The 143,848-nt window shown below is 46.8% G+C and overlaps 1 protein-coding gene, 2 non-coding genes and 1 pseudogene across 3 annotated transcripts; 2 read left to right on the forward strand and 2 right to left on the reverse strand.

Moving 5' to 3' along the window:
- Positions 1–1,450: 1,450 nt before the first annotated feature.
- Positions 1,451–27,487, forward strand: LOC123463538 (annotated as a pseudogene).
- On the reverse strand, positions 24,345–24,448 carry LOC123463893. The gene has a single exon (XR_006639263.1). It is a non-coding gene; the product is annotated as a small nucleolar RNA U13 (small nucleolar RNA).
- A 10,154-nt stretch (positions 27,488–37,641) lies between the features above and the next one.
- LOC101610167 (cyclin-Q) lies at positions 37,642–38,985 on the reverse strand. Its single transcript, XM_045159539.1, has one exon. It carries the CDS (start codon positions 38,983–38,985, stop codon positions 38,074–38,076), a length of 912 nt encoding a protein of 303 aa, XP_045015474.1. The 3' UTR covers positions 37,642–38,073.
- Positions 38,986–60,655: 21,670 nt separating this feature from the next.
- On the forward strand, positions 60,656–60,762 carry LOC123463720. Its single transcript, XR_006639110.1, has one exon. It is a non-coding gene; the product is annotated as a U6 spliceosomal RNA (small nuclear RNA).
- The last annotated feature ends 83,086 nt before the right edge of the window (positions 60,763–143,848 follow it).

Raw genomic sequence — 143,848 nt, forward strand, 5'->3', positions numbered from 1 at the left:
TCTCACTGGAGAGGTACCATCTACCCAATGTTCTAATGTCACCTCCACCCTAAGTTTCTGTTTTGTTTGTTTGTTTTGTTTTGTTTTGTTGACCTAGGTTCTGATTCTGCTTAAAGACACGAGGTTTTTGTCTATGTCTTGGGGTTCTGATATCTACAGACCCAAGCGTGTACAGCCTGTAAATTTCCACTCTGGACAAAGGAATTTAAATGGCAGGTGTTCCGTAATCCTGGTTTGTTAAGCCTGTAAACTCAAATCTTTTTTTTTTTTTTAAATATTTTTTGTTCATTTTTATTTATTTATTTGAAAGTGACAGAGAAAGAGGGAGAGAAACAGAGAGATAGAGAGGGAATGGGCACGCCAGGGCTTCCAGCCACTGCAAACGAACTCCAGATGCGTGGGCCCCCTTGTGCATCTGGCTTACGTGGGTCCCTGGGGAATCGAGCCTTGAACCAGGGTCCTTAGGCTTCACAGGCAAATGCTTGACCGCTAAGCCATCTCTCTAGCCCTAAACTCAAATCTTATGTGAGATATATATCTTTTGAAAATGGACCATCACATTATTCTTACATAGATATGACACAAAAAATATGAACCAGGTGTGGTGGCACACACCTTTAATTCCAGCACTCAGGAAGCAGAGGTAGGAGGATCACTGTGAGTTCGAGGAAAATCTGAGACTACATAGTGAATTCCAGGTCAGCTTGGGCTAGAGTGAACCCTACCTTGGAAAAAAAATAATAAGAGCAATAAAATAAAAATAGAGTGCTGGAGAGATGGCTTAGTGGTTGAGGTACTTACCTGCAAGCCTAATGACCCAGGTTCGATTCCCCAGTACCCACATAAAACCAAATACACAAAGTGGTGCATATATCTGGAGCTCATTTGCAGTGGCAAGTGACTGTGGTGTACACATATACATTCTCTCTCTCTCTCTGTTCACAAATAAATAAATAGCCGGAGCTGGGCATGGTGGTACACATCTATTTATTTATTTATTTGAGAGCGACAGACAGAGAGAGAAAGAGGCAGATAGAGAGAGAGAGAGAATGGGCGTGCCAGGGCCTCCAGACACTGCAAACGAACTCCAGATGCGTGTGCCCCCTTGTGCATCTAGCTAACGTGGATCTGGTCCTTAGGCTTCACAGGCAAGCGCTTAAACACTAAGCCATCTCTCCAGCCCTGGTGGTGCACATCTTTAATCCTAGCACTAGGAAGGCAGAGGCAGGAGGGTAGCCATGAGTTCGAGGCCACACTGAGATGACATAGTGAATTCCAGGTCAGCCTGGGCTAGAGCGAAACCCTACCTCGAAAAACCAAAATAAAGAAAGAAAGAAAAGCTATTTATTGTGAAAGCTCATTGTTTCTGGGATCAGAATTTTCTATACAAGAGAGGAGGTCTAAAGGATGCTTGCAGGAGTAAGAAGTTCACATCAGGGATACTAGGCCGATGGACATTGTTCTGGAGCGGGTCAACATGCAGCATGCTCATGATCGAGATGGTTTGGCCAGTGTCCTTAATATTCAAGGTCTGCTTGCCAAGGCTCCCTCAGGGATGTGCCCTGACAGCCCTTGATTCAACATCCTCATTTCTCTATGAACTCTAGGCGCATGTGCCACCTTGTGTCTGGCTTACGTGGCTACTAGGGAATCCATTCTGGGTCGTTAGGCTTCACAGGTAAGCGCTTTAACTGCTAAGCCATCTCCCAGTCCCTGTCTATGCTCAACCAACCTTCTCTTTCCATAACATTTCAAATCAAATCAATTCAACATTTTTCCTTAGCTTTAGTAATTCCTTCACTTACACAGAAAGAAACATCACCTCTGTCTCCTTCAGCTGATGATGTAGCTGTCTATTCCCGTCCACTCTCCAGTTAAATTCATCCAAGTTATGGATATGTTTACATGTATACGTCATCTGTGTATTCCACGTAGCCTCCGCATTCTCAAAGTAACTCAAATCGCCAGGTGATTTCCAGCTCAACGGCTCTCAGTTGGGAGTAGAGGAAGCGGTATTGGGGGGGTGGAAAGAGCAGTGAACCAAAATCACCCAGGGAGCTTTTTTGAAATGTGTATGGTTGGTATTTTACCCCACTGACAATTTTTTTTTCCTATTTATTTGAGAGAGAGAATGGCCACCCCAGGGCCTCTAGCCCCTGCAAGTGAACTCCAGATGCGTGCACCACCTTGGGCATCTGCCTTACATGGGTCCTGGGAAATGGAACCTGCGTCCTATGGCTTTGCAGGCAAGTGCCTTAATGGCTGAGTCCGGTCTCCAGCCCCCACCCTGCCAATTCTGACAGACCAGAGAGCTTTGGAGGTGTGTGTAAAGTGAGCATGAGTATTTGGATAAGCTCTGCGGGATATTCTGAACTCTGTCTCTTCCTCACGCACCCCTGTGATTACTACAGCCTACCACTCCCCCCAAGAGCCCTTGACTCTGGGAGGGAAACTTGACACTCACAGGTCCTTACCAGGAGAACTGTGTCTTTCATCTGTGTATACTTAGCCCAGCTGCTTTGAAGAGACAGGAAGACCCCCACAGGAATTACCCATCAGACAGGTCTTGCCTCTATTTTTGTTTCAGAACCACCCACCTGGTTGAGGCTTTCTTCTCGGGAAAGGCATTTAACACCAGAGTTCTCACCCACCACAGAGGAGAAAGAACTGCACTGTGGAAGTAGGAGTTACAAAGCAAAACGACGATCTGTCACCTGCTGACTTCCTCCATTCTTCCTCTGACTAGCTTGCACAGGGCAGTCGGACACGCAAGGGTTTTTAGAAAGGGAAGGTGAGGGGGTGAGTTCATAGTCACTTTTGTGGTGGTGATGGGTAAGGATGTGGGGTGAATACCCTTTTCTAGCAGTCACCTGGAATGTGTGCGGTGATGCAAGCAAGTCAGGTCATTGGAGTCACGGATGGTGATGCTTGCCAGTGGCCACAATTCTTGCCTGTGGGAGATCTTGAATACAATAGGAAAAGGAACGGGTATTACAGCTGGCAGTTCAATAGTGCTGAGTTGGCTACTTGACTCCCCCCCCCCCCACCTGAGGTAGGGTCTCACTCTAGCCCAGGCTGACCTGGTATGCACTCTGGACTCTCGGGCTGGCTTCAAACTCATAGTGATCCTCCTACTTCTACCTTCCAAGTGCTGGGATTGAAGGTGTGCACCACCACATGTGGACCACTTGACTTTTTAAAAAACATTTTATTTATATGCTTATTTGAAAGACAGAGAAAGAGACAGAGAGAGAGTATGGATGCGCCAAAGTTACTGTAAGTGAATGACACTTTGTGCATCTGGCTTTAAGTGGGTGTTGGGGAATAGAACCTGAGCCATAGAGCTTTTAAAAAAATAATTTATTTGTTTTCGGTTTTTCAAGGTAGGGTCTCTAGCACAGGCTGACCTGGAACTCACTATGTAGTTTCAGGGTGGCCTTGAACTCTTCAACTCATGGCAATCTTAGCTCAATCCACCTTCATTTTATAAGTAGCTGTCAATGTACATTCCAAGCCCAAAAAGATTTCAGAAGATTCCAACCTGAGACTACATAGTGAATTCCAGGTCAGCCTTGGCTAGAGCGAAACCGTACCTTGAAAAACCAAAACACAAAACAAACAAACAAACAAAAAGACTGACCAGAGTTTCCATCTTGGCTCTGCCATTTGCAAAATGAGTGGTCTTAGGTAAGTCATGACCCCTTCTCAAGCTGTGCTGGCCTATCAGTGAAATGTGACGGGAATTCCTGCCTCCCGGTTTGTGAGGATACATTGAGGAAGGGTACAGAAAGAATCCTGAAAGAGCATGCAGAACTTATCTCCCTGAGACTTGGGTACATGGTCGTAACACTGGCTCATTTTCTTAGCCTGCAGAAGAGGAGTCAGCCGGCTTCTCTGAGAGGCTCTTGGAGCTTTTTGACCAAATGCACTAATACCAGAGTGCTCATGTCATGCTGGCCCAAATTTAGAGGAGCTCTGAACTCAGGGAGTTCTGATGACAACTTCAGCTTGTTATTATTAGTATTATCTTTTTATTTATTTATTTGAGAGAGAGATAGAGAAATAGGCAGGGAGAGAGAGAGAATGGGTGCACCAGGGGCTCCAGCCACTGCAAGCGTACTCCAGATGTGTGTGTCCCCTTGTGCATCTGGCTTACATGGGTCTTGGGGAATTGAACCTGGGTCCTTTGGCTTTGGAGGCAAGTGCCTTAACCGCTAAGCCATCTTTCCAGCACCATTATTAGCATTATCTTTGTGCGTGTGGAGGTAAAGAACAAGCCCGAGAGTTGGTCCTCCCTTCCCACCTGTTTGAGGTGGTTTCTTGTTCACTCTGTGAATGACAGGCTAGCTGGAAAATGAACCTCTGGGTTTCTTCTATCTCCTCCTACCATCTCTGCATGGGACGGCTGGTGCTGCCGTCGGTTCACATTGCTGGCAGAAAACACCTGATCAAGAGCAGCTTGTGGGGAAAAAGAGTTTATTTTGGCTTCCAGACTCGAGGGGGAAGCTCCATTGATGATACGGGAAAACAACAGCATGAGCAGAGGGTGGACATCACCACCTCACCAACATCAGGTGAACAACAGCTGCAGAAGAGTGTGCCCAACACTGGCAAGGGGAAACTAACTATCACACCCATGAGCCCGTTGCCAACAATACACTACCTCCAGGAGGCATTATTTCCCAAATTTCCATCAGCTGGGGCCCTAGCATTCAGAACACCTATGTTTATGGGGGACACCGGAATCAAACCATGGCAGCTGGGGTTGTAGATGCTTACTAATATGTCCACCTTTGATGTGAGTTGTGAGAATCTGAATTCAGGTACCCAGTGGGCAGAGCAAGCACTTTACTCACTGAGCCATCTCCCCAGTCCCACTTCAGTTTCTGACATTTTAGCTTTATATATTAAAAAAAAATAAATCTGCTGGGTGTGGAGGCACATGCCTTTAATCCCAGCACTTGGGAGGCAGAGGTAGGAGGATCATCATGAGCTCGAGGCCACCCTGACACTACATAGTGAATTCCAGGTCAGCCTGGGCTAGGGTGAGACCCTACCTCGAAAATCCAAAATAAATAAATAAATACATAAATAAAATCTATCTATCTGCTGGGCGTGGTGGTGCACACCTTTAATCCCAGAACTCGGAAAGGCAAAGGTAGGGTGATCCTTGTGAGTTCGAGGCCATCCTGAGACTACATAGTGAATTCTAGGTCAGCCTGGACTAGAACAACAACAAAAATTTAAACCTAATTGTTCATGTATGTATATTCCCATTCAGTTCCTTTAAATAAAATAGAAACTAATGCACATGGTGACAGCTATCATTTTCCTGCTTCCATAGTTTGTGCCTGTTTCAGGGAGAGAAGAGAGAGGAGAGCTATTCAAGCTGCACATTCTCAAGATTATTTAAGCTCCATATTCTCCCCAAATGTGTCTTTAATCCCTTGATAATTGGTGAAAAGCTGAGACAGCAACACAAGTACTTCCTCAAAAGATGGAGAATAAAGCCAAGGAGAATGAAATTATAAGAGACATTAATTCCAACCCAGTAGGGGCTTAATTAAAAACCTCAAAAAGTTGTGCTGTTTGCAAAACATAAACCCTACATTGGAATCAGCATCCACATGTAACAATGCAATATTTCCTATGAAATTGAAGTAGAGACAGATTTAGAAACTTTATCTGAGATGGGGTTTTTTTTTTTGGGAGGGAGAGTGGGGTTCAAGGTAGGGTCTCCCTCTAGCCCAGGTTGACCTGGAACTCACTTTGTAGTCCCAGACTGCCTCAAACTCATGGTGATCCTCCTACCTCTGCCTCCCAAGTGCTGGAATTAAAGGCGTGCGCCACCATGGCCTGAGAAGGTTTTTATAAATTTTTTTTAATTTTTATTTATTTATTTGAGAGCGACAGACACAGAGAAAAAGACAGATAGAGGCAGAGAGAGAGAATGGGCGTGCCAGGGCTTCCAGCCTCTGCAAACGAACTCCAGACGCGTGCGCCCCCTTGTGCATCTGGCTAACGTGGGACCTGAGGAACCGAGCCTCAAACCGGGGTCCTTAGGCTTCACAGGCAAGCGCTTAACCGCTACGCCATCTCTCCAGCCCCTGAGAAGGTTTTTAAAACTGCCTAATCTGGTTTCTTTTAGAGTAAGGAACCTGCAGGTACGTTCGGGGATACCAAGCCAAGGGACTGTGACCCTTTGTGAAATGCTGCTACAAGAAGAGTAAAAGAGGCAGCAAAGAGTCTCTCTGCTCCCCAGGCAGGGCCAGGTTCCAGAATCAACATTCTAGAAAAAGCTGGGGAAGGAGCTGTCCACACATACGGTGCTGGGAACCCAGCAGGCTGATGCCATGAGGCTTTAGGCAGAGATAACATGACAGACAACCTTGGTGGTTGTGGGAGAGCCTTACCTAGTGAATTTATGTGCCCTAAATGGGAGTGAAGATACTTATTTCAAGGTGAGGATAGAATGCACTTGAATCAGGGCTAGCCCACGAAAGTCTTCTGTCCTTGCTCAGCCCAGACAACATTTCACTCACAAACACCACTGTAGGGGTAGGAATATCATATAGTAAGAACCACACAACAGTACAGAAGTATGAAACTAACACTTATTGATATTTACCATTTATCTTAAGCTCTTTGCTTCTAATTACTCATTTTCTTATTAGATTTTTTATTTTATTTTATTTTTTTTGAGACAACATCTCATGTAGCCCTGGCTAGTCTCTAACTCACTATGAAGCCCTGGAACCTTGAACTTCTGATCCTCATGCCTGTTACCTCTTGATTGCTAGAATTACAGATGTGCACCACCAAGCCTGCCCAAATTACTCATCGTGTGAGCACATGCACATGTGTATATGTGTGTACTGCATGCATGTGTGTGTGTGTATGGAAGCCAGAGGCTGAAGTCAGGGGTCTTTCTTGTTTGCTTTTTTACCTTTATTACTAAGGCAGAGACTCTCACTTGAGCCCAGGGATTGCCAACTCAGCTAGCCTAGCTAGCGATCTTGACCCCAGGAATCTCCTGTATCTGCCTCCAAAACACTGGGATTACAGGCAGTTCTTCATGCCCATCCAACATTTACATGGGTGCTGGGATTGCAATTCAGGTCCTCATGCCTACATGACACTTGATCCACCATGCCATCTCTCTGTCCCTCAATCACTCATCTTAATCTTAAAAGGCAGGTATTCATTATCCTCATTTTAAATTGAGGAAAACAAGAGTCCAGGAGCTATGGTGGTTTGAATGTCAATGTCCCCCATAGACTCCTGTGCTTTAATACTTAATCCCCAATTGGCAGCACTGTTCAGGAAGGTTGTGAAACCTTTAGGAGGTGGAGCTTTGCTGGAGAAAGTATGGCACCGGGATGGGCCTTGAGGTGTTATAGCCCAGCTGTGTTTATAGCTTTCTCTCTCTATTTCTCTCTACTTCTTTCCTGATGGTGTGATGCTGGCTGTCTGCTCCTGCCATTCTGTCCACACTGTGATAGATTTCCCCTTGAGACTGTAAGCTGAAAATAAACCCCTTCTTTCTTAAGCCACTTCTGGTTGAATGTATTTTTTCTCAGCAATGAGAAAGTAACTGATACCTAAAATTGGTACCAGGAGTTGGGTTGTTGCTGTGATAAACTTGACCATATGGCTTAGTCCTTTGGAACTGGTTTTCAAGAACAGGGAAGGATTTGAAGCTTTAGATTATAGAGGTCTTACAATGCTGTATGCAGAGCTTAATGGCCCATCCTAGTGGGAATTTAAAAGACCACCATGCCAGCCAGGTGTGGTGGCACACGCCTTTAATCCCAGCACTTGGGAGGCAGAGGTAGGTGGATTACCGTGAGTTTGAGGCCACCCTGAGACTACATAGTGAATTCCAGGTCATCCTGGACTGAAGTGAGACCCTACCTCAAAAAAAAAAAAAAAAAAATCCTAAGGCCAAGAGAAAGGTAGATGGTGTTCAATGAGGTTCCAGAGGGCAAAAAGAACTTTATCAGAAACTGGGCTAGGAGAAAGCCATGTGATGTTCTGTCAAAGAAAATTGGCTGCATGCTGCCTGTGTCCTGAAAGACTGAATGAAGTTGAATTTAAAACTCATGAACTAACATGTTTGGTGGGGAAAAATTCAAGGCACCTGTGGTGTGTCTTCTTTTATCTGCCCTGATTCAGATCTATATACAGGAAAAGAGAACAAAATTCAAAGCTAAAACACATGAAAGGGGGTGGAGAAATGGCTCAGTGGTTAAGGCGCTTGTTTGCAAAGCCTAACAACCCAAGTTTGCTTCCCTAGTACCCCCCTAAAGCCAGATAGACAAAGTGGCTGGAGGCCCTGGCGTACCCATTCTCTCTCTCAAATAAATAAATATAAATAAAATATTTTTAAAAAAATTGTCTTTAGGGCTGGAGAGACGGCTTAGCGGTTAAGCGCTTGCCTGTGAAGCCTAAGGACCCCGGTTCAAGGCTCGATTCCCCAGGACCCACGTTAGCCAGATGCACAAGGGGGCGCACGCGTCTGGAGTTCGTTGGCAGTGGCTGGAAGCCCTGGCGCGCCCATTCTCTCTCTGACTCTCTCCCTATCTGCTTCTTCCTCTGTCACTCTCAAAAATAAATAAATAAAAATTAAAAAAAAAATTGTCTTTGAATCTGTATGCTGGGATAATGGACTAGGCACTGGGAACTTGGTGGCCTGATGCACAGGTGATTCTGACTTTGCTCTCCCCCATCTCTTCCACATGGGTTCCCATCTACATGTTCTCCTGCCCCTTCTCAGAAACTGCTGTCACCTTATGCTTCAGAGAGGTCCTGGGCATGGGCAAGGGTCAGAGCCAGCCACATGTCTGCCTGTGATCCGAGTCTCAAGGTAGGCGCTGGGTTCCTGTGAGGGTCTGTGCACGGCTCGCTAGAATCCCTATGCTGCGGGAACACCCATTAAGTAGCAAACACAAAATGTCCTGAGTAGAGGAGAGAGACTGTGGACAGAAGTCAAAAAGCTTTCTCTTGTTTTTGAACAAGGCCCCAGCATTTCCACAAGTGCATTGAAAATCTTCACCTATACATCCTACAGTCAGCTCTGTAGTGTTCAATGAATATCCATGGAGTCAGTGAATGAATAATATATATAAAGCTCTTAGAAGAATCTGGCATGTGGTAAGCATTCAGTACAAATTAGCTATTATCAGCTATTGTCTTATTAATGGCCACTTCTTACCTCAAGTTCAACCCTCAGGTGGCCTACTGTGGTTTTCCTCCCTACTTTGTGAGACTGATGACAAACCTGTCTGCATATTGTCTTCTCTTCTGAGGAATCTCTTCTCTTTTCCTCTTTTCTATATTTACATAGGTGGTCACTCAACATGGCCCCTCACTCCTCTGAGAACTCCTCCCGGGCACCTCACGGGCCACACCTCTCCCTCCGTTCATTCCCACCCTTCCTCTGCTTCCTCCATCAGGGACAGTCTCCCAAGGGTGGTGTGGGGGGGGGCGGTCTGTGGCTGGGCTTTATCCAACTGCTTAGAGCTTTATTCAATGAGCTTTGGAAAATGGCTATGCTGCCAACCCACCTAAGTGCCTATCGAGGCAAAGGCGAGCTCTCTCTCTAGCCCTGTGGCTCTTGGTTTGAGCCCACTCCCTTCCTCTGCCTCTCCTATCCGGAGCCAGGTTGGTTGTTCTTAGCCACAAGTATTCTAGAAGGACAAGAACTTACCTGCTTTGATCCAGACACCCATCCTAGTTGTATAGATGACAGTTCTTCTGGATCCATAGTCATGCTGTTCTGTTAGTATTGGAGCCTTAAGAAGTTTCTTTCTTTCTTTTTTTCCTGAGGTAGGGTCTCACTTTAGCTCAGTCTGATGTGGAACTCACTCTGTAGCATCAGGGTGGCCTCTCAAACTCTTAGTGATCCTCCTACCTCTGCCTCCTGATTGCTGGGATTATAGGAGTGCGCCTCCATGCCTGGCTGAATTTTCCTTTTTGTGGATGCATTGAACCCCTCTGAGGCTCAATGTCCTAATCTGTGAAATGGGGACCTAAATGTCCAACTGGAAGGATTGTTGAGAAGTTTAAATAAAGAACTGGGCAAGCCAGGTGTGGTGGTTCATGCCGATAATCCCATCAGTTGGGAAGATCACTGTGAGTTAGAAGCTAGCCTGGACTACAGAGCTGAGTTCTAGGTCAACCTGGGCAAGAATGAGATCCTGCCTCAAAATAAAACAACAACATACTGTGACGGGGTGCTGAGGGCTCAGGAGAGTCTGTGCACCCCAAACCCTAGGTTCGTTTCTAATCTTAGACAAAGAATTGAATAAAAAAGGAAACCAAGAAGGATAATTATTAAATTATTATATTTATTGAGGGAAGTAGAGCCGAGGAAAGCATCCACATGGCTAGAGATGCCCCGTGGAGGGCCTGGGGAAAAAGTGTGGAAAGAGAAAAGAATGTTCAAGGAGCTCCTGCCATGTGGGGAGCTTGAGGGGATAAAGGACCCATGTGGAGAGTAAGGGCCAGGGGGCCCTCCTGGCTGGGCCTGGGCTAGGGTCTAGGCAGAGCCCTTACTGGCTGATCCTGGGCCGACTCACCCTCAGCTGGAATTTCCCAAGTAATCAGAGAGCCTGCCCTCCCCTTGCAAAGGTATTTATAACCTTAGGGTGGTGGGCTGTCTTTTGGCCCAGGTCGATCAGAGAGCCAGCTGGTTGGTTAGGGTTAGGAACTGTCTCAGGAAGAGATTAGCTCTGGCACCAAGTTCCGGGGGCTGAATTTGACCAACCACAATGTTTAAATCCTATGAAAGACCTTCCTCCTAGGAGAGGTCCTGACTATGGAAAAACAATTCTGCAGAGCTAGGTAAAAAAGATAAGAAGTCAGATGATCTTGGATTTTTAGCAAGTGCAAACTTTCCTGCCCTTTTTACCTTCAGGGGTCCAGTCACCCTAACTCTACTCCCCTTCAATACTAAGAGCTGGGCACAGTAGCATACAACTGTAATTCCAGCTCTTGGGAGGCTGAGGTACGAGAAAGGCTATGCATCTGAGACAAGCCTGGACTACATACATGAGATAGCCTAAAGAATGAGACCCCAAGTAAATAGTAATAATAATAATGCCAGCCTGAGCGTGTAGCTCAGTGATAGAATGGTAGAGCACATACTTAGAATGGTGAAGAGCCTGAACTCACCTAGATTCAATTCCCAGCACTCAGTGTAAGAAGAAAGAAAGGAAGGAAGGGAGAGAGAGAGAGAGAAGGAAAGAAAGAAAGAAACAAGGCTAGAGAGATGGCTTGGTGGTTAAGGCATTTGCCTGCGAAGCCAAAGGACCCAGGTTTGATTCCCCTGGACCCTTTGATTCCCTAGAACCCCACGTAAACCAGATACACAAGGGACACATGTGTCTGGAATTCATTTGCAGTGGCTGGAAGCCCTGGCAGGCCCATTTTCTAACTGTCTCTCTTCTCTCTATCTCTCTCTGCTTACAAATAAATAAATAAAATCTAAAACAGAAAGAAAATAGAAAAGAAGGAAGGAAGTCTTTCAGCCATAGAAAGAGCTCAGAAAACTTTTCTAAAGTATGTTCTTATTTATTTATTTGGGAGAGAAAGAAAGACAGGGACGGGTGGGGGAGAGAATGGGCATACCATGGCTTGTAGCCTCTGCAAACAAACTCCAGATGCATGCACCACCTTGTGCATCTGGCTTATGTGGGTTCTGGGGAATCGAACCTGGGTGCTTTGGCTCTGCAGGCAAGCGCCTTAACCACCATACCATCTTTCCAGCCCCCTCAGAAGATGTTTGCTTCTTATTCTTTCCCATCCTGCCCTGTGAGTCACTGCCATGGTCTCTCTCGGTGGCCCTCAGGAGATCCTGCTTTCCATATTGCCCTGGCTGCTGCCTGTATCACACACTGCTCCTTCTCCTCTATTTAGTCACATTTCCCCAGCAGGTCTTCCTGGCTTCAGCATGGAGGGGGAAAAAAAATCATTGTTTTGGTTCTAGTGTGATAAACAGTGACTGACAGGCCTGAAAAAGAAGCTGTTGAATAAAGAGAAAAAAAGCCTCTAATTATTCCCCTTAACCTGTCTGTTATCCTGTCTGTTCAATTCATTCTCTGACAACTGCCTTTCCCTCCTGCTTTAGCTGTTTAGGAATAAATTATTTTGAAGAAATGTGTTTTCAAATAAATTTGTTAAAGCTAAAATGTTGACAAGTGGAAAATTCTGTATATTGTGAATGGAAATGCTCCCGATCTCCACCAGGAGATAGAACTGTTTCCACTGAGAAAAAAAATACTCACCATGGTGTGGCTTACCTGCTCAGGTCCACGAGGGAGAGAGACTGGCTGCTAGCCCTTTATCCTGTGCCATTAGGCAGCTCAGGGGGCCTGACCCTCCAGACCCAGCTTCCTCCTCTGTGGAATAGGCACACCCTACCATCTCTTGGATCAAGAGATGGGAAAGCACATTGGAAATGAGAAGGATTATTTGTTATGGTTCTGAAAATACTGATCAGGTCAGTGGTGGGGTGCCAGGTCTTACCCTTAGAACTAAGTCCCTGACCTTGGCTCCTCAGACAGGACCCTCAGCTGGAATGGTGGCATCTCTAAAGTGATGAGAGCTGGTGAACTTCTCAGGGGCTCACCTGGGACTGGGGTAAGAAAGGGGAAGTGGAGGAAGGAAGGAAGGAAAGAAGGAAGGAAGAAAGGAAGGAAAGAAGGAAGGAAGAAAGGAAGAAAGGAAGGGAGGAAGAAAGGAAGGGAGGAAGGGAGGAAGAAAGGAAGGAAGGGAGGAAGGAAGGAAGGAAGGAAGGGAGGGAGGAAGGGAGGAAGAAAGGAAGGAAGGAAGGGAGGGAGGAAGGAAGGAAGGAAGGAAGGAAGGAAGGAAGGAAGGAAGGAAGGAAGGAAGGAAGGAAGGGGAAAGCTAAGAGGAGCATAGGAGGTTTCATTGTTGTTTTGAGCTAAGTTCTCACTGTAGCCTGGGCTGACCTGGAACTCACTCTGGACTCTCAGGGTGGCCTCAAACTCATAGTGATTCTCCTACCTCTGCCTCCCTAGTGCTGGGACTAAAGGTGTGCGTCACCATGCTCAGCTAGCATAGGATTTTACTGTGGCAGTTTAGAGCTACGGACTGCCCCACACCCCTTACTCTTTGTTATGGTTTGAATGTGAATTGCCCCCAAATGTTAGTTCCCTAGCTGGTGTATACACTCCTGAGAGGTGATTTGATCATGAGACTCTCACCGGTGACTCAATGAGTTCTTCACTGATGGAGTCCTAATCTAATGACATTATTGGGAGGTGGGAACTTTAGAAAGGGGAGCCTGGGCTAGAGAGATGGCTCAGCAGTTAAGGTGTTTGCCTTAAAAGCCTAACGACCTGGGCTCTATTCCCAATGTCCACATAAGCCAGATGCACAAGGTGGTACACACATCTTGAGTTCGTTTGCAGTGGCTAGAAGCCCTGACGTGCCCATTCTCTCTGTCCGCCTCTTTCTCTCTCACACACCTCTCATATAAATAAATAAAATATTAAAAAAAAAGAAAGCCGGGCGTGGTGGCGTACGCCTTTAACCCCAGCACTTGGGAGGCAGAGGTAGGAGGACTGCTGTGAATTTGAGGCCACCCTGAGACTCCATAGTGAATTCCAGGTCAGCCTGGGCCAGAGTGAGACCCTACCTCGAAAAACCAAAAAAGAAAAGAAAAGAAAGCGGAGCCTGTTTGGAGGAGATAGTCACTGGAGGCTTGCTTGAGTGTGTGTGGGGTGGGAGATGTCTTGTCCCCAACCTGCTTCTTGTTTTCACTCTTTACTTCCCGATCTCATGAGCTTGGCAACAGTAATTGGGACAGGGACATAGGTTCACTCCCAGCTCTGGTCTATTCTTCTCTGAGCAGACTGAGGAGTTTCCTTTCTAGAGACTCACCCAGGCAAAAACCTGATTGTTGGGTTGGAGAGTTGGCTTAGTGGTTAAGGTGGGTGTGGGGGTTTGATTCAGGCGTCCCCCATAAACTTAGGTGTACCTAATGCTAGGTTCCCAGCTGATGGAGATTTGGGAATTAATGCTTCCTGGAGGGAGTGTATTGTTGGGGGCGGGCTTATGGGTGTTATAGCCAGTTCCCCATGCCAGTGTTTGGCACACTCTCCTGTTGCTATGGTCCACCTTATGTTGGCCAGGGGGTGATGTCCACCCTTTGCCCATGCCATCGTTTTCCCCTGCCATCATGAAGCTTCCCCCCTCGAGCCTGTAAGCCAAAATAAATCTCTTTTTCCCAGAAGCTGCTCTTGGTTGGGTGATTTCTACCAGCAATGTGAACTGGACTGCAACAGTGGTTAAAGCAGTTAAGGCACTTGCTTGCTACACCTAAGTCGCAGGTTTGATTCCCCAGGACCCACGTAAGCCAGATGCACAAGGTGGCACATGCATCTGGAGATTTTTTGTGGTGGCTAGAGCCCCTGGTATGCCCTTTCTCTCTCTCTGTGACTCTTTCTCTCTTAAATAAATAAATAAATACATAAAATATTTTTACAAACCTGACTGTGCCTTCAAAGCTGAATGCAGAAAAGACTCTGAGGAACAGCCAGCTTATGAAGCACAGTAGAGGATTCAGAGATAGGGCAAGTGTGAGCTTTTCAAGAGCACATCCATCTACCCAGTCAGTAACTCAACAAAGATGTATACAGCATTCTACGGCTACATTCTAAGTCTGAGTGTCCCAGAAAGAAGTAAGACAGGTTTCTTCTGCAAGGGGCTACACACTCATAAAGGAGATAGACAGGAAAAGAAAAAGAATTTTGTTGTAATTAGACAAGAGCAAATATAAAAAGGCACGGTGATGGGGCCGGGTGATGGCTCAGCAGTTAAAGGTGTTTGCTTGAAAAGCCTATAGGCCCAGGTTCAATTCCCCAGCACCTGCTTAAAGTTGGGTGCAAAGTGGCACAGGCATCTCAGACCTCAATGTGTCTACAACAACAGGAGAGGGAGCCAGGAGAACCTGAAGCTCAAGAGCCAGCTAGTTTCATGTTCGTTTACAGTCTGGAAGTTTGTTTGCAGCAGCCAGAGGCCCTGTCCCGAAGAAGATGGAGCACGTACACCTTGAAGTTGTCCTCTGTCCTCCACATGTGTGAGCACTGTAGTTGTGTGTGTGTGTGCATACCACACACACACACAAATTATATATATATATATATATTTTTATTTTAAGATGGGTTGCAGCCATTGTGAGATGGGTCTGATCTCTGGGGTTGAGTGCCAGGGCTAGATGCCATTCTACAGGGGCTGCCTGGAGGGAACCATCCAGGTGAAACTCAACTGTAAGCAGGGCCTGTGCCATTGGGAGACCAGGCTGAGTGCCAGGGTTGAGCACCAGGGTTAGATGTCATTCTACAAACCTGGGAGCAAACAAACTGAGGGAATATCAGTGAAGGCAGAGAAAATGAAGGAGAACCAAGATCCATCAATGAGGCACAATCATAGCTGACTGCCCACCATGATATGTGCCACCTCTACCACATCTGCAGAGGCCCAGGAAAAATTGCAGAGGAAGTGGTGACATGAATACTGCTCTTACTGCTAGACTGACAACCAGCTCCAGGGTGATGGTGACTGACACGGTGATCAATCAAAACCCATCAATGCAGAAATCCAGAGGCTACAGAGAACTGAACACTAAATCAGACTGATGACAGGCCTGCCATGGCTCAGGAAACATGATAGAAAAGGGAGTGGAAAAAAAACTGTAAGAGCCACAGAATAGGTAGGAATACCCTGAGGCATAGTCTCCCCCACCAACCTACCCCACAGGGACTGACGGAGGCCTTCATGACCCCACGATGAATGCTAGAACCAATAACCCCACTAAGGAGGGCCCCAGAGAAACAGGAAAGGAGGCAAGGGGATAAAAGAGATTTCACATATATATATTGTTTTAAAAAAAGATGGGATGCTATCAAGGAAAGGGTCATGGTCACTTACATCCAGGGCTCCAGGACACGATTCATGGAATTGGGAAGGCTTCATTTGAATCCTTAAGGGTGAACGAGAAGGTTCCAGGAGGAGCACTACAGGTTAAGGATGCAGCGGGATGAAAAGATTTGGAAGACTGGAGAGGTTCCAGGAAGTGTCAGAGCTGCAGAGGAGCACAGCACAGCGCATCTGGAAGGGGCAGGAAGTCAGAGATGCACAGGGGTCAGGCCATGGGGTACCTCAAGACTGCGCTCAGGACTCAGCTTTGTCCTACATATGATGAGGAATAGAGATGAGAAGTGGGTGGTGTCTCAGGCTTTGGCTGCTGGAAGAGGTTGCACTAAAGGGGCGGGCTTAGTCAAAATTTATTCTCTCACAGTTTGGGAGGCCAGAAGTCCAAGATAAGTGTCAACAGGGAGCGGGTGGTGGTGGCACATGCATATAATCCCAGTGCTCAGGAAACGGAGGCAGGAGGGTCAGGAGTTTGAGGTCAGCCTGGCCTATATTCTTTGACTCAAAAGCCAAAAATAAAATGTGGTCTCTGAAAGCCTTTGAGTGTAATCTTCCCTTTTTCCTTGCAACTTGCGGAAGCCAGGGATGTTTAGAATCTTCTGATTAGTTTTGCTGGTGCAAGGGAGGAAGCCCAGCTGTGGCGGCAGGGGGTGCCCAGACAGGAAGAAACAGAGCTGAAGAATGGGAACAGTAAGAATCACTAAGACACCCTTCGGTCCCCAGATTCAAAGATGCCTGTATTCTACTCCATCTTTTCTATTTTTTTGTTTTGTATTTTGTTTTTTCAAGGTAGGATTTCACTCTAGCCCATGTGGAATTCACTATGTAGTCTCAGGGTGGCCTCAAACTAACAGTGATCCTCCTACCTCTGCCTCCTCAGTGCAGGGATTAAAGGCATATGCCACCATGTCCAGCTTTTTTAATATTTTAAAAATACTTTTATTTTCAGTGAGAGAGAAAGAACACATGTCAGGGCCTCTTGCTACTGCTAACAAACTCCTGATGCATGTGCCATTTTGTGCATTTGGCTTTAAGTTGGTACTGGGGAATCGAACTCAGGCCATCAGGCTTTGCAAGCAAATGTCTTTAACTACTGAGCAATTTCTCCAGTCCCCATACTGCATTTAAAAAAAAATATTTAATTTGCTGGGTGTGGTGGTGCACGCCTTTAATCCCAGCACTCCGGAGGCAGAGGTAGGAGGATTGCTGTGAGTTCGAGGCCACCCTGAGACTCCATAGTGAATTCCAGGTCAGCCTGGGCTAGAGTGAGACAATACCTCGAAAACAAACAAACAAAAAATTTAATTTATTTATTTGCAAGGAGAGAGAATGAGCTGGAGGCCCTGGTGCACCCATTCTCTTTCTCTCTCTCTCTCTCTCTTCCCTTCTTTCCCTGTCAAATAAATAAATAAATAAATAAATAAATTAAAAAAAAACATGTACACAATAAAACAAAACAAAGCTCAAACTGGCATGCATGAGGCCCTATGTTCAACTCCCAGTACCACAAAACAAACAGCAACAGAAGACAAGTAATGTAGTCTGAGTTGGGATTTTGCCATATGTTGCCAAATAATTCTCACCAAACTTAAACATAACATGCATCTTTTGCATAAAGGAAACTTGAATGGGTCTGTAATTTACATACAGAGGTCCCAATTGAAAGAACAAGGGAGGAATTCCACATATTATTTCATAAGAAAATTGAAGTCACACAATTACTATATACAGGAACTAGTATGTAAACCCAGGAATAGGTTCAAAATGTAGAAATCAGGGCTAGGGAGAGATAGTTCAATGATGAAAGGTGTTTGCTTGCAAAAGTCTGTTAGATTTTTTTTTTTCTGCAATGTATCACCCCATATTTCTCCAGAAGGTTGAGTGATGATTAAAGACAAACTCTGTGTGTGTATGTGTGTGTGTGCGTGCATGTGTGAACTCCACAATGCATTCATCAAGTTCTTGGAGCTCTGTGCCTCAGCTTTCCCCTCTGTAAAATGAGGGCAAGAACGTTCTATTAAAGGTCCACTTCAGAGAATGAAATGAGAGTTTAGCTGTGTACATACAGATCTTACATAGAGAAATGAAGTAAACACAATGTATGCATTGTGTGGTGTGTGGGACACAGAAAGCTTCCAATCAAGGTTTAGCTATTATTATAATTATCATCACCACCATCATCATCATTAAACTCCTGGGCGTAAGCCCAAAGCCATCAATCTGAGCTTACAATCCCTGTCACTAGCAAAGGGACAGCTGCACTTGCCGTCAGCCATTTCCAAAAGCCCAGGATTTGGCTGTCATTGGCAGAGCATCTTAATGTGGCTCAGTGTTTTCATTTCTGTCATCTTGTTGTACCTGCCCCATGAGGTGACTGAAGCATAGAAATCCCTGAGAAAAAGAAAGTAAGCTGTGATGAATACCCCCCCACACACACACCATGTTATTCTCTATGTTCAAGTGGCTTTTGGGGTCCCTTGTGGTGAATAGAACACTCAGAGTCCGGTAGATCAAAACACAGGGTGTGGTCTTCAGGTGACAGGTTGGATGGACTGGGGTCAGTAGGCTAGCATGGGGAGCCATGTAGCCAGGGTAACAACGCATTGACAACGCGGTAGTTTTTAAATTCATCTAACAGCATGACGATTACCCATCAATTACAGCCACAAATATTCAGAAGCCAGCTTAGCAAATTCTAAAGATTATTTTTAACTACACACACCAGACAGCCGGGCTGGCTCCTCTGGCAGCTCTGTCAATCTCAGCAAATCTGAGCTGAAGTCATGAGAGGAGACAGCAAGGGAAACAGTGAGCTGGGACAGCATTCCTCTTGGGTACGCAGGCAACAACTGAAGGGAAACCTGTAGGAGGGACACATCACTCTTGGTCGCACCACCACCACCAGCAGCAGCAGCAAAAAGCTTCTTCCTGCTAACAGTAGTGCTCAGGCTTTCCACTTCCCCAGCCCCTCTCTGATGAAATATTCCTTCCTGTTCCCGATCCATGGTATCATTCATCACTTGCTCCCAGTTCTACTGGGAATTGATATATATATTTATTTATTTGAGAGAGACGGGGTGGAGAGAGAATGGGCACGCCAGGGCCTCCAGCTGCTACAAACAAACTCCAGACACATGCGCCCCCTTGTGCATTTGGCTTACATGGGTCCTGGGGAATCGAATGGGGGGTCCTTGGGCTTTGCAGACAAGTGTCTTAACCACTAAGCCATCTCTCCAGCCCTTCTATTGGGAAGTTAAAGACAACCTTCCTCATCTCTACTCTGACCTTCGCTGGTCAAAGCAGTCTGTCTGCTTTGATATAAGCCTGCACCTGGATGGAATGCCACCACGGAGGTACAGGTCTTTCCTGACTCTCTCCCACCTTCCTGTTGAGGAGGGTCAACCTCCCTGCTCTTCTCCCAACCTCATGCCCCACCCCCTCAAGATCTGGTTCTACAAGGAAGACTGGAGTGAGTGGAGTCCAAGCATCTGGATTTGAACAAGCCCACGAGGAGAGCCGGTGCAGGTGGCGCAGGTAGTCTGTGCTCCTAAACTGTGGGGTCTCCACCCCGTGTGGGCTTGCAGAACTGAATGCAGGGGCCACGGAAAAACTGGCAGTAGTAAAAAGTCTTTAAACATGCAACCCCCAACACTTAATTCAAAATCAAGCACATAATGAAGCTGAGGTGTTTCCGGCAGTTCTTACCTGCGTTGTATTGTGCGATCTCCCTGTAGCTTTGATTCAGAGTGCACAGCACGCTCACTTCACGCTGTCACACCACATGCCAACAAATGGTGACTTAAATGCCTCAGCTCAGGTTTCAGACTACTGTATGTTACAGTAGTGGTTTTACCGTATGTAGAGTTTCCTGATCTTCCAGAAACACAATGGTTTAATATGAAGAAACAATGACTTCTAATATTTTCCTATCGTTCTTCCACATATAAATATCAAATGTCTCTGGATTGCATTGTGGTATAATGTTTGATTTTTAAAATTGCTGTTTGGGCTAGACAGATGGCTTAATGGTGCCAGTGCTTGCCTGTGAAGCCTAAGGACCCAGGTTCTATCCCCCAATACCCAATTAAGCCAGATGCACAAGTGGTGCACACATCGGGAGTTTGTTTGAGGGGGATGGAGGTCAGCCTGTGGCAGAGGGAGACCCCACCTCAAAAAAAATTCTAAAATTATATGTACACCAAAAATTGTTACAATTTACTAATGGTGAATGCATTGTTTGTACACCTATTTTCTTTTCTTTTCTTTTCTTTTCTTTTCTTTTCTTTTCTTTTCTTTTCTTTTCTTTTCTCTTCTTTTCTTTTCTTTTCTTTTTGAGGTAGGGTCTCACTCTAGCCCAGGCTGACCTGGAATTCACTATGGAGTCTCAGGGTGGCCTTGAACTCACGGCGATCCTCCTACCTCTGCCTCCTGAGTGCTGGGATTAAAGGCGTGTGCCACCATGCCCAGTTTTTCTTTGTTTTATCAAAAACTTCTATCTAACCCAGGTGTGTGTGCCTTTAATCCTAGCACTGGGGAGGCAGAGATAGGAGGATCGCTGTGAGTTCAAGATCAACCTGCTTTACAAAGTGAGTTCCAGATCAACCTGGACTAGAGTAAGGCCTTGCCTTTAAAAAGACAACAAAGGTCAGGCGTGGTGGTGCACACCTTTAGTCCCAGCACTCGGAGGACAGAGGTAGGAGGATTGCTAGTGAGTTCAAGGCCACCCTGAGACTACGTAGTGAATTTCAGATCAGCCTGGGCTAGAGTGAGACCCTACCTAGAAAAACAAAACAAAACAAAAAGCAGTTGCCTTATGGTCGTTTGAGTGCCTTACAACAGGTAACACCACTGATCTCGCCCCTAGTTCCAAAGATTTTTACCTTGTGTCCACTATCCTGCATCTAAGTTCCTCCAATTACCTATACGACAACTTCCGTTACAGGGTCATAAAACACCTTTGATTTAAAAAAACAAAACAAAACAAAAAACCTAAACTGGGTGCAGTGGCGCACGCCTTTAATCCCAGCATTTGGGAGGCAGCGGTAGGATTGCCATGAGTTCGAGGCCACCCTAAGACTACAGAGTGAATTCCAGGTCGGCCTGTAGCTAGAAAGCCTCCATGGTGGGGTGGGGGGAACCACAAGAAAACAAAACCCCTAAAATTGTAGTAGAAAGTCTGATACAAAAGAGATAAGAAAAGCTACTATGTAGCTGGGCATGGAGGCATACGCCCTTAATCCCAGCACTCGAGAGGCAGGATTAGGAGGACTGCCGTGAGTTTGAGGCCACCCTGAGACTACATAGCAAATTCCAGGACAGCCTGAGCTAGAGTGCGACCCTACCTTGGAAAATTTTTTTTTTTTTTTTTTTTAATTTGAGAGCGACAGACAGAGAGAGAAAGACAGATAGAGGGAGAGAGAGAGAATGGGCGCGCCAGGGCTTCCAGCCTCTGCAAACGAACTCCAGACGCGTGTGCCCCCTTGTGCATCTGGCTAACGTGGGACCTGGGGAACCGAGCCTCGAACCGGGGTCCTTAGGCTTCACAGGCAAGCGCTTAACCGCTAAGCCATCTCTCCAGCCCGGAAAATTTTTTTAAAAAAGAAAACTGGTAGTTTTCTGCTCTTGTACCTAGTTAAGTCTACTTCTGTTTCCCTGATCAAACCTCTGTGGTTGATTCTGTGGCATTAGGTTTCTGTGACTTGTAACTCAGCTGGCTTGTTTGCTCCCCACATCTTTTCAATATAGTATAATTAATTCAACAAATATTCATTAGGCTCTTAGTATGTGGCAAGTGATATTCAGGTCTTTGATATATCTACAGGTGGAAAAAGCCAGGCAGGACTTTGTTCCCACAGAGCCCAGGGTTCATGGGTTCATGTCTTAGAAAGAAGCCCAGGGCCAGAGAAGCCAGGTGACCTGTCTACGTGTGCCATCCGAGTAGTTAGTGGCAGACACATAATCAGTAGCCAGATCCTCTCCCCATTTTCAAGTAGTGAGTTTGGCACTGGACTGCTTTAACAACTTAGGGGAGTCTGCAGATGACAACCCTCTCCCTGGCCAGCAGCTCAACTGCAGCCTCAAGAGCGAATTTGAGCCAGAGGTACCCAGCTAAAACATATCCAGATTCGTGACCCCTGGAAACCAAGAGATAATAACTTTTTTGTTCTAAGCCACTAAACTTTAAGGTAACTTATTCTCTAACTGTAGTAGACAGTTTTAGGTAGCTGAGATGAACTTCCAGACCAGGCACAGTTATGGAGGAAGGGATTTATTGAAGCTTACAGATCCAGGGGAAGTTCCATAAGAGCAGAAGTTGTTCCCATCTTACAGGACCAAGCAGAGAGAGGGAGAAAAAGCCATACCACAAAGCACACTTCAGGAACTCCAGGCAGAACTAGACATATCTTTAGATTGCAATTGTAAACTCATCACCACACCTTAAGATCCGCCCAGTGACACCCTTCTCCAGCCAGGTAGCTGCAGATCCAAACCACAAACTAATAAAACACTGAATATATTGGGGGACATCTATTCAAACTACCACAATAACTAATATAACATTTTTGCTGCATGGGCCTTGAGTTTAGCCCTCTTCCAGCTTTGGGACTTCTCCAAAGGCCCAGTCACTCTGGTGGTAATTAGAGCTGGGGTGTGTGGGGGGGTGTTGGAGGATGTTGAGGGCCCTAAAGTTGAAGGAGAGTGCCTGGAACAGCAGGAAGTAATTGTGCGATGACCTCATCCCTTAGAAAATGGCTGCTGAGGATCCAGGGCTGGAGGACAAAGCCTCTTTGTCATGCGAGTCCAGCTGGCCTGGACCAGGTCTCAGTGACATGCACAGGCCGAAAGTGTTAAAGACTGAGGACCTCCCTTTGCCAAGACTGGGGTTCCAGTAGGTGACAAGGGACAGGATGAGAAGTGAGAGGGAACTGGAGGCAGCATTACTGAGATAGGAGGCTGTCATTAGTGTTTAAAGGATCAGGCGTTGATACTTGTGTGACCTTGAACAAATTGTGTTACTTCTCAGAATAGCATCCATTTTGTAATAATTTCCACTTTGAATGGTTATTCTGAAGATTAAGCAGGATAATTTAGGTGAAGCTTTTTTTTTTTTTTATAGAATGCATGCGAATGATTGATTTTGCCATCATTCACAGGGGGAGGCCAAGTTGGAGATTCTGCCTGGATCATTTGTGCAAGGGGTTTGGGTGTGTAGAAGAAGCCAGCAAGGCCCTCCAAGTTGGGGTAGTGGAGGGCAAGTTGATGAATCCCTCTCCAAAATAAATGCATGAATACAAAGGCCAGTGGACATTCCAGAGACCACCTCAACAAAAGAATTGAAACCTCAGAGAATTTGTCTGAAGCCCTGCCGTCAACAGAACATGGAGTAAAACTTCAGATCTAGCTCATTCTATTTTAGTACGTGTGCTGTTGAAGTGAGCATGAGACACTGCGCAACCCTCATTTGACATAAGGCTTATTCCAAGAAGTCAATGAACAAAAATAGGCAAAGGTTCTCATCTAAAAGTCGTGACTCATGGTTCTCCAGAGAATTCGAATTGTGCAAGAGCAAAGCTCTGGAGGATGGCTTCACACCTCATTGATGTCAGCAATTTCACACTGAGGAGAAAAGTATCCGGCTAATGAGTTGGAAAATCAGATAATATTAGATGAGAAGTGACGTTTCAGAAATGGTATGAAAGTTTTTGTAGAAATCGTCACAGAAAAATCTATGATTGTAAGGGATAGATATAATTGGGCATGGTTAGGTATAAAGATTTAAGGATAAATTAATAACTGTATACACGATCACTTCCCAAGGTTTTCAAGGGTTATGCCTTCATTTTTAAACTGCCATACTGTTAAAAGGCTGGGGAGATTGATTGCTCAGTGGATAAAGACCTTGCCATGCTACTCTGAGCACCTGAGTTCAGATGCCCACACTCCATGTAAAAAGTGGAAGCTGTGGTAAACTTCTGTAATTCTAGTGTGCCTGCAGTGAGACGGGAAGTAGAGACAGGGGAATTTTCTGGAAGCTTGTGAACAGAATGGCGGACAAGAAACCCTGTCTCACAAAAAGATGGAAGATGAGGACCAGCCTGAAAGCCCTCCTCTGATACCTGCTGTGGCACACGCATGCACTCACACACACGTACCAAATAAATAAACTTTAAGGATGATACATAAGCCAGGTGTGGCGGCGCATGCCTTTAGTCCCAGCACTGGGGAGGCAGAGGTAGGAGGATCACCGTGAGTTTGAGGCCACCCTGAGACTACATAGTGAATTCCAGGTCAGCCTGGGCTAGAGCGAAACCGTACCTTGAAAAACAAAAACAAAAGCACACACATAAAAGGATGATATATAATGTTCTCTCTCTCTTTTTTCATGTCAGATGGGTAATGTGCAGACGTGGTAACAAGGTTTGTGGGAAGCATATGTCATGCAAATGTGTGGACGCCCAAACATCACGTTTATGAACCAAGAAAAGAATCTGTTCATAATGTGCAATACAATCCTAACATTTTTTTTTTTTTTTTGAAGTAGGGTCTAACTCTAGCCCAGGCTGACCTGGAATTCACTATGTAGTCTTACAGCAATCTTCCTACCTCTGCCTCCCAAGTGCTGGGATGACAGGCGTGTGCCACCATGCCTGGTCCCAACAGGATTTTTAAGATGAAATAAAGTACACAAGGCCTTAGAAAGGTCCCCTTAAGAGACAGGGTTAGCCATCATAGTGAGGTTACCAATATATGACCAGCTCCTAGGGTTTTTGAAACATCAGTACATAGAAAAAAGAAAAGCTTTCATTTAAAGTTTACAGATCATTTTTGACATCTACATATAGAGATTTAGTTCACCTTTGGGGTGACTGCTGTTTCAAAAAAAAATCTCAAAATGGCCCCTTAATTACTCAGATGTAAAACATTGCACTCATTCATTGTTCATGAAGGAATGGTGACATTATTGTTAAACTGACTGTAGATATTGATAATGTAGGTTATGACTCTGCGAAGTACCATTTACTGAGCATTTACCAAGCAGTTATAAGAAGCTCATTAAATATACAGATTTTATCTAGGTGCAGTGGCCCACTCTTGTAATCCCAGCAGGAAGATTTCTGCAAGCTGGAAGACAGCATGGACCATGTAGTGAGACCCTATCTTAAAAAGCAAATATGAGCCGGGCGTGGTGGCGCACGCCTTTAATCCCAGCACACGGGAGGCAGAGGTAGGAGGATCACTGAGAGTTCGAGGCCACCCTGAGACTACATAGTGAATTCCAGGTCAGCCTGAGCCAGAGTGAGACCCTACCTCGAAAAACAAAACAAAACAAAACAAAAGCAAATATGCCTTTAATCCCAGCACTTGGGAGGCCAAGGTAGGAGGAGTGCTATAAGTTTGAGGCCAGTCTAAGCCTGGGCTAGAGTGAGACCAGATTCTACCTTAAAAAGACAAAAAAAAAAAAAAAAAAAAAAAAAAAGCAAACAAACAGGGCTGGGGAGAGGGTTCAGTGTTTAAAGGTGCTTGCTTGCAAAGCCTGACAACCTGAGTTTAGCCAGGGTTCATTTCCCCAGTACCCACATAAAGCCACATGCACAAAGTGGCTCTGTACACCAGGAGTGCATTTGCTGGGGCAAGAGGTCCTCGTGCACCCATTTTCTGACCCTCCAAAACAAAACAACAACAAAAAAAGTACTGATACTGAGCTTTCTCTAGAAGTCTGATTTGCTGGGTCTAGCTATGACCTGGAACCCAAAGGTGTTGTAGAAATCCCTTCACCAAGACTGGGTTCTTGAATGGGACAAGTTTGAGCAGCGGTCGTTTCTTTACATGATCAAAGTCAGGTAACTTTTACAATCACCCCTTGGAAACAGGCTTCCTCACCACCTCCATTGTTCAGGAGAGGAGACCAGCTAGTGGACAGGGGAGATGGCTTATGGGGAAAGCACTTGCTATGCAAGCCTGAAGGTCCAAGTTTGGATCTCCAGACCCTTCCTAACGCTGGTCACAAAGCCCACCGCCTGTAATCCCAGCATGCCTATGGTAAGAAGGGAGGCTGAGACAGGAGAATCCCAAAGCTCCCAGTCCAGCTACTCTGGTGAATTCAGCGGTGAACAGGAGAGAGCCTCCCTCCAATCAATGTGGAAGGCAAGGACCAACATTTGAGGTTGTCCTCTGGTATCCACACATAAGCCTGCGCGCGTGTGCGCGAGCACTCTCTCTCTCTATTAAAAAAGAAAGGAGGGGGCTGGAGAGATGGCTTAGCGGTTAAGCGCTTGTCTGTGAAGCCTAAGGACCCCAGTTCGAGGCTCGGTTCCCCAGGTCCCACGTTAGCCAGATGCACAAGGGGGCGCACGCGTCTGGAGTTCGTTTGCAGAGGCTGGAAGCCCTGGCGCGCCCATTCTCTCTCTCTCCCTCTGTCTTTCTCTCTGTGTCTGTCGCTCTCAAATAAATAAATAAAAAAACTTAAAAAAAATTAAAAAAAAAAAAGAAAGGAGGGTTGTAGAGATGACTTAGCAGTTAAGGCACATGACTATGAAGCCTAAGGACTCAGGTTCGATTTTCCATGTCCCACGTAAGCCAGATGCATATGGTGGCACATGCGTCTGGAGTTCCTTTGTAGTGGCTAAAGGCCCTGGCGCACCCATTTTCTCCCTCTCTCTGTCTGTGTCTCTCTCCCTTCCTATCTCTAATACACAAATAAAAATAAATCTTAAAGGCATGCCCGAGGTCCCCTGTGTCTGTGTCTTGCTTCAACAGTGTTTGGAGGGAACAGACCCGGGGACTTCTTCCTTTTCCTCCCCCCCCCCAAATTCCCAACTGCTCTCCAGTTTCTCCAGTCATCACCGTGGGGACCACCTCCTCACCACCTGCGCCTCCCAGGACCATCCAGAACCTTCTAACTCCTTATTGCTGGACCAGTCATGACCTCCCAGTCATGATTGGTCAAAATTATTCCACTGAGGTGGAGGCTGCCGTCAGCCGCCTGGTCACCTTGCACCTGCGGGGCTCGCACACCTCCCTGTCTCTGGGTTACTCTTTCCACCCGGACGAGGTGGCTCTGCCTGGCATAGGCGGGCGCGGAGCGGCTGCTCAAGACGCAAAACCAGCGCGGCGGCCGGCGCTTCCAGGATGTGCAGAAGCCTTCTCCAGATGACGGGGGAAAACTCAGGAGGCCGCGGAAGCCGCCTGGGCGCTGGAGAAGAGCCTGAACCGGGCCCTGTTGGATCTTCATGCGCTGGGTCCTACCCGCACAGACCCCCATCTCGGTGACTTCCTGCAGCACCGCTTCTTGGATGAGGATGGGAAGCTCACCAAGAAGATGGGCGACCAGCTGACCGATCTGCGCAGACTGGCGAGCCCTCAGCCCCGTCTGGGCGAGTATCTCTTGGAGCGGCTTGCGCAGCCTTCCAGGGCCTCCGGCTCTGCCCTCGCCACCCTCAGCACCTCCTCCATCCCCGCCCCTCCAGCCACCGGGCAGCGTTGTAATGCCCAGATCCTCTCCCAAGCCTTGGACCAAATGACATAAAAGTGTTGTGTAGCAAAAGGTAAAATAAAAATAAGTCTTAAAAAAAGGAATAAATAAAAATAAAAAAGAAAGGAAACCAGCTAGCAAACTGGGAAGTGACTTGTACTAGCGCTAATACCCAGGACTGCCTGGCTGCAGAGCTACGTGCACGGCCACGCTACCACACTGTAGGGTGGGTATGTTGAGCGGCAGCTGCAACTTTTCTTTAAAAAAAAAAACACGAAGAAACAAAACACTTTTACCTGGGGCGTGATGGCACACGCTTTTAATGTCAGCACTCAGGAGGCAGAGGTAGGAGGATTGCCATGAGTTTGAGGCCAACCTGAGACTACATAGTGAATTCCAGGTCAGCCTGCCTGGACTAGAGTGAAACCCTACCTTGCAAAACCAGGAAAAAAAAAAACAACACCAAAAAACACCTTAAAATGTATTTATTTATTTAGTTGAGAGAAAGAGGCAGATAGAGAGAGAGAATGGGCATGCCAGGGTCTCTAGCCATTGCAAATGAACTCCAGACGCATACGACACATTGTGCATCTGGCTTATGTGGGTCCTGGGGAATCAAGTCTGGGTCCTTAGGTTTAACAGTTAAGGAACTTGCCTGCAAAACCTAAGGACCCAGGTTTAACTCCCCAGAACCCACGTAAACCAGATGCACAAGGTCACGCATGTACACACACAAAGTGGCACTTGCATCTGGAATTCGATTGCAATGGCTAGAGGCATGCCAATTCTCTTGAGGACACACACACTCTCTCTCTCTCATAAAAAAAAAACAAAAAATCTTTATCAACAGCTTCTATAAGTATAAACAATAAACCATGATAATTCCCCTCTTCCACTCCCATTCTCTCCCTCTCAAATCTACCCTCGACTGAATTTCCCCTCCCTTTCCAATTAGTCTCTCTTCTATTTTGATATTATCATCTTTTCCTCCTATTATGAAGGTCTTGTGTTTGTAGTGTCAGGCACTGAGAGGTCATGGATATCAACACCATTTTGTGTCTGGAAGAAGTCCTACCCTTTCGTTGGCTCTTTCATTCTTTCTGCCTCCTTATCCACAGTAGACACGTCTCAGTGCTGAACACTCCACTACCACTTTTTCTCAGCACCATGGTGACTTCTTTTTTTGGGGGGGGGGTTGGAGGTAGGGTTTCACTCTAGCCCAGGCTGATCTGGGATTCTGTATGTAGTATCAGGCTAGCCTCAAACTCACGGCGATCCTCCTACCTCTGCCTTTCAAGTGCTGGGATTAAAGGCGTGCACCACTATGCCCGGCCTAAGGTGACTTTTGAGTCATCCCAGTGGTCACCACCATCTGAAAAGAGAAGCTTCTCTAACCAAAAGTGAGAGTAGCACTAATATATGGATATAAGCATTTAAAAAATTGCTTCCAGGGAAGTTTGGTGAGCATAATAAATACATTTAGCCAGACAACAACAGGCGTTACTCCCCTAGGGCTCATGACCTCCACAGCCATCGTCTTTTGACTGGGTTTTCAGTATCAGGTGTGTATTCCCTCCTGTGGAGTTGGCCTCCAGTCCAATTAGAGAGTGGTCGGTTTCCCCCGTTACTGGCATGCCTCTCCTGTGGAACTGCATGCAGTGTGGCTTTTTCCAGCTTTCTGTCAGCTGGTCTCCATGGAGGAAGTTTTCAGCTCAGCTCCAGCAGGATTTCTCAGTGGCCTTACAGCCCAGGCATGTGGAGTCTTCAGCAATAGGGTCTTACCATCTAGCTCTGGTGAGAAACCAAGAGTCTTGGCAATGGCCCGTAACGTTTTGGGGGTATCAGGGACCTCCCTGGCCAACAACTCACTGGAAGGTGTCCCATCCCTATCACTGATGCAGCTTTTCTTGGCTAACTGGCCATTTTCCTGGGGAAGAGGTAGTCAGTTGCCTACAAGGACAGGAGGGTCACAGAGGGGAAGAATGGAAGGTTAGAAAATCATTTGGGTGATTTTATGAACTCTGGATTCAAATAGTGTTTCTTTGGGTCCCAGAAAACAAAATGTGACACAGAGCTTGTGTTCTAAGCTTTGGACAATGGTCATATTGAGAGACCTGGGAACCAGGCTCCTCATCAAGTTACTGAGAATCTCTGAAAGGACACTTAAGGATCCCCTTCAGATGTTGCCATGGAATGGGGCACCTGGGATGGGAGAGAACGTGAGTGATCGTATGATTGTTTTATGGGCATTTGAGACTTTCCCAGAAGTGCTGCATTAACTCACACAGGGATGCCTTTAGTAAGAGATTGAGGGGCCTGGGAGATGACTCAGCAGTTAAGGCACTTGCTTGTAAAGCCTAATGACCTGGGTTTGATTCCCCAGTCTCCACATAAAACCATATACACAAAGTGGTACATGCATCTGGAGTTTGTTTGCAATGGTTGGTAACCTTGGTGCACCCGTTGTCTCTCTCTCTCCTTACAAATAAATTTAAATTTTTTTAAAAAATAAGGGAGATTGAGGTCATGTGGGTAGTAAAAGTTAATGGGAAGCTGGGCATGGTGGCACACACCTTTAATCCCAGCACTCAGGAGAATCGCTGTGAGTTAGAGGACACCCTGAGAATACAGAGTGAGTTCCAGGTCAGCCTGGGCTAGAGTGAGACCCTACCTCAAAACACCAAAAAGCAAAAAAAAAAAAAAAAAAAAAACCAAAAAACAAAAAACTGTTAGTGGGGTCCCACATTACATTCACTTGGCTGAGACCTGACAGATAACATAATTGGATTCTTAATGTGTCTAGACCTCATTCTGTTCCCTAAAAGCAGGAACTGAATACAATGCTCAGCCCAGTGGGGGAGACCCAATAAAGATCTTTCGTCAATAACGGGGAATTCTCAGCTTCATAGGTCCCTAGCCCCACCTTCCATTCACCATTCCTCAGTTTCCACTTCTTTTCTAGGCCATGGTCCAGCCGTATTTCTACAAGGGCTACTATCCCTAGATCTTCTGCCCGCATTTATTGCTCAAGAAGTAGGTAAAAGAGATGGAATGATGGCTTGTTGGGTGATTTGTGAGGTACTGGCCTGAGAATTCACACACACACACACACACACACACACACTCTCTCTCTCTCTCTCTCTCTCTCTCACACTCACCTATTTCATCTAGTCCTCAAATATGTTGCCTGTATATGATAATGAGGACTCACATATTCAGACCATGAAGCCAAGTAAGGGTTTCAAGAGCCAAAGTCTTTTTTATTTTCCCAAATTTTTATTAACAACTTCCATGATTACAAAAAATATCCCATGGTAATACCTTCCCTCCCCCCACTTTCCCCTTTGAAACTCCATTCTCCACCATATACCCTCCCCATCTCAATCAGTCACTCTTTTATTTTGATGTTATGATCTTTCCCTCGTCTTATGATGGTCTTGTGTAGGTATTGTCAGGCACTGTGAGGTCATGGATATCCAGGCCATTTTGTGTCTGGGGGGAACACGTTGTAAGGAGTCCTACCCTTCCTTTGGCTCTTACATTCTTTCCGCCACCTCTTCCACATGAGACCCTGAGCCTTGGAAGGTGTGATAAAAATATTGCAGTACTGAGCAGTGTGGTCACTTCTTTCCAGCACCATGATGCCTTCTGAGTCATCCCAAGGTCACTGCCATTTGAAAAGAGAAGATTCTCTACCAAAAATGAGAGTAGCATTAATATAAGGGAATGAACATTAAGAGAAGTGCTTACTGGGCAGTTTGATAAGCATAGTATATGCATTTATCCAGACAGCAGCAGATGTTATACCCCTAGGGCTCATGACTACCCCTGTTTTAAGTTTTCAGTATCAGGGATGTATTCCCTCCCATGGAGCGGGCCTCCAGTCCAATTAGAGGGCAGTTGGTTTCCACCATGACAGACGTGTTACTATTGCACCCATTGGCTCATTTGGCCTGGCTGGCCAAATACAAAGCTTGCAGTGTCCACTGTTGAGTATCTTCACTGGTGATTTCTCTTTCTCTCATTGAACTGTATGCAGAATGGCTTCTTCCAGCTTTCTGTCAGCTGGTCTACATGGAAGAGGTTATCAGCTCAGTTCCAGCAGGATTTCTCAGTGGCCTTGCAGCCCAGGTATGTGGAGTCTTCAGCAATAGGGTCTTACCATCTATTCTTGGTGGGAAACCAAGGGCCTCGGCAATGGCCTTTTATGTTTTGGGGGCATCAGGGACCTCCCTGGCCAACAACTCACTGGAAGGTATCCCATCCCTGGCACTTAAAATTTTCTAACAACAATTTATGAGCCAAAGTCTTTTTGATATAACTTTTTATTTTATTTATTAATTTTTTAAAAAGATCTTATTTTTACTTATTTATTTATTAGAGATAGAGAGAGGGAGAGAGAGAGAGAGAATGAGAATGGGCACATTAGTGTCTCTATGCCATTGCAAACGAGCTCCAGATGCATGCGCCACCGTGTGCATCTTGCTTACATGGGACCTGGAGAATCAAACCTGGGTCCTTAGGCTTTGCAGGCATGCACCTTAACCGCTAAGCCATCTCTCCAGCCCCAAGAGCCAAAGTCTTTACATGCTTATACAATGGTTTAGATGAACCACTTACAATAAAATGAAAACCATCCATGATGTGACTAAAATTTGGGACCTCTTAGCCCACTCACTACCTGCAGTACTGTTGGAAGTGACCAAGCAGCCATCACCAGAGGGATTTTAAATCGAAAAGCAAAAACTGAGCTAGGCATGGTGACTCATGCCTGTAATCCTAGCACAAGCTAGGAAAACAAACAAACAAATAGGAAAGTGGTACATGCATCTGGAGTTTGTTTGTAATGATTGGCGACCTTGGTGTGCCCATTCTCTCTCTCTCTCAATCTCTGCTTGCAAAAAAATTTTTTTAGCTGGGCATGGTGGCACACGTCCTTAATCCCAGCACTTGGGAGGCAGAGGTAGGAAGATCACCATGAGTTTGAGGTCATTCTGAGACTACATAGTGAATTCCAGGCCAGCCTGGACTACAGTGAAACCCTACCTCTAAAATATAAACAGCAGCAGCAACAACAACAACAAAAGATATTTTTAAAAATAAGGGAGAAAAAAAAAAAAAAAGAAGTAGAGCTGGGTGTGGTGGCACATGCTTTTAATCCCAGCACTTGGGAGGCAGAGGTAGGAGGATCGCAGTGAGTTCAAGGCCACCCTGAGACTACAGAGTTAATTCCAGGTCAGCCTGGACCAGAGTGAGACCCTACCTCAAAAAAACAAAAACAAAAACAACAACAAAAAAAAAAAGAAGTAAAAATCAAGCAATTCCTTTTCTGTGTGTGGGACAGGGTCTGTTGTAGCTCAGACAATCTTCACTCTCTATCTTCCTGCCTCTGCCTTGAAATACTGGGGTTATGGACCTGCACCACCACACCAGGCCCCAAGCAATTGATTTCTATTTTTTTGAGAAAGACAGCTGCAAATGAACTCCAAATGCACGCACTACTTTGTGCATCTGGCTTTATGGGTCACTAGGCTTTGCAGGCAAGTGCCTTAACCACGGAACCTTCCCTCCAGCCCTAAGATTGCTTTTTCTACACAGTGAGTTCCAGGTCAGCCTGGACTAGAGTGAAACCCTACCTCAAAGACAAACCAAAAAAACAAACAAAAGAAAAATAAAACAGGACTGGTGAGATGGCTTAGCGGGTAAGGCATATGCCTGCAAAGCCTAAGGACCCAGGTTCAGGTTCTATTCTCCAGGTCCCACATAAGCCAGATGCACATGGTGGCGCATGTGTCTGGTGTTCGTTTGCAGTGGCCAGAGGCCCTGGTATGCCCATTCTCTCTCTGCCTCTCTCTCTCTGTCTGAAATAAATAAAATAGATAAATAAAATGTTTTGTTTAAAAAAAAAAACAAAAACAAAAACACAAAAGAAGAGAGAGACTGGGCATGCCAGGGCCTCCAGCCACTGCAAATGGACTCCAGATGCATGTGCCACTCTGCTTCTGGCTTTATGTGGGTACTGGGAAATCGAACCCAGGTCATTAGGTTTTGCAGACAAGTGCCTTAACAATCTGAACAACCTAAGATAGTTTTGTATAGGCAGTTATGAACAGAACCCCAAAGAAGTTAACAAGAAGATGCCATTCTATCCACCCTGGCAAAACTGGAACGTGCCTCTGTGCCTGGCTCATCCAAGATGGCTGTCTGTGACACTCCCTAGCAGGAAGTCAGTGACTCCCTAGCAGGAACTTCCGGCTTATTTCTCAATTGAGTCCCCCCCTTTGCATCAGCCCACTGAGTTCACCAACTAATCAGATCTTGACCTTGCCTCTTGAATCCACAAACCAATAAGGTCTCTTCTTACATACCTGGGTCTGTTAATAAGGCTCACCTTTAATGTCTGGTAGGAGGGTACTCCCATGGGCCAGGCCTCCGGCTTTCTTCCCCTGGGTCTCCCCTGGCTGAACACCCACCTAAGGCTGTGGAGAGCTCCCTTCTCAGCCAGGCTGGGAAGGGAAGAGCACTTCTCTTGGCCTGAGTAGTTTTCTGCTTGCCTTCTACTTTCTCACTTTTGACTACATGTTTGATTTTTCTTTGATCTCGGAGTCCTTCACTATTTCTGAATCCAGTCTGGTCTTTTTTCTGTTAAGGAGATCTTCTGGTTCTTAATTTAATTATTTATTTGAGAGACAGAGCACCAGGGCCTTCTGTCACTGCAGACGAACTCCAGATTCATGCATCACTTTGTACATCTGGCTTAGGTGGGTCTTGGGGAATTGAACCTGGATCCCTTGGCTTTGCAGGCAAGCACCATAACCGCTTAACCCTCCAGCCCCTTTGGTTCACATTTATGCTTAGCCTTGAGGTCGTGGGTGTATGAGCCTCTGTGATGGACGTTCTCGCCATCTCTCCTTCCAGCCAGGCAAGGAGGAATACTGTCCTCTGGCTTCAGTCTTTCAGTTAGCCTCTTCCCAGGATCTTAATGCCCCACCTCATAATTCACGTTTTCTCCCCTAAATAAACATAATAATTCATATTTTACTCTTCTGAGTATGTTTTATCAATTTTTTGCTAAATAGGATAAGGACCCAGAAGTTGAGGTTCACAGGCCTGGGGGACCTCTCCTGAACCCTAAAATCCTGCATCACCAATAAACTAGGTCTGAGAAGTTCCCAGGCCATGGGCAGATTTGGTACTATGGTGAATTGACAAGAGAAAAAAAAAAAATCTCTCCGAGGAGTCACCTGGACTATCCCAGGAATGGATTTCCAGGCCCAGAGCATACCTTTTTCATAATAGTGTGCCACTCCTTCCATACTTGGCTTTTTGTTGTTGTTGTTGTTTTGTTTTTGAGGTAAGGTCTTACTCTAGGCCAGGCTGACCTGGAATTCACTAGGTAGCTTCAAGCTGGCCTCAAATTCCCAGAGACCCTCCTACCTCAGCCTCGCTAGTGCTGGCACTAAAGGTGGGCCCTGCCATGCCCAGCACTCTTACCAAACTATCTCAGAGACTTGTTAACACTTGGCTGAGTTCACTCGAGCAAAACTCTGTTTTTCTTCTTGTCCCAAAGTCCACATGCATCTGCTCTCTTTGCCGTCTGGTTCCCTTCGCTCCTTCCTCAGTGATCCTAGCAGTGACATGCAGCAGTGTCCCCCAAGGGAAATCCTATTCGGGCCCCAACATATCCCACAGAGTCATTGAGCTTCTGCTTGTCGCCTAGCCACCTTCCTTGACAAGGCCACACTCCCCAGCTACCTGACTCGGGTCTGTCTTTCCAGGATAGCAGATCCCCGCCACCGGTGCAGGTGTCTCCCCCAAAGTCGGCCTTGTGACATTAGACAGCAGCCGGTACAGAAATCTGAAATGGCAGCTGTCTCTCATGGGCTGACTCACTCAGGGGAGCACCAGCCGGAACTGCTGTCATCTGGGGAAAGGTCCCTGGAGTCGGGAGGACCAACACTGTTAAAGCTCCAAGGCCAGGCTGAGCTTTTCTCAAAAGAAACAGAGGCGCCAGGCTTTGCCGTCACTCCCACATTTCTTCCTCACAATCCAGCTCCGGAAAGTAACTTGCGGAGGGTCGCACAGGTGCGCAGGGTGTGGTGGAGTCTGGCAGACCACAGATTTGCCATGGAAGCTTCTCGAGCGTGGGACAGGGAGTCCTGAGTATAGGAGCTTCCCGTGCTTCACAGAGCAAGCCTGTCAACCACCAAGCAGGCTGAAGACAAGCCCACGCGTCCTCTCCGCCATAGGCACCAGAGACTACTGACCTATCATTACCGCCTGATCACAGGGGCTGCCATCCCACACCAACAAGGAAAATTCTATTCATTCCCAAGCTCTCCTCCTTCAAGTCAGAGTCCTGGATGACTTGGTTTTCAGTTCTTTCTCTAGCCAACGACTAACTTGCTGCTGTCCCACTTATTTGTTTGGGCCTCAGTTTTCCAGACACATGTGTATGTGCATGAATGATAAATGTGTGTGTATATATGTGTGTGTGTGTATGTATGTAATTAAAAAAAATTTTTTTTTGAGACAGGGTCTCAGTCTAGCCCAGGCTAAACTAGAACTCACTCTGTATTCCCAGGCTAGACTTGATCCTCCTTCCTTTGCCTCCAGAGTGCTGGGATTCAAGGCGGGTACCACCACACATGGGTGTAATTTTATTTTTGAGGCAATCTTACTCTAGTCTAGGTTGGCTTAGGATCCTACTGCCTCCATTTTCTCTGTGCAAGGTTAGCACACCATGCCCAGCCCTTTACCTGGTATTCAAAAGGGCCCTCACTTTGCACTGATGCCATCAATGAGGACCCAGCAGCAACTTTGGCACAGGTGTATTCTGTTTAAGGGAAGCTCCTTGTGTGAAAACTTATGGAGATAAAAAACTATGATGGTGATTCTTTTTAAAAAGACATCTGTGAGGACAGACAGGCAAGACCTCACTATAAAAATCGTGGGCCCGTTGATCCCAGCACTCGGGAGACAGAGGTAGGAGGATCTCCATGAGTTCGAGGCCATCCTGAGACTACATAGTGAATTCTAGGTCAGCCTGGGCCAGAGTGAGACCATACCTCAAATAAACAAAAATAATTTTTTTTTTTTAAAAAAGATCATGAGCTGCGCCTGAGGAAGACTACAAACAATAAAGAGCTGTAACAAACAAAAGACAGAAAATTATACCTTAGTTACAAAATTATGCATTGAAACCAAATTACATTTTGATTTTTGTGTTTTCCTTTATCTATTCCTTTTTTAATGACTATTTGAATACATCTCTTTGAATCTTTTTTTTTTTTTTTTAACTTTTTTGATGCAGGGTCTCATTCTAACCCAGGCTGACCTGCAACTATGTAATCTCAAGGTGGCCTTGAATTCATGGCAATCCTCCTACCTCTGCCACCTGAGACTACAGGTGTGTGCCACCACACCCGGCTCTTTGAATCCATTTAAAAAATTTTACTTATTTATTTGAAAGAAAGGTGGAGGGGGGGAGGGAATGGGTACACCAGGGCCTCCACATGCTGCAAACAAACTCCAGACAAATGTATCACCTTCTGTATCTGGCTTATGTGGGTCCTGGGGAATTGAACCTGGGTCCTTCAGCCTTACAGGCAAGTGCCTTCATCTCTCCAGCCCTGAATCAATGTTTTTAAATATATATATATATATATATATATATATATATATATATATATTTGAGAGGCAGGACGAAAGAGGGAGAGAGAGAATGGTCAACCCAGGGCCCTCATCCACTGCAAAAAACTCCAGATGTATGTGCCACTTTGTGCATCTGGCTTAGGTAGGTACTAGGGAATCAAACCTGGGTCCTTAGGTTTCACAGGCAAGCGCCTTAACTAGCTACTGAGCCCATTTTTTTAAAAATGTTTATTTTGCCTTCGTGTGCTGCAAATGAATACCAGACCCTTGCACCACTTTTTGCATCTGGCTTTATTAGGGTGATGGGAAGTTGAACCCCAGCTCAGCTGGCTTTGCAAACAAGTGCTTTTGATCACTCAACCATCTCCCCAGCCACGTGAATCCTATTTTTTCAGCCTATCTGATGCTTTATCCACAAATCCTCTATAGGTATGTTTTAGTGGTTGAATCATACTCTACTTATAGATGTATCATAAGCAACTATTCCCCCAATGCTGATAACTTATTTTCCAGTATTCCGCCCATTATAACTAAATAATACTACAAAGCAGACCTTTGTGCATTAAACTTTTCCCATATGTTTATTTGTAAAATTCATTATACAAAATAAGATTCTATACGTTTCACATTCATACTTCTATAAATCTGGCTTAAACCAAAACGCCCTTGGGATGCTCAGTCTTATCAGTGCTTCAACCTTCCTGGCGGGAACTTCTCACTCCCACTGCCGTTGTCCACGTGTCTACGGCAGCCCTCTCAAGGGACAAAAGCAGATGCAGCCTTTCAGGAAGTTGTGCGGGTGAGCTCCTGTCCTGTCCCCACGGCAGCAGCTTTTGGGCCAGCATCTCATTACTTTCATCAGCAGCCCAAGGAATCCTTCAAGGCGGTACCCTGGAGACATGTTGTCACAGAGACATGGGGTGGCACCATACCCAGGTAGCTTGATCGTCCCCAGCTTTCTCGCTGTTCGGGCCTGGGTCAAGGCCTTAGGGGATCTCAGTGTCCATGGCATAGATCTGAATGAGATCAGACACAATATTATCAATGATAGGCTTGGTAAGGTCGTCACTAAACACCTGCCACCATGGCTTCTGGGCCTCGCCCTCGGCGGGCACCTCGACTCCATAGACCTGCAGGGCCAGGTAGAGCACCGCTACGGCCAGGTGCTGAGCCTGGAAGCGGAGGCACAGCCCCCCGTGGTAGCTGTCGCGCAACAGGGCCCAGGCGGTGACGGAAATGGGGGTTCGCTGCCAGCTGTATCGATTCAGCCAGTTCTTGAGCGAAATGAGGTAGTGGAGCAGGTACTTGTGGGGGTGCTGGAAGGAGACCTGAAAGCGCAGAACTCTCAGCATGAGAAGCTCACACTGCACGATGCTGTCTCGGAGCTCCCAGAAGCGCGAGTCCAGCTCCAGAGGCTCGCTGCTCGGGTTAAAGTACCTGTGCGACACGTTGATGATGTCACGGGTACGCAGGTGTTGCTCCTCCACTTTGCCAGCCAGGTAGATGGAGGACATGGCGACTAGGTAGAGGTCGTAAGCCTCCAGGTTGATCTCGCAGAAGAACTTGTGGTAGATGGTGCAAGCGGTGGCGATGGGGATCGACTGCATCCCCAGCTTGACGCCCGCCTCCATGATGAAGCGGGTGACTCGGAAGTGCACCCTCGCCTCGGGCGCCGGCCGCCCCTCGGCCTGCAGCGCCGCTGCCCCTCCTCCGCTGCCGCTGCCGCTGCCGCCGCCGCTGGCGTCCGCGCGAACCGCCTCCATGAGGCCCACGCCGCGGCCCGACCGGAAGGAGAAGCGCGCCGGCGCGCGGAGGCAGGCTCGGGGGCGGGCCTCGCGCAGGGGGGCGTGGCCTCCGAACGCCCCGCCCCCGCCGCGCCCCGCCGCGCCCGCCCGCATCCCGGCCAGGCATGCTCACCCCAAGTGCCCTTTTCCTACGTTTTACTTCCTAAAGATAGGCCTATCAGGACGTGTGAGCTGGAGTCCAGGAAGTGATATTTTTAAGACTTTTTTTTTTTTTTTTTTTTTGCTTTTCCGAGGTAGGATTTCACTCTAGCTCAGGCTGACCTGGAGTTCACTTTGTATTTCTCAGGGTGGCCTCGAACTCACAGTGATCCTTCTACCTCTGCCTCTGAGTGCTGGGATTAAAGGCGTGTGTCACCATGCCTGGCACTTTTTAAGACTTTTTAAAGGGGTTACCATTAAAATAAATAAATGAATAAATAAATAAATAAATAAATAAATGTATGTATGTGTGTGTGTATATATATATATATATATATATATATATATATATATATATATATTATTTTTATTTATTTATTTGAGAGAGACAGATACAGAAATAGGCAGGTAGAGAGAGGGAGAGAGGGAGAATGGGTACGCCAGGGCCTCCAGCCACTGCAAACGAACTCCAGACTTGTGTGCCCCCTTGTGCATCTGGTTAATGTGGGTCCTGGGGAGTCGAACCTGGGTCCTTTGGCTTTGCAGGCAAGTGCCTTAACCACTAAGCCATCTCTTCAGCCCTAAAAACATACATTTTTTTATTTATTTGTGACAGACAGAGATAGAATGGGCGCACCAGGGCCTCCAGCCACTGCAAAGGAACTGCACAAGCTTGCACCACCATATTGCATCTGGCTTGTGTGGGTCCTGGGTAATTGACCCTGGTCCTTAGGCTTTGCAGGCAAATCCCTTAACTGCTAAGCCACTCCTCCAGCCCCCGTTTCTGACTTGGGGTTTTTTTCCTCATGGCTCTTGAGAATCCAGACTCAGGATTTAGACTGCCTGAGGTTCCTGCATTCACATCTAGGAGCTTGGACACCTGGTTCCTTATCTACAAGTTGGGGTTGGGGACCTCGCCCTCCTCACAGGACTTGTGACAGTGAGTGAACAAGTGATGAAGGCAGAGCTTAGTGCTCGGCACTGAGTGTGTTTTTGGTGTGTGTGAATGATGTGTTTGTGTACACGCGTAGGTGCTTTGGTGGCACATGAAAGCCAGAAATCTACGTTGGGGCCAGCCGTGGTGGTGCATGCCTTTAGTCCCAGCCCTGGGGAGGCAGAGGTGGTAGGACTGCCATGAGTTCAAGGCCACCCTGCGTGAGACTACATAGTGAATTCCAGGTCTGCCCCTGGGCTGGAGTGAGACCCTACCTTGGCAAACAAACAAAAACATAATTTAAAAAGAAAGAAGAAAAGAGAGCGATGTTGGGTTTTGTTCCTTGCCTGCCTAGGGTTTCTCGTTCACCGCGCCTGTGTACAGGCTGGCCACAGGAAGTGTCTCCAGTCTGTGCCTCTCGTCACAGTTCCCACCACAGCTTCCAGCTTTTTTTTTTTTTTTTTAAATTTATTTATTTATTTATTTGAGAGCGACAGACACAGAGAGAAAGACAGATAGAGGGAGAGAGAGAGAATGGGCGCGCCAGGGCTTCCAGCCTCTGCAAACGAACTCCAGACGCGTGCGCCCCCTTGTGCATCTGGCTAACGTGGGACCTGGGGAACCGAGCCTCGAACCGGGGTCCTTAGGCTTCACAGGCAAGCGCTTAACCGCTAAGCCATCTCTCCAGCCCCATCTTTTTTTTTTTTAAATTTTTTGTTTACTTTTATTTATTATTTGAGAGACAGAAAGAGAAAGAGGCAGAGAGAGAGAAAGAGAGAGAGAGAGAGGGAGAGAATGGGCGCGCCAGGGCCTCCAGCCACTGCAAACGAACTCCAAATGCGTGCGCCCCCTTGTGCATCTGGCTTACGTGGGTCCTGGGGAATCGAGCCTTGAACCGGGGTCCTTAGGCTTCACAGGCAAGTGCTTAACCGCTAAGCCATCTCTCCAGGCCAGCTTCCAGCTTTTAAGTGAGGTCTCAGGATCCTAAGTCAGGTCCTCCCGCTTGCCCAGCAAGCGCTTTATCCACGGGACCATCTTTCCTAGCCCCGTTTTTTTGTTTGTTTTGTTTTTGGGATGGGATTTCCCCACACAGACCAGGCTGACTTTGAACTTGAGATACTCCTGTCTCAACCTCCCAAGTGCTGGGAATGGAAATAAGTGCACTCCACACCTGGCTCATAAAACTTAGATCTTGTTAATTTATCTTTGGTTAATAACGATAACCTTTTTCACTTTATTGTCTCTTTATGTGCATGAATTAAGGCATATTACTCTAATGAAAAAAATAAGCTATAAAGACTCACTCTAAAAAGGAGTCCTTTTGCCTGTGTCTTAAGGATCCTACCAGATGTGGACTTTAATGGGATTCACCTAACCACCAAGAAAAGCAGCTACGAATGCCCTATAATTTCTACATGTCTCTCCAGTAAACTGCTCATAGGATCTATCTTCATTCTGTTACCTTCCTTTTCTAAAAACACACTTTATTTTTATTTATTGATTTATTAGCAAGATGAGAGAGGGAGAGAGAATGCATGTGTTAGGGCCTCTAGCAACTGCAAACAAATGCCGGACACATGCATCGCCATGTGCAACTGGTTTATGTAGGTTCTGGGAAATCATACCCAGGTTCTTAGGCTTGCCAGGCAAGTGCCTTAACAGCTAAGCCATCTCTCCAGCCCTATTTTCCCACAAGACTGTATTCGTTTCAGTATGTATGTGTGGTATGTGTAGATACATGTTCTTGGGGGGGGGATATGTACGTGTGCAGGTGCAGGTGTAGGCCAGAGGTTGACACCAGGTATCTTCAATGACCACACCTTAGAGACAAAGTCTCTCACTGAACCTGGTGTTCACGGGCTGGACCAGCCAGCAAGCCCCAGGGATCCCCAGTGCTGGGATTATTTTTGTTTGTTTGTTTGTTTTTTTGGTTTTTCAAGGTAGGGTCTCGCTCTAGCCCAGGTTGATCTGGAATTCACTATGTAGTCTCAGGGTGGCCTCGAACTCACAGCAATCCTCCTACCTCTGCCTCACCATTGCTGGGATTAAAGGTGTGTGCCACCATGCCCGGCTTACACCTAACTTTTATGTGCGTGCTTGGGAATCCAAGCTCAGGTCCTCACGCTTATAGCAGGCACTTTGCTGACTGAGCCATCTCCCTGGCCTAAGACTCTATGACTTTTATTATGCCCAGATCCTGTTAGAACAGGTCACCAATGGTGGAGCAAATTCCAAGACAAAACTGGACTGATTTTCCAGAATGGCCTGGCACTGTGGACCTCTTTAGGAGCTCACTGTTTTGTAAAATGCGATTTCCAAGGCTGCTAGGGGCTGCTTTAGCCCTGTAGGCAGGAGCACGGAGCAGCCTGTGCCTGCTGCAGCCTCCCCCCTGCTGACAGTGTCTGTATATCCATTTCTTGTCTTGTAATTATGTCTGCTGTAGTAATTAGCCCCTTCATATCAATGAAGCCAAATTTCCATGGGTAATGGAGTGGAGACCCAGTATATGAGACGAATTGAAATGTGGTGGCGTTGGCAGGTGGTGGTCTCCCAGGTCCCCTTGGGGACAGACAAGATAACCCTCTGCATGCCGAGGCCTGTGGTGGGGCTAGAGCGGGGCGCTCTGCTCTCCCCACACTCTGCCACCCCCTCCCCAGTGCCTTCTCCTGTCTTTCCTTGACTAAGGGCACATTCTGTCCATCTGCTCAGGTGAAAAATCAAGCCATCAGTGGCACCCTAGGGAACACCAGGACCTGCCTGCCAGAAGCTCTGTGTGTGGTGCTCAGGAGAAGGAGCCTCAGGAACGCTCCAAGGTTATGCTCTGCAGGCCTCCTTCCTCTGGGGATTTGCTCTTGAACACTCCTCTTCCTCAGAGCCCTGAGCTGCACAAAGGCATTTTAGGACCTCGGTGTTACTGCAGTTGTTAAAGCCGGAGCCTGGGCCTAATAGTCTACACCCAGCCACCCAGTCTCAATAGACCAATTAAATAGACAAGTAATTGTGAGAAGCAGAAAAAGGAGATTTATTCAATGTAGCCACACTGGGAAGAGGGACAAATAAAGATGCCTGGTGTCTGCCCCCTCCCCGCAAGTCTGTCTTGGAGGTCTTGATGTGAGGTTTAAAGAGGGCAAGAAGTATATGGAACTGATCAGTCCTGGTCAATGTGTAGTCCTGTCCATCAAAGACCTAGCGCCTCTCAGCTCCAGTGTGTCCTGCAAAGTGCACTGACAAGTTGTCAGAATGGTGTGAAGTCTCTTCCCAGAAGACAGGAGCCTCCTCTGGCTCCTGTGAGGGCCCCAGTCTTTTCCTTCTCCAGGCGTGAGACTCCTAGAGAAATTCCAGGTTCTTGGGATGCATTATCTCAGTAGTCTGATACCAAAAGGAAGGTGGTCTCTTTAGAATATATTCACTTCTGCCAAGGTAGTTGCACCAGGAGCTCAGAAGCCAGAGTCCAGAGCCATCTCTGGGGGACACATTTGTGGGTGCTGGGGAGAGATGCAGGCTTGTAGCCTCAAAGAGAACCCACTCTTGCAACAAAGAACACCCCTTCCTTAAATCACCCATCTCGGTCTTCTTTTCTGTCCTTTTTTAAAAAAAATGATTTTTTTTTTCTGTCCCTTTTTATACTCACCCTTCCCCTCCCTGGTATTTCCCTTTATCAAGTTATGCTTGGAGTACCCATTATGCTGTGACTACTTCACAGAGAATGAGGTGGACAGACTTTTAGGAAAACTAAGAGGACATTGGATCAGATTAGCCTCCACTTTTCTTTTTTTTTTTCAGTTTTCGAGGTAGAGTCTCACTCTAGCCCAGGCTGACCTGGAATTCACTATGTTGTCTGTTATTTATTTGAGAGAGAGAATCTGTGCATCAGGGCCTCCAGCCACTGCAAACGAACTCCAGACACATGCGCCACCATGTGCATATGGCTTACCTGGATACTGGGGAATTGGACCTGGGTCCTTAGGCTTTTCAGGCAAGTGCCTTAACTGCTAAGCCATCTCTCCAGCACCCCTTTTTCTCGGGACAGGGTCGTATGTAGCCCAGATTGGACTTAAAGTCATGTTCCTCCTGACTTTGTCTCTCAAGTGCTGGGATTACAAGCATGCACCATTAACTCGTGATTTCCTCGAATCTTTCAGCAAGCTACTTAACTATTGCTGCTGAGTCCCTTAGATTTCTGATGTGTAAAATGGAGATAGCACATTGGATTGAGGAGGCAAACTATGTCTCATTTCTGGGAATTCCCAGAATTTCTAGGTAAGTGCTGGTTTTTCAATAACTTCTCTGGGGAAGCATGTATAAGGCATGTTGATATGTTGTGTATGCATCCCAACTCCACACACATACTGTATAGGAAGTAAAACTACCATAAAGATGATAAGTGGGAGGGGCTGAAAACGTGGCTCAGTGGTAAAGGCATTTGCCTGAAAAGCCTAACAACCTGAGTTCGATTCCTCAGTACCCACATAAAGCCAGATGCTCAGTGGCACATGCATCTGGGGTTCAGCAGCAACTGCTGGGAGGCCCTGGCGCACCCACTTTCCCTCTGTCTCTGCTTGCAAATAAGTAAATAAATAAAGTTGATAAGAAGTATATGAAACTGTCATAACTAAACCCATTATTTTGGATACTAATTAAAAAAATTACTAGTAGATAACAAGGACCCTAAAGAATTAGAATTTCTCCTGGAAATTCCAGACCCGGAGTGAGATAGATAGGCTGGAGGAACTGTCTTCATGGAAAGATTTATCTCAGAGTTCTGATAAAACTTATCTCGGAGCTAAATCTACATATACATACTTCCTGGCTTTGTTTCACCTTTTCTATAAATTGTAAAAATACTATAAGCAAGGTTGAGAGAAGCTGAGAAATTTTCTCTCCCCAGCTCTGGCCCAAGCTGTAAACAAATCCATTTCCTTTCATCAATTCCTGTAAAGCAGAAAGCATGGAGCCAGAGATTCTGGGAATAGGAGTGACTACTTACTAATCACTTCCTCTGTGCTAGAACCTGTTTAGGCCTTGTGTAGCTCTTCTATTGTTTAATCCCAGAAACCCTATGAGGTAGATATTGTTAGTCCCACTTATAGATTCTGCATGAAGAGGTCAGCCAAAGGTCTATTGGATATTGGATCTCAGGGCTGGGGAGATGGCTCAGTGGTGAGAGGCCCTTCCTTGCTAACTCTCTGGGCTCTGGTTCAGTTCCGGAGCCATCCGTGTAAAACAGAGGGACAGTCATCTGTAGCAGTAAGACATACAAATGCGTGCGCGCACACACATTTTTTTTTAATATTTTATTTGTTCATTTTTTATTTATTTATTTGAGAGCGACAGACACAGAGAGAAAGACAGATAGAGGGAGAGAGAGAGAATGGGCGCGCCAGGGCTTCCAGCCTCTGCAAACGAACTCCAGACGCGTGCGCCCCCTTGTGCATCTGGCTAACGTGGGACCTGGGGAACCGAGCCTCGAACCGGGGTCCATAGGCTTCACAGGCGAGCGCTTAACCGCTAAGCCATCTCTCCAGCCGACATTTTTTTTTTAATATTACATTTTTTATTTTCTTTATTTGGTTCCTAGGAATCTGGGTTTTTCTTTGTAGCATTCAGAAGCACATAGTTTTGGACTCACATACAAATATTAATTCCCTCAGCTGACCCTTGCCTCCAGGTTTTACTGTGGCTCTGACACAAAGTGACCTAATGCTTGAGATGCGTAGGCTATGACTTTCATCTCGGCAGAGCCCTGCGGTGCCTCTCAAGCCTTCTCATCCATACCCAGGAGAAAGTGCTCTACTCAAAGCTTCATGCTCTGGCTGGGCTGCTAGGGCTCTGTGTGGCATGAGGCTCCTGACCAGAAGACTTCTCACTTCTGTGTTTTTAAATTTTTTATTTATTTATTTGAGAGCGACAGACACAGAGAGCAAGACAGATAGAGGGAGAGAGAGAGAATGGGCGCGCCAGGGCTTCCAGCCTCTGCAAACGAACTCCAGACGCGTGCGCCCTCTTGTGCATCTGGCTAATGTGGAACCTGGGGAACCGAGCCTCGAACCGGGGTCCTTAGGCTTCACAGGCAAGCGCTTAACCGCTAAGCCATCTCTCCAGCCCACTTCTGTGTTTTTAATAGATTGAGTATTTATTTACTCGCGCGCGAGAAAATGAATGGACATGCCAGGGCCTCCTGCCCCTGCGTCACTGTGCATCTGGCGTTGTGTGGGTACTGGTGAGCTGAACCTGGTCATCAAGCTTTGCAAGCAATTGCAAGCAAGCATCTTTAATGCTGAGCCACCTGTCCAGCTCCTATTCATTTAGTTATTTATCTGTTTTTCATGGTAGGGTCTCATCTAGCCCAGGCTGACCTGGAATTCACTATGTAGTCTCAGGTTGTTCTCATACTCACAGCAATCCTCCTACTTCTGCCCCCTGAGTTCTGAGATTAAAGGTGTGTGCTGCCACACCTGGCTTATTTATTCTTAAGCAGAGACCAATAATACCCTATAATGCTATTAGCGGTATTAGATTCAGTATTGTTTGTAAAAGATAGAACAGATGGCTGAGAATGTGGCTCAGTCAATAGTGTATGAAGCCCTAGGCTTGATCCTTGGCACCGCATAAACAGGCATGGTGGCACACACTTGTGATCCCAGTGCTTGGGAGATGGAGGCAGGTGGATGAGTTGCCTACATGACACTCTGTTCCAAACACACGCACACTGCTGTGTATAAACTAAGTGCTTCTCAATTTTAGCCTCTCTCCCATACATGCACACACACACACACACACACACACACACTGCTGGATACTCAGCAGGTGCTCAGTAGCTCTCATTTTCCCCTTCCCTCTATTCCCCAGCCCTCTCTCTCTTTGCTGGATACATACTATAATAGCTTCAGGTCACTGAGATGAACTTCCAGACCAGGCACAGTTATGGAGGAAGGGATATTTATTGAAGTTTACAGATCCAGGGGAAGTTCCATAATGGCAGAAGAAGCTGGCTTGCTTTCACAGGACCAAGCTGAGAGAGAAAGAGAAGCCTCAGGCCAAAAGCCACACAGCACACTCAGGCACTCCAGGTGGAACTAGGCACTTGGCATGTCTTTAGACTGGAATTTCAAATCCATTACCACACCTTAAGATCCACTCAGTGACATCTCCTCCAGCCAGGTGACTGTAGATCCAAACTACAAATAAAGCACTGAATATATTGGGGCCATCTATTCAGACTACCACATGTACTAAGTGCTCAGTAAGGCTGGGCGTGGTGGTGCATGCCTTTAATCCCAGCACTTGGGAGGCAGAGGGAGGAGGATCGCCGAGAGTTCTAAGCCACACTGAGACTGCATAGTGAATTCCAGGTCAGCCTGAGCTAGAGTGAGACCCTACCCGATAAACCAAGCAACAACAACAACAAAAACATGCTTTGGGCATATAGTTCTCATGGAGATGGCACACAGCTTCCTTGTAAAGTAGATGTCAAGATTATTACCATTTTACAGACAAGGAAACTAAAGCTCATGAAAGTTAGGGTCACACAGCAAGTGGGAGGGAGACCTGGCATCTAACCAGGACCGCCCAACTTCTAAATTTATGTTTTAAATCACTTCAGCACAGGTGTGGTGGTGCACACTTCTACTTCTAGCACTCAGAGGTTGGAGTAGGAGGGTTACTGTGAGTTTGAGGCCAGTGTGGTGAGTTCCAGGTCAGCCTGGGCTATTAGTGAGACTGCATTATAGACACCAGTGGTGGCACATCTGTAATCCCAGCCCTTGGGAGGTTGAGGCAAGAGGATCACTGCAAATCTGAGGCCAGCCTGAGCTGATAGTGAGCTCTACTTCGGCTACTGAGTAAACTCAAAATAAAACACCTGGCTGGGCGTGGTGGCGCACGCCTTTAATCCCAGCACTTGGGAGACAGAGGTAAGAGGATCACCTTGAGTTCAAGGCCACCCTGAGACTATATAGTGAATTCCAAGTCAGCCTGGGCTAGAGTGAGACCCTGCCTCAAAAAATTAAAAAAAAAAGGGGGGGGGGCTGGAGGGATGGCTTAGCCTTTGAGGCACTTGCCTCCAAAGCCAAAGGACCCAGGTCCACATAAGTCATTTACACAAGGGGGCACATGCATCTGGAGTTCATTTGCAGTGGCTAAGAGGCCCTGGTGTGCCCATTCTCTCTGTCGCTCTTCCAAATAACTAAACAAACAAAAATATTGAAAAAAATTAAAAAGTCCTTCTTTATAAACTCCTCTGCTCTTTCTCATTCCTTTCTGGGGCTTCCTAAGGAAAACCTGTGGAGTTAGAGGGTGCCTGCAGTTGGCTTAGGTCACGTGATGCGAGGTGGGACCAGTGTGGTGACCTTATGGCAGCAGGACTCTGTGTGATCACCATTGTCCTCTCCAACTAATGCTAGGGGTATTGTCCTCAAAATAACTTGCAAGGGGTCTCTTTCCTGAGCCCCAGGATGCCAGGCAGAGTCAAGATAAGGTTTGAAGGACTTTAAGGAGTGAGAGCAGACAGGGTAAAAATAAATGTTCACATTAATCCATTATCCTAATGATCGTCCTAAAGATAAGCTTGATCAGATAGGAGCACGGCTGAGATTGATTTGCCTAAAATAAGAACTCCATTTGCATTTTTCTGATATTCCTCTACTTCATTTAGCTACAAGAGACAGCTGCAGCTCTCGCCAAGGACAGACATTTGAAATGTATGGCTGTTGCCTGCATGTGTTTATGTGGTTTCATGTCCTCCCCTCCCGCCTGGGGAGCTTGCAATAGGGAGACAGGGAAACCTCAAGATGACAGCTCTGGCTGGATCACATTTTAAAAATCATACACTGGTGGGGTCAAAATATACGTACAGTGGCTTAGAGAAGATCCTAAGAGTAGACGGTGGCTAGAGAACGTTCTGTCACACACCTCTTCATTAGTAATTCATACCAACCTTGAGAGGGAGCTGCTACAGGCATTTTCATTTTATAGATAAGGAAGCTGAGGTCCAGTAAGGTTAGGGTACGTGGTTCGGGCTATATTTCTTTCTTGCTTGCTTTTTGTTTTTCAAGGTAGGGTCTCTCTGTAGCCCAGGCTGACCTGGAATTTACTATGTAGTCTCAGGGTGGCCTTGAGCTCACAGCGATCCTCCTACCTCTGCCTCCCGAGGGCTGGGATTAAAGGTGTGCACCGCCACACCCAGTTTATGGGCTATATTTCTTATCAATTGTATTGAAGACCCCCAGGCCTGGGTCTTAGCCCTGACTTCCAGACCAAGTTTCTCTTTAAAAAATTCTTTTTAAAAATATTTATTTATTTGAGAGAGAGAAAGAGGAGAAAGAATGAGAGAGAAATTTGCCATCCAGGGTCTCCCCAGCCAATGCAAATGAATTCCAGAAGCATGCGCCACCTTGTGCATCTGGTTTATGTGGTTCCTGGGAAATCCAACCAGGGTCCTTTGGCTTTGTAGGCAAATGCCTTAAGTGCTAAGGCACCCCTCCAGCCCTAATTTTTTTTTTATCTTGTGTCCTGTGAGCTGAGGAGCAGCTGTATGTGCTTCTTGGTGGAGATGGTCGTGGATGGCAAAGACTCTCAAGGTTATGCTCCTGAGCTTCAGGAACTCCACTGACTCCTACTTTCACACCCAGGCTATTGTTCTCCAAGGCCAGTCCCTCTTCAATGAGACTTCATGACTCATGTTTGTAGTAGAAAGGACAGGGCTAGAGACATGGCTTAATGGATAAAGCACTTGCATGCGAAGCCCAGGGACCCAGGTTTGATTCCCCAGAACCCACGCAAGCCAGATGCACATGGTGGCTCATGTGTCTGGAGTTCATTTGCAGTGGCTAGAGGTCCTGGCATACTCATTCTCTCTCTCTCATAAATAAATAAATAAAAAGATATTTTTTAAAAAAGAAAGGACAGAGGCTGTGGAATCCAGTTTTCATGGGTCTAGTCTTGACCTTGCCAGTGATGTCAGGTAGAGTTCATAGGGAGCTCTCTATGCACAATTTAACTTATCATCTCATTTAAATAATGTACTATGGCTGGGCATGATGGCACAAGCCTTTAATCCCAGCATTGGGAGGCAGAGGTAAGAGAACCTCCATGAGTTTAAGACCAATTTGGGAATACAGAGTGCGTGCCAGATCAGCCTGGGCTAGAGGGAATCCCTACCTCAAAAAACAAAAAAACAGACAAATAATGCATTATGTAATGCATTGCCAAACATACTAGTCCACTTAAATTCACAACACTCCCAAGAGATGGTTAATAGTATTATCTCCATTCCATGAAGAAAAAAATAGATTAATTGAGGTAGAGGGCAAATAACTTTTTTTTTTTTTTTTTTTTTTTTTTGGTTTTTCAAGGTAGGGTCTCTGGCTCAGGCTGACCTGAAATTCACTATGTAGTCTCAGGGTGGCCTCGAACTCATGGCAATCCTCCTACCTCTGCCTCTCGAGTGCTGGGATTAAAGGCGTGCGCCACCACGCTTGACGCAAATAACTTTTTTAAAAAGACAGGATCTCATGTAGCCCAGGCTGCCCTAAATTTCCTCTGCAGCCATGGATGGCCTCTAACTCCCAGGGCTGGAATTATAGGCATGTACCACCATCACCCTGCTGAGAGTGAGTAACATACCCAAGGAAGACAGGCTTGTTCCCTAAGACCTCAAGTCTTTTCTTTTTTTCTTTTGTTTGTTTTTGGTATGTGTATATGGCTATGAGATATGAATGTTGTCACGCATATGAGTGTGGGCATGTGCATACCACAGCAACTGCGAGCCAGTCTTCCAGAGTCAGTCTTGGCTTTCCACTTGGTTTGAGGCATTGTTCATCGCTGTGTTTGCCAGCCTAAGTGGCTAGCACACTTCGGAGGAATTCTGTCTTGACCACCTTTCTTGCCATAGACGGGTGCTGGCGTTACAGCTGCTTGTGGTGCAGCATCTGGCTTTACATGGGTTCTGAACTCAGATACCCATGTTTGCATGGGTAGCACTTTATCTACTAAGCCATCTTCCCAGCCCCAATTTTTAAATTAAAATATATATATATATTTGAATGCCAGGCGTGGTGGCGCATGCCTTTAATCTCAGCACTTGGGAGGCAGAGGTAGGAGGATCTCCATGAGTTCGAGGCCACCCTGAGACTACAGAGTGAATTCCAGGTCAGCCTGGGCTAAAGTGAGACCTTACTTGAAAAACAAACAAAAAAAAAAAAAAAGAAAAAAATTATTTGAGGGCTGGAGAAATAGCTTAGCCATTAAGGCACTTGCCTGTGAAGCCAAAGGACCCAGGTTCGATTCCCCAGAACCCACATAAGCCAGATGTACAAGGTGGCACATGCATCTGGAGTTCGTTTGCAGTGGCTGAGGCCCTGGTGCACCCATTCTCTCTCTTTCCCCTTCTCTCTCAAATAATTGTTTTAACTTATTGGGGTGGGGGAAGGGACAAAGAGGCAGATAGAATTAGACACGCCAGGACCTCAGCCACTGCAAACGAACTCCAGATGCATGTGCCACCTTGTACATCTGGCTTATGTGGGTTCTGGGGAATCGAACCTGGGTCCTTTGGCTTCACAGGCAAGTGCCTTAAACGCCAAGCCATCTCTCCAGCCCCTAGCCCCATTTAAAAAAAATTATTTATTTGTAAGGAGAGAAAGAGGGAGTGAGGGAGAGAGAGAGACAGAGAATAAATAGATGTGTGCCAGGGCCTCTGCAAACAAACTCCAGATGCATGCACCACTTTGCATCTGGCGTTATGTGGGTAATGGAGAATTGAACCCTGACCAGTAGGTCTTGCAAGCAAGCACCTTTAACTGCTGAGCTATCTCCCCAGCCCCACTTTTAAAAAATATTTTTTATTTTTATTTATTTGAGAGAGAGTGAGGGAGAGAATGGGTACACCAGGGCCTTTAGCCACTACAGACAAACTCTAGATGCATGCACCACTTGGTGCATCTGGCTTTCGTGGTTCCTGGGGACTCGAACCATGGTCCTTTGGCTTTGCAGGCAAGTGCCTTAACCGCTAGGCCATCTCTCCAGTGCCCCACTTCTTTTTATTTAAAGTTAACTTGTTTCTTTTTCTTCTTGACACGGGGGCTCATTGTGTGGTCTAGATTGTCTTCAAACTCACCAGCCTCCTGTACCAACCTCCCCAGTGCTAGCATTACAGATGTGCACCACTGTGCCCAGCTACGTTATTGTTTCAGAAGTGCAGCAAGGGCTGTATAGTTATGTAGTAAGACCTTGTCTCATGTATGTGTGAAAGAGAGAGACATACAGGGGAAGAGAGAGAGAGAGAGAGAGAGAGAGAGAGAGTCGGGGGGGGGGAGCAGGTAATGAAAAGTCTCCTTCCCTGCCTGCCCTGTCTTCCAGACCCTCCAGCCTTGAGTACATTTTCTCGAATTTGTTTTGCCAGCTGCACATATTCTGTTATAGAGATCTGTTACATATCCAAGCGAATATACAGATGTGCCCTTTCAACTCTCTGTGTGGGGGGTGGTGAATAAATCCTGTTTTATTTTAATTTTTTTTTGACAGGTGTACCCCACTACACCTGGCCAACCTTTATTCTTTGTAAGTTACTCAATCTGTGTGCAGCAACAGGAAGTAGACCAGGTCAGTGTGTGTCCCAGCAGTACACAAAATGCCCTCAATGGCCTCTGCATAGTGGTGAGGGACTCTGAGCACTGAGGGAATTAATGCATATGAAGTGCTAGCAAAATCCTGGGCAAGATGTGACAAGCCAGGGACCTTGTTGTGGTCATCAGTATTTTTTTTTTGAGGCAAGCCCAACAGACTGGCCTTTTAATTTTTATGCAAGAGAGCGAGAGCAAAGAGAGAGAGAATTGGTGCACCAGGGCTTCCAGCCACTGCAACTGAACTCCAGACGCATGTGCCACTTTGTGCACATGTGTGACCTTGCGTGCTTGCCTCACTTGGTGTGTCTGGCTTACGTGGGGCCTGGAGAATTGAACATGGGTCCTTAGGCTTCTCAGGCAAGTGCCTTAACCGCTAAGCCATCTCTCCAGCCTAATCATCAGTATTTTAAGCCCAGCCAGAGTGACGTCTATAACCCTCTCTCAGACTTCTGGTTCAGCTTCTATTGCACCAGGGTGCCAGTCAGAAGTTGAAATCATTCCAGGTCCTTGAGAGTGATTTGGACTAGGTGGGAATCATGGAAAACAGCCTCTGGCTTAGAGGTGTGTCAAGACTTCCAGGAATTTCCCCAGCCCAGTGCCGTGGATTGAGCCCAGGGCCTTGGACCAAGTAGGTAAGTACTCTATCCACACTCAATATTGATAAACCTTGTGGGTCCTTCCTTCTTTCCTACCTTCCTTCCTTCCTTCTTCCCTCCTTCCCTCTCTCTCTCCTTCCTTCCTTCCATCCTTTCCCCTCCCTCCGTCCTTCCTTCCTTTCCTTACTTCCTTCTTTCCCTCTCCTCTCCTTCCTTTCTTACAACTTGTGTAACATGGTGTGAGTGATGTATGCACGCACATATGTGCCCTGTTCCCTAGCCTGCCGTGGCTGAGGCAGAACATCTAGCGTCCTGCTCCATTGATCTTCTGACCATTCTCATTTTAAGTCAGTCTCTTACCAATACCAGGTTTTGCTGGTTCTCTCAAGCCCAGGCAATTCCTTGGTCTTTGCTCCCCATTGGGAGACTGGTATTACAGGCATGTATGGCCCCACCCAGCTGCTTAAGTGTGATCTGAAGAGTCACACTAGGCTGGTTTCAGGCCCCCTCAGGCTTTCTTGCTTCCACAGGAAGTGCACTTAAGGGCTGAGCCATCTTTCCCGCCCTCCTACCCCCTCTTTTAAAAAATCTTTTTCTTTCTTTTTAATTTATTTTTATTTATTTAGTTTAGAGTGACAGACAGAGAAAGAGGCAGATAGAGAGAAAGAGTATAGGTGCGCCAGGGCCTCCACCCACTGTAAACTCCAGACGCATGTGCTCCCTTGTGTATCTAGCTAATGTGGGTCCTAGGGAATCGAGCCTCGAACAGGGTCCTTAGGCTTCACAGGTGAATGCTCAACCGCTAAGCCATCTCTCCAGGCCCTCCCCCCTTTTTTTTTACAAGGTAGGGTCATACTCTAGCCCAAGCTGACCTGGAATTTACTATGTAGTCTCAGGCTGGCCTTGAACTCATGGTGATCCTCCTACCTCTGCTTCCAGAGTGCTGGGATTAAAGGCGTGCACCACCATATGTGGTTTATTTATTTGAGAGAAAGAGAGAGAGGCAGATAGAGTGAATGAGCACAATAGGGCCTCTAGCCACTGCAAATGAACTCCAGATGCATGCACCTCCTTGTGTATCTGGCTTTACGTGGATACTGGGGAATCAATCCTGGGTCATAAGGCTTTGCAAGCAAGCACCTTAACTGCTGAACCTCTTTCCATCTTCATATATATATATATATATATATATATATATATATATATATATATATATATATATATATTTTAAACTACCTGTATTACAAATAGCTTGAAAGGTCCCAGGAGGACATTCATACTCTCTCTTCTTCTCTTTCTTCTCTCTCTTTCTCCACTTTAAATCAAAATTCAAGCATCGCATTGGGTGGTTCCTTTGCCTTTTATCGCCCAACAATACTCTTGGAGTATATTTCATAGCAGAACATAAAAGCCTCCTTTGTTCTTTTCCCCACTGCTGAGGGTCCTTTGTGTGACTGTACTGTAATCCACAGAGCCAGCCTCCTGTTGGCGGACGTTTAGGTCATTCCCGACCTTTTGCCACGGCAGACGCTGCCGTACTGAGTCCCATTGTCAGCGCGTCATCCTGCACGCACACGTGGGCGATATGGGCTGATGAATTCCTGTGTGTGGGATTTCTGGGCGAAAGGGTATGCGTATGCGTATGTGGCATTTAAAGTAGCATTGCTGGTTTGTCCATCATTGGGCTTGCACCCAGAGATCGAGACTCTGTTGGCCATGCAGGAGAGACTCTCTTCCTCTGTACCCTCCTGAGCATCACACCAACTCAGGCCTTTGTCCTCGTAATTCGTGCTCCCTGGAGTGTCCTGTCTCACCTGTCCAGCCTGTGCCCTTTGTAAGGATGGATTCAAGGGGACACTGAGACAAATTGTTCTTTGAGGCCACAAGACTTATTTAATGCCAGGTGGGAGAGTGGCAGGCTCTTAAGCAAAAGGAAAGCGACCACCAAGAAAGGGAAGGGTGATGGTTTTAAGGCTTCTTGGAGAAGGTGGGGGAGCTGAGAGGAAGGGCTCTTGTTAATGTGTTACTGGGGGGGGGCGGCTGCATGGATCATATAGAACTTGAGGGGAAGCCAGGCACACGTGCGGCTCGAGCATGCAGTCATTCTCTGGGTAGGGGTGTATGGTCTCTAGTTAGTGTATGTCCATCCTGATGGGTCACTGGTTAGAGTTCAGTTACCCTGGGATACATGCTAAATTCCTTTGGGGAAGTGAGAATTGCTGAGTCGCAGTAGGATATTAGTTTCTGTAACAGTGAGGATTCACAGGAGTCACAGGTCACAGTAGGAAGCCTGGCACAGCTGTGGAGAAAGGAGGGAGAGACAGACAGCTAGCCGCAAACCTATCACTTCTGTTCTTAAGACATGGATCAAAGACCCCCATTATTACACCTCCTCTTTGCTGACTCATCTCTCTGCCCTCTGGTGAGGTCCTAGAGCAAGGCGCCCAGTAAGTAGCCCACCAGTAGGTACCTACCTGGTAGGTAATTGGTCCACCAAGGTGTCTAATTTCTGGGTCTCCAACCACTGGAGTTCAGGAACTTCTGTTATTGGTTCTGACACTCATCTTTCTCTTTCTTCCTTCCTTCCTTCCTTCCTTCCTTCCTTCCTTCCTTCCTTCCTTCCTTCCTTTCTTTCCTTCCTTCTTTCCATCTTTCTTTCTTTCTCTCTCTTTCTCCCTTCATTCCTTCTCTCTCTCCCTTCTTCCTTCCTTTCTCCTTACTTCCTTTCTTTTCTTCCTTTTTAAAATATTTATTTATTTGCAAGCAGAGAGAGACAGAGAGAATGGACACTCCAATGAACTCCAGATGCATGCGCCACTTTGTGTATGTGGCTTTACGTAGGTACTGGGGAAACAAATCCATGTCATTAGGCTTTGCAGGCCTTAACTGCTGAGCCATCTCACCTGCCCTCTCTCTCTCTTTCTCTTTCTTCTTTCACAGGGTCTGTAGCTCCAGCTAGACTTAAACTTGCCATATAGCCTAAAATGATCCTAAACTTCTGATCCTAACACCTCCCGACTGCTGGTATTACGAGTGTGCACCCCCACACCCAGTTTATTTGATGCTTTCCGCATACTAGGCAAGCATTCTACCAGCTGAGCCACACCCCCAGTTACCACTCACTTTACGAAACGCTGGGGTCACCAGCATTGGGTCCCAGCGAAAAGCCAAGTACCACAGGAGCCCGCCAGGGACGCCCACAGCAGATGTCAAGGCACCTCTGAGGCCGCAGGTTCTGATTCCCTACACGGCGTCTCTGCGTAGTACATTATCTTTCAAATTGTTTCCCATTCCAGCTGGGCTGCAGGACCTTGCTTTTTGCTGTTTGAAGAAGAACAGAAAACTTCTATGCCCTCTTCCCACCCCACAAATGAAACTGTCATCATCCAAATCAGTATTGGCCAGAAAGGCCAGAGGGTGCGCTGGGGCAGGCGGCAGTAATCCCCAGGGCCCGGGGGTGGGGTGGGGGGGGGGAGGGGACGGCAGATGGCTCCCCAGGCAAGCCTCGAAAGCCAGGATTAAAAAGTAATTTTCAGCGTGCTGAAAATGGGACTGCAGATTTGGGTCACCCCAATTAACTCTTTCCTGGCTGTGAGCAAGAGCCTTGGCACCGAGAGAAGGTGCCTTGCCAGGGGGTGAGGTCCTAGGGAAGCCATCTGAGACTTTCTACTTTGGGACCTCCGAGTCAGCCTTCTCCCAGGGGCGAGACCCCACCTCTTCTCTGAAGGTGCAGTCTGTCACAGGGGAGTCCCTCCCCCACTCATTTCACCTCAAAGGGTTCAGACTTTATCGCAAGGCCCTCAAGTGGGGCATCCTCTGGTTCTCAGAGAACGGTGCAGCAGGAGATTGCCCCGCCGAAGAGGCAGTACTGTGTCGCCAACTACTTCCTGTACAGATAAATGCCGCTGCTCTTCCCGCCATCCAGGAGTCTCAGCAGCTGACTGTGTTCTCCACTCCCCCACCCCGCCCAAGAATCGATTTATCTCAACAGCCAATGCATTGAATTCTTTACCTTGAGGAATGAGGTGTTTTGTTTTTTTTTTTTCTTTCATTTTGAACTGTGAGATTGCAATGGGGTTCCCTTTTTCTCTTTGGTTGCCAGGAAACTCAGAGCCAAGTCATGTAATGAATTCCATAAACTCCCTGCATGCATCTTTAAAATGTTTTCTTTATTTACTTGAGAGGGGGGGGGAAGGGGGGAGAGAGAGGCAGACAGAAAGTAAATATGGGCCTCCTGCCACTACAAACAAACTCCAGACACATGTGCCACTTTGTGCATTTGGGTACTGGGGAATCGAACCCCGGTCGGTGGGCTTTCAGGCTTGGCAAGCTAGCAAGCGCTTTTAATGGATGAGCTATCTTTCCAGCTTTCCACGAATGCATTTTCTAGTTTTGGTTTTTCAAAGTAGGGTCTCTCTCTAGCCCAAGCTGACATGGAATTCACTCTATAGTCTCAAGGTGGCCTTGAACTCACAGCGATAAGACTGTGCCCCACTACACTCGGCTTTGCATTTTATTTTTCTACCTATCTTGTTTCTCTATTCTAATTTATATGTCCCCTGGGTCCTCATTTGATTTTTCTGCTTGTATTTTACTGTATGGCTGAATGTATACCTTGTATGTTTTGTATTAGATCTTTTGTACGATGAGTATAGATAGAGTATAATAATAGGTAATAGAGTATAAATAAGTAAATCCAGAAATAATTCACTCAACTTTTCAAATCAGTACCTGTTGCATGCTTAATACTGATTAAGTCATTAATGACTGATACAAATAAAATGTAAACATTTAGTACTTTTCATATGCCAGGAATGTAATCTATCCTGTTATCTATTCATTTAATTTCATGACATAAACAATTAAATAAGCTAGAATACACAAAGCATTTATCACAGGGTTAGCTATTCCTTTTTAAAAATTATTTATTTATTTATTTGCAAGCAGAGAGAGAGAGAGAAAGAGAGAAGGGAGAAAGAGAGAGAACGGCACGCCATATCCTTTAGCCACTGAAAACAGACTCCAGACACACGTGCCCCTTGTGCATCTGGTTTATGTTAGTCCCAGGGAATCGAACCTGGGTCCTTAGACTTCTCAGGAATACGTCTTAACAGCTAAGCCATCTCTCCAGCCCAGGACTAGCTATTCTTTATTGGAGGACTGGGTGGTGGTGGTGGTGGTGCAGGGTCTTGTTATATAGCCCCAATTGACCTTGAACTCAAGATATTCCTGCCTTAGCATCCCAAGTGCTGGGATTATAAACCTGTACCATCATCCACGTGGCGGTACAGGAGCGGTAGCTATTATTAGATAACACTTTTTTTTTTTTTTGAGGTAGGGTCTCACTCTAGCTGATCTGGAATTCGCTATGTAGTCTCAGGGTGGCCTTGAACTCTTGGTGATCCTCCTACCTCTGCCTCCCGAGTACTGGGATTAACAGCGTGTGCCACCATGTCCAGACCACATTGTTTTTTATGCATGTGGTTTTATTTATTATTTGTGAGGAGAGAGAGAATGTGAGTATGCCAGGGGCTCTTGCCACTGGAAACAAACTCCAAACCCATGTGGACTTTATGCATCTGGTTTCATGGAGGTACTGGAGAGTGAAACACTGCCCATCTGGGCCCAGGGTTTGTGTAGTCGTTATGAGGGAGAGTGCAGTTTTCCTTTCTGCTGAGTGGCAGTCTGACCATAGTGTGGCTGGGATCTGGGCAGCCATCCCACTCTGAGCAGAAAGCTCATCTGACGAGGGGCCAACGCGGGAAAGTGGAGCCTAGAAGCAAAGAGCAGAGCTGTAACAGGTTCTCGTCCTAAGGACTTAGTTGCCTGCAACAAGCTGCACCAGAAGCCATCAAAATCTGTCTCCAGGGGCTGGAGAGATGGCTCAGCAATTGTTTGCCTGTAAAGCCTAACAATCAGAGTTCAATTCCCCAGTACACATGTAAAGACAGATGCACAATGGCTCTTGGATCTGGGATTTGTGTGCAGTGGCTGGAGGCACACCCATTCTCTCTCTCTGCTTGCACATAAAATAAGTTAAAAAAAAATTTTTTTTAAGGTGCTTACTTGAAGCAAGGCATGCCTCTGGGTGGATGATACAGTAATCTCAATCTCTCTCTCCCCTTCCTTCACTTCCTCCCTCCCCTCCTGCCTCCATCTTTTTCTCCCTTCTTTCTTTGAGTTTGTGTGATGACTAATCTTTGCCAACTTGATAGGCTTTAGAATGACCATGGAAATACACCTCTGGGTGTGTCTGTCAGGGTGTTTCCAGAGAGGTTATCTGAGGTGATGAGACTCACCCTAAATGTGGGTGATTCTCTGGGCTGAAGACCAGAACTGAATCGCCCTCTTCTTCCTGATGGGGGTTGCAATGTGACCATGCCACCTGCCCCCACCTCCATGGACTATGCACTCACACCGTAAGCCAAAACAAACCCTTCCCTACTTAGTTTGTCCTTGTCCGGTATTTTGTCACAGCAATGGCAAAAGTGACTCAACCAGTTGGTCGCCAACCACGTATAACAACAAAACACCTCAGCTTGTATTACAACTCTTAGTATTTTTTTTTTTTCACATTGAATGGACTTGGCTAACATCAAAGCTAGTCAGTGGCAGTCTCAATACTTGAAGATATTTCTGGCTTCAGAGTCCACACACCGGGCTCATAGGAGCTTGCACACAGTTGGAGACAGATGAAACAAGTGGACAAGGGGTCAAGGTAAGACTAGCTGGCCATTATACTAGTTAAGACAGGGGTTGTAGAGATGGAGCAGTGGTTAAGGTGCTTGCCGGCAAAGCCTAAGGACCTGGGTTTGATTCCCCAGTACCTATGTAAAGCGAGATGCACAAGGTGGTGCATGCATCTGGAGTTCATTTGCAGTTGCTAGAGGCCCTGGCATGGCCATTCTCATTCTATTATCTATCTATCTATCTATCTATCTATCTATCTATCTATCTATCTATCACCTATTTATGTACATACATACACATACATAAAACTGCCTCTTTCTCTCTCAAATAAATAAACAAATAAAAAATATTTTTTTAAAAAAGCTAAGACAGGGCTGGAGAGATGGCTTAGCGGTTAAGTGCTTGCCTGTGAAGCCTAAGGACCCCGGTTCAAGGCTCGGTTCCCCAGGTCCCACATTGGCCAGATGCACAAGGGGGTGCACGCGTTTGGAGTTTGTTTGCAGAGGCTGGAAGCCCTGGCGCGCCCATTCTCTCTCTCTCCCTCTACCTGTCTTTCTCTCTGTGTCTGTCGCTCTCAAATAAATAAAAATTAAAAAAAAAAAAAAAAAGCTAAGACAGCCGGGTGTGGTGGCGCACGCCTTTAATCCCAACACTTGGGAGGCAGAGGTAGGAGGATTGCCGTGAGTTCAAGGCTACCCTAACACTATATAGGGAATTTCAGGTCAGCTTGAGCTAGAGTGAAACCCTACCCCAAAAACAAAACAAAACAAAACGCTAAGACAGTGCTCACTTCAGCAGCACATATACTAAAATTGGAAGGATACACAGAAGATTAGCATGGCCCCTGCATAAGGATGACACACCAATTCATGAAGCGTTCTCTATTTCTGGAAATTTGCGGAAGAGGGGGCGGAAAGAATGTTAGAGCCACACATTGGGTCATTATGCACAGAGACATGGCCACTTACCCATAACTGATGGCTAACCCTGCAATGCATGATGCATATTCCCAACGAGGAGGGTCCCTGCAGAGGGGGGAGGATAGGGAGGAGGCTAATCATGGTACCAACATGACTGTATTCACCGTGTACATAATTAATAAAAAAAACCTGCTAAGACATGGTGTACTTGGGGCATCATTGCTCAGAACTACCTTGCTCCGGACCTGGGTGAGTCTAGGAGATGCGTGTGCTGCTTCGCGGCCACACCAGCTGCTCTCTGTGTTTCTGGGCTGACTCTGCTCAGTTAAAGGAGAAAGATGCCTTGAGGACACCTCAGGAATCAGCACGATTCCACCAGCACAGGTCAAAGGGGATACAACTTCTAGGGCTCCCTGTTCATGTAGGGCCATTGTTGTGGTTCATGTGGCTGAACATTTGGCCCCTAGCAGGAGGTGCTGTTTTGGAAGACCATGGAACCTTTGAGAAATAGAGCCTCACTGAAGGAAGTAGCCACGGGGGGTGGACCTTGAGGAACTTGAGGTTTCTTTTTTGGTTTTGGTGTTTTTTGAGGTAGGGTCTCCCTCTAGCCCAGGCTGACCTGAAATTCACTATGTACTCTCAGGGTGGCCGCGACCTCACCGCGATCCTTCTACTTCTGCCTGGAACTTGAGATATTTGTAGCCCGGCCTTGCAACCTATTCTCTGCTTCCTCACTTCCAGCCATCTCACACCCCTTTCCCTACTGTATCCCTTCTTAAGTCATATGCCAAAATCAATTTCCTTCCTTAAGTGGTTTTTATTAGGTTCTTTGTCACAGCAATGAGAAAAATAACTCATAAGCCACTTAGGGACTTGTGTCTGTCTGGCACCACAACTGAGTTCAAATTTCCCCATGTCTCTCCATCCAGGCATTCAGAGAAGGCGGGAGCCATCGTCCAAGAGGGCGTAGCCACTGTGTGAGCTGATGGTGGTTTTTCAAGCACACAGGATGTAAGAATGCCAGGGTCACGGAGGCTTCTACCCAGATTTCAAAGGAAAGCCTGGAAGCTGGGCAGTGTGTGGCAGAACCAGAGTCCTAGCAGGCAGCTCCTGAGAAGCCAGTGCCTGAGGTTGGGTGAGTAAAGCCACAGAGGCAATGGAGGGAGTGAGGGATGGCAGGAAGAGGAAACACAGGCTGAGCAGAGCTCTAGGGGAAGAGCAGAGCGCGCCTAGGAGACAGGCCTTGTAAGCTGCAACCAGAAAGACTGGCAACTCCCTGAAGCTCACATCATGATATAACAGGCCCCACATGCCAAGTATGGCACTACAAAACTGCCCTATTGGGTGTTGGTAACATCCTCCTTTCTATACCCCTATTCCTTCCTTTTAGAATGAGACTGTGTATTCTATGCCACTGAGTACTAAAAGCATGCAATTTATTTTTATTATTTTTATTTATTAGAGAGAGAGAGAGAGAAAGAGAGAGAATGGGCACACCAGGGCCTCCAGCCACTGCAAACAAACTCCAGATGCATGTGCCCCCTTGGGCATCTGGCTTACGTGGGTGCTGGGGAATAGAACCTGGGTCCTTTGGCTTTGCAGGCAAGTGCCTTAATTGCTAAGCCATCTCTCCAGCCCTTATATTTTATTTTATGCAGTGCCTTACAGATGAGCATTTGGCCTTGGGTTTCAGAGGAGACCTTGAAGTTGAAATCTTAAACAATATTGAAACTGTTAAGACCATGAAAATTCCTGGTGATGGACTGAATGTATTTTATGTTATGAAGTTAACATCTACCTTTTGGAGGCCAGGGAAGACTGCTATGTCTTAAGAAGATCCACTGGGGGTCTGGGAAGATGGCTTAGTTGTTAAAGGCACTTGTTTGCACAGCCTGCAGGTCCTGGTTCAACTCCCAAGCCAGTCACGTAAGCCAGATGCAAAAAAGTGGTGCAAGCATCACACACAGTTGCAAATTAGTAAGAATTTATTTAATTAAAAAAAAAAAAGCTGGAGCCAGGCATGGTGGCATATGCCTTTAATCCCAGCACTTGGGAGACAGAGGTAGAAGGATTACTGTGAGTTCAAGGCCAGCCTGGGACTACACGGTGAGTTCTAGGACGGCTTGGGCTAGAATGAGATTCTACCTTGCAAACAAACAGAGAAACAAACAAACAAAAACAAAAATAATGTATTTTTGTATTAAGATGACAAGGGTTAGACTTGTGACATTAAGTCATCTGGCTTGACAACCTGCTTGGATTGTGATGCTCTTAGAAGGTTAGTAAAGCACACCTGTGAGTATGTCTGTGAGGGCGATTGCAGCGACGCTATGGAAGGATCCATACTGAACGGGGGCAGTACTACACTTCCTCCAGGCTGAGCTCCTGGACGGAATAAAGAACCAGCACAGAGCTGCAGAGATGGCTTAGCGGTTAAGCACTTGCCTGTGAAGCCTAAGGACCCTGGTTCAAGGCTTGATTCCTCAGGACCCATGTTAGCCACATGCACAAGGGGGCGCATGCATCTGGAGTTCGTCTGCAGTGGCTGGAGGCCCTGGTGTGCCCATTCCCTCTCTCTCTCTCTCTCTCTCTGCCCCTTTCTCGCTCTCTCTCTCTCAAATAAGTAAACAAAAATAATTAAAAAAAAAACAACCCTAGCACAGACATTCTGCTTTGTTGTTTTATTTTTATTTATTTATTTATTTTTTGTTTTTTTGAGGTAAGGTCTCACTCTAGCCCAGGCTGACCTGGAATTCACTATGGAGTCTTAGGGTGGCCTCGAACTCATGGCAATCCTCCTACCTCGGCCTCCCGAGTGCTGGGATTAAAGTGTTGTTTTATTTTTATGGGAGAGAGGAAAAAAGAGAGAGAGAGTGTGTGTGTGAATGGGCACACCAGAGCCTCCTGCCACTGCCAATGAAGTCCAGGTACACGCACCACTTTGTGCATTTGGCTTTGCGTGCATTATCAGGGAATCAAATCAAACCTGGGTCTTCAGGCACTGAAAGCAAGCGCCTTTAACCCCAGAGCCACCTCTCCAGCCCCGCCCTCCTCCTTTGTTTCCTGGCTACCAGGAAGTGAAATCTCAGAAACCATGAGCTGGAATAAACCCTTCCTCCCTCAAACTTCTCTTGGTTGACGCTGCAGGGCCAGGACGTCTCGCACACTCACCATGCCATTCCTTTTGGCTGAGTCATCTTCCCTCCAGAGACAGGTTTTGTCATTGCCCGAGGAGGGGGAAGTTTGCTAGAAGAGGTACAGATGAAGTCTCATCCATCATCAGACCCGCAGGCGCTGCAGGGTGGCCTCAGCTGAGCAGCTCCAGGCCTGGGTCTCTCCTCTCTGGCGTACCAGGGAGATCTGCGGGGTGGCCGTGGGTGGGGGGGGGGGCGTCCAGTCTCTGGAGCTCTGAAAAGGCCCCTGCTCAAGGGTTCCTGTTGCACACACTGTCACCACTACCCCCCTCGGCCCCTCCTGTCAGCATGTTGTCCCGCCACCCTGACCCTTAGTGCTTGCTTTCTGTGCCATAGCAAACTTGTGAGAAAAGAGCAAGGTGAGAGCTGCAGAGATGGCTTAGTGGTTAAGGCATTTGCCTGCAAAGTCAAAGGACACCGGTTTGATTCCCCAGGACCCATGGAAGCCAGATGCACAAGGGGCACGTGCGTCTGGAGTTCGTTTGCAGTGGCTGGAGGCCCTGGCACGCCCATTCTCTCTCTGTCTCTCTTCTAGCTCTCTCTTTGCTTGCAAATAAAATTAAAAAAAAAAAAAAAAAAAAAGGCAGGGTGAGCTGTTGGGAGGCTGGTGTGGCCTGGCTCAGCAGGTTTTGTCACTTTCAGGGTATGTCTCTCCCAAGGGCAGTACACAAAGCTACCGAGCCAGGGAGCCACTTAAGGACACTGTAACAAGTATTCCAGGATACAAAGGAGTCAGCCTGCTAAGAGAATCTTCAGGAGAGCGGCTCACTCAGTGGTGCTGCTCAGGACAATAGACTTGGAACCCTGATCATCACCTGGAGCCTCTGGTCAGAACACAAAGAGGTAATGGAGATCATGTTTAAAATTGGGCTCTCGTGCTGGAGAAATGGGTCAGCGGTTAAAAGCACTTGCTTGCAAAGCCTGAAGACCTGGGTTCGGTTCCCCAGTACCCATGGAAAGAAGGTGGCCTGGTTACAAAGCAGAAAGCAGCACATGCGTCTGGACTTTGTTTGCGATGGCAAGAAGCCCTGGTGTGTCCATTCTTTCTCTGTCTGCAGATAAATAAACAAAAATAAAAACAATCTGAGAGTCAATTTAAGACTATGTAGTACTCTGGCTGGAAAGATGTCTCTGTGGTTAAAAGCACTTGCCTTCAAAGCCCAGCGAGTTGGGTTTGATCCCCCAGTATACAAAGTGGCACATGCATCTGGAGTTCATTTGTGGTGGCTGGAGGCCCTGGCATGGCCATTCTCTCTGTCTCTCTTCTCTCTGTTTGCAAATAAATAAATAATCATTTTTATTTTTATTTATTTATTTGACAAAGAAAGAGAGAGAGAAAATGAGCCCACCAAGGCCTCTAGTCACTGCAAACAAACTCCCAGATGTGTGCGCCCCCTTGTGCATCTGGCTAACGTTGGTCCTGGAGAATCGAACCTGGGTCCTTTGGCTTTGTAGGCAAATGCCTTAACTGCTAAGCCATCTTCCAGCCCCATAAAATAATTTTTTTAAAGAGTATGCTGTGTACTCATGCTGATTTACATAACAACAGAACACATAAAGGCTGTCAGACACAGAAGTGCTCATCCGTGTGCAGCTCTGGACCAGATTCAGGTAAGTGGTTATAGACTTGTTAGTTTGCAATGGCTTGGCATGTGTTATATCGGTGTTTCTCAGGAGAGTTGGGAAGGAAGGGCCATTTTTGTTGTAATGTAAACATGCATAGCTATTTTTCTTGGCTAAGGTCTAATTTTACTCTAGGTGTCTTTTATGTTTAGAACTCTTTCCACCAGACTTATAGTTGCTCAAAAATAAATAAGGGCAGAGAAAAAAACCTTAAATGTACAAGGGGCTCTTATCAGCAATGTTTACCCATTGTCCCCCAACTGCTTGTGTGTTTCCCTCTCTGGTGATACATGAAATGTTTCTCTGGGGTGAAGGGCTAGATATATCTTTTCAAAGTTGTGTAACACAATTGTACCAACTTTTATTTTCGATTATTTCTAGAATCAAATGTAATAAATATTTTTAAGAATTCATTTCTACTAATTATGTGAATAAGTCAGATAAATATCTAAAATATATACATATTTTTTAAAATGTGCTCTCTAGGGCTGGAGAGATGGCGTAGCAGTTCAAGGTGTTTGCTTGCAGAGCCTGCCAGACAGGGTTTGATTCGCAGTACCCACATGAAGGCAGGTGTACAAAATAATACATGCATCTGGAGTTCCTGTTTTCAGTGGCAGTAGACCCTGGTGCACCCATATTCTGTCTCTCAAATAAATAAATATTTTAGTTATATGTTTATTTATTTTAGCTTTTTGAGGTAGGGTCTCGCTCTAGCCCAGGTTGGCCTAGAATTCAATATGTAGTCTTAGGGTGGCCTCGAACTCACAGTGATTCTCCTACCTCTGCCTCCTGAGTGGTAGGATTAAAGGCATGTGCCACGACACCCAGCCAAATAGGTTTTATTTTTGTGTGTGGTTTTTCAAGGCAGGCGATGCACACCTTTAATCCCAGCACTCAGGAGGCAGAGGTGGGTGGGTTCAATTCCCCAGAACCCATGTAAGCCAGATGCACAAGGTGGTGCATGTGTCTGGAGTTCATTTGTGGTGGCTGGAGGTCCTGGTGAACCCTTTTTCTTTTTCTCTGTCCTCCCTTTTTTTCTATCTCTCTCAAATAAATAAATAAAAATAAAAAATATTTTTTTAAAAAAGAAAAGAAAGGGCTGGAGAGATGGCTTAGTGGTTAAGCGCTTGCCTGTGAAGCCTAAGGACCCCGGTTCGAGGCTCGGTTCCCCAGGTCCCACGTTAGCCAGATGCACAAGGGGGCGCGCGTCTGGAGTTCGTTTGCAGAGGCTGGAAGCCCTGGCGTGCCCATTCTTTCTCTCCCTCTATCTGTCTTTCTCTCTGTGTCTGTCGCTCTCAAATAAATAAATAAATAATTTAAAAAAAAAAAAGAAAAGAAAAGAAAAAGGAAACAAAAGAAAAAAGAGCTGGGCGTGGTGGCGCATGCCTTTAATCCCAGTACTTGGGAGGCAGAGGTGGGAGAACTGCTGAGAGTTCGAGGCCACCCTGAGACTACATAGTTAATTCTAGGTCGGCCTGGACTAGAGTGATACCCTACCTCGAAAAACAAAAGACAAACAAAAACCAAAAAAGAAAAAAAAAAGAAAAAAGAAAAGAAAAAAAAAAGAAAGAAAGAAAAGAAAAGAGAAGAAAAAGAAAAACACAACAACAAAAACAGAGAAAAAGCTAGCTTGTAAAATTTCAGAAAATGTAGCTATTAATTCATGGGAGCTGGTACAAACACTTGTCAAGGGTTGCTACACCTGCCTCAGCTTTGGTTAAGAGAACTAGATCAATTGAGTGGCCCACTATGCTAATACCAAATGAACTCCGAAGGGTAGCTCTTCCTCACTACGTGGCATAATTAGCGGTGGCTGAGGAAGTAATTCTGGGCCACGGCAGATCCCCGGGGAAATGCTTCTTAAAGTGTGATCCCTGGGCTAATAGCCTCAGCCTCACCTTCAACTTTGTACAAACACAATGAGAGCCCACTGCCAACCTACAGATCAAACCTCTGGGCCCAGGTAGACGGCCCCCCTCCACAATCTGTTCTGCCATTCCCGCAATGTTCAAGGTGTTTCTGATGCATCCTCAAGTTTGATCTTGCCCTCTGAGGACTGCAGTTTGAATAGTCCTGCTCTTTAGTGGAGCCCACATTGTTCTTGCCCCTTGCTGTGGGTGATGGAGTGTCAGCTTTCAGATTCCCAGCCCTTGTTACTACTCTGGGTGTGCTCAAAAGGCAAAGAGTTAGGCAAAGAGTTCTTGCATCAATCAGCCCAGCGCGAGGCTTCTCCTCCACCCAGCGCTTTGCACGGCGGCGCTGGAGTTCGGGAGCTGCCCGCCGGCGCTCTGACCCCAGGGCTCAGGCTAACGCGCGCGCTGTGGGATCTGTATTCTCCCGCGCTGTGAACACAGCACGGGCCGGTTAAATTGCTTGCAGTACTGCTGGGGCTCCCTGCTTGGATTTGGAGCTCAATGTAGATGCTCTATTTATTCTGTCCTGTGACCCAGACGCTGAAAGAAAGCAAAACAGTATATATATATATATATTTGGCTATAAATGAGTGGAAGTCATAGAAATCTTGGGTCAAATGGGTTTAAACAAGTCCTGTTATGATTTTTCTTTTCTCTCTCTCTCTCTCTCTCTTTTTTTATTTAATTTATTTATTTGAGAGCGACAGACACAGAGAGAACGACAGATAGAGGGAGAGAGAGAATGGGCGCGCCAGGGCTTCCAGCCTCTGCAAACGAACTCCAGACGGGTGCGCCCCCTTGTGCATCTGGCTAACGTGGGACCTGGGGAACCGAGCCTCGAACCGGGGTCCTTAGGCTTCACAGGCAAGCGCTTAACCGCTAAGCCATCTCTCCAGCCCTCTCTCTCTCTTTTTAAAATTATGGACATACTTAGCATAGACATGTGATATGTTGGTATCATTTTTTCCCTCCTCCCTGCTCCCATTCTGCAGAAGGCCCTCCTCAGTGGGGTTGCTGGCGTTCCCTGTGGGGTTGTGGGTTATGCGTTGTGGAAGCAGCAGTCAGTTATTGGGGGGAGGCAGAGAGCCTCTGAGCATGCCATCCCATCCTGTGGCTCTTACAGTCTTTCAGCCCCCTCTTCCACAAAGTTCCCTGAGCTGTGGTGGGTGTGTTTTAAGTCTACTTTAGTGTTGAGTTTCTCAGGAGCCTCTGGATCTCTGCTTTGCTATGTGTTGAGTGTCCTCAGCGTCTGTCTCCTTCACCCTGGCACTGATTATCAGGCTCACCACAGAAGCAGCACTCTTGCCCATCTCCCCAATTCCCCAGTGGTTTTACCTGGGTCTTGCCTGAAACGTGAGGGGTCTTGCAATCTTCCCAGGAGCTGAAGTGTGCTTAGGAGGCCACCATCTTGATGGGAACTAGTTTTCTTTTTCAGGGTAGGGTTTCACTCTAGCCCAAGCGGACCTGAAATTTATTATGTAGTCTCAGGGTGGCCTTGAACGCATGATGATCCTCCTACCTCTGCCTCCCGAGTGCTGGGATTAAAGGTGTGTGCCACCATGCCCAGCTTTATTTTTCTTTTTGACCCAAAAGGCCATAGTTCTGAGAAGTGACAGAGGAGTGCTCAGCACTGAAACATCTCTATCACACCCTCCAAGGCTCAGGGTCCATTGTGGAATAGGTGGCGGAGAGAATGTAAGAGACAAAGGAAGGGAACGACTCCTTACAATGCAACTTTCCAGATAGAAATTGACCTCGATATCCACGACCTCGCAGTGCCTGGTGATACCTTCACAAGACCCTCATGATAGGAGGAAAAGACGATGACATCAAAATAAAAGAGACAAATGGGGAGAGAGAGGGGATATGATGGAGAGTGGAGTTGTGAAGGGGAAAGTGGGGGAGGGGTGGGAATTACGGTTTATTGTCTGTAAATATAGAAGTTGTCAATAAAAAAATTATACATTAAGGGCTGGAGAGATGGCTTAGCAGTTAAGCGCTTGCCTGTGAAGCCTAAGGACCCCGGTTCAAGGCTCGGTTCCCCAGGTCCCACATTAGCCAGATGCACAAGGGGGCGCACGCGTCTGGAGCTCGTTTGCAGAGGCTGGAAGCCCTGGCGCGCCCATTCTCTCTCTCTCCCTCTATCTGTCTTTCTCTCTATGTCTGCCGCTCTCAAATAAATAAATAAATAATGAACAAAAAATATTAAAAAAAAAATATTTTCGGCCGGGCGTGGTGGCGCATGCCTTTAATCCCAGCACTCGGGAGGCAGAGGTAGGATTGCCGAGAGTTCGAGGCCACCCTGAGACTACATAGTTAATTCCAGGTCAGCCTGGACCAGAGTGAGACCCTACCTCAAAAAACCAAAAAAAAAAAAAAAAAATCGGGCCAGGTGTGATGGTGCACGCTTTTAGGCCACCCTGAGAATACAGAGTGAATTCTAGGTCCGCCTGGGCTAGAGCGAGACCCTATCTCGAAAACAAAACAAAACAACAACAACAAAATATTTTCATTTATTTGTGAGGACAGACCCACAGGCCTGTAGATGAACTGCAGGTGCATGTACCACTTTGTGCATTTGACTTTATGTGGGCACTGGGGAATTGAACCCAGGCCGGTAGGCTTTGTAAGCAAGTGCCTTTAACCGCTGAGCCATCTCCCCAGCCCTATTTTTCATGGACCATCTTTCCACCCTCTTTTTAGTTGCAGTGCTGAGAATCAAACCCAAGGCCTTGTACATGCTAGGCAAGTATTCTACCACTGAGCTGCCCCAGCCTTCATTATTTTTCACAACTGAAGTCCATGGCTTCGAGGTTAGCAATGGCATCAAGGACCCAAGCACCTTTTAACTTTCTGCTGTGCCAGCCTCCAAACTGGGCCATCCTCAGGGTTGCTAACAAGATGGCTATAGGGGTTCAGCTATCACAGCCAGGGCAAGGGTTCTTTTTATTTTTGTTTTTTGAGGTAAGGTCTTGCTTTCTAGCCTAGTCTAACTTGGAATTCACTATGGAGTCTCAGGGTGGCCTCGAAATCACAGTGATCTTTCTACCTCTTTTCAATTTTTTTATTAACTTCTATGATTATAAAAAAATATCCCCTGGTAATACCCTCCCTCCTCCCACTTTCCCCTTTGAAACTCCATTCTCCATCATATCCCCTCCCCATCTCAATCAGCCACTCGTTTATTTTGATGTCATGATCTTTTCCTCCTCTTATGATGGTCTTGTGTAGGTAGTGTCAGGCACTGTGAGGTCATGGATATCTAGACCATTTTGTATCTAGGGGGAGCATGTTGTAAGGAGTCCTACACTTCCTTTGGCTCTTACATTCTTTCTGCCACCTCTTCCACATGAGACCCTGAGCATTGGAAGGTGTGATAGAGATATTGCAGTACTGAGCAGTGTGGTCACTTCTTTCCAGCACCATGATGCCTTCTGAGTCATCCCAAGGTCACTGCCATCTGAAAAGAGAAGATTCTCTACCAAAAGTGAGAGTAGCATTAATATAAGGGAATGAACAGTAAGAGAGTGCTTACTGGGCAGTTTGATAAGCATAGTATATACGTTTAGCCAGACATCAGCAGACGTTACACCCCTTGGGCTCCTGACTATCCCTGTTTTAAGTTTTCAGTATCAGGGATGTATTCCCTCTCATGGAGCGGGCCTCCAGTCCAAATGGAGGGCAGTTGGTTTCCACCATGACAGACATGCCACTATTGCACCTGTTGGCTCATTTGGCCTGGCTGGCCAATAGAGCAAGGTGCTGAGTGCTGCAGACAAGCAGGCATCACCTGAGTTACCTATGACTGAAATGTGGTATTTCCTTCTATCATGGATGCAGACAATCACCACTGTGGTAGCAATGTACGGGGGTTTGCCACCAAGAGAACTCCACATGCATTGTCATAGAACATTACAACTCTAAATATATTATGAAGTGTCACTTGTGTTTAACTTTATTTTGAAATGATAGTAGTTATTAAATACATGACTAGATCTTATTATCGAATGTGTTACTATATTATCACATATGTTCTTGTCATAGATATATTTTGCTTTTAAAATATCTATTTTATTTTTGTTGATTGATTTATTTGAAAAGAGAGACAGTGAGAGAGAGAGAGAGAAAGAGAGTGAGAGAGGAAGGGAGAACGAATGGACACACCAGGACCTCTAGCTACTGCAAATGAATTCCAGACACATGCAACATCTTGTGCATCTGGCTTACATGGGTTCTGGGAAATGGAACTCTGGTCCTTTGGCTTTGCAGGCAAACGTCTTAATTGCTAAGCCATCTCCCCGGGCCAGTATTTTACTTTTTTTTTTTTTTTAAATGTTAGAGAGAATGAGAGAATTGGCGCACCAGAGCCTCAGCCACTACAATCCAACTCCAGATGCTTGTGCCACCTAGTGGGCATGTGCAACCTTGTGCTTGCCTCACTTTTGTGCATCTGGCTAACGTGGGATCTGGAGAGTTGAACACGGGTCCTCAGGCTTTGCAGGCAAGTACCTTAACTGCTAAGCCATCTCTCCAGCCCTACTTTTAAAACAAACAAACAAAAAAAAAAACAACTTTATTTTTACTTTGTTTGAGAGTGACAGAGAGAGGAAAGAGGCAGAGAGAGGGAGAGAGAATGGGTGCACCAGGGCCTTCAGATACTGCAAACAAACTCCAGATGCATGCACCCCCTTGTGCATCTGGCTTATGTGGGCCCTGGAGAGTCAAACCTGGATCCCTTGGCTTTGCAGGCAAACATCTTAACCACTAAGCCATCTCTCCAGCTCCCTACTTTTTTTTAAAATATATGTTTATTTTTTTGAGGCAAGCCCAACAGACTGGCTGTTTTTTAAATTTTTATTATATTTATTTGAGACAAACAGAGAAAGAGGAGAGAGAGAGCAAGAAAGAGGGAGAAGAAGGGGGGGGGGGCATGCCAGGGCCTTCAGCCACTGTAAATGAGTTCCAGATGCACACACCACCTTGTGCATCTGGCTTACGTGGGTCCTAGGGAATTGAACCTGGGTCCTTTGGCTTTGCAGACAAATGCCTTAAATACTAAGTCATCTCTCCAGCCCCCCCCCTTTTTTTAAATTTTATTTATTTAATAGAGAGAAACAGGCAGAGGAACATAGAGGGAGAGAATGGCCACACCATGGCCTCCAGCCACTACAAACAAACTCCAGATGCATGTGCCACCTTGTACATCTGGCTTACGTGGGTCCTGGAGAATCGAACCAGGATCCTTTATCTTTGCAGTCAAACACCTTAACTGCTAAGCCATCTCTCCAGCCACCAGTCCTTTTTTTTTTTTAATGCGACAGAGAAAGAGAGAGAAAGAGAGAGAATTGGTGTGCTGGGGCCTCCAACCACTGAAATTGAACTCCAGATGCATGTGCCCCCTTTGTGTGCATGTGTGATCTTGCGCACTTGCGACACCTTGTTCATGTGGCTTATGTGGGACCTGGAGAGTCGAACATGAGTCCTTAGGCTTTGCAGGCAAGCACCTTACCTGTTAATCCATCTCTCTAGCCCCAATATTTTACTTTAAAAATATTTTTATTTATTTGCAAACAGAGGGAGAGAAAATAGGGACAGACACAGAGAGAATGGGCACATCAAGGCCTTCCAGCCACTGCAAACAAACTCCAGATGCATGTACCACTTTGTGTATCTGGCTTTATGTGGGCACTGGGGAATTGGACTCAAGTCATTAAACTCTGCAGGCAAGCACCTTAACTGCTGATCCATCTCTCCAGCCCATGTTTTCCTTTACCTTTTTTTTTTTTCTTTTTTTTTTTTGGTTTTTCAAGGTAGGGTCTTACTCTAGCCCAGACTTACCTGGAGTTCACTATGTAGTTCAGGCTGGCCTCAAACTCATAGTGATCTTTCTACCTCAGCCTCATGAGTGCTGGGATTAAAGGTGTGTGCCACCACACCTGGCACATATTTTAGTTTTTAATAAATGTGTTACATTATAATTGTCTGCATGTAACTTATTTCAGTTACTGTTTTCTCTGAGTGTGGTATGCATGTATGTAAGTGTGGGCATGTGTGTGTGTGCATTCACATGTATGTATATGCCCGTGTACTCACCCGGCTGTTGCTGGGCAAGAAACCTGACCAAAAGTAGCTGATGGGAGGAAATGATTTATTTTGGCTTACAGCCTCCAGAAGGAGCTTCACGGTGGCAGGAGGAGGGTGGTGGGGCAGAAGCTAGGCATCACCTCTACCACAGCAGGTGGGCAACGGCATCAAGAGACTGAGCCTAATACTGGCAAGGGGTAGCTAGATATAATACCCAAGAGCCTGTCCCCAACAACACACCCCAACACTGTTGTAAGGCTCCATCTCAAATTGCCACCAGCTGGGGACCAATCATTCACAACACATGAGTCCACAGGGGACGTCTGATTCAAACCACCACAATACCTGTGGAGGTCAGAGGACAACCTTGGGTATCCCCCTCAGGAATGCCACCCAACTGTTTTTGAGACAGGTGCTCATAGGTCTGGAGCTCACAGGGACTGCTGGCCTTCCTGTCTTCATGACCCCAGTGCTGGGACAGATGATGGCGTGTGCAGCCGTGCTCTGCACCATTACGCGGACACTGAGGACACTCAGGGCCTTGCATTTGCAAGGCGAGTACTTTACCCACTGAGCCATCTCGCCAGCCCCGTGTGACCTATTTTATTATTTAATGATAGCATTCTAGACCATGAAGTGGATGGCACACACCTATGCTCACAGCACTTGGGAGGCCAGATTACTAGTGTCCCGTCAGCCTGGGCTATGTAAAGAAAAATTATTCTAAGAAGAGCTCCCTAGAATTTGCTCAACCCTGAGGAAATCATGGCATCGCCTGCATCAATAACAACAAAAGGTCAAAAACCTCTGCTGTGGAAGAAGAGTCTCCTCTCCTCTCAGAAGAGGCCTAAACTCCATATTGTGGGCTGGAGAGATGGCTTAGTGGTTAAGGCACTTGCCTGCAAAGCCAAAGGACCCAGGTTTGATTCCCCAGGACCCATGTAAGCCAGATGAACAAGGTGGTACATGTGTCTAGAGTTCATCTGCAGTGGCTAGAGGCCCTGGCATGCCCATTCTCCCTCCCCCTCTCTCTGTCTCAAATAAAAATAAAAATAGATAAATTAATAAACGAGAACCTTCATATTTTATTGGCCAGATTAGATCACGGGACATTCTTGATCCAATCATTGGGAAAGGAGATGGAATTGTGAAGGGATATGAAATATCCCCTCCCCACATGGGGCTCAGTTTTCCCTGAGTTGTTGGAACACTTGGGGGAAAGACGTTGTGGGAATTTCTCTGGAAATGATTACTCCAACACCAATGAGAGTAGAAGAGAGGAGTTTATTCACCCTGGGACCCAAGCTGGGATTGCTCCCAAAGAAACTTCAGCTCAGATTTCACTTCACTTTATAGTTTTCATGGCCATGGGGTAAGCGGGCAAGTAGCTGGGGTTCACAGAAGCAAGATGTGGCAATTAGCTGAGTTAGCCTGTGTGGTCTACATGGTTCCAAGGCATTTTTCAAAGCACGCGTATCAGTAATTCTTGTAGTCAGATGGCTGTAACCGTGAACTCCATTTTAGTCGAAACTGTCCTTCCCTCTTATTGCCCTCTGGGCCCTTCCTGGACAGTTCTCTCTTTGGGATTTTTCCATCTGCTGACAAAGATAAATTCAGTTCCTCAGCAATTAACTCTTACAGTAACTCATCAATTCAACTGTCAGCTTCTTTTCTAGCACAAGAAGAAATGGGACCTTGTAAGGAGGAAGGAGGGAGCAGTTAGGGAGGGCGGGTTTCTGGGGCTCCGAAAGAGACTGCTCACGCCGGGCAGAAGGAGCATGCTCCCTGCTCTTACCCGCTCTTGAGGACTGTGGGGAGGCAGGGGGGGCCCAAAGTCGTTCAGAAGATGCTACGTACGAGCTGAGTGTTGAAGAATGAGAGGATGTTGCTAGCCAGGAGAAAGAACGTGGAGATTATTCCAGAATGTGGAAAGAGTTCTGTGCAAAGGCCAGAGACACGCTAGAGCAGGGTGCGTTCTAGAACTGTAAGGAGTTGCCAGGTGCGCTGGCGCGAGCCCGCAGTCCCCGCGACCCAGGAGGCTGAGGCAGGAGCATTGCTTGAGTCCCGGAGTTCTGCGCTGCAGTGCGCTATGCCCATCGGGTGTCCGCACTAAGCCTGGCATCAATATGGTGACCTCTCCGGAGCGGGGGTGCACCAGATTGCCTAAGGAGGGGTGAACCCAGGAAACGGAGCAGGTTAAAACTCCTGGGTGCATCAGTAATGGGATCACACCTATGAATAGCTACTGCACTCCAGCCTGTGCAACATAGAGAGACCCTGCCTCTAAGAGACAGAGAGGGAGAGAGCGGGAGAGGGAGGAAGGGAGGGAGAGAGAGAGCAGGAGAGAGAGAGAGAGGGAGGGAGGAAGGAAGGGAGGGAGAGAGAGAGAAAGAGAGAAAAGAACAAGGAGTTTCATATTGACAAGGGAGAGGGCGTGGCAAGAAAAGAGATGGCCTGGGGATCAGCATGGAGCACTTTAGGTTCCAATGTTGGGGTTAGATTTTTATCCAAGTCAAGCTGGGCAGTGGTGGTAGATACTTGTAATCCCAGTGTTCCAGAAGCTGAGGTAGGCGGATTATGAGTTCCAGGCCAGCCTGGGATATATAACAAGGCCCTGACTCAAAAAATTAGAAACAAAAATAAAATGAAAATAAAAAAGAGAGATGGGGATGTAGCTCGGGGGAGTGTTGGCCTGGCAGGAATCAAGACCCAAGTTTGATTCCCAGCGTGGTGGCACAGGCCTGTAATAACAGCACTTGGGAGGTGGAGGTAGGGAAAATTAGGAATTCTAGTTCATCCTTGGGTATATGGCAAGTTTGAGATCAACCTGACTATGTGGACTTTGTCTCAAAAAATAATAATAATAATAATAACAAGGGGCTGAAGAGATAGCTTAGTGGTTAAGGCATTTGCCTGGAAAGCCAAAGGATCCTGGTTTGATTCTCCAGTACCCACGTTAGTCAGATGCACAAGGGGGCGTATGTGTCTGGAGTTCGTTTGCGGTGGCTGGAGGCCCTGCATGCCTATTCGCTCTCTCTCTGCCTCTTTCTCTCAACTAAATAAATAAATATTTAAAGAAAACAGGATTTTTATACAGCTGCACACAGGGTTTCTTTATAAGTTTATTTTTATTTATGTGAGTGTGTGTGTACATGAGTGCAGGCACACCCATCTGGAGGTCCGAGGACAACGTTTAGGTTGGTTCTCACCTGTTCACTTCATTTGAGACAAGTATTTTTGCTCTGGATACTCTGCTTCCAGGATAGTCTTCTCTCTCTGCTGCCCACCACACCTCAGCAGGCTGGGATTATGGCAGTCTGTCACAGCTTCTGGCTTTTTCACATAGGGAATCCAGCTTTGAGCCATGAGCATCTCCTCAGCTGGAACATGGTAGTTTTATTCTTTTGTTTGTTTGTTTTCTTAGGCAGAAAGAGTAAGATCAGGAGAGAGAATGGGCTTCCAGCCTCTGCAAAGGAACTCCAGAAGCATGTGCCACCTCGTGCATCTGGCTTATGTGGGTCCTGGGGAATCAAACCTGGGTCCTTAGGCTTCACAGGCAAGTGTCTTAACCTCTGAGCCATTTCTCCAGGCCAAACAGAGGGGTGTTAAGCAGAGTACTGACATGATCCTGTTTGTCATACTGCCTGGAGTATGGTGAGTAAAGAACAGGGAGCAGCTGGGTGTGGTGGCACAAACACTTAATCCCAGCACTTGGGCGGATCGCTGAGAGCTTGAGGTCAACCTGGCACTACACAGAAGGAGTGCCAGGTCAGCCTGGGATAGAGTGAGACCCTACCTCAAAAAAGAAGAGGAGGAAGAGGAAGAAGAAGCAGAAAAGGAAAAAGGGAGCAATGGAGGCATGGGGAGTACTTTGGCCCCTGTTAACCCAGGAAGAGAAGATAGTCATCTGAACCCAGGAGGACACAGTGGGGCTGGAAAAGAGAAAATGGCTTAGATAGAATCTGGAGACCACTGGCCAGGGGGTGGAATGGCAGTGCTGGGTAGCCACATATCTGTGACTTGGACCAGCAGAGGATGATGGTAGAACCCTTCACTGAACAGGACAGGAAGAGGAGGTGCATTTGGGGTGAGGAGGACCAGAATAGAACTGGACAGGTTGCTGGGTGTGGTGGCGCATGCCTTTAAGCCCAGCACTCGGGAGGCAGAAGTAGGAAGGTAGAAGGCTTGCTATGAGTTCAAGGCCAGCCTGATACTCCATGGTGAATTGTAGGTTAGACTAGGCTACAAGATTCTACCTTGACAAACAAAAAACAAACAAACAAAAACAACTGGAAATCCATTCTCCATCATATTACCTCCCCATCACAATCATTGTACTTACATATATACAATATCAACCTATTAAGTATCCTCCTCCTTTCCTTTCTCTTCCCTTTATGTCTCCTTTTTAACTTACTGGCCTCTGCTACTAAGTATTTTCATTTTCATGCAGAAGCCCAGTCATCTGTAGCTAGTATCCACATATGAGAGAGAACATGTGGCGCTTGGCTTTCTGGGCCTGGGTTACCTCACTTAGTATAATCCTTTCCAGGTCCATCCATTTTTCTGCAAATTTCATAACTTCATTTTTTCTTTACCGCTGAGTAGAACTCCATTGTATAAATGTGCCACATCTTCATTATCCACTCATCAGTTGAGGGACATCTAGGCTGGTTCCATTTCCCAGCTATTATAAATTGAGCAGCAATAAACATGGTTGAGCACGTACTTCTAAGGAAATGAGATGAGTCCTTTGAGTATCCTCTTTCTTTTTTGAGGGGTGATTTTGAGGCAGGGTCTTACTTTAGACCAGGCTGACCTGGAATTCACTCTGTAGTCTCAGACTGGTCTCCAACTCACCCTGATCCTCTTACCACTGCCTCCAAGTGCTGGGATAAAAGGTGTGCACCACCAGGTCCGACAGTATCCCATTTCTTGTAGTCCCCCCAAAAGCTCAGAATCTCCGCATCTTTTTTCAAAACAACCCTGAGGTTAGATCTGAGAACTCTAAGCTCTTGATGGATATAAGGGGTGGGAAATGTCTCCCATGATATAATTTGTGTTCTATTGTTCCAAAGACTCACATGAAAATGATGAAACCACTAATTCTGTCTCCTTCTGTACCAGGAAATGGAAGTTTCACAGAAAAACCAAGTATCATCTTTAAATTTTTTTAAAAAAAAGATTTTATTTACTTATGAGAGAGAGAGAGAGCAAGAGCAAGAGTGACTGTGCCAGGGCCTCTAGCCACTTACACGACTGGCTTATGTGGGATTTGGAGACTCAAACCTGGGTCCTTAGGCTTCACAGGCAAGCACCTTAACTGCTCTCCAGCTCTTTTTTTTTTTTTTCGAGGTAGGGTCTCCCTCTAGCCCAGGTTGACCTAGAATTCACAGTGTAGTCTCAGGGTGGCCTAGAACTCATGGCAACCTCCTACCTCTGCCTCCCAAGTGCTGGGATTAAAGACATGCACTACCATGCCTGGCCATTTTTAAATATTTTACTTATTTATAAGAGAGAGAGAATGGGCATGCCAGGGTCTCCAGCCACTGCACACGAACTACAGACTCATGAGCCACTTTGTGCATCTGGCTTTACATGGACACTGGGGAATTGAACCCAGGCCATCAGGCTTTACAAGCAAGCATCTTTCTTTAACAGCTGAGCCGTCTCTCTCAGTATTAATTATAGGCGTTTAAATAAGTATAAGGGATGATACAAACAATGAGGTGTGGATGACATTACCATTTATCGTCCTATTCAGCGAAATCAGACTCAGTAGAATATAAGGCCTCAAGAAGAAGTTTGTTTTTTAATTTACTTGCAAGGATAGGGGGGTGGGGAGGGGGCATGGGCACGCCACTGCAAACAAAGTCTAGCTTTACGTGGATACTGGGGAACTGAATCTGGGAAAGCAGGGGTTGCAAGGAAGCGCCTTTAACTGCTCAGCCCTCTCTCCAGGCCTGTAAGGACTCTTGAATAGACATTGGAAGTGATTCTGAGCCGAGGAGCCTGCCGTTTGACAGAGTAAATTATCAGGGCAATGAGGTCAGAATCCAGCCCGGGGAGATGGTTAATTGCTTTGCCCTCTAGCCATTGTTGGTTTTATGCTATGGTAGAGTGTAGCTTTCCAAGAGAGGGGCTAACCTATTGTGGGTAGAGTAAGAACTAGCAATGCAAGCAGTGCGCTGACCCTAATGATTATCAGTCATGGAAAATAGGTGGCTTTTTCCAGGCAATGTTCTCTAAAAACCTTTCCATTTTGGTTTTTATATGTGTTCCTCACTCCCCTCCCCCTACCTGCGCATGCGTGTCTCAACAAAGCACACACACGATGGGACCCCGTTCAACTGGCCATTGCTTGCTCATTCTCTCATTCACTCATTCACTTATGTTGATGTTTGTTTTGAGTGGTGGTTTGTTTTTGAGATAGGGCCTTTTTTTTTTCCTGAGGTAGCTCTAGCTCAGATGGATCTGGAGTTCATTATGTAGTCTCTGGGTGGCCGCGAACTCACAGCACTCCTCCTACCTCTGCCTCCTGAGTGCTGGGATTAAAGGTGTGTGCCACCATGACCAGCTTCTTTTGCCTCTTGCTTTTTGTTTTTTGGTTTTTTTTGTTTTGTTTTGTTTTTTGAGGTAGGGTCTCAATCTAGCTCAGGCTGACCTGCCTCCCAAGTGCTGAGATTAAAGGCAGTGTGCCACTGTTTATTTATTAGAGAAATGCAGAGAGAGAGAGAGAGAGAGAGAGAGAGAGGAACACGAACGCACACCAGGGCCTCTAGCCATTGCAAGTGAACTCCAGGCAAATGTGCTCTCTTGTGCATCTGGCTTACGTGGGTACTGGGGGATCTAACTTAGGTCCTTAGGCTTTGCAGGCAAGTGCCTTAACTGCCAAGCCACCTCCCCAGCCCCTGCCTTTGCCTCTTAACTGCTGGCGGTGCAACATCACCACTCCCCACGTGGCCATTGTTTCAGACATGTGTGCACACACAGGGTCCTTGGTCATGGGAGGTGTATGTTAGCCCAGGTCCTGGCTCCAGAGTGCGCATGCCACAAAGTACACGCCAGACCGAGTTCATTTCGCAGCTCCTTTCAGCCCCACCGCACCCTGTCCTGGGCTCTGGGCATTTGTTCCTATTTTTTGATCTCTCATTCTGCGCTGTGTGCTGGACAGAATGTACCAGTTACGCTGGCCCTGTCCTTAGCTCGGGCAGACGGAGACTGGTGGCTCTCACGTGACTCTGCCTGTCGGGGGCGGCGGCGGCTTCGGGTGGTGTTGAGACAGGTGTCTCTTTCACACACGATGGACTTGTGGGGACCCTTTTGTCTCTTCTCCTTGCAGGCTGTCGGCCGCCCCCAGCGTGCAGCCCGGCTGAATGCTGCCCTGGGAGGTCCTTCCCTTCCACTCTCTCTGCTCAGAGGGTCCTGTTTGCTGTTCTGCCAGGGCTGCCACTGTGGAGCCTGGAAGTGGCTGAAGGCAAGAGATCATCAGCTCTGGGTGGGCTGGGCAGCTGGCTCCGGAGCTCGGGGGTCAGAGGCGGTGGCCAGAGGGCACCGCCAGGAGCGGCAGTGAAAGCTCTCTGCCGCTGGGTCGGGGCCGCGTGCTTCTGGCTTGCTGTTTCCACCTACACGGTGGGTGGTTCTAACTGGAAGGCTGCTGGCCCCCGGAGCCTGCAGACAGCAGCAGTGTCCTCAAACCTACACAACACGGCTGCCAGGGAAGCCGACACAGACGGAAGGGTTAAGTTAGCTGGAGAAGGGCTGGAGACATTGGTTTAGCGGTTAAGGAGCTTGCCTGCAAAACCTAAAAGACGCAGGTTTGATTCCCCAGTACCCTTGTAAGCCACATTTGCAGTGACATTGTGTACCCATTTATTTTCTTTCTTTCTCTGTCTCTCTCTTTCTCTCATAAATAAATAAATTTTAAAAGTAAGTAAACTGGATGTGGTGGCTTATTTATTATTACTAATTTTTTTTTTTTTTTTTTTTTTTGCTTTTTCAAGGTAGGGTTTCATTCTAGCCTAGGCTGACCTGGAATTCACTATGTAGTCTCAGGCTGGCCTCTAACTCATGGTAATCCTCCTACATCTGCCTTCCAAGTGCTGGGATTAAGGCAGCTGTTTGCAAAGCCTAATGACCCAGATTTGGTTCCCCAGGACCCACGTAAACCAAATGCACGAGGTGATGCATGTGTCTGGATTTCATTTACAGTGGCTGGAGGCCCTGGTGCACCAGTTCTCTTTCTATTTATGTCTCTCTCTCTCTCTTTCAAAAGTAAATAAATAAACTGGATGTGATGGCACATGCCTTTAATCCCAGGAGGCAGTGGTAGGATCGTCATGAGTTTTGAGGCCACACTGAGACTACATAGTGAATTCCAGGTCAGCCTGGGCTAGAGTGAGAACTTATTTAGAAAAACAAAATATAAAATTAAGTTAAAAAATAAATATTTTAAAAAATTAGCTGGAGCCGGGCGTGGTGGCACATGCCTTTCATCACAGCACTCAGGAGGCAGAGGTAGGAGGATCATTGTAAGTTTCAGGCCACCCTGAGACTACATAGTGAATTCCAGGTCAGCCTGGGCTAGAGTGAGACCCTGCCTTGAAAAACAAAAACAAATTACCTGGAGAACAATTTCTATACTGAAAGATCACAAATCCTTAATTTGGTGAAGAGTATTTTATTTTTGTTTGTTTGTTTTTCTAGCCCAGGCTGACCTATGGAACTCACTATGCAGTTTCAGGGTGTCCTTGAACTCAAGGTGATCCTTCTGCTTCTGCCTCCCGAGTGCTGGGATACAAGGTGTGTCCCACCATGCCTGGCTTGAAGAGTTTTTTAAATTTTTTTAAAAATTTTTTTTTAATTTACTTGTTTGAGAGAGACAGACACAGAGAAAGACAGATAGAGGGAGAGAGAGAGAATGGGCGCGCCAGGGCTTCCAGCCTCTGCAAACGAACTCCAGACGCGTGCGCCCCCTTGTGCATCTGGCTAACGTGGGACCTGGGGAACCGAGCCTTGAACCAGGGTCCTTAGGCTTCACAAGCAAGCGTTTAACCGCTAAGCCATCTCTCCAGCCCTTGAAGAGTTTTTTAAACCTTGAGGCACCAATTAGAGTTAGACTTGTTAGACTGCAAGTCCCTTTTGTGATGTGACATATCTTTGCACAACACTGCCTTGTGCTCTCCTGACATTTTAAATTTCTGGTATGAGGCAGGAAGCTCAGATTTACTGCCAGGATGTTGGATTTTAGTCCAGCTACTCGTGGTTCTCTAGGCCTTTGGTTCTTGCAATACTGGTTGGTAAGTATGTCACAGACAGTCTTCCAGGCACCTAGTCCACTTGATATTAAAATAAGCCCTTGGTTCTTAAGCTGCCTCGCTCAGGATCATATAGTGACACAGGAGAAGAGGCAGCCTGGAGCAGCGGTGGATGCTAGGGACGAATAAGCCCAGCCTCAAACAATGAAGACTCAGGATGAGCTGGAGGACAAACCTGCAGGGATGAGAAGGCAGCAATGTAGGGCTGAGTAGGAAAGACCATACTGTCTGGCCATAAAGAATTGGGTTGCGGGCTGGAGAGATGGCTTAGTGGTTAAGGGCTTGCCTGTGAATCCTAAGGACCCCGGTTCGAGGCTCTGTTTCCAGTACCCATGTTAGCCAGATGCATGCGTCTGGAGTTTGTTTGCAGTGGCTGGAGGCCCTGGTGCACCCATTCTCTCTCTCTTTCTCCCTGCCTCTTTCTTTCTCTCTCTCTGTTGCTCTCAAATAAATAAATTAAAATTAAAATTAAAATTAAAAAAAAAAGAATTGGGGGCTGGAGAGATGGCTTAGCGGTTAAGCGCTTGCCTGTGAAGCCTAAGGACCCCGGTTTGAGGCTCGGTTCCCCAGGTCCCACATTAGCCAGATGCACAAGGGGGCACACGCATCTGGAGTTCGTTTGCAGAGGCTGGAAGCCCTGGCGCGCCCATTCTCTCTCTCTCCCTCTGTCTTTCTCTCTGTGTCTGTCGCTCTCAAATAAATAAATAAAATTAAAAAAAAAAAAAAAGAACTGGGTTGGAGCCAGGTGTGGTGGCACACAACTTTAATCCCAGCACTTATGAGGCAGAGGTAGGATTGCTGTGAGTTTGAGAGGCCACCCTGAGACTACATAGTGAATTTCAGGTCAGCCTGGGTTAGAGAAAGACCTTACCTTGAAAAACAAAACAACAACAACAACAAAAGAATTGGGTTGGGGCCAAGATGTGGTGATGCACACCTTTTATCCCAGCATTCAGGAGGCTGCGGCAAGAGGATTGGTGAGAGTTCAAGGCCAGCTTGGGACTATTGAGTCCGTTCCAAGTCAGCCTGGGCCAGAGTGAGACCCTACCTCAAAAGTGTGCTCATGGGCTAGAGAGATGGCTTAGCAATTAAGGAACTTACCTGCCAAGCCAAAGGACCCAGGTTTGAGTCTTCAGGACCCACCCATTTAAGCCAGATGCATAAGGTGGCGCATGCATTTGGAGTTTGTTTGCAGTGGCTGGAGGCCCTAGTGTGCCCATTGTCTCTCTCCTTCTCTCTGCCTCTTTCTCTCTGTCTCTCAAATAAATAAATAAAAATTACGGGCTGGAGAGATGGCTTAGCGGTTAAGTGCTTGCCTGTGAAGCCTAAGGACCCTGCCTGGTTCAAGGCTCGATTCCCCAGGACCCATGTTAGCCAGCTGCACAAGGGGGGACACGCGTCTGGAGTTCGTTTGCAGTGACTGGAGGCCCTGGAGTGCCCATTCTCTCTCTCTGTCCTTTTCACTCTGTCTGGCTGACACTCTCAAATAAATAAATAAAAATAAACAAAAAAAATTTTTTTAAAACTAAACAAAAAATTTTAAAAAGTGCACTCATAGCCGGCCATGGTGGCGCATGCTTTTAATCCCAGCACTCGGGAGGCAGAGGTAGGAGGATCATCGTGAGTTCGAGGCCACCCTGAGACTACATAGTGAATTCCAGGTCAGCCTGAGCTGGAGCGAGACCCTACCTCAAAAAACCAAACATATATGTGTGTGTGTATATATATATATATACACACACACATATATATACACATATACACACACACACACACACACATATATATATATTGCACTAATACACATGTACATTGAAAAGAAAAAAAGAAGAAGGGCTGGAGGGATGGCTTAGCAATTAGGGCATTTGCCTGCAAAGCCAAAGGACCCAGGTTTGATTTCCCAGGACCCATGTTAGCCAGATGCACAAGTGCCTGGAGTTCATTTGTAGTGGCTGAAGGCCTTCGTATGTCCATTCTCTCTCTCTCCCTCTTTCTCTGTCAAATAAATAACTAAATAAAAATAAAATATTTTGCCGGACATGGTGGTGCACGCCTTTAATCCCAGCACTTGGGAGGCAGAGGTAAGAGGATCACCGTGAGTTTGAAGCCACCCTGAGCCAACACAGTGAATTCCAGGTCAGCCTGGGCTAGAGTGAAACCCTATCTTGAAAAACCAAAAATGAAAAAAAAAATGTTAACAATAAAATATTTCAAAAAAGGTGTGTGGGGCATGGTGGCACACCCTTTTAATCCCAGCACTTGGGAGGCAGAGGTAGACGGATTGCTGTGGGTTCAAAGCCACCCTGAAACTATGTAGTGAATTCCAGATTCCAGGTCAGCCTGGGTTAGAGTGAGACCCTACCTTGAAAACCCAAAAAATAATAATAATAAAGAATAATAATAAATAAAAAAATAAAATAAAATAAAATAAAAGAGGGAGTGGGAAGATGGCTCAGTGGTTAAAGCTGTTTACTTGCAAAAACTGCCATGCTACTTATGATAAGCCAGACCCAAAAACGTGGCAAACAGGTCTGTTGTTCATTTGCAGGGAAGAGGTCCTGTTTACCAATACATGCACACATATGCAACTAACTAAACTAACTAACTAACTAACTAAATAAATAAAATAGATTTTAAAAGTTGTGTGTGTCCAGAGGTGGTGACACAAATCTTTAATCCCAGCACTCAGGAGGCAGAGTAGGAGGATTGCTGTGAGTTTGAAGCCAGCCTGAGACTACAGAGTGAATTCCAGGTCAGCCTGGGCTAGAGTGAGACCCTATCACCAAAAAAAAAAAAAAAAAAAAAAAAAAAAAAAAAAAAGCTGGGTGTGGTGGCACACGCCTTTAAACCCAGTACTTGGGAAACAGGTAGGAGGAACATTGTGAGTTGAAGGCTAGCCTGGGTTCCAGGGGAGCCTGGGCTAGACGTAAGACCCTACCTCAAAAAAAAAAAAAAATTATACATATGTGTGTGTGTGTTTGTATTTTTTAATGAAAAAAAAAAGAATTAGGTGCTGCAATTGGGTAGAATTGCTCAAATCCTGATCCATTTGTTCATGAATGAAGAAGACAGGCAAGCTAACAAAACCATTTTGAGGCTCAGTTTCTATATTTGTTTTATTATTATTGTTATTGTTATTGTTTTTGTTTTTTCGAGGTAGGGTCTCACTCTAGTGCAGGCTGACCTGGAATTCATTCTGTATTCTCAGGGTGGCCTTGAACTCACAACAATCCTCCCACTTCTGCCTCCTGAGTGCTGGGTTATTGTTTTCATTTGAGAGAGAGAGAGACAGAGGACAGAGAATTGGCATGCCAGGGCCTCAGCCACTGCAATTGAATGCCAGACACTTGCACCACCTTATGGGCATGTGCGACCATGTGCTTTCCTAGCCTTTACGCATCTGGCTAACGTGGGATCTGGAGAGTAAAGCGTGGGTCCTTAGGCGTCATAGGCAAGTGCCTTAGCTACTAAGCCATCTCTCCAGTCCAACACACTTTTTAAAATTATTTATTTATTTATTTGAGAGTGACCGACCGAGAATGGGCACGCCAGGGCCTCCAGCCATTGCAAACAAACTCCAGACTTGTGCGCCAGCTTGTTCGAGCCTTGAACCGGGGTCCTTAGGCTTCACGAGGAAGTGCTTAACTACTAAGCCATCTCTCCAACCCATATTTGTTTCCTTCCTTCCTTTCTTTCCTTCCTTCCTTCCTTCCTTCCTTCCTTCCATCCTTCCTTCCTTCCTTCCTTCCTTCCTTCCTTCCTTCCTTCCTTCCTTCCTTCCTTCTTTCTTTCTTTCTTTCTTTCTTTCTTTCTTTTTTTGAGACAGGATCTCATGTAGCCCAGACTGGCTTCATTATGTAGCTAGGATGACCTTGAACTTCTGATCTTCTTGTCTCTTCCATGCTCAATTTTTTTTTTTTTTTTTTCGAGGTAGGGTCTCATTCTATCTCAGGCTGACCTGGAATTCACTATATAGTCTCAGGGTGGCCTCGAACTCACAGTGATCCTCCTCCTAGCCTCCCAAGTGCTGGAATGGAAGGCCTGTGCCACCATGCCTGGCTCAAGGTCAGTTTTATGTGGTACTGAAAATAGAGCCCAGAGTCTTGTGCATGCTAGACAGGCACTCTACCGATTGAGCTATATCCCCAGTGATTTCCAGATTTATAAAGTGGAATTGGAGTGATAAAGCTTCTACCTCCCCAGGGATTTGGGAGGAGTAAGTGAGATCAGCTCATGCTGCCAGACAGCTCATGGCTTGCTTCAAGTCGACTCCAACACAGAAACAAAGACAGATCAGGGAGGAGAGAGGGGGATAAAGGAACGAGTATACACTGCTGCACACAGAGGCAGATGGACAAGGGCAAGGTGGGCAGGTAGATGGATAGACCCTTATGGTCTGAATGTCTGCTCACCTCCCCCCAAATTCATATGTTGAAATCTTAACCCTCAAGGTGACGATATTAGGTCTTAGGAGGTGAGGCTTTGGGGTATCATTAGGTCATGGGGGAGGAATTCTGATCAATGGAATTAATGCCCTTCCTTGTAGAGAGGCTTGACAGAGCCTTCATCTCTTACCCCATATGAGGACATAGTGAGAGAAGGGACCATCTAAGAACCATGTAACAGTTGCGGTGCTTTGACTCATGTGTTCCCCATAAACTCATGTGTTCAGAATGCTTTGGTCCCCAGCTGGTGGCAGTTTGGGAATTGGAGCCTACTGGAAGTGATGTATTGTTGGGGGCGGGCTTATGGGTGTTGTAGCCAGCTTCCCCTTGCTAGTGTTTGGTACACTCTCCTGCTGCTATTGTCCACCTGATGTTGGCCAGGAGGTGATGTCCACCTTCTGCTCATGCCATGTTTTCCCCTGTCATCATGGAGCTTTCCCCTACAGCCTATAAGTCAAAATGAACCCTTTCCTCCCACAAGCTGCTCTTGGTCTCCTGGTCAGGTGTTTTCTGCCAGCAATGGGAAGCTCAGTGCAACACAGATAACAATTTGTTAGTGACTTGATCTTGGACCTCCCAGCCTCTAGAACTACAATATATAAGCTACCCAGCCTCTGACAATTTGTTATAACAACCATAGCGTACTCCGACAATGTAGCTACCCTGGTGTATTCAGGACGGGTGGGTGAGTTGAAGGGAGGAGAGAGGCATTGGATAGAATCCATTTTTTTCTTTTTTAAAAAAAATATTTTATTTATTTATTTATGAGAGAGACAGAGAGAGAGAGAGAGAATGGGTGCGCCAGGGCCTCCAGCCACTGTAAATGAACTCCAGATACATGTGCCCCCTTGTGCACCTGGCTTACGTGGGTCCTGGAGAGTCAAACTGGGGTCCTTTGGCTTTGCAGGCATTCAGCTTAACTGCTAAGCCATCTCTCCAGCCCTAGAATCCATTTTTCTGCAGCTTGAGCTAAGATGACTTGAACCTTGCTTTCAGGAGTCAGTGTACTGGCAGGAGAAAAATCACTTGTAAAATCTCTAACCTGCACCAATCGGAAAACTTGCACCAACTGAAAGGCACCAGTCCTTTGACATGCCATGGTGGTTTTTGTAGCTAGACTCTGACCTGGGCGAGGGACCTAGGCCACCACACCGCTGGAAATGAATACTTCAGAGGGCTGGCACGGCCACTGGCATTTTGGGGTGCCAGGAACCTAGTTGACTGAGCAATGAGAGCACCAGTTCACCCTGTGGCTGTCCAGCCCCTCTTGGGAGGTGAATCACATCCTGGTAGGAGGGGACCAAGGTAATGAGCGGGAGCAGCTGCCAGCTCCCAGTCCCGGGGAGAGCTGCTCATGTTGTCTCTGCTGCCCGGCGCCGGGCATGGGCAGGTCGAGGAAATGGTCTGCGGATTCAAGGTGAGGCCTGAAGGTGGTGAGACAGTTTGCGTCGCCTGAAGAAACTAGAAAAGACAGCTGGCTGGTGAATTATTAAGGCCGCATACCTGACTGGTTCCAAAGCACCCTTCTTGGTGTGGAGGCTGTGGGGCTGGCTGGGAGGGCTGTGTGGTGTGGTCTTGTAACTGTCCTGGAAGGAGAGACCTTATTCTAAGCCTTATTCTAAGGAGATACATGTGCCTCTCCTAGCTCCTAATTTTTAATTTTTTTAAAAAAGTTTTATTTATTTATTTGAGAGAGACAGAGAGAGAGAGAATGGGCACACCAGGGCCTCGAGCCACTGCAAACGAACTCCAGATGCGTGTGCCCCCTTGCGCGTCTGGTTTACATGGGTCCTGGGGAATTGAACCTGGGTCTTTTGGCTTTGTAGGGAAGTGCCTTAACTGCTAAGCCATTTCTCTAGCCCTTCATAATTTGTTTTTTGGTTTTGTTTTTGTTTTTTGAGGTAGGGTCTCACTCTAGCTCAGGCTGACCTTGAATTCACTATGTAGTCTCAGGGTGGCTTTGAGCTCACGGGGATCCTCCTACCTCTGCCTCCCGAGTGCTGGGATTAAAGGCGTGCGCCACCACACCCGGCAGCTCTTCATAATTTTTACTTTTATTTATGTTCAGGGAGAGGGAGAGAGAGCGAATGGGCACTCCAGGGCCTCTTGCCACGGCATATGAACTCCAGATGCATACTCTACTTTGTGCACCTGGCTTTATGTAGATAGTAGGGAAACCAAACCTAGGATGCCAGGCTTTTCAAATGAGTACTTTTAACCACTAAGCCATCTCTCTAGCCCTTCTCCTATTTTTATTTTTATTTTTTTTAATCAGACAATTGGAATAACGAGCCCAAGAAATTGAAATTTCCCCAGGAGTCTCATGCTGGAAGCAGCAAAGGTTGAATAAAGCCTGGCACCAGCGGAGGAAGAACTTGTGTTCTAAAGCGAGATTTCACACTGCTCTGATGACTTGTCAGACCACTGTGCAGGCGGCCTGAAGCTCAGACAATGACGGGTCAATGATGGGCAAGACCATGCCTTGACCAGCACCTCAATTTAAACCTAAACTTGGGCTGGAGAGATAGCTCAGTGATCAAGGCACTTGCTGCAAAGCCCAATGGCCTGGGTTCTATTCCCTAGTACCCATGTAAAACCAGATACACAAAGTTCATTTCCAGTGGCAAGAGGCCCTGGCAGACTCAACAGTGGACACTGCAAGCCTTATGTTGGTCAGCCAGGCCAAATGAATCAACAGATACAATAGTGGCATGTCTGTTATGGATGAAACCAACCACCCTCTAATTTGCCTGGAGGCCCGCTCCATGGGAGGGAATACATCCCTGATATTGAACTACAACAGGGGTAGTCATGAGCCCTAGAGGGGTAACATTTGCTGCTGTCTGGCTAAATGTATGTACTATACTCACCAAACTTCCCAGTAAGCACATCTCTTAATGTTCATACCCATATATCAATGCTACTCTCACTTTTGGTTAGAGAACCTTCTCTTTTCAGATGGCAGTGATCTTGGGGTGACTCATAAAGCACCATGGTGCTGAGAAGAAGTGACAGAGGAGTGCTCAGCACTGAAATATCTCTATTACATCTTCCAAGGCTCAGGGTCCATTGCCGAAAAGGTGGCAGAAAGAATGTAAGAGCCAAAGGAAAGGTAGGACTCCTTACAACGTGCTCCTCCAGACACAAAATGGCCTGGATTCTGAGCATGGTGGCGCACGCCTTTAATCTTAGCACTCAGGAGGCAGAAGTAGGAGGATCACCATGAATTCGAGGCCACCCTGAGATTACATAGTGAATTCCAGGTCAGCCTGGGCCAGAGTGAGACCCTACCTCAAAAAACCAAAAAAAAAAAAAAAAAAAAGGCCTGGATATCCATGACCTCACCATGCCTGATAGTACCTACACAAGAGCATTGCAATAGGAAGAAAAGATCATGACATCAAAAGAAAAAAATAAAGAGAGAGAGAGAGACTGATCAAGGGGGGAGGGATATGATGGAAAGTGGAGATTCAAAGGGGAAAGTGGGAGGAGGGGAAGGAATTTGGGATATTGTCTACAATCATGGAAGTTGTCAATAATAATGATAATAAAAATTCAGGGGCTGGAGAGATAGTTTAGTGTTTAAGGCCTGCAAAGCCAAAGGATCCTGGTTCAATTCTTCAGGACTCACATAAGCCAGATATACAAGGTGGTGCATGTGTCTCGAGTTCGTTTGCAGTGGCTGGAGGCCTTGGTGCTCCCATTCTCTCTCTGTCCCTCTCTTTCTCAAATATACAAAATATATTTTTAAAAAATAGAAAAAACTCCGAAGACAAAGATAAGCAAATAGAAAACATAAAAAAAAAAAAAGGCCCTGGCGTATCCATTTTTTCTCTCTTCCTCTGTCTTTCTCCCTGTGCTTTCAAATACATAAATATTAAATCTAAACTCATGTTAGGATCTCCCACAAGATGGATGAGGAGGGTGAGGTTCTCAATCTCAACCACTTTTTTTTGTTTTTGTTTTTCAAGGTAAGGCCATGCTCGAGCCCACACTGACCTGGAATTCACTATATAGTCTCAGGGTGGCCTTGAACTCACAGCAACCTTCCTACCTCAGCCTTCTGAGTGCTGACTGGGATTAGAGGTATGCTCTGTAAGGTTCAGTAGTGACCAAGACCACTCTGAGGCAAAGATGGAAGCTTTTATTCAGGAAAAGCGTGAGCTGCCAGGACTGACTCTCAAGAGCGGAGCACAGTCAATTTGGGATTACAGATGGTGGGCCATATAGAGCTCTTCAGCTGGGGAAAGGTGAGGAAGGGAAGGAACTCCTTTGTTCTTTACATTAGCTATAGGATGTGAGACCAGAAGTGACCAGCTGGGAGATAAGGAGGCAGGAAACCTAGACCTGGGGCATTGCTAGGCAAGGAAGGGATAATGGCTGGGTGGTTCCTTGAGGAATGTGGATGACCACTTCCTTATGTCTCTGTCACTCTTCTGCTGGCCTAGGTGACTCCATTTTGTCCTGACCTAACATGCTCCACCACGCTTGGCTGGAAGAACCTTTTCTTAGAGCATGCAGCATCACAGGAGAATAAAGGTGTTAGGGTCAAGGTCTGGGCCTTGGCCATACTCACAAGGTTAGGCTCTGCCACCTGTACTCAATATTAACTGGACAAGTAATGGTAAAACGGAAGGAAAGGAGATTTCTTCAGTGTGGCCACATAAGGAAGAAAAATAAGGTGACCCAGTGACATCCCCCCACCCAAGTGTGACCTTGAGGTCCTGACATGGAAGAAGTGGAGTTCAGTGGTGAGCACGGGGAGAGCCCCAAGCCAGGGGGGTGGCCTTCCTTATCTGCTTAGTCTGGGTGTGTGCCACCATAAAAATGTCCTTTTAAAAAAAAGCAGCTGGGCGTGGTGGTGCACACGTTTAATCTCAGCACGCAGGAGGCAGAGGTAGGAGGATCACTGTGAGTTCGAGGCCATCCTGAGACTCCATAGTGAATTCCAGGTCAGCCTGGGCTAGAGCAATACGCTGAAAACTAAAACTAAATAAATAATGAGAGCCTGGGCATCAGGCTTTCCCCTCCAGAGCGCTGACACAAAGGAGGCTTCTCTGAGGTCCTAACAGGACAGGGAGGACAGAATGACACCCAGATAGCAGCGAAGGTGTTCTATCTGCAGAAGTCCCACCACAATGGAGTCCTGGGTCCTGCTCAGGGCCACTCATCCCTCATCCCTTCTCTCACCTATCACAGGAAGAGCAAACCAGGAGGGTTGTTCCTCTTTCTCATCAGGTGGGTGGCCAGGCAAAATGGATTACACCTGTAATCTCAGCACTTGGGAGATGAACGCAGGATGATCGCGAGAGTTCAAAGACATCTCTGATTATATATTGAGTTTGAGACCAGCCTGGGTTACATGAGACCCTATTTTTAAAAAATTTTTTGCTCATTATTTATTTATTTGAGAGCGACAGACAAACAGAGAAAGAGGCTGATAGAGAGAATGGGCATGCCAGGACCTCTAGCCACTGCAAATGAACTCCAGATGCATGGGCCACCTTGTGCATCTGGCTTACATGGGTCTTGGAGAATCGAGCCTCAAACCAGGGTCCTTAGGCTTCACAGGCAAGCTCTTAACAGCTAAGCCATCTCTTCAGCCCATGAGACCCTATATTTATTTATTTATTTTAATTTTTTTGTTTATTTTATTTATTTGAGAGTGACAGAGAGAAAAAGAGGCAGATAGAGAGAAAGAGAGAGAATGGGTGTGCCAGGGCCTCCAGCCACTGCAAACGAACTCCAGACACATGCGCCCCCTTGTGCATCTGGCTAACGTGAGTCCTGGGGAATCGAGCCTCGAACCGGGGTCGTTAGGCTTCACAGGCAAGCGCTTAACTGCTGAGCCATCTCTCCAGCCCCTGTTCATTTTTATTTATTTATTTGAGAGTGACAAAGAGAGAAAGAGAGAAATAGAGAGAGAGAGAGAGAATGGGTGTGGCAGGGCTTCCAGCCACTGCAAATGAACTCCAGATGTGTGCGCCCCCTTGTGCATCTGGCTAACGTGGGTCCTGGGGAATCGAGCCTCGAACCGGGGTCCTTAGGCTTCACAGGCAAGCGCTTAACCACTAAGCCATCTCTCCAGTCCCTATTCATTTATTTTTGAGGTAGGGGTCTCACTGTAGCCCAGGCTGACCTGGAATTCACTCTGTATTCTCAGGGTGGCCTCAAACTCATGGCAACCCTCCTACCTCTGCCTCCCAAGTGCTGGGGTTAAAGATGTGTGCCACCATGCCCACCTTAGATATATTTTATTTATTTATTTGAGAGAGAAAGAGAGAGAGAGAGAGAGAGAGAGAGAGAATGGGCACACCAGGGCCTCCAACCACTGCAAGCAAACTCCAGATGCATGTGCCTCCTTGTGCATCTGGCTTCCGTGGGTCCTGGAATATCTAACCAGGGTCCTTTGGCTTTGCAGTCAAACACCTTAACTGCTAAGCCATCTCTCTAGCCTGAGACACTATCTTTTAAAAATTATTATTGTTTTTTTTTTTTTTTTTTTTTTTTGAGGTAGGGTCTCGTTCTAGCCCAGGCTGACCTGGAATTCACTATGTAGTCTCATGGTGGCCTTGAATCCACAGTGATCCTCCTACTTCTGCCTCCTGAGTGCTGGGATTAAAGGGGTGCGCCACCACGCCTGGCTCTAAGACCCTATTTTAAGAAACAAACCAAAAAGGAAGAACATCGGTGGCATGCCTTGATCCATTCTTCCACTCATTCAGCTGACAATGATTGAGCATCCCTAGCTTCCACATGCATCTTATTCATGGGCAACTTATTCGGGCCTCATTTACAAATGGCGCTCACCAGCTATGTGGCCTTTGCGGACCAGCCTCGTTACCTGTAGTCCCCTCGTGGGTTCGAAGAACCTACTTGTTATGTAGCAGGAACATAATGAATACACAGCTTCTCTCTCCCCCCACCCATGTCTGCTGAGGGAGACACAGAGAGGGGGAGATAGGACCTGGAGCTGCCAGTACTCATTTGCATGTGATCGCATATAAATGAGGGACAGCTTTTAAACTGGGGAGGCGGAAATGCTGCCGGAGGCTCACTTTTGTCTCTTGTTTTGCTAACCGTGCCTGACTCAGTTGTCTATTGCTGCAGAATGAATCATTCCTTGGAATTAGTGGCTTAAACCAACCAGTTTTCCTATTATTGCTCCCGGCTCTGCAGCTTATCTGCAGTTCATAATGTGGTTCTTGCTCCTTGTCTCTTGGGCAGCTGTATCCAGATGTTTGTTGGAGCTGGAGGATTTCAAAGGCGTCCTCACTTACACAAGTGACATCGATGGCTGGACCCTATCACTCAGACGTTTGTGGCTGCATGTGGCCTCTCTGTGGAAGCATGACTCCAAGAATAAGAGTTTCAAGCTAGAGAGAGGGCTCAGCATTAAAGGTGCTTGTTGCTTGCAAAGCCTGGTGGTCTGAGTTTAATTCCCCTGTGCCCACATAAAGCCAGATGCATGAAGTGGCACATATATCTGAAATTCATTTGCAGGGGCAAAAGGCCTAGGATGCTCTTTTTGTTTCTTTCTCTCTCCTTGCAAATAATATTTTTTAAAAAAAGAGTTCCAAGAGAACTAAGTTGAAGTAGAAACATTAGGGGCTGGAGAGATGGGCTCAGCTGTTAAGTTTGCTTCCTGTATGAGGGCCTGAAACTTACTCAGTTCAAATCTACAGAACTCATGTAAATAGCTAGGTATGGCCAAGTGTCCTGGACCCCCAGTCAACCCTGTGGGGAGCAGAGTCTGGGGAATGGCAAGCTCCAGAATCAGTTCAGACTGTGTCCCAAGGAAATGCAGATAGTACGTGATAGAGTGGGACACAGGCAGCGGCGTCGGCAAATACGTGCGCGTGTAGCGCACACCCCACACCGCGCCACGCATACCATGCACTTGCAAAAATAACAAAGCAGAAACATTGCTTTCTTCGTAATCACAAGCCTGCTAAATTCAGGTAGACCGTACCTGGGGACGGGAGAAACAGCAGTGCCACAGCGTAAGAGCATGTGGGGGAAAGTGTTTGCTGTAGAGGCCATGGACAACCCGGTCTGTGCCACCCTGCCCAGCCACAAGGAACTTCCAGAAGGAAGGGTGGGGCTGTGCTTGGCTCCCAGGGTTCAAGTTGCTCACGCACAGAAAAGCAGGGGTCAGGCTGGAGAGATGGCTTAGTAGTTAAGGCTTTGCCTGCAAAGCCAAAGGACCTCAGTTCGATTCCCCAGGACCCACGTAAGCCAGATGCACAAGGGGGTGCATGCGTCTGGAGTTCGTTTGCAGTGGCTGAAGGCCCTGGTGAGTCCATTCTCTCTTTTCCTCTCTCTGCCTCTTTCTCTCTCTCAAATAAATAAAAAAAAAAAGTTAAAAAAAAAAGCAGGGGTCTCTGAAGAAGAGGCTTTCCGTATAAACAGAGAGAATTCAGTCAATGCCCAAGTTGTTCTTGAAATTCTGGGATTTTTTAAAAAAAAGTTTTATTTATTTATTTGAGAGCAACAGACACAGAGAGAAAGACAGATAGAGGGAGAGAGAGAGAATGGGCGCGCCAGGGCTTCCAGCCTCTGCAAACGAACTCCAGACGCATGCGTCCCCTTGTGCATCTGGCTAACGTGGGACCTGGGGAACTGAGCCTCAAACCGGGGTCCTTAGGCTTCACAGGCAAGCCCTTAACCACTAAGCCATCTCTCCAGCCCCAATTCTGGGATTTTAAAGTTAGCTTAGATACTCCCAGAGGGCCAAGGGTAGGAAAACAGAGCAGGTGAGGGGCAGTAGGGCTTGGTGTTATGGAAAGTGTTGAGTCTCTTGTCTTTCTCTATGTCCTGGTACACTTCTAGGAGCCAACTAAAGCTACTTGAGGAGGCCTTGGGATCCCAGGGGATGGAAAACTACAGCTGGTAGGAAATGTGGTGGGGTAGATGCTGCTTTGGGCCTTCTCCCTGCAGCCTTGTCCCACCCACAAAGCCGATGGCTGTTCTGAAGCATCAGGAATGGATGAGCTAGCCTACTTTGTGGTTAGCCTAGGTCAAGCCCAGCTCATGTATAAACAGAATTCCCCACCATTGCACAGACCAAATAAAAACAAGAGGGACTCTGAAATGAATCGTTTAAAAAGTAATTTTCTGGCAGGAAATGGAATAAAATCTATGGAAATATCCATGATCACTTTCCCAGTGGAAAACGAGAAAAGGAGAACTCCCGGCCACCCCTCCTACCTCCCCACCGCCAGTGAATGAGGCAGAGATTAATCCGTTGAAATCAAGTGTATAAATTATACATGGATGGGAACTGGCTCGGGAATAAGGTGTCTGGTAGGGTGCTGATGGAAATGAAAACGAGGCTTGAAAGATCAATTCTGCTTTTGAACCAGCTCCAAGTCCCACCAAAGGCCCTGGGCCTGCCTGGCAGAAAACCCCCTGATTTATCAAATAGAAAAATACCCTGTCCCCAAATCTTTAAAATATGCCCCTTCAACGTAATTGCTAATGTTTGGGATGATATTTCTGTGTGTCACTGGGAATAATAAAAAGGCAATAAAGGTTTGAGGGCTCGTATTTTTGTTGCCTGATGGCTGGTGTAAACCAAGCCCACCTCTTTTAAGGGCAGATGAGGTGTTTTATGGTGGGGCCATTGCCTGCCAAGATAAGAAGGTGGGCCCAAGTCTGGGGACAAATGTCATTTGCAGTGCAGTCATTGCTGAGCAACTCTCAGTTTGTCCTTTTTTTCTTTTTTAGGGGGTTTTCGAGGTAGGGTCTCACTCTAGCTCAGGCTGACCTGGAATTCACGATGTAGTCTCAGGTTGGCCTTGAACTCACAGAGATCCTCCTCCTACATTCACTTCCTGAGTGCTGGGATTAAAGCTGCGCCCCACCATTCCCAGCTCTTATCCTGGCACAGCCGGGCGTGGTGGTGCATGCCTTTCATCCCAGAGGAGTGCCGTGAGTTCGAGGCCACTCTGAGACGACATCGTGAATTGTAGGTCAGCCCGGGCAAGAGCAAGATCTTACCTCAAAAATTCCAAAAAAAAAGAAAGAGAGAGAGAGAGAGAGAGAGAGAGAGAGAGGGAGAGAGAGAACTTGTGGTTCCATTCTGTGCGCGGTCTGTGAGATCTCTGCATAACAGGTGCTGTACCGTGCACACATTCCGTGCTCATATACCAATGTGAAGAGGAAAATGACAAACACCTGTCGCCAAGAGGCTGCGTCATAGCGAGACAGCAGACAAACTGCTGCACCACCTTGCTAGTGCCAAACCAAGTAGGTGGGGGGGTTTGAAGGTGGACACGTTTTGCTTGACAGAAAGGATTCTGCCCTCCTCATAATCACCTGGCAGGAGCTCCACAATGTGTCCTCAGAGAGTCTTTCCCATGCGCTCAGCACAGGCTGCAGAAAATGAGCCTGGGTGGGGCTGGAAGCCACCTAGATTACTGAAGCAGCTTGACTGTGCACGCCGTAGATGAAGTCAGAGACTCATAGAGGACGTGCTACTTATTTTTCTTTAACACATGAACATACAAATGGCTGTTTTTAAATTTTTTTTTAAATTTATTTAACAGAGCAAGTGGGGTAGCGAAGGGAGATTGAGAGAGAGAGAGAGAGAGAGACAGAATGGGCACACCAGGGCCTCCAGCCACTGCAAACAAACTCCAGACGTGTGCGCCCTCTTGTGCATCTGGCTAATATGGGTCCTGGGGAATCAAACCTGGGTCCTTTGGCTTTGCAGGCAAATGCCTTAACTGCTAAGCCATCCCTACAAATGGCTCTTGCCAAGGGGGATGGCCTCAAACTTGAGGCCATCCCCCTGGCAAGACTCTATTACAAACAACAACTCCCCCACCCCAACAAAGATAATAGATACTATGTTACATGTATTTTACCACAAGAAGGAAAATAAAAAGATAAATTATAATTAAAAGATAATCACTAAATCCTGTGAATTCAGAGATTCCTTTAAAATAAACATACATTGGGCTGGAGAGATGTCTTAGCAGTTAAGGCACTTGCTTCAAAGCCTAAGGACCCAGGTTCAATTCCCCAGTACCCACATAAGTCAGATGCACAAGGTGAGAAGGTGGCGCATGCATCTGGAGTTTGTTCATGGCTGGAGGCCCTGGTATGCCCATTCTCTCTCTCTAAGCTTGCAAATAAATAAATTAAATATTTGAAAAAATAGCATATGTGAGTGTGGGACCAAAATTTCTCCACCCCAGCCTCCTTCTCGTGTCTGAGACCCACAGGTTGAAATGAATTTTGTTCCCCTGCTGTCACTCCTCCATTGGAGACACTGTGACTCAGAAAGGGGAGTGACTTACCCAGAGTCACGTAGCCCATGTGTGACAGTTTTTGTTGTTGTATGGATTTGTTGCTGTTTGTTTGGTATCTTCTTTTTTGTTTTGTTTTTTCCAAGGTAGCGTCTCCCTCTAGCCAGGATGACCTGAAACACACTCTGCAGCCTTGGGCTGGCCCTGAACTCTTGGCAATCCTCTGACCTCAGCCTCCAGAGTGCCAGAGTTAAAGGCACATTCCACCACATCTGGCTGGAAGTCACTCTGTTCTGTGACCTCACTCCAGGCTCTTCCTGCCTCAGCGTCAGAGTGCTGTGATTACAGGTGTGATCCAGCACATCTGGCCGCGTAGTCCATTTGCAGCAGAGTTAGGGTGAAACTTCCGGTCTGGAATCCATCTAGCTATAGCTCTTAGTCTACACCGTATCCACTGGCGACTCTTGGCCGTTCTCTTGGGAGCTTCTCTGAATACTTGGCTAGATGTGATGGCCAGTGTGGGGACTCACAAGGCTGGAAGCAGGGTGTGCAACCCAGAGATGGGGCATCCTGATTCCTTTGTAATTTGACCCTGATGCTTAGCAGTGAGGTGGGGGGCCCCACAGCTCAATATTATCACCCATTCTGTGCTGGGCTCCTGGGAACAAGCTGCACCTGGCAGTACGCTTTGCAAACCTGCAGGCTGGGCAGCCGGTTTCAGAATAGAGGTACTGGCTGCAGCGGGAGTGGGTGTCTTGGCTATCTCGACGAGAGCTGACAATAGGAATTCTCTCTCGCAAGCTGTTCAGAACATCCTGTGTTGTGGGCTGGTCTGCCTCCGCCTTTGGCTTCCCAGGCTTGGTGGCTGCTGGGACTCCCCAGCCCCCTCCCTGACACTGCTAACAACATCCAATTAATTCAGCATAATTTGGTTCATTACATGCCCTTAGATTGGCAATGGTGTTTTCCAGAGTGCAGAGCAGCCTTTCCTGGACGTTTTCAAAGGGGCTCTGAGTCTAGGAGGAGAGCGGGCGGAGTTCTGTGTATTTATCTGTTTGGGTCCCAGATGCAGGCCTGGTTGTGCACACCTCCGGCAAAATACAGACTTCCTGGCGCCCCCACATCCCTGGTTAAAAATATGATGGAAATGGGGAGCTTCTCCAGAGGGAATATCAGGCCACTTTTGGGGCCTGCCAAGGGCACCAGCTTTGTGGAGCTGGGGAGGTCTGTTCTGTGTTGAGTGGGGCCCCGCTTGATGCCTTGAACAGGAGGCCCCTACTGTGGCTGAGCCTCAGGAAACTCAGCAAACAGCTGGCAGGTTCTGGCCTTTGGACCTGGCTTTCAGTGGGGGAGAGAATGCACCGTTGAACCAGGAGCCACCCGAGCCAGGTGGGGTCATGGAGGCCCGCTGGCCCATGAGTGGCAGTTTGAAAAGCCAAGGACTGGAGTGAGCTCCTGGAGTCACGCAGGCCGAGACTGGACTCAGCTGGGAGCCAATCTGTGGTGTGACTATGGCTCCTCTTGTCTAACGATCCTTGATCATGAAGAGCAAGAGAGTAATCAAGCCTCCTTCGCTGGACTATGGGGATAGAACCAGCGATGGAGGACGTGCGTGTGTCTGCAGCCTCCAGCCTGGCTGCGCTCCTGACTCCACCTCTTTGTGACGGTGGGAAGGTCGTTTTGCTTTCCCAAGCCTCTGTTTCCTCAGTTTGTGAAAGAGTGGTTTCAGGTCTGTCCATCTGTGCCTCACAGGACACGTGGAAGGAAGGTCCTTGCCCGCGGCAGCAGCATGGTGCAGACAGGACTCGCGACCCACTGTCAATGGTGTGGAAGATCTGTACTGAAATACTTTTTTTCTTCATGACTTAAATTCCAATTTAAAAATATTGAATTTATTTATTTGAGAGAGAGAGACAGCGAGAGAGCACTCCAGGAGCCTCCGGTCACTGCAGACGAACTCCAGATGCATGTGCCACCCTGTGCATCTGGCTTACAGGTTTACATGGGTACTGGGGAATTGAACCTGGGTGCTTAGGCTTCACAGGCAAATGCCTTAACCACTAAGTCATCTCTCCAGCTCTGCTTCACCATTTTTAAATGAGATTTACTTTTTTCTTTTTTCAGTACTAGGGATTGAACTCAGGGCCTCATGAATGCTAGGCAAACACACTACCACTGAGCCACAGCCACAGCTAAATTCAGTGGGTAAAGTGCTTGCTATGTGAAGACCTGAGTTTGGATTCCTAGCAACCACATAAAAGCTGAGCATGGTGGCTTATGCCTGTAATCCCAGCACTGGGCAGAAACACTGAGCCAGGAGGAGCTCTAGGACTAGCTGGCTAGCCTCCTCTAGGTGAATGTGAACGCTGCCCCCCAACACACATAAGGACACGTAGGGGCCAGGCGTGGTGGCGCTCACCTTTAATCCCAGCACACGAGAGGATTACTGTGAGTTCGAGGCCACCCTGAGACTACATAGTGAATTCCAGGTCAGCCTGGCTAGAGTGAGACCCTACCTCGAAAAACCAAAGAAAGAAAGAAACAAACAAACAGAACATGTAGGGGCTGCAGGGATGACTTAGTGCTTACGGCACTTGCCTACAAAGCCAAAGGACCCAGGTTCGATTCTTCAGGACCCACATAAGCCAGATGCACAAGGTGGCACATGTATCTGGAGTTCATTTGCAGCAGCCAAAGGCCCTGGTACACCCATTCTCTCTCTGCCTGCCTATTTCTCTCTCTCTCTCTCAAATTAATAAAAAAAAAATTAAAGAAAGAACACAGTACACATATACTTATTTTAAAGAAGTATGAATATTAGCTAGGCTCAGTGGTGTATGCCTTTTGCAATTACTTGGGAGACAGGGATAGGAGGATCACTTGGCCCAGGAATTTGCAGTCAATTGTGGCAACACAGCAAAACACTGTTTCAAAACAAAACAAAACAAAGAAAAACTCAAAACACTACTTTTAATCCTGGTCCCTTGTCAGTCTAGCAAAATCTCTTGTGAGTACTCTACGGAGCCCACTGCATGCACACAGACTGTCAGTGGGACTCTGAGAGGCCTGTGAAGTCTGCAGCATGCCTGAGCCTCATGTAGTGCCAGGTACAGGTGGCATGACCTTCTGTCAGGATGTATGGGGTGAGCCAGTGTGTCCCAGGGCCATGCAACCTGGACATGGAAGGGGAAACTGGGCAGAATGGGCAAGGTTTAGCTGGCCGTGGTGGCTTAATGGTTAAGGCATTTGCCTGTGAGCCTTGATCTGGGGTCCTTAGGCTTCACAGACAAGCGTTTAACCGCTAAGCCATCTCTCCAGCTCTATTTATTTTTTAAGGTAAGGTTTCACTCTATCCCAAGCTAACCTGGAACTCTGTAGTTTCAGACTAGCTTTGAACTCAAAGCAATCCTCCTACCTTTGCCACCATGCCCAGCTCCTTTAGTCCCAGTACTCAGCCTGAGCTAGAGTGACAGCCTACCTTGAAAAACCAAAAACCAAAAAACAAACAAAAACAAAACAAAAAAGGAATGTGCAAGGTGCCTAGATGGCTCCTGCTTCACAGACCTGCAGTCTACCTCTGAAGCCCGAGGGACACACAAGAGGGAAGCACTGAGTTGGAACAGGAGGCGGGGTGTGCCATCACCCTCTCCCCACTCACCTCCCAGCCTGGCACCCTTGCTTAATCATTATCTCATCTGCAGTGTGAAAATCCCCAGGGGGGCTGTTCCAAACCCCGGATGCCCAGACCTCACCCCAAGCCAATTAAATCAGAAATCCTACATGTGGGGCACAGGCGTTTGTATTTTCTTTTCAAGTTCCCAGATGATTCCGATGTGCAGCTGAGGTTAAAAATACCAGATTATCTAGGGAAACACACTGTTTCCCAGTCTCGGGAACGGCAGGATTGAGTGATGTGCCCCGGCAGCCCCTGAGTCAGGTTTCCTGCGCTGCTGTCCCGTGGGGCCTCCCCTGTGCACAAAGCCCATGACTGGGTGCAAAGGGATACAGCAAGAACTGCAGCACAGTCCGTACAGCCTGCATTTATTAAGTGCTTGCTGTATGCCAGCACTGAGCACACCTTTGCTTTAGGAAAATCTACAAAAGGGTTGCCCCAATTTTAGTTATTTATTCTTTTTTTTTTTTTTTTTTGAGGTAGGGTCTCGCTCTTAGCTCAGGCTGACCTGGATTCACTCTGTAGTCTCAGGGTGGCCTTGAACTCATGGTGATCCTCCTACCTCTGCCTTCCAAGTGCTGGGATTAAAGGCGTTGAATCACCAGGCATGGCTAGGTTTTTTTTTTTTTGTTGTTGTTGTTATTGATGTTGTTTTTAAAGATAGCCTTATTTTAAAAAAAAAATTTTGGTTTATTTTTATTTATTTATTTATTTATTTGAGAGCAACAGACAGACAGGGGAAGAGGCAGAGAGAGAGAGAGAGAGAGAGAGAGAGAGAGAGAGAGAGAGAGAGGGAGAGAATGGGCGTGCCAGGGCCTCCAGCCACTGCAAACGAACTCCAGATGCATGAGCCCCCTTGTGCATCTGGCTTACGTGAGTTCTGGGGAATCGAGCCTTGAACTGAGGTCCTTAGGCTTCACAGACAAGTGTTTAACCGCTAAGCCATCTCTCCAGCTCTATTTATTTATTTTGAATTTTTAATTTATTTATTTATTTGAGAGCGACAGACACAGAGAGAAAGACAGATAGAGGGGGTGAGAGAGAATGGGCGCGCCAGGGCTTCCAGCCTCTGCAAACGAACTCCAGACGCGTGCGCCCCCTTGTGCATCTGGCTAACGTGGGACCTGGGGAACCGAGCCTCAAACCGGGGTCCTTAGGCTTCACAGGCAAGTGCTTAACTGCTAAGCCATCTCTCCAGCCCTCTATTTATTTTTTAAGGTAAGGTTTCACTCTATCCCAAGCTAACCTGGAACTGACTCTGTAATTTCAGACTAGCCTTGAATTTACAGCAATCCTCCTACCTTTGCCACCACGCCCAGCTCATTACCCTCATTTTAAAGATGAAGATGTAGCAAACAATAGCAGTCTTCTCATCATCCCTGCCCGCCTCCCCTTCACCCCAATACAAGATACTCCAAGCTACTTATGCAGACATTTGTGTTTGGGAGGGGTTTTATTTGGTTTCTGGGCAGAAGAAGCTAGCAATACCCTTAAGGAAGTTGGAAGATGGAATCAACCAAGGCTTCACCTCTTGCCCGGGCAGCTCTGAGATGTGCTCTTCACCAGAGACTTCACGTTGGCTGCACATAAGGCCCCCTGGGAAGTGTAAGAAAATCCTGATGCCAGATGACATCCCTCGTTAATTATATCCCAACCAGTGCCTAGGACTCAGGCATCCACCAACTTTATTTTATTTAAAAAAAAAATTTTTTTTATTTGCAGGGAGAGAGAGAGAGAGAGAGAGAGAATGAGAATGGGTGTGCCAGGGTCTCCAGCCGCTGCAAATGAACTCCAGATACATGCACCACCTGTGCATCTAGCTTTATGTGGGTCTTGGAGAAATTGAACCCAGATCATTAGACTTTGAAGACAAGTGCCTTCACCACTGAGCAATCTCTCCAGCCCTGCTCTTTTAATTAAAAAAACAATTATTTGCAAGCAGAGGGAGGGTGGATGAGTATGGGCATGCCAGAGCCCCTTGCCAATACTAACAAAGCCTAAATGCATGCACCAGTTTGTGCTTCTGGCTTTATATGGGTACTGGAGACTCAAACCCATGTCAGCAGACTTTACAAGCACGCACCTTTAATTGCTGAGCCATCTTCTGAGCCTGCAGCGATAGGTTTTAAAGCTCCCAGGTAGCCAGGCATGGTGGTGCATGACTTTGATCCCAGCAGTTGTGAGGCAGAGCTAGGAGGATTGCCATGAGTTCAAGGCCACCCTGAGACTCCATAGTGAATTCCAGGTCAGCCTGGGCTAGACCGAGACACTACATGGAATAACCAAAAAAAAAAAAAAAAAAAGTGTTTGCTTGCAAAGGCTAATGACCTGGTTTCAATTCCCCAGTATCCACGTAGAGCCAGATGCACAAAGTAGCACATGCATCTGGAGTTCCTTTGCAGTGGCTAGAGACCCTGGCATGCCCATTCTCTCTCCTTTCTTTCTGTCTGGATCTCTCTTCTTGCAAATAAATAAATACAATTTTTTTTTTTTTTAAAGAAGTATCAGGCATGTCTTTGCCAAGTTGGAATCATTTGTGTCAGGCAAATGAGAGGGCGGAGCAGAGGCCCAGAGAGGAGTCTGGGACAGACTTGGGTGAGCTCACACTTAGCCAGGAGGTAAGGCAGGCAGAGGCTGGAGGAAGAAGGCGGCAAGTTGCTCTTCTGGCAGGTCCCCAGGATCCTCCCACACTGCCTCTCCTTCCCAGGCAATGCTGGGTAAAAGTTACACTGGGTGGAATACTTTATCCAGATCGTGGGGCAGGCGAAGGCCAGCCCAAAGCCAAGTCTAGAGACATGGATGCGTGAGGGGAAAAAAAAAAAAGAGAGAGAGACCAGTGCTGAGTCCTGCTGGTGACCCTGGACTGCTCCCCCAGGAGAGCCACCCCTCAGGGACAGAGCTGCAGGGTTGGCTGTCTCTTTGACACCCGCCCTCTGTGTCACCACGCAAGCCTTCTCCTGGGGTCCAAAAGCTAAGGCAGGCCCCTCCCACAGGGCTTTTGCCTCTGCTGTTCCCTGCCTGGAAAGCTCTTCCTGCCAATCTGAGAGTTGACACCAAGAATACCTCTGAAATGTCAAGTCCTCCGAGAAGCCCTTCTGGGTCTCCTTGCTTTTTCCCTTGTCCCCTCCCCATCAAGTCTTTCCCACAGGGCCTCACCTTCTTGGTTTATTGCACACAAGCCTCTGAGCTCCTTTTCCTGTTTCCTCTCTTATCCTCCCAGTGTCCTTCCAGGCTATGTGAGAGCAGAGACTCTCTGTGGCATGGGTGTGTCTGTCCCCTGGTTCCCAGGGCAGGCCCAGAGAGCCCTTCCGGAGGAGGGAGTCTGAGTGAGCTCCCGGAACTGGAGGAAGGGGACTGCTTGGAACAGGAACCGATCAAGGCAGACAGAGGAGCTAAATCAGCTTTAACACCCATCTCTCCTAGGCTGATGTCATCCATAAATGGCTTCACCGCCACCCAAGGTCAAGTGTGCGCTCTCACTGCGCTCCCCTCCCCGCCCACCACCCAGGAAGCCATCCCACACGTGCACGTGCGCATTCCCGGCTGCTGCTCCTCTGCCTGTCGCCTTCTCGGCCCACACACTAGAATGTCCTTTCCTACTGCGTTTTATTTCTACACCCAAGGTCTGAGTTGGTCACGCACATGCTGACATTTAAAGACACAGCGGAGAAATCAATCAGCATGGTCCGTCCTTCAGCGCTGCGGCAACCTGTGTGGCTGAGCCTGGCCTCTCTTGGCTCACAACCTATCGATTTGTAATGGTAGCTGTGGGTGTTAAAATGACATGGGAGACCTTTTGGGGGCCCAAACGGGAGGCCTATGGAAGCATGGCCTGGTGCCTCAGAAGCCAGAATCCTTTGCTGGCTGTGTGATGTGAGCCATCTGCTGAACCTGTCTGAGTTTTAGTCAATGGCGGGTGACTAACGCATTGGAGTAGAAGGAAGAGTCTTGCTAGGTAGTTGGAGAAGGGCCTTCGAGAGCCAACAGTCTTGCCCTGTGCCCGTGGCTGCAGCTCAGCTATTCCTTGGCAGTAATGTTGTCTTTAGTCCTTGTCTCAGAAATGTAATGGGTAGACTGGAGTACTGAGTAACATCTTGATCACACCTTCCAAGGCTCAGGGTCTAATGCAGAAGAGGTGGTGGAAAGAATGTAAAAGCCAAAAGGAAGGGTAGGACTCCTTACAACGTGCTCCCTCCAGACATAAAATGGCCTGGATATTCATGACCTCACAGTGCCTGACACTACCTACACAAGACCATCATAAGAGGAGGAAAAAGATCATGACATCAAAATAAAAGAGAGACTGATTGAGATGGGGAGGGGGTATGATGGAGAATGGAATTTCAAAGGGGAAAGTGGGGCAGGGAGGGTATTACCATGGGATATTTTTTATAATCATGGAAAATGTTAATAAAAATTGAGAAAAAAAAAGAAATGTAATGGTTAAAGTGAATGTTGGGTTAAAACAGTGATGTCAGGAACATGAGAGGAGAATAGGAGGTCTTGCGGCAGGATATGAAATCACCACGCTGACGGGGTAAGAGAAAGCACAGACTTCCGGGAAAGGAACAAAGTTGGTCTCTACAGGCTTCGGCTGGCCTCAGCAAGCCCCACCTTGAGACTTTCAGTGAACTCCGGCCTGTGTCCATCTCCTTAACCCATCAACCAATCATGGTCCTCTGTCCACATTTAAGCAACGAAGTCCATTCCAACTTGACGCCTAACTTCCACATGGGCCAAGGACAGACTCATCTGCAGCTCACAAAAGCCCTCATCCAGATGGCAATTTGGGAGGTGGGGCCTTGCCGGAGGAGGCATGTTTTTTTTTGGAGGGGTGGATCTTGAGGTTCATTGGTCCCTAACTTGCCGTTGTTAGTTTTCCTCACTCTTCTGTTGCTATTTTCTACCTGCCAGGAGGTGATATCCAGCCAGGGCTCTACCATCTTTCCCCTGCCATCATGAAGCTTCCTTCCCTCGAGACTTGAAGCCCAAAATGAGCTGTTTCCTCCCACCAGCTGCTTCTGGTTTGGTGTTTTGTCCCAACAACAAGAAGGCAGAGAAGGTAACTACACCATCCTCCCTCCAGCCCGGCCCTCAGCGTCTATCACATTCCAGGCCAGAGGGTTGCCTCTGGTCATTTTTCCTGAGACTTGGGTGATTGCTAATCCTCTCTCCCTCCAGGGCCTGTGTCCCCTTTGCCCTCAATCCAAACAGGCATATGATCAGGTCCTGGCCCAAGACACAGAGTGGATATGAAAAGGACATTGTATGGGAGCCTGAGCTCCCAGAACTCCTTGGGTCAGATTTCCACCTCCTCCGGTGCTAATCAGGCTCAGAGAGTCACATGAGGGCTGGTGACCCTACCCCCAGCCCAGCCCAGCCCAGATGGTCCTGAAGCTGCGCAAAGCCAGGGCACACCACCTGACTCCCTCCTTCTGCAGGGGAGCCATCTCCGGGAAAGGCTGGGTAGTGCAAGCACTCAAGGGAAGCAAATCCTCTTAACCTCAAGATGAGGGTTATTTCAGGGATCCTTTATTCTCCGTGCGCGCGCCCACGGTGGCGCTGAGCTGGTCTCTCCAGAGAGTGGACAATATGCTGAGTGCATTGCTCTTGACTTCCTTTCATGCTCACAGCCCGGGAGGTGGATACTGTTACTAGCCCCAGACTAAAGTCGACAGCAGGAGTTAACACTGCTGGAGTACCATGTAACAGATGTTCCTCTCAATGCTTGGTGCTTAGTGACTCGTTCTCTTATCATTGTGATTCTCTGGAAGAGATAGTGTAACAGGGCTCTTTGAAAGCCACAGAGTCCTGTCTCAGCTCTTAGGGGAGTTTAACTCAGGAAGCAGGGTGCCAGACTCAACAGAGACCAAAGTTCCACTGAGTTGTCTGTCTCGTGGAAATTGAAGACTGAATCTCATTGACAATGAAGGGTGAATTTTAAAAGAGAAACTCTGGGTTGGAGAGATGGCTTAGCAGTTAAGGCATTTGCCTGCGAAGCCAAAGGACCCAGGTTCGATTCCTCAGGACCTGCATAAGCCAGATGCACAAGGGGCACATGCATCTTGAGTTTGTTTGCAGTGACTATAGGCCCCATTCTCCCTGTCTCTGTCTATCTTTTTTTTTTCTCTCTCTCTCTGCTTGCAAATAAATAAATAAATAATTTTAAAAGAGAAACTTTAGTACAGAGAGAAAGCAAATTTATGGGGCAGGGGGGAAGCATATTGCAAAGAGGAAAATAACTTTATTGTATAAAAAAGTGGAAGAGTGGGCTGGAGAGGTGGCTTAGCGGTTAAGGTGCTTGCATGCAAAGCCAAAGGACCTTGGTTCAATTCCCCAGGACCCACGTAAGGCTGATGCACAAGGTGGCGCATGCATCTGGAGTTCATTTGCAGTGGCCGGAAGCCCTGGTACGCCCATTCTCTCTCTCTCTGCCTCTTTCCTCCTCTCAAATAAATAAATACATAATAAAATATTTTATTTTAAAAAAGTGAAAGAGGGCTGGGGAGTTGGTTCAGTGGTTTGCAAAGCCTAACAATTTGGGGTTGATTCCCCAGTGCCCACGCAAGCTAGATGCACAAAGTGGCACATGCATCTGGGGTTCATTTGCTTGCTCACTCTCTTCTCTCTATATCTTTATGCTTGGAAATAAGTAAGTAAAAATAAAAGTAAATAAATAGGGCTGGAGGGATGACTCAGTGGTTAAGGTGCCTTCCTGGAAGGCCAAAGGATTGTTTTGATTCTCTAGGACCCACGAAAGGCAGATGCACAAGATGGCATATGCATCTGGAGTTCGTTTGCAGTGGTTGAAGGCCCTGGCGTGCCCATTTTCTCTCTCTCAAATAAATAAATGAAAATGAAATAAATAAAGTGAAAGAACAAAGCTTTCTGAGAGGGGACCTGCCATCGAGTAAGTGTTTATGTGGGATCTGGGGATTTAACTCAGTTACTCCAGCTTGGACAATGAGCATTTCCACCGTGCCATTTCTCTAACCTTAAATCTAAAACAGTTAATCATTGAAAATTCACAGAAAATATTTTCACAGGTATGAAAAGAGAAAAAGATGCAGAAGGAGAAGGCCTGGGCAAACTAGTGAATCAGGTTAAGGCACATTTTACCGTTTCTATTATCCCAGGCTCCAGTGCCACTGGACAATTCTATTCATCACGAACTCACGGGGCCTGTGATGAGGAGTGTGCATGAAGCCCTGGGCTGGACCCCCAGCACTGCCTAAAGCAGGCATGGCAGTCCACACCTGTAATCCCAACACTCAGGAGGGAGAGGCAGGAAGATTAGAAGTTCAAGGTCTTTCTTGGTTACATAATAGGATTAAGGCAAGCCTGGGCTACATGAGACCCGGTCTCAAAGAAAAATAAATAACTTTGCCATTTCCATAATGATGGGATTCTTTTTTGTCTTTTTATTTATTTATTTATTTGAGAGTGACGAGAGAGAGAATGGGCGTACCAGGGCTTCCAGCTACTGCAAACGAACTCCAAATGCGTGTGCCCCCTTGTGCATCTGGCTAACGTGGGTCCTGGGGAATTGAGCCTCAAACCGGGGTCCTTAGGCTTCACAGGCAAGCGCTTAACCGCTAAGCCATCTCTCCAGCCCTCTTTTTTGAATTATATAGAGTAATGGATTTCATTATGATATATCTATACATACATATACTTTGATCATATCCACTTCATAGTTTTAAAAAATATTTTATTTATTTGCAAGCAGAAAGAGAGAGAGAGAGAAAAGATTGAGAACAGGCATACCAGGGCCTTTAGCTACTGCAAATGAACTCCAAATGCATGCACCACTTTGTTCATCTGGCTTTACATGGGTACTGGGGAACTGAACCCAGGCTTTGAAGGTAAGTGCCTTAACTGCTGAGCCATCTCTCCATCCTTGGGCTTTTTTGTTTGTTTCTTTTTGTTGTTCCGAGGTAGTGCCTCATGCTCCTACCTCTGCCTCCCGAGTGCTTGCCACCACACCCCGGTCTGTGGATTCTTTTTTAATTATATAGAGTGATGGATTTCATTATGACATTTCCATACAGCCATTTAATATACTTTGATCATATTCACTTTACAGTTTGAAAGGTTCTAAAAGCATTGTGTACAAACGAGACAAACATAAGCTCTTACACTTTTGTTTTCTAAATTGGGACATTTTAATCATTTCCCTGAAATCCAAGTGGGCTCTTGGTGCACGATCTGCCTGGCCCTCCGATCTCTGCTGGCACAAAGAGCAGTGCTGGCTGCCCACCCTCCTCCTACCCACCTCTCCCTTGCCCTTCACACACACAGTCACTTGTAACTTATTGTCACCAGCTTTGAATGGAAGCTTTCAGCTGCTCCATTCTTTCTCTGTTCGCTGAAGGCCTGTCAATGGGATGCGAATTGCAAGCCTGGCTGCTGTTATCTATATCTGTCGTCTGGCTGGCTGGTGTGTTACCGGCTGCACTTACCAGGGAATTAATCCCCTAAGTGTGGATAGCAAATGATGAAAACCTGGCACATAAATAAGGAGGCAATGCTCCACTGCCAAACCTCAGCAAGCGGCGGCCTTGCCCTCATGCATCGTCCCCACGGCCCCTGAGCTCTAGGGCCGTTCCTCTGCCGGCGGCAGACTTCATTCATTCCTTCTTCAGTGAACACTTGTCGATCCAGACACCGGATCTGAGCTACAAGGCTTCGCTTTTGTTATTGCTGTTTGAGATAGTGTCGTGATGTAGCCCAGGGTTTACTATGTAGCCCAGTATGGTCCAAAATTCATGGCAATCTATTCCCTCAGCCTCCCAAGTGCTGGCATTACAGGGTACACTCAGTTGTGTTTTTTTTTTTTTTAATTTTTATTAGCATTTTCCATGATTATAAAAAAAAATCCCATGGTAATTCCCTCCCTCCCCCACACACTTTTCCCTGTGAAATTCCATTCTCCATGTTTGTTTGTTTTTGAGGTGGGATCTTGCTCTAGCCCAGCCTGACCTGGAACTCACTCTGAACTTCCAGGCTGGCCTTGAATGCACAGCAATACTCCTACCTCTTTCTCCTGAATGCTAGGATTAAAGGTGTGTGTCACCATGCCCAGCTTCTATTGTTTTAAATTTTTGTGGTTATTGTTTGTTTGTTTGTTTTTAATTTATTTTTATTTATTTATTTGAGAGTGACAGACAGAGGGAGAAAGAGGCAAATAGATAGACAGAGAGAGAGAGAGAGAGAGAGAGAGAGAGAGAGAGAGAGAGAGAGAAAATGGGAGCGCCAGGGCCTCCTGCCACTACAAAGGAACTCCAGACATGTGCGCCCCCTTGTGCATCTGGCTAACGTGGGTCCTGGGGAATCGAGCCTCGAACCGGGGTCCTTAGGCTTCATAGGCAAGCACTTAACTGCTAAGCCATCTCTCCAGCCCTGTTTTGTTTGTTTTTAAATATTTTTATTTATTTATGTGTGTGTGAGAGAGAGAAAGGGCACACTGGGACCTCTTCTGCATGCATAAAAATTCTAGATGCAGGCACCACTTTGAATGTCTGACCCTATGTGTGTTACAGTCAGCTGCAAGTTGCTGGGACAACCACCCAACCAGACCCAGCTTATGGGATTAAGGCTTACAGATCCAGGGGAAGTTCCAGGTGGCGCTTCCATGGTGGAAGAAGCCGGTTTCCTGTCACAGGTCCAAACAGAGGGAAACCACCAGCAGTCAGAAACACAAGCAAGCATGGACCGAGCAGCCGGAACTCAAACTGCTCCACACCTTTGGGCTGGAATGGAGATTTGCCGCCAAACACACCTTGGGGCTGGGCTCCAGGACCCACCCCCAGTTACACACCCCTGTGTAGTAGGGATCTGCCTGCTAGGGCCTCAAGTGGGATATTTAATAAAAAATGAGGGAGTCTGGGCTGGAGAGATGGCTTAATCGTTAAGGTGCTTGCGTGGAAGCCTAAGGATCCAGGTTTCATTCTCCAGCTCCCACATAAGCCAGATGCACAAGGTGGCTCATGTGCCTGGAGTTCGTTTGCAGTGGCTAGAGGTCCTGGCATGCCCATTTTCTCCCTCTCTCTCTGTATCCCTTTCTCTCTGTCTCAAAAAAATAAATAAATAAATAAAAGACACAGTCTATGGGGCCATAGATTTAAACTACCACATTCAAAGTACCACAATGTGTGTACTAGGGAATTGAACCCATGCTGGCAGGTTTTGCAAGCAAATGCTTTTAACTGCTGAACCATCTCCCCAGTACTGCTTGGGTTTTTTGTTGTTGTTGTTGTTTTTTTGGTTTTGGTAGTTTTGAGGTAGGGTCTCACTGTAGCGTAGGCTGACCTGGAATTCACGATGTAGTCTCAGGGTGGCCTCAAACTCACAGTGATCCTCCTTCCTCTGCTTCCTGAGTGCTGGGATTAAAGGTGTGCACCACCACGCCCAGCTTTTTTTTTTTTTTTTTTTTAACCAGTACTAGGTCTTGAATCCGGGGTCTTGCGCATCCTAGGCATGTGTACCACCTGTTGTAGATGTAAGCACTGACCTGTCCTGCTAAAGGAGACAGCAGATGGGAGCCCTGTCTTGCAATTCCTCTGTCATGCCCTGTGGTGTCTGGGGGTCGCTCAGACCTGTTCCATGTCTTTTTTAACATTTTATTTTTAAGAGGAGAGAGAGAATAGGAGCATCAGGGCCTCTTTGTCACTGCAAATGAACTTCAGATATATGGATACTGGGGATTTGAACTCGGCCCATCAGGCTTTGCAAACAAGAGCCTTTAACCACTGAGCCATCTTTCCAGGACTTAATCTTTCTTTCTTTCTTTTTTCTTCTTCTCTTTCTCCTTCTCCTTTTTTTTTTTCTTTTGAGGCAGAGTCTCACTCTAGCCCAGGCTGACCTGGAATTCATTATGGAGTCTCAGGCTGGCCTCAAATTCACAGGGATCCTCCTACCTTTGTCTCCAGAGTGCTGGGATTAAAGGTGTGCGCCTTCACGCCTGGCTGGTGAGATTATTTTAAGAAGTGTTTTTGTGTGTAGTGTGTGCAATTCAGAGACCCAGGTGGTCTTTCTCCAAGCCCAGATGCAAGGTGATGCCCTCAAGATTCCAGGCTCCCCTTGGAAGATATGCTTCAGGCATGTGCCTGCCTGTTCATCCGTGTTCAGCGCCTGGGTCCTCTGCTTGTCTGACCATCTTGCTGTACCCAGGGAAGTCTGTGCTTATGTTATGCTAATCAGTATATACTGAGAGGTAGGTAGCAGTGGTGACTTCAGTGGAAACATTTATTTGAACAATTTTATAAATCATTAGGATTGCACATATGGTATCACTGAGGATTTGGAGGGCTCATATAATATGTAAATTCAGACTTCTCTGTGGATTTTTTTTTTTTCTTTTTGTTTTTGAGGTAGGGTCTCACTCTAGCCCAGGCTGACCTGAAATTCACTATGTAGTCTCAGGGTGGCCTCGAACTCACTGTGATCCTCCTACCTCTGCCTCCTGAGTGCTGGGATTAAAGGTGTGTGCCACCATGCCCAGCCCTCTGTGTTTTTTTTTTTAAACATTATTTTATTTTATTTATTTGCAAGCAGACAGAGAGAAAGAAAGAGAGTGCTAGGGCTTCTAGCTGCTGCAAATGAACTCCAGATGCATGTACCACTTTGTGCATCTGGCTTTATGTGGGTACTGGAGAATCGAACCCAGGTGGTCAGATTCTTCAGACAAGTGCCTTAATCACTGAGCCATCTCTCCATCTTGGGTTTTTATTTTATTTTCATTTATTTATTTATTTATATTTGGTTTTTCAAGGTAGGGTCTCACTCTAGCTCAGGTTGATCTGTAATTCACTCTTTAAAAAAATTTTTTTTTTATTTACTTACTTGGGAGAGAGATAGTGAGGGAGATAGAGAGAGAATGGGCACACTGGAGCCTCCAGCCACTGCAAATGAACTCCAGACGTATGTGCATCTGGCTTTATGTGGGTCTCGGGGAATCAAACCTGGGTCCTTTGGCTTTGCCGGCAAACACCTTAACTGCTAAGCCATCTCTCCAGCCTTATAATTTTCTATTTGTTTATTTGAATATGTTTATTTCATTTTTTTCTTAAATTTTTTTGGTTTTTTGAGGTAGGGTCTCACTCTGGCTCAGGCTCACCTGGAATTCACTATGTAGTCTCAGGGTGGCCTCGAACTCATGGCAATCCTCCTACCTCTGCCTCCTGAGTGCTGGGATTAAAGGCATGCGCCACCACGCCCAGCTTAATGTTTACTTTTATTTTTATTTATTTGAGAGAGCGAGAAAGAAAATAGATGCACCAGGGCCTCCAGCCACTGCAAATGAACTCCAGACGCATGTGCCACCTTGTGTCTGGTGGAGTTCATTTGCAATGAATAGAGGCCCAGACATACCCATTGTCTACCTCTCTCTCTCTCAAATAAATAAATAATATATTTTTTAAAACCCAAGTTGGGCTGTGTGTGGTGGCACATGCCCTTAATCCCAGCACTCGGGAAGCAGAAGAAGGAGGATTGCTGCGAGTTTGAGGCCACTCTGAGACTCCATAGTGAATTCCTGGTCAGCCTGGGCTAGAGCGAGACCCTACCTCAAAAAAAAAAAAAAAAAAGATCCTAGCTACAGATGATTGGGCTTCTGCGTGAGAAAGAAAATACTTAGTAGCAGAGGCCAGTAAGTTAAAAAGGAGACATAAAGGGAAGAGAAAGGGAGGAGGGTACTTAGTAGGTTGATATTGTATATATGTAAGTACAATGATTGAGATGGGGAGGTAATATGATGGAGAATGGAATTTCAAAGGGGAAAGTGTTGGGGGGGAAGGGCGGGAATTACCATGGGATTTTTTTTATAATCATGGAAAATGCTAACAATAAATAAATAAATAAGAAAGAAAGAAAACAGAGAAGCACGCAACTTGCCACGCACGCCCTATGTCACTTGAGTCTGGTCACACTTCGCTGGTGTTGCACACCAGGACTCTCCGTCATCCTCTCTCCTCTCTCACATGTACATGCAGTACGTGTGCTGTGTGTATGTACAGTGTGTGCTTTTGTGCATGCCCCACGCACACAGGAGCCAGAGAAGCTTGCTGGTGTCCACCTCTGTCACGTGTGTAACTCTGTCCTTGAGACAGTGCCTCACTGAGCGTGGAGCTGGCTGACCAGTGAGCCCCAGCAGTTTGCCTGGCTCTATGACCCACACAACTAGGGTTACAAGCAAGTGTGGGCAGACCTGGCTTTTTACGTGGGTGCCAGGGATCAAACTCAGGCCCTCATGTGCTTACCATTTTATTTTTTTAATTTATTTTCAAATTTTTATTAATAACTTCCATGATTATAAAAAAATATCCATGGTAATACCCTCACTCCCCCCACTTTCCTCTTTGAAACTCCATTCTCCATCATATCCCCTCCCCATCTCAATCAGTCTCTCCTTTTTTTTTTAATTTTTATTAACATTTTCCATGATTATAAAATATATCCCATGGTAATTCCCTCCCTCCCCACCCCCACTCTTTCCCATTTGAAATTCCATTCTCCATCATATTACCTCCCCATTACAATCATTGTAATTACATATATACAACAGTCTGTCTTTTATTTTGATGTCATGATCTTTTCCTCCTATTATGATGGTCTTGTGTAGGTAGTGTCAGGCACTGTGAGGTCATGGATATCCAGGCCATTTTGTGTCTGGAGGGAGCATGTTGTAAGGAGTCCTACCCTTCCTTTGGCTCTTACATTCTTTCCACCACCTCTTCCTGAGCCTTGGAAGGTGTGATAGAGATATAGTACTGAGCACTCGGTCACTTCTTTCCAGCACCATGATACCTTCTGAGTCGTCCCAAGGTCACTGCCATCTGAAAAGAGAAGATTCTCTACCAAAAGTGAGAGTAGCATTAATATATGGGTATGAACATTAAGAGAAGTGCTTACTGGGCAGTTTGATAAGCATAGTATATACATTTATCCAGACATCAGCAGACGTTACACCCCTAGGGCTCCTGACTACCCCTGCTTTAAGTTTTCAGTATCAGGGATGTATTCCCTCCCTCCAGTCCAATTAGAGGGCAGTTGGTTTCCACCATGATAGACATGCCATTATTGCACCTGTTGGCTCATTTAGCTTGGCTGGCCAAATATAAGGCTTGTATTGTCCACTGTTGAGTATCTTCACTGGTGATTTCTCTTTCTTCCATTGAACTACATGTAGAATGGCTTCTTTCAGCTTTCTGTCAGCTGGTGTACATGGAGAAGGTTATCAGCTCAGTTCCAGCAGGATTTCTCAGTGGCCTTGCAGCCTATGTGGAGTCTTCAGCAATAGGGTCTATCTATCCCTGGTGGGAAACCAAGGGCCTCAGCAATGGCCTATAATGTTTTAGGGGCATCAGGGACCTCCCTGGCCAACAATTCACTGAAGTTATCCCATCCCTGGCACTGAAAATTTTCTAGCAACAATCTATGGCACCTGAGTGTCCCGGTATCCAAAAAAAGTAGGTTTCCATATGATTTATTTATATCCTCTTAGATTTTGATTAGCCCTCCCTCCACCTTTCCTTTACTCAATCTCTTCCCCTGACCTTACTTTGGGCCTTTTCACCCCCATTAATTTATGCTTCTACTTACATATACAATACCATTCTACTAAGTACCCCCTCCCTTCCTTTCTCTTCCCTTTATATCTCTTTTCTAGCTTACTGGCCTTTGGTACTGAGTTTTCTTCCTACTTACATGGAAATCCAATTATCTGTGTGCTTACCATTTTTAAAAGCAAGAGCTCTTAAACCGGGTGTGGTGGCACACACCTTTAATCCCAGCACTTGGGAAGCAGAGGTAGGAGGATCTCCATGAGTTCAAGGCCACCTTGAGACTACATAGGGAATTCCAGGTCAACCTGGGCTAGAGTGAGACCCTACCTCAAAAAAAAAAAAAAATAAAAAAGCAAGAGCTCTTACCATTTTAGTTCTGAGCCATTTTCCCTTTCCCCAGCCCCATTAGTTTTTTTGGGTGGTGGGGGAAGGAGTTTGAGGTAGGGTCTCGCTCTAGCCCAGGCTGACCTGGAATTCACTATGTAGTCTGAGGGATCTTCCTATCTTGGTCTTCCTAGTGCTGGGATTAAAGGCCCGTGCCACCATGCCCAACAAATGACCTCCAGATACATGGAATCATTTCTTTGGTCTGTTATTGATTTGTTATTAGTGCCCTGTCTGAGGTGAACAGAGGCTTGCTTAATTTCCCCAGGAAAAGTCACTCAATACACCTACACTTGGGGGACCCACTTATGTCAACCTGACATGTTACCAATACTCACAGCAGTTGGGGGGGCCGTGAGTGAACCTATCCAGGAAAGGGCTCTAACAGCCTGTACGACACTTTGTACCCTTTCGTTTCCTTATCCACAAAATGGCTTTTACAATAGTAACTCTCTCAAGAGTGGCATGAGATTTAACTAAGTTAATATGTATGTGGACCTTGCCGCATATCCAAGTGCAGAAAACCTTAGCTATGCCAAGTATATTATCTATTACTGTGTTACAAATTACTTCCTTGGTAGCTTAAAACAACATGCATTTATTAGATGGCTTAGTCTCTGAAGGTTTGGGGATCAGGAGTGGTTAAGACTGGTGGCTTTCCCTTGCAGTCTGTCATGAGTTTGTGGCCAAATGTCTGTGGGGTCACAGTCATGGGGAGGCTTGGCTAGGGTTGGAGGGTCTGCTTCCAAGATGGCACCCTCTTGAAACTGTTGGCACGAGACCTCAGTTCTTTCCTAAATGAACATTCCCATAGGCCGCTGTGTGTCCTGGTGCGTGGAAGTGTGCGCTTGTCCACTACAGAGAGCCAGGACGAACCTGCAGAGCCCTTTATGGGGTCACCGTGGACGTCACACGTCGTCTGCTGCTCTGTTTTCTGCAGTGTAGTCAAGGCACGCTTGGGCTTGGAGCTCTGTAGTAGAGCCCGTGCCTTGCGTGCACAAAGCGCTGGGTTCAGTTTCCCCCACCGTAAGAAAAGCACAAGTCACAGAAGCCAGACACTAAGTCCAACCCAGATCAAGCAGAGAAAAACAGAAAAACATCCTACCCTCTGAAAGGAGGGATGTCAGATAAGTTATGGAATTTAAAAACCATCACAATCAACTGTCATTAGTTTCTCTTCTTCACTGGTGTTTGTGTGTCGTGTGTATATGTGTGCATACATAGTCATATATATATAGGTTATGGATATATATGGATAGGTTATAGATATATATGGATAGGTTCAATCTTATTTATCTCATTATTTATTTATCTACTTTATTCATTTATAATTTTTTTAGAGATAGGGCCTCATTGTAGCCCAGGCTGACCTGGAATTCATTATTTAGTTTCAGGCTGACCTTGAACTCATAGTGATCTTCCTACCTCTGCCTCCTGACTGTAGGGATTAAAGGCATAAGATACCACACCCAGCCTTTATTTATTTATTTATTTGAGAGTAACAGAGAGAGAAAGAGGCAGATAGAGAGAGAGAGAGAGAATGGGTGCTCCAGGGCATCCAGTCACTGCAAATGAACCCCAGGTGCGTGCACCCCCTTGTGCATCTGGCTAATGTGGGTCCTGGGGAACTGAGCCTCGAAATGCAGTACTTGGGCTTCATAGGCAAGCACTTAACTGCTAAGCCATCTCTCTAGTCCCACACCCAGCCTTTTTTGTTTTAAATATTTTTTTGTTCATTTTTTATTTATTTATTTGAGAGTGACAGACACAGGGAGAAAGACAGATAGAAGGAGAGAGAATGGGTGCGCCAGGGCCTCCAGCCTCTGCAAACGAACTCCAGACGCGTGCACCCCCTTGTGCATCTGGCTAACGTGGGTCCTGGAGAATCAAGCCTTGAACCGGGGTCCTTAGGCTTCACAGGCAAGCGCTTAACCGCTAAGCCATCTCTCCAGCCGCACACCCAGCCTTTTTAATAAACTTTTTTTTTTTTTTCTGGGCATGGTGGCACATGCCATTATGAGAGCAAGACAAAAAAATTGGTGTGCCAGGGCCTCAGCCACTGCAATCAAACCTCAAACATGTGCACCACCTTGTGTGCATGTGCAAGCTTGTGTGCTTGCATAACCTTGTGTGCTGGCTTACGTGGGACGTAGAGAGTGAAACATGGGTCCTTAGGCTTCTCAGGCGAGTTAACTGCTAAGCCATCTCTCTAGACTTTTTTTTTTTAAAAAGATTTTTATTTATTAGAGACAGAGAGAGGAGGAGAGAGAGAGAGAAAAAAAATGAGAATGGACACACCAGGGCCTCTAGCCACTGCAAACAAACTCCAGATGCATGCTCTACCATGTGATCTGGCTTACGTGGGACCTGGAGAATTGAACCTCTTTACCACTGCAGACAAGGTCCAGATGTATGTGCCACTTTGTGCATCTGGCTTTGCATGGCTTCTGGGTCATCGAACCAGGACCATCCAGCTCTGTAAGAAAGTGTCTTTAACTGCTGAGCCGTCTCTCGGGCGCCTTCTATGTATTTTCAACTTTGCTTGTTTTCTTGTGTCTAGCTTCAAGACATACGTCCACCAACCCCAGCTCATTTCTGCCCGGACCCTACCTGCTACCCCACAGCCAGGGAGAGCAAGGCTTATCTCACTTTCCTGCTCTCTCTCTCTCCACAGACGCATGACTTCTGTTCTTCAGTGCCCAAACTGTTAGCTAGGTCTTCACTCACACCAAAACAGAGGATGGGAGCAATTTTGTTTGCCAAGGCAGGGTCTCACTCTAGCCCAGGCTGACCTGGAACTCACTCTGTAATCCAGGCTGGCCTTGAACTCATGGCGATTCCCCTTCCTCAGCCTCCAGAGTGCTGGGATTAAAGGCGTGTGCCACCACACCTGGCTGGGAGCAATTATTAAGGTGATTCAAACACTCATTAGAACAAAAATGATTCAAGGACCAGATAAACTGAATTGTTTGCTTTGCCTTTGGAGTTTTGACCTCTTTGTCCTGTAACTCTGCTTGAAATTTGGTCCCACTAATAAATCTTTATCTAATTGTCTCCTCCACTGGTCCACAGGAGGTTATTTTCAGGAAAGAGGATGTGTAGGTAAATGAGAATTAATTTCAATCCTGAGCAACACGAGAATCAAAATAAAGCTGTCATGGCATACATACTACATTCCACTTTCCTGAAAGGACCCCGTGATTTCACTCCCCAGCCGCTGACACGTGCGGGAGTGAGGAGCAAATTACCATTTATCAAACCCTAATGATTGTTCCTTGTTCTAAATACCATTCTCTCTATGCGACCCCCCCCCCCCCGCCACGCCTGCCCTCCGCTGCCTCTAAATTAGCAATAAGTCTTGTTAGCATAGCATCCATATTTATGGGCTGGCCGACTGATGCTGTAGTGACATGGTGAAGTCAAATGTAACTTAATAGAAGGTTACGACATGTCTTGGTTTTGGAGCCATCCAGCCATGTGGAAGATGTCAGAATTTGAGGGGACTTCATAAAGATTTGGTCTATTTTGAGACAGTTTCAAGCCTTTCATGGGAGTCCATGCAAGCTCAAACAAAAGACAGTTCACTTTGGTGGAAAGCCAATGGTTTTCTTTCTTTTCTCTTCCTTCTTTCCTGCCCTCCCTTTTTTACCCCTCTGATATTGAGACAAGGTCTCACTCTAGCCCAGGCTGACCTGGAACTCATTCTAGCTCAGGCTGGCCTTGAACTCACTGTAGTACTACCTCAGCTCCTGAGTGCTGGAATTAAAGGCATTCGTCACTACACCTAAACCATTTATCCTTCCTCTCTCTCTCCCTCCCTCCCTTCCTTTCTTCTTTCCTTCCACCCTCCCTCCTTCCCTCCCTCCCTTCTTTCCTTCCTTCCTTCTCTCTCCCCCCTCCTTCCTTCTGTTTCATTTTTATTTATTTATTTTTTATTTATTAGAGAGAGAGGGAGGGAGAGAATCGGCACACCAGGGTCTTTAGCCACTGCAAATGAACTCCAGATGCCCGTGTGCCACCTTGTGCCTCTGGCTTTATATGGGTCCTGGAGAATTGAACCTGCATCTTTTGGCTTTGCAGGCAAGTACCTTAACACTAAGCCATCTCTTCAGACCTTTGTTTTCTTTTTCTTTTTTTTGAGGTAAAGTCTTGATCTAGCCCCAGGCTGACCTGGAATTCACTATGTAGTCTCAGGCTGGCCTCAAATTCACAGCGATCCTCCTATCTCTGCCTCCCAAGTATTGGGATTAAAGGCGTGTGTCACCACACCTGGCTTCTTTCTATTTTTCTTTTTCTTTTTTTTTCTCCCATCTTTCCTTCTTTTTTCTTTTTGTTTCTTTTTTAAGATTTATTTATTTTTATTTATTTATTAGAGACAGAGAGGGAGAGAGAGAGAGAATGGGTGTGCCAGGGCCTCCAGCCACTGCAAATGAACTCCAGAGATGCAGGCACCACCATGTGCATCTGGCTTACGTGGGACCTGGAGAATCAAACCGGGGTCCTTAGGCTTTGCAGGCATGCACCTTAACTGCTAAGCCATCTCTCCAGCCCTCTTTTTGTTTTCTTGAGGTTGGGTCTTATTCTAACCCAGGCTGACCTGGAATTCACTATGTAGTCTCAGGGTGGCCTTGAATTCATGGTGATCCTCCTACCTCTGCCTCCTGAGTGCTGGGATTGAAGGCATGCACCACATTTTTCTGACAAGATCTCAAGTACCCTAAGATAGCCTCCAAATTGTTATGTAATCGAGAATGACCTTCAATTTATATAATCCTTCTGCCTCCATCTTCAAAGTGCTAGGATTACAGGTTTATGTGGTAATAGGGATTGAACCTAGGGCCTCATGCATGTCAGACAAGCACTCTACCAACTGAGCTACAAGCCCAGCCATACTTTTATTTATTTTTTCTTTTCTTTCTTTCTTTATTTTTATTTTTATTTTTTTAAATATTTTTGTTCATTATTTATTTATTTATTTGAGAGTGACAGACACAGGGAGAAAGACAGATAGAGGGAGAGAGAGAGAATGGGCGCGCCAGGGCTTCCAGCCACTGCAAACGAACTCCAGACGCGTGCGCCCCCTTGTGCATCTGGCTAACATGGGACATGGGGAACCGAGCCTCGAACCGGGGTCCTTAGGCTTCACAGGCAAGCGCTTAACCGCTAAGCCATCTCTCCAGCCCTCTTTATTTTTATTTATTTATTTATTTATTTATTTATTTATTTATTTAGAGATAGGATCTCACTGTAGCCCAGGTTGACCTGGAATTCACTATGTAGTCTCAGGGTGGCCTCGAACTCACAGCGATCCTCCTACCTCTGCCTCCCGAGTGTTGGGACTAAAGGCGTGTGCCACCACGCCTGCATTTTTTGTTTCTTTTTGAGACAGAGTCTCATGTAGGCCAGGCTGGTCTCCAACTGACCTCCTGGTCCTCCTGCCTCTATGCTTCCATGGTGCTGGGACTCAGGTGTGCATCACCACACCTGGTTTATACAGGGCTGAGAATTGACCCCTGAGCTTCGTGCATGTTATGCAGGCATTTTGCCAACTGAGAACCAACTGAGAAGCCAAAGCTTGTGTTCTTGTGGTCTGAGTGTCACAAAGCCCAGATGTCTGATTGCGGGGGGGGGGGGGGGGTGGGGGGGGTGGTGACAGTATCCTGTCTTGCTCTGAAGTATCTCCGAACAACAGTTCGGAAAGTACGTTGCAAATCTGCTTGGAGCTGGCTGGCTTTGGGCCCTGGGATGTGCAGTCTGGGCTCTGCCTGAGCAAAAGAAGTTTTACTCAAGATTCTTCAGTACTAACCCCCCAACACGAGGGAACCCAAGTAACATGCGATCATGTGACCGGCTAAGTCCTGCCTCTTATCAGCAGAGGAAAATTAGATATGCGGTCGGCACCCTGTTGGTCAAGGTTCATGGATACTGCATGTTTGATGGTCCTGGCCCAATCAAGTTCAGGTTTATAGAATTCCAAAGTCTTCACCCTTCCCAGTAATAAAGAGCCAGTCTCCTTATACATCCAAAGCAGATGGCTTACTTCTGGTTTCCCCTTATAAGACCTTGCCCCGACCTATGTAAAGCACGCAGATTCCCAGTCATTGCCTAAGGGCCAACTGCTGCCCAAAGAGGCACAAGGAAACCTGTGAACTCCATAGGGTTTCCCCATCAGGAGAGTTGCAGTGGCTACCCACTCATGAGGGCCCCTGAGAAGACATGCAGGCTCTAGAGCCCCTCATCTTCCCTCAGTTGATTCAGATTCTGAAGGAGCCTGCCCCCCCACCCCATTTTGTTTTGCACTCAGGTTGGTGATGTGGAGGTAAGGGCTGGAGGCAAAGGCTGGGGCTCCTGTCTCCCCCCTTTATAGACACCTGGTGTCCCTTCACCTATTGTTCAGCTAGGGCTGGCAGCTCCCTGCAGGGTAATCACCCTCAGCTCATTAACAAGCTGTGCTCATTTGCATGTCTAAATATCCCTGTACATAGAAGACAGACAATTACATCTCCTCCGTATGGATTCGCAGGAAAAAGACTGGGAGAAGGCTGACTTGCAAAGACGGATCACAACGCCTTCCATCCCTCACAGTCCACCCAGGGGCCAGCTTTGCTGGGCTTTAAAAAAAAACAAAACAAAAAAAACCTGTCTGTCTGTGACTTGAGACAGAGATTCAGAAACCTGATTTTAGACGCACTATATTCTTCCTTTCACTTGGAAGAGCTTCAGTTCTTCCGTTTTCCTTCCCTTAGTTTCACTGCTTTTCCAGCTCTGCTTCTAGGAGGTGACAAACAAGCAAGCCAGCCACCATCCATCAGCTTTATGCAAATGTCTCAACACACCCACCCTCGTTCGGCAAGCGCAGGAACGGGGACTGTCTATCTATAGAGCGGCCCGATTACAGCTCATTTTTATACAGCTTGAGAAGCGTGAAAAGTCACAGGCTGGGATGTCATCATCGCCACACAGTTGACCGTGGCACCTGCAGCTCCCTTATTCCAGGAGCGCATCCGTGGGCCCAGGAGCCACCACCGTGGCCTTGTTGCTCTCATGACACCGCCTAGGCCATGCAGTCGTCACCCCAGAAGAAATGGGGGAGTAGGCCACCATTTTTGCTCAGCTGCAATCTTAGCTGGGTGAGGGGACAGCTCCAGGGCAATGGTCTCAAGGAGGAGCACCGGCCAGAGAGCTGGAGTGACCAGGATGGAAGCTCTGTCACGTCGCCTGCCCTGTCAGTGGCAGCTGGAACCCCTTCTGTGTACACTGGGCAACACTAGCTCTGAACATAGTTACTTTATGTTTTATTTATTTATCAGAAGAGGGAGAGGCAGACTGAGAGTGAGTGTGGTAGAGCCTCTAGCCACTTCAAATGAATTCCAGACACATGCACCACTTTGTGCACTTGGCTTTATGTGGGTACTGGGGACTTGAACCTGGGTCATTTGGCTTTGCAGGCAAGTGCCTTAACCACTGAGCCATCTCTCCAGCCCGGGACATATTTATTTAGCAAGTGCTTATGAATACTTGCTAGCCATTGACCACAGTTGTAAGTGCTTTACAAACACACACATGCACATGCATCAGAGAGAGCGCACTCTGACAAGGCTAGTTTTGTGAAAATGATCCTGAGTCAAGGGTTGGAGAGATGACTCAGTGGTTAAAGGTGCTTACTAGCAAAGCCTAAGGACCCACATTTGATTCCCCAGTATCCACATAAAACCAGATAAACAAGGTGGTGTATGCACCTGGAGTTCGTTTGCAGTGGCGAGAGGCCCTGGTGAGCCCATTTTCTTTTTCTCACTCTCTCTACTTCCAAAGAAATAAATACATACAAACATTATTTTTAAAAAATGATCCTCGGTCAGGCAGGAGGTGAGCTCTGCCATCTTTTACCACCAGCGTCTTGACTTGCTCACAGGCGTGGGTCTCTGGCCGGCGTCTATTTATAATAGCAGAAAGGTTCTTTAAGCCGGAGCCTTTTTGAAAGCGACAAGAGGATTTGTTAAGGGTAAGTGAGCCCACACTCTGAAATGAGGGAGACGCAGGGTGCGATGCATATTTATAGGCTGTGAATTACCGAGTCCCACAGGCTCTGCAGCAGGTCCACACCTCAGCAGTGGCGGTCCTCAAGGCACAGAGGGGCAGTGGCCCCTGGCTGCTAGGGTTTGCTTTCTGGCTTCTCTCTGAAAGGTTCCACAACCTTCCAAGATGGTGCTGCTGCAGCTGAGGACCAAGTGTTCAAACACATGAACCTGTGAGGAATGTTTATAGCATCCCTGGTTTGCCTGAACCCTCCGAGTTCGGATTCAGCCTCTCCGTCCCAGACCATCGTTAGCAAGGCCACGCATCTGGTTTTCACTAGCTCAGCCATTAAGAATTGAGCAGCGGGCTGGAGAGTTGGCTTAGTGGTTAAGGCATTTGCCTACAAAGCCAAAGGACCCAGGTTCAATTCCCCAGGTCCCACATAAGCCAGAGGCACAAGGGGCACATGCATCTGGAATTTATTTGCAGTGTCTGGAAGCCCTGGCACACCCATTCTCTCTGTGTGTCTCTTTCTCTCTCTCTCTCAAATAAAAAAATAAAATATATTTAAAAAAAAAAAAAAAGAGCCGGGCGTGGTGGCACATGCCTTTAATCCCAGCACTCGGGAGGCAGAGGTAGGAGGATTGCCATGAGTTCAAGGCCACCCTGAGATGACAGAGTTAATTCCAGGTCAGCCTGGACCAGAGTGAGACCCTACCTCGAAAAACCAAAAAAAAAAAAAAAAAAGAATTGAGCAGCACCCGGTATGGTGGTACCCACCAGTAAGCTCAGCACTCAAGAGGCTGAGGCCGGAGAACTGCTATGAGTTTGAGGTAAGCCAGGTTATATAGCAAGCACAGGCCAGCCAGGCTGCGTAATAAAAATGAAAACAAAGGAAGGGTGGGAGGGAGAGAAGGAGGCAGGTAAGGAAGAAGGAAGGGAGAAAGGAGAAGGGAGGGAGGAAGTGAAAAAAAGAAAAAAACAGAGCCAAGTACTGTGTGGCGGCTTGTATCTGCAATCACAGCATTTAGGAGGCTGAGGCAGGGAGATAGTGGGTTTGAGATCATCCCAGGCTACACAGAAAATTCTAAGCCAGTCTGGGGTGCATAGCAAAATGATCTCAAACAAAACAAAACAAAATGACACAAAAGTGGGTGGGGGGCACCAGGGTCTGTCTGTGAGTTCATTCCCTCTTCGTGTTTCCCCAGGGGCTGCCCCATCTAGAGGACTGCCATCATTAGTTTGATGAGGCTGTTATAACAGTTATAAGCTGAGTGTTTTAACAAAACCACAGAAATGTCCATGGCTAAGGGGGATGGCTCAGAGGTTAAAGGTGCTTGTGTATGAAGGACTCAATATTGGTGTGCATCTGGATGCCATAGTGGGACGGACCTTTTTTGTTTTTGCTTTTTTCAAGTAGGGTCTCACTCTAGCCCAGGCTGACTTGGAATTCACTATGTAGTCTCAGGGTGGTCTTGAACTCATGGCGATCCTCCTACCTCTGCCTCCCAAGTGCTGGGATTAAAGGCGTGCGCCACCACACCCGGACCCAAGGAGGTACCTTTTATATCCCATCCTCTCTAGAAATCACTCCCTGATGAAATCCAGCCGGAAAACAGAACCCTGCTTGTACAGACTCCAGGAAGGTGAGGGGGAGCATCCTTTCCATGCTCAGAAGTTCATGTCCCCTGTTCAGTTTAAAATGAAACCACGGGCTGGGGAAGTGGCGCAGTGGTAGCGTGTTCGTCAAGTGTGTGAAAAATTCTTGGTTCATTTCCTTGGACCAAAACACAAAGCAAAACTAAAATGAAAGTTAAAAAGTGAGCTTAGTTAGGGGCTAGGGATATATCTCATTTGGTAGAGTACTTGCCTAGCATATACAAAGTCCTGGATTTGGTCCACAGCACCACATACACTGGGTATGGTGGCGGTGCGCACCTGTGATCCCAGAATTGTGATAGCGTCACAGCGAAGAGATCTAGTGCGCTGGAACTGGCCAGATCAGAGTTCAAACCTGGTTCTGCTTCTCGCTGGCTATGAATGAGAATCTATAGGACTGTCATTCGTTGGATGAGGCTGTTGTAACAGCTATAAACTGAGTGTTTTAACAAAACCACAGAAATGTCCAGTGGCTGAGGGGATGGCCCAGAAGTTAAAAGTACTTCCATATGAAGCCTGCCAGCCTGGGTTTGATGCCCCAGTACCCATGTAAAGCCATATGCACAAAGTGGCTCATGCATTTGGGATTCATTTGCAGTGGCAAGAGGCCCTGACATGGCCATATTCATTCTCTCTCTTTCTCTTTCTCTCTCTCTCTCTTTATCCCTCTCTCTATTCACTAATAAATATATTATTTATTTATTTGAAAGAGAGAGAAAGAGGCAGAGATTGAGAGACAATGGGTGTGTTCCAAGGCCTTTAGCCACTGCTAATAAACTCCAGAAGCATGTGTCATCTTGTGCATTTGGTTTTACATGGGTCCTGGGGAATTGAACCTGGGTCCTTTGGCTTTGCAGGCAAGCACCTTAACCACTGAGTCATCTCTCCAGCCCAAGACATATCTTATCTTTAAGTTGTTTTCACTGGTTAGTTGTTTGTGTTTTTAGTTTTACTTTTTTTTTGGTGGGGGGGGACAAGAGTCTCACTCTATAGTCCAGGCCAGCCTAGAACTTGCTATGTAGACCAGGCTGGCCTCAAACTCATGGCAATCCTCCTGTCTCAGCCTCCCACATGCTGAGATTATAGGCATGTGCCATCATACCACCTCTCCTATAGTTCCTAAAGACTAGACACCTAAGATAAAATGTGAGCATGCTGGTGCCTTTTGAGGGCCAAAGCAAGGAGCTGAGCCAGTTCTGGCAGTTTGCTGGCAATCACTGGCATTTTTGGCATCAATCACCTCAGCGTCTGCTGCCATGGTCCCTATGTGCATGTGTTCCAAACATTTCTTCTTTATAGGGACACCAGGAGCCCACCCTAAAGATACCACTCTAACTTAATTACCCTATGTTCCTCTTGAGGCATGAGAGGTTGAGACCTTAATGAGATTCCTGGAGGATATATCTGAACCCCCAGAGATCACCTGCCCCACCTGTGGAGGACAGTAAGGCACCCCACCATAAGGGCACTAATAACAAGGCCCATAGCACAGGGTCACTGTGAAGCTTAAGATGAAGGAAAAGTGTTTCAGGACTATTACAAAACCAGGAGATGAAAGTCCAGCCAATTTGGAATCCTCTCTGCCTCCCTCCTCGAGCTCCTGAGCCCGTGTCCCATGTCCAGACATTTCTTGTGAGGTTTGGACTTGATAGCTTGCTAGAGGTCACACCTCAGTCCCAGTGTGGGCTGGACACTGCGCAGCCTTCAAGCCTGGTTTCTTGTCTGATTTAAAATTATTTACTTGTGTGTGTGAGCGCGTGTGCATGAGTGCACGCATGCGTGGGTACCCGTGCCACAGCATGCATGTGGAGGCTCAAAAGACAAGTTCAAGGTGCTGTGCTCCACCTTTGAGACGGAGTTTCTTCCTCCTGCAAACACACTGGCAGACTGCAAAGGAATGTCAGGCGAGCTGGCCCTCAGTTTCCCTGGCTCTGCCTCCCATTGTTGTTGGCATGTTGGGATCTCAGACACCATTCTGCATCCGCTTTATGTGGGTGCTAGGGAAACTGAACCCGGGCTGGCAGGCTTTGCAAGCAAGCATTTAACCACTGAGCCATCTCCACAACCCCCAAGCCTGGTTTTCTAGCCCCGTTCCCAAGATGCTGGGCTAAACTTCAGTACATTTGTCTGCCGCTTAATTCATGGAGCCACTTTTGGGTGCAACTAAGAACACAGACCTACGTGAGGTCCAAAAGATGAAACTTTAGGCACAAGAGACTGCTCTGAGGTAGGTCCAGGCCAGGACATCTGCCCATTCACTTGAGGTTCTGCCTTAGAGCCGGACAGCAGAGCTACCACATCTTCCTACACAGGAAACTTGCCACGGGAGACACACAAACAGTGATCTTCAGAGATCTGGCGGTCTCACTAGCCCGTCCCAAAGGGATAACAGAGGGCCATGCTGGTTGGTCTGGGAGGACCAGTAAAGGAACTGGAATGATTCTTCTGTCAGGTATATGGACATCCTGGGGTGGGTGGCTGTCACTTGGAGGTTTGTCTGATGAGAACGTGGAGCAGGTACATGGCGGGATGAGGAGGTGCGGGGTTTCCTGGCAGGAGCCACCACACTGCTCCCCTTCAGATGTGCTCGAGAGAAAACTGCTCACATTTGGACAAATTTCTTGGGTTATAAAACATTTCTTTCTCATTTCTTGAGCTTTCATAAATTGATGTTGTTGTTTCTTCAGAATTTTAAGGGCTCCACAAGGACTTCGATAATGATTGTGGGAGAATTTTAACAGTGGAGATGAATGGCAGAAACCCCAGACTCTATGAGGATCAGTCAGCTCTTGGGCCTCTGGGGAGTTCTCATGTGGAAACACAGATCTGCAATTTCCGAGCCAGGTTGGTCTTGCCTCATCATTGTCCTCTAATTTTTATGGATAAGTAAGGGGAAATCCAGAATAATGAATAACCCAAGGTCCCAGGGCTTACTTGGATCTGTGCTTCATTTATGGCTATATGCTTTGTTTTGTTTTTTTGAGGTAGGGTCTCACTCTAGCCCAGACTAATTGACCTGGAATTCATTACATAGTCTTACGGTGGCCTCGAACTCACGGTGATCCTCCTACCTCTGCCTCCCATGTGGCGGGATTAAAGGTATGTGCCATCGTGCCTGGCTTTTTAATATTTTTTAATTAATTAATTTGTAAGCAGAGAGAGAGAGAGAAGAGATAGACACAGAGAGAATGGGTGCACCAGGGCCTCTAGCCACTGCAAAGGAACTTCAGATGTAGGTAGGTGTCCCTTGTATATCTGGCTTTCGTGGGTACTGGGGGAACTGAACCTGGGTCCTTTGGCTTTGCAGGCAAGCGCCTTAACTGCTAAGCCCTCCCTCCAGCTCCAATATTCTTCATTAATATCAACCAACCAAGACAATCAGTAATTGGCAAAAAACAGAAAGGAGAGCAAAAATGCTGCTGGATGGATGGGTTTTCCATATTCAAGAGAATGGCAGAGACCAAGTCCAATAAAGTCCAATGAGTGGGTCATCCGAGAGGCCTGGCATATTTCCCAGCTCATGAGGACATTCCTCACTCCAGGCTGTTTGCAAAGAGCTAGCTGAAGGCTGTTTTGAAATCAACAACCCCTCAGTCTTTCTTAAAAATACAAGAAGCCAGAATGTAAGGTGTCTAGCTATGGCCTGCAGCCTGGCTAGCATCATGATCATGTACACATCAGTTCTCTAAGGGGGACTTTCCAGCCTCCTTAGCGGTGAGGTGAACTACAGAGACCCCACCAAACACCAGCGCCCTTCTTGCTCTGCTCTGCTTCCCAAGGGAAGACCAGCCTCTGGCTCCTTTCTTCTTCAATTGCACATTTGTGTGTGTGTGTGTGTGTGTGTGTGTGTGTGTGTGTGTGTGTGTGTGGTTGTGGAGGCCAGAAGTCAGTCAGTCAGGAATCTTCTTCAATGGTTCTCTATCTTAAGTTTTTTTTTTTTTTTTTTTGAGACAGAGTCTGTCATTGAACTTGGAGCTCATCAATTGAACTAGACAAGTTGCCCAGTGAGCCCAAGGTATCCTCCAGGGATGGGATGACAGGCACATGTCCCCACACTTATTTTTTTTTTTTTTTATATGGTTTCTGGGGGAATCTGAACCAACTGAGCCATCTACCTGGGTCTCTAGACTTGCACTTACATTCCAGATCTTATGGGAAGCTACGAACACAGTGTGATGGATGTGCTCAAAGGTCACTCGGGTTTCTGAGTAGGATGGCAGGGAGAAAGGTGAGGAGAAGTCATAGCTGGTCACTCCAAGTACAGCCATCAGGAGGCACTCAAATGCGCATGGTTGTTTGAAAGCACCACTAGGGATGTTGACAACCACGCAGGGAAGGAACAACAGGCAGTGAAAGATGCATCATCAAGTGAGGGGCCACTGTGATCAAGTGGAACTCGTTCTTCCCGGAGCACGTCAAAGGCCAGGGTGAGCCTGGCTTGGGGATGAGGAAGGTGGGGTGTTCCCACCGCTCCTTCAGTCACTGCTTGAAGGCTGGCTTGGTACTGTGTGGAGAGAGCAAGAGCTCCCCTCCAGAGCAAGCCTTTGCCAGACATGCAGCCTGCGCATTCCTTTTTTTAAAAATTTATTTATTTGAAGCCGGGTGTGGTGGCGCACGCCTTTAATCCCAGAACTCGGGAGGCAGAGGTAGGAGGATTGCCATGGGTTTAAGGCCACCCTGAGATGACAGAGTTAATTCCAGGTCAGCCTGGACCAGAGTGAGATCCTACCTCGAAAAAACAAAAAAAAATTATTTATTTGAGAGCAACAGACAGAGAGAGAAAGAGGGAGGGGAGAGAGAGAGAGAATGGATATGTCTGGGCCTCTAGCTGCTGCAAATGAACTCCAGACCCATGTGCCACCTTGTGCATCTGGCTTACGTGGGTCCTGGGAAATTGAACCTGGGTCCTTTGGCTTTACAGGCAAGCACCTTAACTGCTAAGCCATCTCTGCAGCCCACCTTGCCCAATTCTAACTCTAATTTACCTCCCCAACCTCTGACCTCAGCCTTGGACTAACCTCTGACCTTAAGCTCAGAATGCTCTTTTTGTCCCTGTCCACGTTCTCTTTCTATCATCTGACCCAGCCGCGACCTCCAGCCAGCGCGTTGTGTTGTACTGTCTGCCTCATCCTGCCTGCCTGCCTGGCATGACTCCCAGAAAGGCTGCCCTTGACTTGTCCTATTTTGTTTCTCTCCCTAATTTGATGCTGACATTGACAGATAAAGACAAGGGAAGCAGCCAAATGCCAGGGCGGGTTCGGTAGGTACCATTCAAACACCAGCAAGTTAATGTTGTGGGTCTAGGATCATGCCTGCCTAAATCTTCAACCCTTGATATGGAAGTGGAGATTGGCTTTCATGACGTCCGTGTCCAGGAGCTATTTGTCCACCCAGGAGATCCCAAATGTCAGGCCTGGGGAATCCCAGTGTCCAGTGTCTGGGAAGGGGAGGAGGGAGGAGCAAGAAGAGATAGAAACTGTGGGTTGAGGCAATGGCTCAGTGTTAAAGGCACAAAGCCAGGTGCACAAGGCGCTGCACGCTTCTGGGATTGTTTGCAGTGGCAAAAGGCCCTGCGGCGACAGTTCTCTCTCTCTCTCTGTGTATTTATTTGTTCATCAATAAATAAATAGAAATTAAAAAGAGAGAAAGAGAGAGAGGGGCTGAAGAGATGGCTCAGTGGTTAAGCGCTTGCCTGTGAAGCCTAAGGACCCCGGTTCGAGGCTCAATTCCCCAGGACCCACGTTAGCCAGATGCACAAGGGGGCGCACGCATCTGGAGTTCGTTTGCAGTGGCTGGATGCCCTGCTGCGCCCATTCTCCATCTATCTGCCTCTTTGTCTCTCTGTTGCTCTCAAATAAATAAATAAAAATAAACAAAAAAAAATTCAAAAGAAAGAGAGAGAGAGATAGGCCAGGCATGGTGGCATACACCTTTAATCCCAGCACCCAGGAGGCAAGGGTAGGAGAAATGCTATGAGTAAAAGGTCACCCTGAGACTACATAGTGAATTCCAGGTCAGCCTGGGCTACAGTGAGTGAGACCCTACCTCAAAAATTCAAAAGAGAGAGAGAGAAAATGTGAAGCACATTAAGATAAGAGTGTTGCACTTCACAATCCCCCAGCAGGACCTGGGGCTGATCACTGGTAGGACAGAGTTCTTACACCCAGGAGTGTCTTTCTAAGTGGTTACTGTCCTGCTCCAGGTGGTTGGAATTGTCTTCTTCCCCAGCAAAAGCAGCCCCATCTTGAAGTCCTCACCCATGCTGCTGGCACATGCCCCAGTTGCTAAGGCACTTGTCCAAGCATGAGGACTCGGCGCTCAGATTCCCAGCACACGTGTAGACGCGGGGCATAGCGGCACGCTTCTGTGACCTCAGCGCTGAGGCCGTGGTGGCGGGGGGTCTCCGGGGCTTGCTGGCTAGCTAGTCTAGCTAAACTGGTGAGCTCTGAATTCAGCGAGAGACCCTGTCCCCCAAAAAATAAGGTGAGCTGGGCATGGTGGCACATGCCTTTAGTTCCAGCACTTGGGAGGCAGAGGTAGGAGGATCACCATGAGTTCAAGGCCACCCTGAGACTACATAGCAAATTCTAGGTCAGCCTGGGCTAGAGTGAGACCCCTACCTTGAAAAATAATAAAAAGGTGGTGAGTGCTAGAGGAAGATATCTGACATCAATTTTTGGCTTTCACACGCATACATGCACATCCACAAACACACATGTACCCACAAACATACGAACATGCATATACACAGGCAGGTACACCACACATACATGCCCCCCCCAAAAAAAAACCCAAAACCAGTCCTTGGCTCTTTCTTTGAAGCATCTTATTATGGTACTGTAGTTTACCAAACATTACATTTCCAGCACATTGTTTTTGGTACTGGGAAATCAAACACAGGGCCTCATGCACGTTAGGCAAGAGCTCTGCCACTGAGCTGGACCCCAAGTCTCTGATTTCCAACACACTTCTGAAAAAGAATACAGTCAATATTCCCTAGGGGAAGGAGCTCTAACTGCACATTTTTCCGGGGGCTGCTTGGATGGCCTTGACGTTTAAGGTAGAAACAGAATGTGCCCCCCTCCTGGAGCACCCGTGAGCACCAGGGGCCACCTCTGGAGTCCAGGCCTGACCAGATCTTGTGGGTGCCTGCCCTTGTCAGTAGCTATTGGCCTAGGAGAAGCGCCCAAGGCCTCAGAGCCTCCTTTGATTCACATCTCTTTTTCTAACAAGCTTTTATCTAAATGCAAATGCAATTCCAACTTCTTGATTAGTATATTACACAGTCATCCATTCCGGGAAACGCACAATTAATGACGAGTGATTTTATTTCTTTGTTTGAAAAGTTCGCTGGTGGCACGATGCCGCTGGTGGCAGCGGGCAGAAGGATCAATGTGGGGGGGGGAGGGGGCGGCGGGGGACTTGCGCCCAGTTTTCTTAGATGGAGAGGTGTTGGCTTTTTATCCTCGTGGGGAGACAGTGTTAGTAGAGGGTGGGTTGTGGTGAGGGTGTGATATTCTACCCGAAAATATTTTTTTCTGAAATATGCCGACAGCTAAATCTGGCTGTGTTTGTGAGGTTGGGTGGAATTTTCCTTAAAGTGACAAAGCGGGGCGCGTGTTACCTCAGGGTTTTGATGACACTTGGCACTGGGAAGGGTCTCCGTGTACTGGAGGCCTCCCAGCTGTGACTCAGAAGGGGAGGCCTGGGCATCCTGGCCCTCGACGAACGAGTGACAGAGCAGCTTGGAGGAAGGAGGGGGAAAGCAGTTAACATCTGGTCTCCATCCAGGACGGTGGGGAGAGCTGCCCAGCGAGGTGGTTTACCCCAGGGTGGACTGGAAAGAAAAAAAGCAAGAAAGAGACCGGGGATCAGGTGTAACCTTCAAAGGCACCCCTCCTCCCACCCCTGGGATCAACTTCCTCTAGCTTGGCCCCACCTTCTAAAGTTCCCACAACTACCAAAATAGCACACAGCTAGGGACCAAGAGCCTTGAGGGGATGTTTCGTATTCAAACCATAACAGTGGGCAATTATGTAATCTCCCTAGACCTCCACATCTACATCATATGACCTCACACTTAGGACTGTTGGGGGATGAAATAATGTGAGTTAGTGTTTATAAAGGGTCTAGAATAGAGCCTGATGCCCAGGGCATGGGGCCAGCTGTCTTTACCTTCTTCTGCCCCTAGGACAGTCTACCTTTTACCAAATTCCTACTAAATGCCAGTCGTTTAGACACACTAATATTGCTTTTTTTTTTCGAGGTATGGTCTCACTCTAGCTCAGGCTGTTCTGGAATTCACTCTGCAGTCTCAGGGTGGTCTCAAACTCACGGCGATCCTCCTACATCTGCCTCCCGAGAGCTGGGATTAAAGGCGTGCGCCACCACGCCCGGTTAATATTGCTTTTTCTTTTTTGGTTTTTAGAAGTAGGGTCTCACTCTAGCCCAGGCTCACCTGGAATTAACTGTGTAGTCTCAGGGTGGCTTTGAACTCACGGCGATCCTCCTACCTCTGGCGTGCACCACCATGCCCGGTTAATATCGCTTTTTAAAAAATATTTTACTGGGCTGGAGAGATGGCTTAGCAGTTAAGCGCTTGCCTGTGAAGCCTAAGGACCCCGGTTCGAGGCTCGGTTCCCCAGGTCCCACGTTAGCCAGATGCACAAGGGGGCGCACGCGTCTGGAGTTCGTTTGCAGAGGCTGGAAGCCCTGGCGCGCCCATTCTCTCTCTCCCTCTATCTGTCTTTCTCTCTGTGTCTGTCGCTCTCAAATAAAAAAAAAAATTTACTTTTATTTATTTGAGAGAGAGGCAGATAGAGAGAGTATGGGTGCACAAAGGCCTCTAGCCACTGCAAAGAACTCCAGACACACGTGCCACCATGTGTATCTGGCTTACGTGGGCACTGGAGAATAGAACCTGGGTCCTTGGGCTTCACAGGCAAGCGCTTTAACCATACTGCCATCTCTCCAGCCCTACACTGAAATTGTTTAATCCTACCAATTGCTGTGATGGTTGGTTTTATTTGTCAACCAGGCAATATTAACCAGTTATGTAACTGAATACTTATGTAGAGGTGGTTGTGAGCTTACTTTGTAGATGTGGCTTTACAATGTACAATTAGTTGGCTTTAAGTAAGATTTTATACTTTTACCAGTCCCACCATCTTTAAACTGATTCCTTAAAATAAATGTCTTACAAATATATGCACATGAGGGGGGGTAGTGGGACCTAACTGCAATCCCAGCTACTTGGGAGGCTGAAGCAGGACTGTGAGGTCAAGGCCAGCCTGGGCTACCAACTGAGACACTGTATCAAAAAATCTATATGTGGGGCTGGAGAGATGGCTTAGCGGTTAAGTGCTTGCCTGTGAAGCCTAAGGACCCCGGTTCGAGGCTCGGTTTTCCAGGTCCCACGTTAGCCAGATGCACAAGGGGGCGCACGCGTCTGGAGTTCGTTTGCAGAGGCTGGAAGCCCTGGCGCGCCCATTCTCTCTCTCCCTCTATCTGTCTTTCTCTCTGTGTCTGTCGCTCTCAAATAAATAAATTAAAAAAAAATCTATATGTGTGTATATGCACTTATGAAGAAACTGGTTATTAGAGAAGCCAGAGAATTGTGCAGGTCACTCAGCAGAATTTCCCAAGAAGTGAACCCATTGCTCTCTACAGAGCTTACGTTCTTCTGTAGAACATTGCTGTGCTATCACTCTTCAGCGGCTTCCGAAGGGACCGTGATTTCTGTCTGGCATATGTCACGCCTTCTTATCTTCAAGAAGGAATCCTAAGCCAGGGGCGGTGGCTCACATCTTGAGTCCTAGCGTGAGGGAGGCTGAGGCAGGAGAATTGTTGTGAGTTCAAGGTCAGCCTGGTCTCTTGTAAGCTACTGCTTTGACAAGGAGGAGGAGAAGGAAGAGAGGCAGGAAGGGGATGGGGAGGAAGAGGGAGAGGAGGAGAAAGGAATCCTAGAAGTTTTATTTCTCAGCTCTGCAGTCTGCTCTATTTTCTGATAGCATTTGGAGGAGAGCCTGGAGTGGGGCCCACAGGAGGAGGATTGCAGGGAAATAAAGATTTTTATTAACAGAGTTTTGGTTTTATTGGTGGAGAGTCCACCAAGTTACACACTTAGGAAAGAAATTGAAGAAGATTGCTGAGATGGGGAAGTTCATGGAAAAGCAGTGCTTGGTGGCGGTGGTGGCGGTGGGCGGGGCGGGGGGGGGCTTGCTGTCCATACAGAGGGAAGAGCTGGGCTTGCTGACACAGGAGGGAATTTACTTCCTGTGGAAGGTGAGGGCAGCTCCAGTTCCCATAAGGAGGTGGGGTATTAAAGAGAAAAATAGATGCTTGAGAGCCAAAATAATAAATGACCCCTATATGAAGCGAGAAAGGCTCTTAGACTGGATCTCTTTCTTCAAAGTAACTCAGACTGTACCCATCGCTAATCCTCACAAATGGCCCTTAGAATTTGTGGGCATTTCAAAGGAAATCTCTCAGCTTTAAATGTTTGGCTTTGGGAAAAGGCTGTTTTTATACAAACGTTCCCCTGTGAAATACAAATAGCAATTATAATAACCCCAAATCTCCATCAAACTGTGTGCTGGACAGTGCTCTAAGAACATCGTTTCCAGCACTTCTCATCTTTTTGTTGTTGTTGTTGGTTTTTGTTTTTTAGAGGTAGGGTTTCACTCTAGCCCAGGCTGACCTATCACTATGTAGCCTCAGGGTGGCCTCGAACTCACTGAGATCCACCTACCTCTGCCTCCCGAGTGCTGGGATTAAAGGCGTGCGCCATCACGCCTGGCTTCATCTTTTTGTTTGTTTCATTTTGTTTTTTCTTTTCTTTTTGTTTTTGAGGTAGGGTTTCACTGTACCTCAGGCTGACCTGAAATTCACTATGTAGTCTCAGGGTAGCCTCGAACTCATGGCGATTCTCCTACCTCTGCCTCCTGAGTGCTGGGATTAAAGGTGTGTGGCACCATACCTGGCTCACTTTTTTTTCTCCCAAGGCAAGGTCTTATTCTAGCCCAGGCTGACCTGGAACTCACTCTGTAGTCACAGGCTGGCCTCAAACTCACGGCAGTCCTCCTACCTCAGCCTCCCAAGTGCTGGGATTAAAGATGTGCACCACCATGCCGGACACATCTCATCTTTATAACAACCCCAGGAGGGAGAAATGGTTATTATCACTGCCTTACTATGAGGAAACCTAACTAATTTGTCCACATGGGCCAATAAGTGGCAAGTAATACACAATAATGTCCTTTCCAGTTGCATCCTGGCATAGTGTTCAACGGGACAGGAGGCTGTCACAAGGTCCTCTAGGCAATATTTCCTCCAGCCCGAAAGCTCCCAGGGTCTGAGACTCTTGATCCAGGCTCTGTGTGTCTGACAGGAGCCATTCAGCTCCATTTTCTTAATGGCTGTCAATCAGCTCCCCACTGTTTCCCCAGAGGCTGGACCAGCAGGGGAGTCCTGAGCACTTAGGAGTAGCATTAAGAACAAAGCCGGGTCTGGGCTGTTTGTTTTCCCCAGTGAGATTGCCCATCCTTCAACACAGTCTGGAATGAGCTCAGATGTCGCTCAGCATGGAATCAATTGCTTCCCAAATCACTGGGCTACCCAGAGTGCACAGAAAGGAGAAGTGAGTTCAAGAGATGCCTTCCATCACCTTCCTTCCAGATTCTTCACTCTTCAGGCCAGCCATGACCCAGGTCATTTAAAATTCCCTGGCCAAAAACAGGGAGGGGGGTCTGAAGAGATGGTTTAGCGGTTAAGGTGCCTGCAAAGCCTGAGGACCCAGGTTCGATTCTCCAGGTCCCACATAAGCCAGAAGCACATGGAGGCACATGCATCTGGTGTTTGTTTGCAGTGGCTAGAGGCCCTGGAGTGTCCATTCTCACTCTCTCTAATAAATAAATAAAAATAAACCTTAAAGCCGGGCGTGATGGTACACACCTTTAATCTCAGTACTCGGGAGGCAGAGGTTGGAGGATTACCATGAGTTTGAGGCCACCCTGAGACTACATAATGAATTCCAGGTCCGCCTGAACTAGAGTGAGACCCTACCTTGAAAAACCAAAATAAATAAATAAATCTTTTTTTTTTTAAAAGCCAGGCATGATGGTGCATGCCTTTAATCCCAGCACTTGGGAGGCAGAGGTAGGAGAATTGCTGTGAGTTTGAGGCCTTTTGAGGTAGGGTCTCGTTCTAGCCCAGGCTGACCTGGAATTCACTACGTAGTCTCAGAGTGGCCTTGAACTCCAGTGATCCTTCTACCTCTGCCTCCCATTGCTGGGATTAAAGGCATGTGCTACCACACCCTGCTCTTTCTTTATTATTATTATTCTTATTTTGGGAAAGAGAAAGAGAGACAGGCAGAGATAAAGAGAGAGAGAGAAAGGGAGAATGGATGTGCCAGGGCCTTTCAGCCACTGTGAAGGAACTTCAGATGCATGCTTCCCCTTGTGCGCTTGTGTGACATTGCATGCTTGCATCACTGTGCATCTGGCTATGTGGGACCTGGAGATTCAAACATGCATTCTTAGGCTTCTCAGGCAAGCACCTTAACCACTAAGCCATCTCTCCAGCCTGTCTTTCTTTCTTTCTTTCTTTCTTTCTTTCTTTCTTTCTTTCTTTCTTTCCTTCCTTCCTTCCTTCCTTCCTTCCTTCCTTCCTTCCTTCCTTCCTTCCTTCCTTCTTTCTTTCTTTCTTTCTTTCTTTTTCTCTTTTTCTTTCTTCTTTTTTTTTTTCCCCATGGTAGCATCTCACTTTAGCTCAGGCTGACCTTGAATTTACTCTGTAGCCCAAGGTTGACCTCAAACTCATGGTGATCCTCCTACCTCTGCCTCTGAGTGCTGGGATTAAAGGCGTGTGCCACCATGCCCAGCTTCCTTCCTTCCTTTTCTTTCTTTCTTTTTTTTTTTTTTTTTTTTTTTTTGAAGCAAGGTCTCACTCCAGCCTAGGCTGATCTGGAACTCACTCTATAGCTCAAAATTAAATTGAGTGTCTGGGGAGATGACTCAGTCATTCAAGAATGTGCAAAGCATGCCAGTCTGGGTTTAATTTCCCAGCACCCATGTAAAACCACATAGGCAGTCATTTGTAGCAGCAAGAGATCCTGGAACACACAAGTACAGATACACAAGCAAATAAATAAACAGACTTTTAGATTTAAAAAAAAAAACTAAATTTCACTCAATTATATGTATGAGTTTGGTAGAAAGAAGGGCAAATTATCTTGGGTCAAAGACTAAGAGAGAAATTAAGGACAAGCAAGAAAATCTCAAGGACTAGGGGCTGCTCAGACATGGGACAAAATAGAAGCAGTCATGGCTAGGATCTGATATCTTCACAACTATGATGGAACAAGGCCTTGAAAAGAGGCCTTAGGGGATGGAGAGATGGCTTAGCCTGCAAAGCCAAAGGACACAGGTTCAATTCCCCAGGACCCCGTAAGCCAGATGCACAAGGTGGCACATGCATCTGTAGTTTGTTTACAGTGGCTGGAGGCCCTGGCGAGCCCATTCTCTCTCTCTCTCTCAAATACAAACAGATATAAAATATTTCTTTTAAAAGAAAAGGGGTACAAAGAACTCAAAAAGTTAAATAATAAGGAATCAAACAAGCCAATCAAAAAATGGGCTAAGGAGCTAAATAGAGAGTTCTCAAAGGAAGAAATACGAATGGCATATAAGCATCTAAAAAAATGTTCTACGTCACAAGTCATCAGGGAAATGCAGATTAAAACTACATTGAGATTCCATCTCACTCCTGTCAGATTGGCCACCATCATGAAAACAAATGATCATAAATGTTGGCGGGGATGTGGAAAAAAAGGAACCCTTCTGCACTGCTGGTGGGAATGCAATCTGGTCCAGCCATTGTGGAAAACAGTGTGGAGGTTCCTAAAGCAGCTAGAGATTGATCTACCATATGACCCAGCTATAGCGCTCCTAGGCATATATCCAAAGGACTCATCTCATTTCCTTAGAAGTACATGCTCAACCATGTTTATTGCTGCTCAATTTATAATAGCTGGGAAATGGAACCAGCCTAGATGTCCCTCAACAGATGAGTGGATAATGAAGATGTGGTACATTTATACAATGGAGTTCTACTCAGCGGTAAAGAAAAATGAAGTTATGAAATTTGCAGAAAAATGGATGGACCTGGAAAGTATTATACTAAGTGAGGTAACCCAGGCCCAGAAAGCCAAGCGCCACATGTTCTCTCTCATATGTGGATCCTAGCTACAGATGACTGGGCTTCTGCGTGAGAATGAAAATACTTAGTAGCAGAGGCCAGTAAGTTGAAAAGGAGACATAAAGGGTGGAGAAAGGAAGGGAGGAGGATACTTAATAGGTTGATATTGTATATATGTAATTACAATGATTGTAATGGGGAAGTAATATGATCGAGAGTGGAATTTCAAACGGGAAAGTGTGGGGGTGGGGAGGGAGAGAATTACCATGGGATATATTATATAATCATGGAAAATGTTAATAAAAATTAAAAAAAAAAATAAAAGAAAAGGGGTATATCCCAGCACTTGGGAGGCAGAGGTTGGAGGATTGCTGTGAGTTCAAGGCCACCCTGAGACTACATAGTGAATTCCAGGTCAGCCTGAGCCAGAGTGAGACCCTACCTCGAAAAAACTAAACAAAAAGAAAAGGGTCCTTGGAATTGAAGTCCCTCTTCAAATGTAGGGCCCTGAAGGGGTGTGGTTCACATTCTCTAATGAAATGGCCTAGGGTACTTTGATTCTGGGAAGCTTTCTTTCTGTCTTGTGTGGAAAAGACTCTAAGAACTTAGGACCCAGTCTTGAGGCATGGGAAGGAGTAGAGTTAAAAGCACCATATACTCTTTCATGGGTGTGGAATTCCCAAATTGGACCACTGGGTTTGAGTGAACCAGCATGAGGAGAGGGAAACTAATTAGTTTGGGGGCTCCCGCGATACTCTATTATTTTATTTTATTTTTATGTTTTGTTTTTCGAGGGTCTCACTCTGGCCCAGGCTGACCTGGAATTCACTATGTAGTCTCAGGGTGGCCTCGAACTCATGGTGATCCTCCTAGCTCTGCCTCCCAAGTGCTGGGATTAAAGGCGTGCGCCACCACACCTGGCTCCTGCTATATTCCAGAGCTTTAACATACATATGAACCACTTGGAGATATTGTTCAATGGCAGATTCTGAGGCTGGAGAGCTGGCTCAGCGGTTAAGGTCCTTGCCTGCAAAGTCTAACAACCTGGATTTGATTTCTCAGGACATATGAAAGCCAGAAGCACAAGGTGGTGCATGCAGCTGGAGTTCTTTTTGTTGCTGTTCTTTTTTGAGGCAGGGTCTTGCTGTAGCCGGGGCTGACCTGGAATTCACTAGGTTAGTTTCAGGGTGGCCTTGAACTCACGCTAATCCTCCTACCTCTGCTGGGATTACAGGCATGCACCACCACTCCCGGCGAGTTCTTTTTTAAAACAGTTTTATTTATTTACTTATTTATTTTCAAGGAGAGAGACAGAGAAAGAGAGAGACAGAGAGAATGGGCATGCCAGGGCTTCCAGCCACTGCAAACGAACTCTAGATACATGTGCCACCTTGTACATCTGACTTTGTGGGTCCTAGGGAATCAAACCTGGATTCTTTGGCTTTGCAGGCAAGGGTCTTAACTGCTAAGCTGTATCTCCAGTCCAAAATAATTTTTTTTTTCAAGGCAGTGTCACATTCAAGCCCAGGCTGACCTGGAATTCACTATGTAGTCTCAGGGTGGCCTTGAACTCATGGCGATCCTATCTCTGCCTCCCAAGTGCTGGGATTAAAGGCGTGCACCACCACACCTAGCTAGAGTTCTTTTGCAGTGACTAGGGCCCTCGGAGCACCTATTTTGCTGTCTTTCTCTTTGTCTATGTACTTCTGTCTCCTCCTCTTCCTCTTTCTCTCTTTCTCTCTTCTCTGTATCTCTCTCTCTACTTGCAAATAAATAAATAAGCGATTTTTTTTTTTCAAGGTAAGGTCTCCCTCTAACTCAGGCTGACCTGGAATTCATTCACTATGTAGTCTCAGGCTGGCCTCAAACTCATGGTGATCCTCCCAAGTGCTGGGATTAAAGGTGTGTGCCACCATACCTGGCTAGTAAGTGATGTTTTTTTAAAAGACAGATTCTGACACTTTACTTTTGGGTATAGGAAGGGCCCGAGACTGCATTCTTGGAAACTTCCAGGTGGTTCTAGGCAATAGTGCCACTGGGCCCCAGGCCACTCTGAGTAGTAGAGGTCTAAGTGACAGAGGCAAGTGAGGGTGGCTTGGGCTCAAAAGACAAGCTGGGAGAGAATGTATAGGAATTACTGAAAGATAGACATGGAGTAAGGAAAAGGGACCATGAAGGATGGTTCTTGGGTTTTTGATTTTAGTAAATGGGTATTGTAGTGCCATCAAGCAACATAGAGATCAGGGAAGGAACACACTTTTATTAGGAAGGGGGACTGTGTGAGAGAGACAGACACACATACACACACACACACACACACACACACACACACACACACACACAGAGAGAGAGAGAGAGAGAGAGAGAGAAAACAAAGGGGGGATTATTGGAGGAAGAAAAGGGTCAGCCGAAGAATAGGGAATGTGGGATATGGAAGGGCAGTAGGGGAACAAGTATGAGGAATGTACAATGTTAAATGGATATGAAAATGTTGTCATGCACGCTTATCTGCATGTATCTAGCGCTTAATCTAGCGCGGTGACAGGAGCGAAGGCCAGTCTCTGCTCGTGCCGTGTGTTGCAGTCAGGTTCGCATTGCTGCTGGAAATCACCCAACCAAGAGAAGCTTCTGAGAAAAAGAGGTTTTAGCTTGCAGGCTTGAGGGGAAGCTCCACGATGGCAGGGAAAACGATGGCATGAGCAGAGGGTGGACATCACCCCCTGGCA

This window comes from Jaculus jaculus, chromosome 9, assembly GCF_020740685.1.
Source record: "Jaculus jaculus isolate mJacJac1 chromosome 9, mJacJac1.mat.Y.cur, whole genome shotgun sequence".
Lineage (NCBI taxonomy): Eukaryota > Metazoa > Chordata > Mammalia > Rodentia > Dipodidae > Jaculus > Jaculus jaculus.

Excerpts from the sequence above, each read along its gene's own strand:
- LOC101610167 (XM_045159539.1), bottom strand. The coding sequence starts at position 38,985 with ATGCGGGCGGGCGCGGCGGGGCGCGGCGGGGGCGGGGCGTTCGGAGGC.